This window comes from Parambassis ranga, chromosome 5 (assembly GCF_900634625.1).
Source record: "Parambassis ranga chromosome 5, fParRan2.1, whole genome shotgun sequence".
Classification (NCBI taxonomy): Eukaryota; Metazoa; Chordata; class Actinopteri; family Ambassidae; genus Parambassis; species Parambassis ranga.
Genome location: NC_041026.1, coordinates 31,491,632 through 31,633,282, shown reverse-complemented (window position 1 = coordinate 31,633,282; position 141,651 = coordinate 31,491,632). Strand labels below are relative to the sequence as shown.

Genomic DNA, 141,651 nt, shown 5'->3' with positions numbered 1-141,651 from the left:
CTCACATACTTTATCCAATCGAGGTGAAATTCACTGTGTGCACTCAGGACACCATAGGGAATAGACGCATTCCAAAACTCTTTCAAAAGTTATACGGTGCGGCAGGGGCGTGGCCTCAAAGTTGACCATTCGCCATTACAAAGAAACACTATTTTCTGCAGTACCACCAACATACTTCATGCAAAGTGGACAAAATCTTACAGTACTGCTATGGACCCGAGTCTGATATATATGCTAATAGGATGATACAGACATAGCGTTATCTACTGGCAACAGGAAAATTCTCTTGTAAACATGTGTTTGTTGTACGTCTCTGGAAATAAGAGGAGAGGAGAGCATAAGAGAAGACAGCATAGGGGATGAGTTATGATTAATTATATTGTAATTGTAGTGTTTATTATTAGGGTCGGAGCACCGAATGGTGCAAGAGCCCTATTGAAATGCAAGCGTTTATTAGTGCCCGAGCACCGAGTGGTGCGAAGGCCCTATTGTAATTGCTGGTATTATTAGGGCCGAGGGCGTGGCCTCTGTGGCTCGCCAAAGTCTGGCGACAATTCATGATTTCGCCATGCAACTTTGAACGGCTCTCACGCCTGCATACCTTATCCAAATGTCTTCAAACTTTATGAGCATGATGAGGGCTCCGCCCTGAACGCCTCCATATGTTGAAACCCTGACTTACTCATGGCGCCCCCTGCTGGTAACAGGAAATGACCTCTTTTTGCTCTGACGTGTACTGCTCCTACATTAAGCTGGATCCATACTCCGCGAGACAAAGACATTTTTCCCCCCTGCAGACGTTACGCCCACAAAATGACGTCATTTTTTGTCTCTTACCGCCCGCTGATCCGCACTCCTGTGCACAGGGTCCGGGCCGAACTTTGTCTTTCAAGGCTGTGCGGCAACCATGCTGTGATTGGTCGGAATTTATTGTGGGCGTGATGAAAGTGGAGAAGCGCAAGAGCCTCTCCAGGTATATAGGTAGGTGTATAAACAGCGCTGATTCAACAGATTTAGATAAGACCATACTGGTTTTGCATGATGAGCAATAAAAGAAAGAAAGAAAGGCAAGTCAGGGTGATTTGTCACCAATAACTCCAGACAGCCGTTCACACATACCAGATGGTGACTGTTATTACCATTCTATATACTCCTACATACCCGGGCATAATAGGCTCGTTAACAATGTCTGTATATCTTTGCTATTGTTACTTTTAATGTCGCATCTTCACAGCTCATCACTGGACAGTTTGAAGTATCGCAGGCACATTGGAACACAGTAGATGTGCAAATGTGGTCATAAAGGCACAAACACTGAATCTTTGCTATTGTTACTTTTAATGTTGCATTTTCACAACTCATCGCCGGACATCTCACGCTGTTGCAGGCTCCCTCTCTGTATAATGCCCTCTTGCCATGGCACAAGTCCTTGTGGTGTGTAAAAAAACTCAGTAAAGTCTTTCCTTATAGCGGGCCGTATGAGGAGTTCTGCACACACGCGTCTCGCGGAGTATGGTACCTCAGTGCGGAAAAGACCTTTTTTTGTATCTCTTACCACCCGTGGAGTGCGTTCTCCGCTCTTTGTCTCGCGGAGTATGGATCCAGCTTTACAGTTGACAGCAACAACCTCATTTCACCTCTAGAACCTTCCCAACTAGTTGGTGAAGCTACACTATGAAGGCCATGAAGCTGCGTGCAATGGTGTCTGTGTGGCGGCGTGGTGACTGTCGATCCTTCGCCGTGAGATTACGTTTGAGTTTTTAATGACCTTAACGACCTTCTATGATCATGAAAATTCATCCACACGTTCACGGGGGCGTGTCCTAGCAACTGATGGGCGCCCCCTTCAATTTTTTAAACACCCCTCTCCATAGGGGTTTTTTTGGAGTAGGAAGACAAAAATCTGCACAGAACATGTCCAGACGCACATAAAAGTCTCTTGCTCCATTAATCTAGACCACACAGGAAGTCAGCCATTTTGATTTTGGCAGTCAAATTTCAGCGATTTCCACCTTTGGTATGCGGACGAAGTCCTCCTAGGGATTTCGACCGATTGACTTCATATTCGGTCGCTGTCACCTAGAGACCATGCTGATCAAAAGTTATCAAAAGCTTTTCTCTAAGTTAAAGGGCGTGGCCGCTGTGGCGTCACTTCGCCGTTCATACACGAACAGCTCTCTCTCCTACATACTTGCTCCAAACGGCTTCAAACTTTCTGCACGTGATCAGAGCCCCTCCCTGAACGTCTCTATGTCATCATGATCTATGGCGCTCCCTTGTGGTGGAGACAGGAAGTGCCATGTTCTTCACTGACATGCACTCTGTTTAATCCTTCCCTGTCATTACACAGCCAAATGAGGATCACAGATTTGATGTCCCACAGAGACACCTGTGTGGTTTTCTGTATCATGCTGCCCGTGGCGGAGGCGACTGTTGAACCTTCGCCATGAAACATCAACTGCTTATAACTTCGCCGTGCATCGTCCTAGCGTCCTCAAATTTTTTTCATGTCCTAACGGTCCATCCCCCCACACGTCTGCATGCTCATGAGTCACCTGCACAGCGCCACCTACAGGAAACCGGAAGTAACTGCTTCTGGACATTTTTCATGTATGAATCAAATGTTTTTTGAGGTTTGATGCACAGACAGGTCTCCACTATTCTCATGGTGTCTGGCTCCACCCAGTGGACACATACGGTACTGCAACTGATATAACTCCACCACGGATGCTCCTAAAATCCTCAAATTTTTTACATGTGATACAGACCCGACCCCGACCCCGTGTGGACATCTGTGGACAGCGCCACCTACTGTAAAGAGGAGGTTACTGCACACTAACAATTTTTACATATATTGAGAGATTTGTTGTACTGACACATCTCTGCTTCTGTCTGCCGGCTTTTTCCCACCGCTGGCAAAATCGCCGCAGCTCGTGGGGGGTGCAGAGGAGGGAAGGGACGGCGTGACGGGGAGGGGGCGGTCGCGCGGAGTGCGAGGGCCCGATCATCGCTGCTTGCAGCTTTAATTAGGGCCCGAGCACCGAGTGGTGCGAAGGCCCTATTGTAATTGCTGTGTTTATTATTATTATTTGCCTGCCTGTTTAACTGCATTTTTCACCCCTTTGCCATGCACGAAAACTCACGAAACTTTGCACACTCATCAGGGGTGGCGAAAAATTTGATATTTTGTGGTCGCTGCAAAGGGGCGGGGCAAAATGGCTCTACAGCGCCCCCTTGAAATTTTCAAAACACCCCTCGCATTTGGCTTAGTTTGGAGTAGGTGCACGAAAATCGGTACACATGTTTATCATACCAAGACGCACCAAAAAGTCTCTTGACACCATGACCTTAACCCAACAGGAAGTCCGCCATCTTGGATGGAAAATGGCGATTTTGGCGATTTACACCATTGGTATGTGAGCGAACTCCTAGAGCTGTAGCCCGATTGACCTGAAATTTGCTGGAGGTCACCTAAAGGACCTGCTGATCAAAAGTTATCAAAAGCTTTTCTCTAACTTAAAGGGCGTGGCCTCTGTGGCTCGCCAAAGTCTGGCGACGATTCATGATTTCGCCATGTAACTTTGAACGGCTGTCACGCCTGCATACTTTATCCAAATGTCTTCAAACTTTATGAGCATGACGAGGGCTCCGCCCTGAACACCTCCATATGTTGAAACCCTTACCTACTCGTGGCGTCCCCTGCTGGTAACAGGAAATGGCCTCTTTTTACTCTGACGTGTACTGCTCCTACATAGTTGACAGCATCAACTTCATTTCACCTCTACAACCTTCCCAACTAGTTGGTGAAGCTACACTATGAAGGCCGTGAAGCTGCGTGCAATGGTGTCCGTGTGGCGGGGCGCCAACTGTCGATCCTTCGCCGTGAGATTATGTTTGAGTATTTAATGACCTTAACGACCTTCTATGATCATGAAAATTCATACACACATTCTCGGGGGCATGTACTAGCAACTGATGGGGGTCTCGTAAGTGGGCGGGGCAAAATGGCTCAATGGCGCCCCCTTGAATTTTTAAAATACTCCTCTCCATAGGGGTTTTTTTGGAGTAGGAACACAAAAATCGGCACACACACAGAACACGTCCAGGCGCACATAAAAGTCTCTTGCACCATTGATCTAGACCACACAGGAAGTCAGCCATTTTGATTTAGGCGGTCAAATTTCAGCGATTTCCACCTTTGGTATGCGGACGAACTCCTCCTAGGGATTTCGACCGATTGACTTCATATTCGGTCGCTGTCACCTAGAGACCATGCTGATCAAAAGTTATCAAAAGCTTTTCTCTAAGTTAAAGGGCGTGGCCGCTGTGGCGTCACTTCGCCATTCATACACGAACAGCTCTCTCTCCTACATACTTGCTCCAAACGGCTTCAAACTTTCTGCACGTGGTCAGAGCCCCTCCCTGAATGTCTCTATGTCATCATGATCTGTGCCGCTCATGGCGCTCCCTTGTGGTGGAGACAGGAAGTGCCATGTTCTACACTGACACTGTTTAATCCTTCCCTGTCATTACACAGCCAAATGAGGATCACAGATTTGAAGTCCTACAAAGACACCTGTTTGGTTTCCTGTATCAGGCTGCCCGTGGCGGTGGCAACTGTTGAACCTTTGCCATTAAACATCAATTGCTTTTAACTTAGCGGTGCATCGTCCTAATGTCCTCAAATTTTTTTCATGTCATAACGGTTCATCCCCCAACACGTCTGCATGCTCATGAGTCACCTGCACAGCGCCACCTACAGGAAACCGGAAGTAACTGCTTCTAGACAATTTTCATGTATGAATCACATGTTTTTTGAGGTTTGATGCACAGACAGGTCTCCACTATTCTCATGGTGTCTGGCTCCACCCAGTGGACACATAGGGTACTGCAGATGGTAACCTCACCACGGATGCTCCTAAAATCCTCAAATTTTTTACATGTGATACAGACCCAACCCTGACCATGTGTGGACATCTGTGGACAGCGCCACCTACTGTAAACAGGAGGTTTCTGCATACTAAAAATTTGTACATATGTTCACAGATTTGTTGTTCTGACGTGTCTCTGACTCTGTCTGCCGCTTTTTTCCCACCCCTGGCAAAATCGCCGCAGCTCGTAGGGGGAGCGTGGCAGGGAAGGGACGGCCGCGCGGAGTGCGAGGGCCCGATCATTGCTGCTTGCAGCTTTAATTAGGGCCCGAGCACCGAGTGGTGCGAAGGCCCTATTGTAATTGCTGTGTTTATTATTATTATTTGCCTGCCTGTTTAACTGCATTTTTCACCCCTTTGCCATGCACGAAAACTCACGAAACTTTGCACACTCATCAGGGGTGGCGAAAAATGGGCGAGGCAAAATGGCTCTACAGCGCCCCCTTGAAATTTTCAAAACTCCTGCACTTTGCCATTGTTTCACATAGCTGCACGAAAATCGGTACACATGTTTATTATACCGAGATGCGCCAAAAAGTCTCTTGACACCATGACCTCAACTCAACAGGAAGTCCGCCATCTTGGGTGGAAGTTGGCGATTTTGGCAATTTACACCATTGGTATGCGGACGATCTCCTCCTAGAACTTTCACCCGATTGACCTGAAATTTGCTGGAGGTCACCTAAAGGACCTGCTGATCAAAAGTTATCAAAAGCTTTCTTCTAACTTAAAGGGCGTGGCCTCTGTGGCTCGCCAAAGTCTGGCGACGATTCATGATTTCGCCATGAAAATTCGAATGGCTCTCACGCTCGCATACTTTATCCAAACGTCTTCAAACTTTATGAGCATGATGAGGGCTCCGCCCTGAACGCCTCCATATGTTGAAACCCTGACTTACTCGTGGTGCCCCCTGCTGGTAACAGGAAATGACCTCTTTTTTCTCTGACATGTACTGCTCCTACATAGTTGACAGCATCAACTTCATTTCACCTCTAAAACCTTCCCAACTAGTTGGTGAAGCTACACTATGAAGGCCGTGAAGCTGCATGCAATGGTGTATGTGTGGCGGCGCGCCGACTGTCGATCCTTCGCCGTGAGATTACGTTTTAGTTTTTAATGAACTTAACGACCTTCTATGATCATGAAAATTCATACACACGTTCATGGGGGCGTGTCCTAGCAACTGATGGGGGTTGCGTAAGTGGGCGGGGCAAAATGGCTCAATGGCGCCCCCTTGAATTTTTAAAATACCCTTCTCCATAGGGGTTTTTCTGAAATAAGAAGACAAAAATCGGCACACACAAAACACGTCCATAAAAGTCTCTTGCACCATTGATCTAGACCACACAGGAAGTCAGCCATTTTGCTTTTGGCGGTCAAATTTCAGCGATTTCCACCTTTGGTATGCAGACGAATTCCTCGGGATTTTGACCGATTGACTTCATATTCGGTCGCTGTCACCTAGAGACCATGCTGATCAAAAGTTATCAAAAGCTTTTCTCTAGGTTAGGTGGCGTCACTTCTCCATTCATACACGAACAGCTTTCTCTCCTACATACTTGCTCCAAACGGCTTCAAACTTTCTGCACGTGGTCAGAGCCCCTCCCTGAACGTCTCTATGTCATCATGATCTGTGCCGCTCATGGCGCTCCCTTGTGGTGGAGACAGGAAGTGCCATGTTCTACACTGACATGCACTTCTCTCACACTGTTTAATCCTTCCCTGTCATTACACAACCAAATGAGGATCACAGATTTGAAGTCCTACAGAGACACCTGTTTGGTTTCCTGTATCAGGCGTCCCGTGGCGGTGGCGACTGTCAACCTTCGCCATCAAACATCAACTGCTTATAACTTCGCCGTACATCATCCTAACGTCCTCAAATTTTTTTTCATGCCATAACGGTCTGTCCCCGGACACGTCTGCATGCTCATGAGTCACCTGCACAGCGCCACCTACAGGAAACCGGAAGTAACTGCGGTTTGACGGTTTTTAAGTATGAAACAATTGATTTTGGAGGTTTGAAGCAAAGACAGGTCTCCACTATTCTCATGGTGTCTGGCTCCACCCAGTGGACACATACGGTACTGCAGCTGCAGCTGGGAGCCGTCCCTTGAGGGGAGGTACTGTCATGAGCCTGAGTTGTGATCCCTGTCTTGTTATCATATTGTTTATGGAGATAACAGGCATGGAGATAACATACATGATTCGAGCATTACACCACGACCAGTAATATGATGAAAACTCACATAATGATGAAATCACGTAATAATATGATTTAACAATCCTACCAGCTAGGCCAGGTGGCCCTGAAGATGAATGTGTAGAGAGAAGATGACTGAGCGTGCCATTAGCAGGAATTCATTGGTTATATGGCCTTGCGTGAAACAAAGCCCATTGGCTATGATAGCATTAGTTATATGGCCTGCATGAAAAGCACCCACTGCTGTGATAGCATAGCTAAATGGTCTTGCATGAACCAGAGCCACTGTGTTGCTGCTGAAGTAGTTGCACCTATTCTAAAGGAATGACCCGAATAATGATTAGGGGATAATGGGGATCTGAAGAGAGGTTGTATGAAGTGAGCATAAAACCAGTTCCTAGACAGAGGAAGATTCCTGTGATAACCAAGGGATCTGAATGGAACGAACCTGTAAATAACCACTCATGGATTTAAAAGGACAGAAGGACGAATTAGTGCGGGCTATGACTTCTGAACATGCACCACTGCATTTAGGGTGTTACAACAGCTGTAGTGGTTAGATGGAATACTAGTTCTGAGAAGGTGACTTCTAGAAGGATTGAACGAATGGAGGCCTACTCTAAGAAAGCCAAAGCTAAGCGAGGAGAGATTCCAGGAGAGAATTAACAGAAGGAGAAATACACCTGATCTGGGTTGAAACCAATTAGTGGAGAATTCAAAGGGTCATAGGCCACGGGGAGTCTAGAGGAGAGGGAGAAGCCTTCAAATGCCTTTAAATAGTATAACTGCAGGTTTGAGAAATAACCTGAATTGAATGTGAGCCGACAAGGTTCTGATGTGAGGTAGTATGAACCACCAGGAGCACCCTTATCTGAACTAAATGCGTTTCCAATGATGAACCCAAATGAAGCAAGCCCAGCTATGGGATAGATTGCATGCAGCACCGAAGAGACAGAATTGTGAGAATTTATAGGCCGGCATCTAGCAGACCACTGGCCTTGGAGGAAATAACCCCCCAAAACCCACAGATGGGCTCCATCTGTGAACAACCTACGTCATCATTAAAGAACAACACCATGTTGCAGAGCTCTTAGCAGGTGAGACCAGATCTGCAGATCATGCTGCAGCCTTGGTTCAAGGCAACATGGACACGGAAGATAGGAACTACGGAGGAGCGTCCAGAGGGGAGATGGTTGGCCCTATGCAGTGTTGGGGAGATAACGGATTACATGTACCGACATTATGTATTTAGAATACAAAATATGAGTAACTGTATACCGTTACAGTTACACTCTAAAGAGATGGTAATCAGAATACTGTTACATTGATGAAACCAGTGGATTACATGACGGTACTTTGCCGTGTTGCTGCAGGTGCGGGCGACAGAGAGGACAGAGCAGCCGGACCGATGGGGTCAGAGTCTGAATCGCTGCATGCTTAATGCTCCTCCATCATGATGCCGGTTCACCGTTAGCGTCACTTTGATAAGTGAACAGCCGTTAGCTGCTAGTTAACTCCATCCAGACCTGATGCTGATTAACATTTAAGTATGAACGTGTGGCTGCAGTCAGCTGTTTTTATACATGGTTCTGTTTGATGTACGTATTCAAACATTGATCCTGTGTGTAAAATGACTTTTGGTTGCATTGTTTAAAAAAATATTATTCTGTCATCATTACATTCCGTTTCTGTCTAAATAGAATAACATTGATGGAACAATCTGGACATTTTCTATTGAATGTTTTATCGCGTTCTTTGTAGTAAGCAGGGGCTGATGGCTGCATTCAATACTTAAAATGCAATTCAATGTGTGAGTAATCCAAGTATTCAGAATTCGTTACTCAGACTGAGGATTGTAACGGAATACATTACAAATTACATTTTGGGCATGTAATCTGTGTAACTGAATACAATATTATATTTTTTTTAACTAATATTTATTTATTTTAATAATTAATAATATATAACCGTTTGACCTGTCAAACCATATGAATTTAAACGTAGCAAAATAGCTATTAACGGCATAGCGAACTCGCTTGTCTAATACATGTAAACACGAGCACATCGTCATGATAACATTGGACAGTGGATCGACTGGCGTTATCAATTACGCACGTCAGGTAGTAAGCTCCATGCAGCACAATCGAAGATGACTAAGCAGGGATTTCTGAGGAGGAAATCCTCCAGCATGTGAGCATAGAGGGAACTCTAGCTTCTTTAGCGGGATCTGGCATAAGGCTTTTGATGCGAGATTGAAGATGTAGGTACTAATGCAAATGAGACGAACATTGAAATATATATATATATATATATACACTCAACAAAAATATAAACGCAACACTTTTGTTTTTGCTCCCATGTTTCATGAGATGGACTTGAAGATCTAAACTTCATTCCAGATACACAATATTACCATTCCTCTCAAACATTGTTCACAAATCTGTCTAAATGTGTGATAGTGAGCACTTCTGCTTTGCTGAGATAATCCATCCCACCTCACAGGTGTGCCACATCAAGATGCTGATCTGACATCATGATTAGTGCACAGGTGTACCTTAAACTGCCCACAATAAAAGGCCACCCTGAAATGTGCAGTTTTGTCTCACAGCAAAATGCCACAGATGCCACAAGCATTGAGGGAGCGTGCAATTGGCATGCTGACAGCAGGAATGTCAACCAGATCTGTTGCTCGTGCATTGAATGTTCATTTCTCCACCATAAGCTGTCTCCAAAGGCGTTTCAGAGAATATGGCAGTACATCCAACCGGCCTCACAACCGCAGACCACGAGTAACCACACCAGCCCAGGACCTCCACATCCAGCAGGTTCACCTCCGAGACCGTCTGAGACCAGCCACTCAGACAGCTGCTGAAACAATTGGTTTGCATAACCAAACAATTTCTGCACAAACTGTCAGAAACCGTCTCAGGGAAGCTCAACTGCATGCTCGTCGTCCTCATCGGGGTCTTAACCTGACTCCAGATCGTCGCCGTAACAGACTTGAGTGGGCAAATGCTCACATTCGATGGCGTCTAGCACGTTGGAGAGGTGTTCTCTTCACGGATGAATCTCAGTTTACATTGTTCAGGGCAGATGGCAGACAGCGTGTGCTGAAGCGGCTGAAGCACAGAGGGACACAGAGCAGTGAGCCCGCGAGCACCACATGAATTGCCGAGATCATTTGGGACCCCGGCGATCATGGCCAAATTCGGAGTCCACAGACCAGGCCAGGCTAGTAGCCGGAGGAGGGACCAAAACAGTCAAAACGGCCAGGGGGCCGCAGAGTCAAAATGGCCAGGGGGCCAAAGCAGTCAGGGGCCTGGGACCTTCTGGGTCCCGGCAGATGCCCAACAGAGGCAGGGAGAAGGGCAAAAGGACCAGTGGTGGCAGAGACACGGACCCTCCAGGAAGACCAGCAGGGACAGGGAGCCGAACCCTCCTGGGTCCGGGCGGAAGACCACCAGAGATGGAGACGCGGACCCTCCTGGGTCCGGGTGGAGGAAGACCACCAGAGATGGAGACGCGGACCCTCCTGGGTCCGGGCAGAAAGTCAGCGAGGACGAGGCAGTGGACCCTCCGGGGTCTGGGCAGAAGACCAGCAAGGACGAAGATGCGGACCCTCCGGGGTCCGTGCAGAAGACCGCCAGAGATGGAGTAGCAGACCCTGCGGGGTCCGGGCGGAGGACCACCGAGGACAGAGCTGTAGACTCTCCGGGGTCCAGGAGGAAGGTCGGCAGAGACGAGGAGGAGGACCCACTGGGGTCCGGGCTGGAAACCGGCGCTGGAGCAGGGGACCCTCTAGGGTCCGGGCTGGAAACCGGCGCTGGAGCAGAGGACCACCGGCGTAGGGACTGGAGCCCAGAGGCGAAGGGCCACCGGCGTAGAGGAGGCCTACCAGGACCGGAGCAGAGGCTTGGGAGTGGTGGACCACTAAGGTCAGGACGAGGACTCAGGAGAGGAGGCCCACCACGACCGGAGCAGAGGCTCGGGAGCGGTGGACCACTAAGGTCAGGACAGGAAGCCGGGGGCGGAACCCCACCAGGCTCAGAACTGGAACTCGGGGACGGAACCCCACCAGGGTCAGGACTGGGACCCTGAGCTGAGGGTTCATCAAAGCCTGGGCTGGAACCCAGGGCTGAAGACCCTCTATTGTTCAGAAAAGACACTCCAACAGTCAGTGTCAATGCCGCAATTGTTCCATGGTATAAGAAATCTACAAGCTCAGCGAATAAATCCTTGGAGGTGGCACCAAAACACCCACCCTCGGGTGGTGCAGGAGAAGGCGACGTCATCTGGAGTCCGCCCTCTGACGGAGCGGGGAGGAGCGACGTCATCTGGACTCCGCCCTCAGACGGAGCGAGGGGGAGCGACGTCGTCTGGACTCCGCCCTCTGACGGAGCTACGAAACCTGTCCCCCTGGGTTGAACGGAGCCATCGGCCTCTGCAGGAACACCCAGGGAGAGATGAGCTGAAGGCGACATCGTCAACCTGCCAGCTGAAGAAGGAACAGGCGAGGAGGGAGTAGCAGGGGAGGTAGCTTTGACTGGCCATCGGCGTCGTCGAAGCTGACGTAGCACTTGCTCCCCTGGAGGCCCACCGTCTGGTCTGAGGACTGAGGCAGAGAATCCAGCCGGCCATGCAGATTCTGGAGTGGGCAGTGACGTCGAGACTGCCAACACCAGATTGAGCAGAGGAAGCTGCCCAGGATCCTTCTCCGCCAGCTCCTTGGTGAGGGAGCGTAGTACCCTCATACGGTCCTCCGTCTCACCGAGAGTCTGTAGCAGCTTAAGCCTGAGGGTGTAGAGGTGCTGCCAGGTCTCCAGGACTTAAGAGAGTTCACCTGGGCCAGGCTCTGTAAAGCCGCCTGTCTGGTCCTCGCCAGACTTTCAAAAGTCAAAGTATAGTCTGCTGGGTCCATAACTGGTCGGATCATTCTGTCATGTGCGGTGTAAAAGGAGGACCCAAATGCAGGTAAAGTTAAAGCACTGAAGGCGAGCTAAGACAAAGACTTGGACTATAGAACAAAAAATAAAACAAACAAACAAACAAACCTAACCATGAATAATCCAAAGGAGAGAAGAGAGGACGAAACGACAGGGAGGACGCGGCGACAGGACAGCCACAATGCAGGAACAGCAAACAATGATCCGACGAAGACAAAGGGAAACACAGGGCTTAAATAAGGAGGGTGAGACACAGGTGAACACAATCAGGGAGGAGCTGATAATCAGGGCGGAGGAACAGAAAGAGAGAGGGAAGGACTGAGGAGCAGAGAACAGACGGGAGGAGGAACAGAAGGAGAGACAGGAGGAGAAGAGAAGAAGGGAGATAACAGGAGGAAGAGAGAGGAAGAGGAAAACACAGAGAAGAGATAAACTGATAACTGACTAACAAAATAAACAATATGATAACAAGACAGGGATCACAACTCAGGCTCATGACAATGCCCTCCTTTTCTCTATCCTCTCAGCTTTCCCTCAAGCTTTGTAATTAATGTACTCTGTCAGCCAGTGGGCTTCGTTTCATTCAAGGCATTATCCATGCATCTCAGCCAGCGGGCTTCATTCTGTCACTTGGTCGATGGTCTTCACTTCCTGTATTCTCCAAAACACCGAACATGTGCTCGTATCTCAGAAATCTCCGTCCCTGGTGAGTTTCAACTATTACTGCTGTATCATCAATTCATGTCTGCAAACTTCATTCTCACGGCATTCCCCAGGCCTCATATCAATGCACCTTCTGCTGGCGGGCTTCATTCACGCAAGGCCTTAAATCAATGCATCCATAGCCAGTGGGCTTCGGATAATGCTACCCTAAAATCAATGCATTCATAGCCAGTGGGCTTCGTTCATGCTACCTTAAAATCAATGCCATCATGCCAGCAGGCTTAATTCATACTAGGCAATATATAAGATATTCCTGCCAATGAGCATGCTCCGTCATATCTCACCACTCGTTCACTTTCAGGCCCTTCTGGCTTGGGCTATTATGCTTATTAATCATATTATTGGGGTGATTCCTTTATGTAAGTTTCCATCATTTAGTGGTGGTGGTGCAAATCTTGAACCATGCTTAATTTTTGATTAGGCTGTATAAATAACACAATTTCAGCCTGTGGGCTTCATTTTAGGCTTCATTTTAACACAATCTCAGCCATTGGGCTTTGTTTAAACAAATTCCTTTTTCCATGCTTTCCTGTGCTTCTTTAGCTTGAGCGCTGTTGTGCGCGATGTTTTCATCAGCTCGAGCTCACGCTCGCTAAACTCTTCTACGCCTTCCTTGACTTCCTTAACCCTCCTCTTGCTATGCTGTCCCTAGCTTAAGCGCTAACTCGCTAAGCTCTGTTCCTCCTTCCCCCTCTCAAGGCATCAAGTCCGTAGATTGCTGTCATTCTCTTTAACAATTGTCTTTCATTTTACATGATTTCCACCTAGAGCCCAGATATGTAAGTAGTGACCTAAATTCTCATCTCTGTCTCTGTTTTGGGGGGATCTTCTGATCAAGCGGCCTCTCCTTTTGCGTTTTCCCCTCTTTCCAGATGTGGTCTTCATGATGGGGTCTAGGACGCCAATGCACATTCAAACTTTGTACTTAATAAATCTTTCTCATTCAGTTTGCTGAGTCTCTCATGATTGAAATGTAGCTCTTAGCGTAAGTTCAATCAGGAAGACTCTGTTTCCCATCATTCACCATTTATCCCTATCCGCTTCCTAATCTTTCTCCCTCTATCCCTCACTCCTCTGCTCCCCCTCTCTTCCGCTTTCTTAGTCAGGTGCTTAATAGAAAGCACCTCCCTCACCAATCAGCTGTCGCTTTCCATCCCTCTCCTGATAGGCCATGACCTCATCTCCAGGCATTAGGTAGTCTAATATTCCAGAGGTCCAGGTAATGATATTCTCACTGCAACGTCCTCCATATGCTGCAGAGATAAACATGATCAGTCCACAGGGGCAGCAGCTACCAAGTATTTCACTCTATTATGTGGACAGTAATGACTATATGATTCCCCCTTTGAATCAAGATTACTGGGTTTTTCTAAACGGGATTCACTGCAGTCTACAATGCAAGTCATATTGGTAAAGTTCTTCCTAAATGTTCTAGGCATGGTGGCCTGGATGGTGTCTTTTGGTAGCCATGGAATTAGAGGCCGCAAAACTTCTGTCAATCCAATATAAAATTATTTTGGCTGCCATACTTTGTGATACATGAAACTGTCTGCTCACATCTTCTATTACATGGTTGGTCTTTAATTTCATAAGTGTCATAAGAATCTGATCTCCCACCAACATGGGAAATGTATTTACAGTATCTCCCATTAGAGTTGTCACAGGGATGTTGAATGTTTCTAGAGCTATACCAGTGTAAAGGAGAGCATCTGCATCTGAAGCATGAAATACCCAATCTCATCACACTGAGTTGTCTTATCCTGCACGTTTTTTGTATTGGCAGTCCTGCAGTAATCATGATCTTGTAAAGCAGGGTTCTCTCACTGTCTGTGAAGTGAGCAGCACTGTGGGTCAGAAGGACGAGCTACACTTGAGATGATGATGTGGCCTGTGTCAGCTGAGGGGGAAACAAATCACGCAGAAGTACAGCCAGTTAATCAATGAAGGAGTGACAACATCTTCAACATAAAAATGAGGTGGCCAAAACTCCTTATACAGTGTCAACAGAAAGGAAACAGATCAGGATTTTTATATTTACTAGGTGCCAAAACATCGAAAATTGTATTGGAGATGTAATACTACAGATTTGACACCTAAGGGATATAACCATCAAAAAGGTAAAACACACTTAACCCCCTGAGACCCACTATTGTAATATTACATACTTGATTTTTATATTTACATTTAGCCCTGTATTTCTCACACTCTATTCCTGCATTCCTTTTAAAACCACATTAACAATACTAATAGGTCATATTGTTCTGGTTTGCATGCAGTTGTATGGTAGATTGTGTAAACAGGTGTGGTTACAGGGCCATGAACATACAATCTGTGAACTTGCCTTGAAGTTCTGCTTCTTGTTTGTTGTACTGGATAAATTTAGACTCTAGTAACTAATTGCCTGAAATATGTTTTTCTGTAGTAAGAGATATGACTAAAACATGAAGGTATTGTTAAATTTTTTGACAGTTTGAGATTTAGAACTTATGGTCTTGTCTAGCCGCACTTGTTTGATAAACACAAGTGTTACCGTTTTTGATCATTCACATGTTCTATACATCTCCTATTACAATTTTGAGTTCAAAATTCTAAATTGTCAAAATAATCAAAATGCATTTTTTACTGCATTAGTAATTAAATCATAAGCTCCAATCAGATTAAAGTTTCATATCAAAAGTTTCCATTCAGCTTTTCAGGATTTGTAAATAGTATTTGATTTCAGTGTTTGTAAATACCTTTACTACAATTATCATTATGGTCTGTTTATCAGTGTATGAATATATAGATTACTATACTAGGCTTTATAAGCAGGAAAGACTGCAAATCAACTTATGATGGTCTTTTACATGTGCTGCAAAACCTGCACACCAGCCATTTTTGTTTTCACCACCTTGCGTATGTGTGAATCGGAATCGTTTTACATTGACAGGCAGCTTGAAGTAGCAGCTCCCAGCGTTCCGCATGTTTTTTTTACTTTTTTAGTATTTAGTGTGCTTATGTACATCTACTTTTGTTTGTGTTTTGTCCCTAGTTGCTTTTACTCAACCTAAGTATTTTTTTAACAACATGATTCTGAGGTTTGAATACTGTTTGTAACTGTGCTGGGGTTACTCATGGCCCCCAGCAGTAATGCCCAGAAGACAAGCATTGTCTACACTCGCGATTAGGTGCTGGCTCTAAGACCACCATCCTTTGTGGTCAGAGAGAAGCTCCAAATACCGGATGAGCTGAGGAGGAGAAGGCGTGGATGCAAGGCAGGAGTTGAACTACGGATGAAGAAACACCGTTTTAAACCCTGTGTCCCCGCGATAATCACAGGGAACGTCAGGTCCCTGGCTAATAAGATGGACGAGCTGGAGGCGCTCGCACGGACCTAGCGGGAGTACCGAGAGGCCAGTATTATGTGTTTCACGGAGACATGGCTGCACAGTCTAATACCAGACTTTAATGTGACGATCACTGGCTTCCAAACGAGCAGACCGAGACACCACTGCGGCTGGTAAGAAAGGAAAGGAATGGAAATGGTCTGATGGTGCCATGGACTGTCTGTGTGATGCCCTGGAAACCACCGACTGGTCAGTTCTGTATGGACCACATGGTAACGACCTGGATGGACTAACAGACTGTGTTTCTGATTACATCAAGTTCTGCACAGACAACTCTGTCCCCACCAAGAAGGTGCGCTGTTACCCTAACAACAGGTTTGACTCCAGCTTCCACTCCCCCAGCTGTCCCCCCACTTCTCCTCCGAGAGACCAAAGAACTCCTTCACACATGGTCTCCAACACCTCTGCCACCTTCCTCCCCCTCCCCCCTGCTAAAACCAAACACAGACTCCACCATGTCCCCCACCCCCCAGACAGGACTACTGATCACTTCCAGCCAGGTGAGGAGACAGCTGGAGAGACTCAACCAGGGAAAGGCCGCTGGTCCTGACGGCTTCAGTCCACGGGTGCTGAAAAACTGTTCCAGCCAGCTGTGTGGAGTGCTGCAGCACTTGTTTAACCAGAGCCTTTATCTTCAGAGGATTCCAGTGCTATGGAAGACATCCTGGTCCCAGGCAGGATGAGGTGAGACAGCACCAGCCGCTCCATGACCTTCATAACATAATAATGTAGCTTCCGCTCTCTTAGTCAGGTGCTGGAAGAAGCACGGGAAAGGTGCTGTCAGGAAAGCACCTCCCTCACCAATCAGCTGTCGCTTTCCATCCCTCTCCTGACCAATCACAGCTTAGCATGAAATTTAAGTCTTTGTCTCTTCTCCAGCTGTCTTCTGATCGAACCCGGCAACCCTCCTCCACCCCAAGCACCACCAGATCCACACCAGTAAGGCCTCCTATCTCCTGCCCTCCAGCTCTCCACCACCACCAGGTCTAGACCCCGGGGGGATCTTCTGATCCAGCGGCCTCTCCTCTTGCATTTTCCCCCCTTTCCGGATGTGGTCTTCACGATGGGGTCTAGGACGCCAATGCACATTGAAACTTTGTACTTAATAAATCTTTCTCATTCAGTTCGCTGAGTCTCTCATGATTGAAATAATAATAATGCATTGGTCTTACATTACTCTGTTGGGCAGGCACTCAAAGCGCTTACATTGAGATGCATTATTCTTTCACACCACATTCACACAGTGGCAGTGGTAAGCTACAGATGTAGTCTAATATCTGAGACTGATGCTCGGGCTCTAAAAAGATGCTGGGACCGCAACAACCGAGGCTGTCAATGTAGTTATCCCCGGAGAAGCACACTGTGGCCCAGGTAATAAAAAAAGTGGTTCGACATTTAACGAAAAAAAAAAAATCATTATGGACCCGTCAGGGTTTTGTGTGGAGCGGACACAGTTGCAGGACGCAGAGCGGTTTAAAGTTCAAGAGTCTTTATTTAAAGCCAGGAGGGCAAAACGATACAAAACCCAAAAACCAAAAGTCACACTAGCGTGGTCAAAAGGAGAGTCCAAAATAACTAACTAAAAATCACACTTAGCGTGGCAAAACTAAATTCAGAAAAATAGGCACATGGCATAAAAGGCAAGAGCAAAAAACAAGCATGAACGAGGCTTCTACCTGGAGCATGGTGAGGTCAGGCAGAAGTACATGGCATCAAAGGCAAGGATCAAAGCATGGCATGGCATGGACGAAACATGGACGAAAACAAACCCTACACCAGACGAGACAAACTAGCAAAGACAAAGGGGAAGACACAGACTATATACAAAGGGAACAGGGAAGACACCGAGGCACAGGTGGCACACATTAGGGTGGGGCAGGTGATCACACAAGGAGGGAAAACACAGGAAGCAAAACTCCAGACAATGCACAGGGGGGACAGGACTATCAAAGTAAAACAGGAAGCACAAGACAAGACTAGACAACTAAACACAAACCCAAGGAAACAAAACACCAGAACTACAGGAAAATAACAATAACTAAACACAGATTAAACTAAAAACCCAAAACAAGGAAATCCAAAACCATAAATAAACACCAGGTCGTGACAGGACCACAAGAAAAAGGAGACTGGTTGAGGACAAGGTCCACCTCATCATTCTCATACATTCCTTTATAAACTAGGACTGTTGTTATGGTTAAATATCACAATAATGATGGGTGAAGTGTGTCAATTTCACAGTTGTTTAATACATTTGGCCAATGTATTTTTTAACGATTTAAAAAAATGTTAATTAAATGTTTTTTTTATGCTCTGCATGTAGGCCTACTTAAAGAGATGTGTTTCCATTTATTAGTCCGGTTTTCCTCATTTGTCTGTACGCATGGTCTGGGGCAGTTCTAAATTTGTTTGCAGAGTAAGGACAAATTCGGGTAAGAAAATATTGATGAATCCCAGATTTGTGCACTGTTTGTTAATGAGGCCCAATTCTACTTAAAGGCCCAACCTTGTAATATTCCCTTCTATGACAACATCTAAAAAGTTAAAAAAAATTGATTTAATGGTAACACTAGCTGCTGAGGAACATGTTACTACGTGTTACAAATATAGGTAACAGGTACTGTAAAGGTACTGTAAAGGTGATGTCAACATACGATTTACTGATTAAAAGAGGGAAACTCGCACTTAGTAAGAACTTACGATATGGATGTTTTCATCAACTTAGGTGTCGCTGTTGGACTCAGCTGTGTTGCTGTAGCGCGGAGAACCCTCCGTCTCCTCCAGTGGCGGCTGGCGAAAAAAATTCTTGGTGGGGCTGATGTGCCGAGAGATTTCCCTGTCTACTCCAGTATAAGCATTCAATTCAACAGTCGAAACATGACTTAAGTTCCACAAAACAAAAAAATTCTAAGGAAAGTCTTTATTCTGTTTAACGTAAAGAAGCACCTCTCTGACTCTGATGTTGTCATCGGTGTGGTGATGAGATTTAGAAGACTTACAGTTTCAGTGAATGTGTCTTGAAGATTATTTTCCATCAAAACCTGATAGAGAGCCAGTGCACCACTGCAACTGTGGAACTCCATGTTTTCATAGATCAAGGACAGTTCTGTTTTAAGTCTGGCCTTTCCGATGAGGGGTAGGCTTCCACCGTGGCTTCCAGTGCTGAATCTGGGAACTTTCTGCTGTGTTGCTGGAACAGGTCTCATTGCAACAGAGTAGCGCTGAGGAGGTGCTTGGTGAATGAAAACCTCTCCTTGGCATGGCTAATATTGGTGTCACATACCTATACAATGATATATAATTTTTAAGAAGGGTAAGAATTAGGTGTCTCACAATGATCAATATTCTGAAGAGCTAGCCTTTATTTTGTAATGAACCAATATGGCTTACTGTAATTATTCATATCATAACATGACAATATACATTTCATTTCAGTCAGAACCACTATATCAAATGCCCAGCATCTTCATTAGATTTGATTTGAGGATATGATCAGAACATACAGCAAGTGCTTACCTCCAGTGCCAAATGGTGTTGTGTGCTTTCTCCTAATGTCCTCCGTTTCTTTGTGGGTGGTTCATGAGCAGGTCTTCTGTGCTCCTCATCCTCCACCATATTAGGAACAGCCTCCCTGATCCAATACAGGAGTTTCATGAGTAAGTTCTGAAAACTGGCTACAGATATATTAACCAAACCCAAGGTTGTGTTATAATTACTGGCAATTATATTTCATCTAATCTTCACAGACAAATTAATTGTTTGAATAAGATATATTTCAATCAGGAGAGACTAAATGTTTAGATGAGAAAGTATTTATTGAAGTACAATGAGCAATGTGCTTTGGCATTCTAGACCCCGATGCGTTGGCCGACATCCGAAGTGGGAAAGGACAGGAGATGAGGCCGCTTAGGCAGGAATCCCCCTGGGTCTAGACCTGGTGGTGGTGAAGGAGCAGAAGAGCAGGGGATAGGAGGCCTTGCCAGGATGAGGAACTGGAGGTGCTTGGGGTGGAGGAGTGTTGCCGAAATCGATCTGAAAGACAGCTGGAGAGGAGACGGAGAAATTTTAAATGAATTGCTGAGTGGTGATTGGGCAGGAGAGGGACAGCTTCTCCGCTGATTGGTGGGGGAGTTGCTCTATATTAACCAGCTGATTAAGTCGGAGGCAGAGAGAAAGGGGCGAGGGAGAAGGTGAGATAAGTGTGAAGAGGATGATAAGGGAGAGGTGGTTGGAAGAAGTGAATGAAAGAGTGAAGATAGTCTTCCTGATTGAACTTGCGCTAAGAGCTTCATAAACATTTAAGGCTACACAGAATCATCACTATTAATGCATTTAGCCTACCTGATAGCCTGCATGCCCTAATGGATGTCTGGGTGGCTGATGTGATGTAGACAGCATCAATATTTCTCTTCTGCAGCTGGTTATATAGCATGTCTACGTGTGGCATAATTTTGTGAAACAATGCTAGGAAAAAACAAAAAGCTTCATCTTCTAGTATTCTCATATAGCCGCTGGCTTCTTTCTTCGTAGGGCCATCAAATGCTTCTCCGTTCCGTATGGTCTGAAAACACTTCACTAAATCATCCTTGCGCCTGCACACTGTGTTAACAGCACGGCTGTTGAAATTCCAACGTGCACTTCGTCGATGCACCACCACCTCATCAAGCACTGCGGTTCTCTTGCTCAATCTTGTGAAAAAAATGCAAATCCCCCAATGTTGGAAAAAAGTGACTGATCTGAGGGATGTGAGCGGTTGCTTGTTGCATTATCAGGTTTAACTGGTGGGCATAACAGTGAAGGTAGTGAGTGTTTGAATAGATGTCCTCTAGAGCCGTTGCTTGACACTATAGGGGCCCTAGGCAAGAAGGTAACACTGGGGCCTTACGGGCTACAAGATTCTATAGAAATGCTGCCCCAAACACAAAGACATTTACAGTGATGATTATATAAGAAACCTTTTTATTTAAATAATGTGTGAACACATATGAAAATATTATCTTAAGGAAACATAAAAAACCTGTACAACACAATCATCATAGAAATATGTACTCTCTGAAGACTGTCCACAGTGGTGGAAAGTAACTAAGTAGTTGTACTTAAAGAATTTTTCATGTATTTTTTATGTATCCCCAAGTTAAAAAAAACAATCCTTGAGTTCAGTTGCCTCAATTTAAACTCTTGGAAATTAAAAGTAAGTACTTAAGACTTTGGTTAAGTAGGATCATTGATGTAGCACATCTACTTTTACTTGAGTATATATTTTGCTGGGTAATTGTACTTTCACTTAAGTGCTAAACATCAGTACTTCCTCCACCACTGACAACACAAGCTGTGATGACTAGTATTGTTATTATGAAGTTTGTCCACAGTACAGGATCATCAGTGAGACCTGGACACCTTGGAACCTTCCTCTGTTACCAGGTCAGGTGCTGGAGGAGCAGAGGAAGGAGTGGAGGCTCTCAGGTGTTGGACTGCTGCTGGGACGTCCTCTGGAGTTTCCTCACAGGGCTCCACATGATCTGTGTGGTATAAGACCATAATGATCAGCCTGATAATTAACACTGTAAATAATCCAGATTATTCATAATGCACAGACCTTCATCTGTGGAGGTTGAGGAGACACAGACAGGTGTTTAAGGCAGCACCTGATGAAAAACATTTAAAAAAGCCATAAAATAACAACTATATGACAATAATTCACTAGCTTGAACACCTGAGCATTAATAAACACTATATAGACTAAATATATACATTAGTTTTTCCTGCTGTGGTTTAGAGGTCATTAACTCTAACAGTAAGTTGTGACAGCAGCACTTAGCTTAATGCTAAACAAGCTAAAGTATCATTAGCATAGCAGCTACACACTGTTGCTGCATGAGCTAACAAGCTACTTTACAGCTTCATGTACGTTTTTATATACATTTACGTTTTATATCACGTCATTATATTGACGTTTGTAACTCATTTAGCAGACGTTTGTACACAGAGGGACTCACAGTGAACATTCAGGCTGCAGTATGAAGGAGGCTGTAGTGACGTGAAGCGCTGCGTCTCTAAAAGTGTTCTGTGATACAATGTGAAAAAAGACAAACAGTGGTGGAGTAAGGTGAGGCTCAGCTGTGTTACAGACTCTTATCTCTCTCCCGTTTTGTCCTCTGCTCCTTTCTTTTGCCGTCTTTCCTTGCAGCCTGCAGAGTGTGTGCTTCCTCCTTTATTTTGAACGAGCCGCTCCTCTCTGCTTCCAGCAGCGCTGTCACAGGGCCCCGTGGGGGCGGGGCGAGGGGGGAGTCTGAATGTGTCAATGGGCCAAAACAGTTGTAGTTGAATGGTGGGGCTAACTGACCGTCCGTCTTAGGGCCCCTGTCATGCTCGGGGCCCTAGGCAATTGCCTGGTTTGCCTACCATGTTGCGACGGCTCTGGCCTTTAAATACGGTCGCATTTTCAAGGTGTTCCCTTAAGTTCCGATCAATGGATGCCATTAAGTCGACCAGACCTCTGAAAATTCCAGGTTTTCTGAAGAAACACTCTTATCATGGCCCCGCATTGACAGTTCAAAAGCACCAAAACACTTCACACAGTCGATGATCTTAGATAAATATGACGGTTAGCTTTATGCAGTTTTCCATGTGAACTTTTGATTGGTCATGCTTTTTAATGCGTTCAGAGAGGTGCTTTAAGTCAGTCTGTCCAGACTCTGTCCAAGTCGAATCACACCTGTCAATCTTGAAATGTATGCAGGGGAAACAAAAAAGTGCTTTAGCTATTCCACAGCCTGTTAGCCACGATTTGCGCTGCTAAATGTCCTGTTATATGCCTTTCCTTTCTCCTTGGTTTGCTGGGTGATGGTTATTTCGGACTTGTCAGGTCAGGTTGTTTCTTTGAGTTGTTTGAGCCAATCGCGGCACATGTGGTACCTGAGCTCATTTTAACAGTATTTGACACATGTTTGTCAATTTTATGGTTGGTTTACCCAAGTTGGTCCCACCCAGGCCATTCAGTCGTACAGCCACCGGAAACAGGAAATTGACACATGGAAATAGTCATTATGACGGCTCCTATTGGCTTCTATAGAAACATGCCCCGCCTGTTGTATCTCTGTACCTTATTGCTAAATTAAGCAATCTATTATGGACGAGGCATTCACACCGCCACCTTTTACTATGTAATGTTTTTTAATTAAACTGCAAACCCACAATGCTTTACACCTGACCAGTCAGTTTAGTGTTAAGCATAGACAAACAAGGTCCAGAAGGCCAAGTGACTGAAATGTGGCTACTGTGATAAGACGTGTTTGAATTTTCTACATTTTATGAACACACAGATTTAATGCTGTCCCACAGAAAAAGTAATCTAAACACCACAAAAGAGTCCCCACTACAATAATGTGCTGTGTAGTGATCAGAGGTGCAGGTTATAAAGTGTGACAGCGCACCTGTCTGAAGGCACACAGTACTTAAAACAGAACCCTGATGATGCTAAACTCAGCTACAGTTTCAGCAACAACAATTTTTGTTACGTGAATTGTAAGGAGAAGATCCAAATGCAGGTCTCACAAGGTTAGTGGTTTATTCCCTAACAAAACAATGTAACTAAAAACATCAGCGGGAGAAAAACACAGTCGCTGGCTGGACGTTACCAGGACAGTGGCTCCTGAGAGGAAAAGGTTAGTTAAAAGCGAGATCAAAAGATAATCTAGAAGAGGTCATACTACAGTACTGCAATGGTTTATTGAAGATAGATAATAAGATAAGATAAGATAAAAAACTTTACTAATCCCGAAGGAAATTCTTGTGCCAGAGGTATCAAGTTACATTAAATGCAGTTAAGTACAGAGTATAAGAGTATAAGAGTATGTGTAACTATAGAGTAAGTAGAGCAAGTGTCACTATAATCCAAAATAAGAGTACAGTACGCAGTATGAGCACAATATATGATACATGGATACAAATATGGAGATGTAAGGTGCTAAGTAAACATAAATATAGACAAGTGGAGGGAATGACAGTGATGCCTGACATGATTATCTAGCGCTTCTCCCTACAGAAAGGGGAGGAGTTATACAGTCTGATGGCCACTGGCAGGAAGGACCTCCTGTGGCGTTCTGTGCTGCTCCTCGGTAGTCTCAGTCTACCGCTGAATGTGCTCCTGTAGGACAGCAGTGTGTCATGCAGGGGGTGAGACGTGTTGTTACGAATACTGAGGAGTTTCCTCAGTATCCTCCTCTCTGTCACCTCCACCACAGACTCCAGCTCCACTCCCAGTACCGAGCCAGCCTTCCTAATGAGCTTGTTGAGTCTGTTGGTGTCGGCCGTCTTCATCCTGCTGCCCCAGCACACTACAGCGTAGAAGATGACGCTGGAGACCACCGAGTGGTAAAACATCTGCAGCATGGTCTGGCAGACGTTAAAGGATTTGAGTCTCCTCAGTAGATACAGGCGACTCTGTCCCTTCCTGTATATTGCCTCTGCGTTTGTGGACCAGTCCAGTTTGTGGTCAATGTGGACACCCAGGAATTTGTAGCTGTCCACAATGTCCACGTTGGTACCCTTGATGCTGACCAGGTTTGGGAGTGTCTGGTGCTTCCTGAAGTCCACCACCAGCTCTTTTGTCTTTGTGACATTCAGCTGCAGGTGGTTCTGTCCGCACCACTCCACAAAGCTGTCCACCACACTCATATACTCCGCCTCCCGACCTCTGCTGGTACAGCCCACAATGGCAGAGTCATCCAAGAACTTCTGCAGGTGGCAGGACTGTGAGCAGTGTCTGAAGTCTGATGTATAGAGTGTGGAATGGAGACAGGAATGGAGACAGTACTGTGCCCTGGGGTGCCCCCGTGCTGCTCACTATCGTGTCCGAGACGGTGTTCCTCAGCCTCACAAATTGTGGTCGACCTGTAAGATAGTTAGTGATCCAGGTGACCAGTGGGGTCTCTACCTGCATGTCCAGGAGCTTCCTCTTCAAAAGGGCAGGCTGCACAGTGTTAAACGCACTGGAAAATTCAAAGGACATGATTCTAACAGTGTTGCCTGCCTCCTCCAAGTAGGTGTGTGCTCTGTGCAGCAGGTAGATGATGGCGTCCTCGACTCCAATACGGGGCTGGTAAGCAAACTGCAGGGGGTCCAGCGATGGTTCCACAACAGCACGCAGGTGTTTCAGGACCAGCCTCTCCAGAGACTTCATCACATGTGAAGTCAGAGCAACTGGTCTGTAGTCGCTGTAGAACTGGTGAAGAACTGGTGACAAGTGGAGGAGAGTGAAATTCCTGAGACCAAGCAAGAAGATAAGCTGAAGACTGAAAGCAGGTGATTCCACTCAGCTCAGTGCACGGCCCAGCAACCACTGCAGCCTACTCGGGAGCACCTGTGGAGGAAACCAGTCACAGGGAGAGAGCCATTCTCGAGGAGGATGGAACAAGCTTAAGGAAAGTAATTTGTTAAACTGAGACACAAGCATATGTAGGCGGACTGATGCTATAAGCAGTAAATATGTCATGTGTAATGTGTAACAACGGTAGTGATGTGGAGATTGGCTCTAATGACATCCGAATTTGCCTGCATAGATCCTCCACCAATTCACACACCTGCCGCCAATTTACTTTTGCTGTGGCACACAATGTTTCAGATGTATGCACAATGATTTGTGTGTGTATGTACTGTACACACTGACGTGTATGAACAGCTGCGGGTCACTTTTTACATCACATAACAACTGCTCTTAGTGTGTAAAGTTTTCCAGTCGTACCAGTATTTAGAATACATAACCCTTTTTGTGAAAATTCACACATATTTTCAAAAAAAACTTTACTAATTTTACCATTAGGTGTATTGGACATTTATGCAGCTGTATGACGGCGGCGCAGACACGTGCGGCGGCTTCTCTCTCTCCCGTGTTCTATGTTGCACCCGTCGCAGACTTATAGTAAGTCATCACTGTGTTTGTATGTCAGGAAGTGCACATACAGCCGTGAGCTACTTTTTAACATCAGCAGAAGAGAAATTGTTGAGTTAGACCCTGCACTCGCTGAGGAGCTACGGAACTGTGGACTACTCCGCCTGCCGGCAGACGGTGTGAAAGGAAGCAGAAGAGGTGCAAGCGCGGAGGGATACGGACCAGGCTAGCGGCTAACCCACATAAGCCGTCCCTAGCATCGTACTGGCCAACGTACGCTCTTTGGAGAATAAAATGGACTATATTCGGCTACTTCGCGCTACACAGAGGACTATAAAGGGATGTGGTGTGTGTTTGTGTTTACGGAAACATGGCTGAATGACAGCATCCCGGACTCGCCATTTAGCTCGACCGCCTAACGTGTTTCAGAGTGGACAGAGCTTTGGTTGAAGGAGGTAAGACCCGCGGCGGCGGGCTCTGTGTTTACATCAATGACTCTTGGTGTCGGGACGCTGCTATGGGCTCCAAACACTGCTCGCCACTTACGGAGCTTATGATTGTAAAGTGCCGGCTGTTTTACCTGCCACGGGAGTTTACAGCTATACTGCTTGTAGCTGCGTACATCCCGCCGAGCTCCAGCAACAACAACAGGAGCGACGCACTGAATGAGCTCTACCTGCAGGTCAGTGAGCAGCGGATAGCCCACCCGGATGCTTTTCTCATCCTGGCGGGTGATTTCAACCATGTAGACCCCAAGACTGTGTTTCCAAAACTTCACAAACACATAGACTTTCCAACTCGTGGTAACAACACACTGGACAATGTTTACACCACCCAGAGAGGCGCTTACAAAGCCCTCCCCCTCCCCCACCTCGGAGCTTCTGATCACATCACTGTTATGCTAATGCCAGCATACAGACCCCTGGTAAAAGTTGCCAAACCGGTCCGAAAAGAAGTGAGAGTGTGGCCGGAGGGAGCCACAGGAGCTTTACAGGACTGTTTCAGCAGACTGGGATGTGTTTAAGCAGGCAACTCACAACAACTGCACTGACCTCCAGGATTACTCAGAGACTGTCACTGCATACATCACCAAATGTATTGATGATGTAACTGAAACCAGGACTGTCAGCATTCGAGCCAGTCAGAAACCATGGCTGACAGGGGAGGTCTACAGGCTGCTGAGGGCCAGGAACGCTGCCTTCAGAAGAGTCGACAACACCAGCCTAAGGTTAGCATCAGGCATCAGGAAGGCGAAGAGGCAGTACTCCAGGAGGGTTGCCCACCACTTCAGCGACAGCAGGGACACCCGGAGCCTGTGGCGGGGGATACAGACCATCACAGACTACAAGCCCCCACCACAGACCTGTGACAGCAACAGCTCTCTGCTGAACCAGCTGAATGACTGCTTTGGACGCTTTGAAGCACTCAACAGCACTCCTGCACAAAAGATCACATCCTCTCCCACTGACCAGGTATTTTCACTGTCCCGAGCCAGCGTGAAGATCAACGCACGCAAAGCTCCTGGTCCTGACAACATACCTGGCTGTGTGCTCAGAGACTGTGCTGAGGAGCTCGCTGAGGTGTTTACAGACATCTTCAACATCTCACTGAGCCATGCTGTTGTCCCCACCTGCTTCAAAGCCACCATGATCATCCCTTTGTCTGCTTCAATGACTACCGTCCAGTAGCACTCACACCCATCATCATGAAGTGCTTTGAACGGTTAGTCATGAAACACATCAAGACGGCCCTCCCTCCCTCCCTGGACCCATTGCAGTTTGCATATCGGCCCAACCGGTCAACCAGTGATGCTGTTTCCACAGCACTCCAGACAGCTCTCACCCACCTGGAAAATAAAGACTCATACGTTCGAATGCTGTTCATGGACTTCATCTCAGCATTCAACACCATCATCCCACAGCAGCTCATCAACAAACTGGACCAGCTGGGGCTGAACTCCTTGCTGTGCAACTGGCTGCTGGACTTCCTCACCGGGAGACCTCAGACAGTGCGGGTCGGCAGAAACACATCCAGCACCATCACAATAACACCGGGGCTCCCCAAGGATGTGTGCTGAGCCCCCTCCTCTACACTCTGCTGACCTCTGACTCTGACACGCCAACACACAACACCAACATCTTTGTGAAGTTTGCGGACGACACAACTGTGGTGGGTCTCATCTCCGGTGGAGATGAAACAAACTACAGGAATGAGGTACACCTTCTGGCCGAGTGGTGCAGAGACCACAACCTCTCCCTGAATGTGGAGAAGACAAAGGAGATGGTTGTGGACTACAGGAGAGCACACAGTCGATACACCCCCCTGACCATTGACGGTGCTGCTGTGGAGCAGGTGAGCAGCACCAAGTTCCTGGGTGTGCACATCACTGAGGACCTCTCCTGGACTAACAACACTGCATCCCTGATCAAGAAGGCACAGCAGCGCCTATACTTCCTCTGCAAGCTCAAAAGAGCCAGAGCCCCTCCCTCCATCCTGTGCACCTTCTACAGAGGGGCTGTTGAGAGCATCCTGTCCAGCTGCATCACTGTGTGGTATGGAGCCTGCACCGCCACCTGCAGGAAGACGCTTCATCGCATAGTGAGAGCAGCTGAGAGGATCACCGGCGTCCCTCTCCCCTCCCTCCAAGACCTCTATCACAGGAGACCCCACCCACCCTTCACACCGCTTCTTTAGTCTGCTGCCATCAGGAAAGAGACTGCGCAGCCTCCGGGCCAGGACCAGCAGACTGAGGGACAGCTTCATCCACCAGGCTGTCAGGAAGCTGAACTCTCTCCCTGCTGTGCCCCACTTTCTCCCCCTTCCCTGACACACATAAAGCTGACTTTGACTTTGATTTTTTAATGAAAGCCTGGATGCTGTAGAATGTGAAATGCAAATGATCTGTTCTAAACTATTTTGTGGACAAGACTTGAAATATTCTTATACTTCTAATGAGTATGCTGAATGTGAAATTGTCTTATCCAGCTGGCACCCATACTGACCCCATTATTTAGTGTCTGCTTGATACACACCCAAGAAATGCCAGTGACTAACTGCAGTCAGGCCAGCTAGCAGCCAAATATTTGGCTTTTTTCATCCACACTGAAAACTAATACTGTGTAAGTGTAGTCTTAGCCTGTCTAAGTATACATACACACACATATTAACAAGTATCCACACTGAGGGCCTCCCCCTCACTAAAGGTCTTTTAATAGACCTGCTTGGTCTGTGAGCTGCAGCTGCTTGTGTGTGTCTACCAATGACCCAAGTAAGCCCTAAAAGCTGTTGCCAATAACATTTATATTTTTAATTGAACTCCAAATTGATTATATTTTAATTTTACAATTATTGTGTCAGCATGTTACCCCATGGGGAACCTAAATGTTAAATAAATGATAATGAACACTAGATGAAGTCTAGTTTTAACTGTACAATTTAACCCCATATGCCAGATCCTCCCCACCCCTTAACCCCACTCCTCCTCCCTCCTTCTCTCCGTCTCTCATTCATTGGTTGCACTCCTTTTTGCCCTTTCCCCTGCCCTTTCTACCATTCCACTCCTTCCCCTCACAGTCTCCTGTCCTTTCTGCTTGCATCCTGTTTTTGTTTCAGTAAGCTTTTTTTCTACAAACACCTTCTGCACTGTTTTTTTTTTCACAATGGCTGACAGAAGTTGCATGTTGACAAAAAGAAAAGAAAAAGAAGCCGCTGAAGCAACCAAGAATGCAAAAGAAGCTAAGAGTGAAGCAGAAAAGGCTGTGGATGACGGAGAGGCCCCATCAGCTGAGGCAGCAGCCGTCAATGGTGCTGTAGCTAGTGGTCAGAATGGAGAGGTTCAGGTTGAACCAATGGAACTACCTCCATTTGAAATCATCTCAGGGTAGGTCCACATCACCAAGCATGGTTTTTAGGGCATTTTAGTGTTTAGACCCTTATTTGAATTACCTTATTATCATCTAACATTGCTTTATCTGCCTAATGGTGTCTTTACTTTATCAGATTCTCTGATCACAGCAGTGAAAAGCAGAAACAGTTCTTACATGTGTGCTGTAAGCAGCATTTAGAGTTCACCTTGACATTTAGGATGGTGTAAACCTTTTTAATCCAAAGCTGTAAACAATTGTGATAACCAGATGTAAATCAGCTAGGTACCCTGAAGAAAGTCATGGGATAAAATAACTACTGCTTACCTAATTTATAAAAACATATATCCATACCTACAGCGGGTACGGAAAGTATTTAAATTTTTTTTTTTAAATAAATCTGCAAAAATGAAAAAAAAACTTTAATTCTAATTTGATCAAATTTTGGCTGCCACATAACAAAGACTGAATAATTTAACTGGGTCTAAATACTTTCTGTACCCACTGTATAATCTTAATATTGACCTGTGGATTACTGCAATTATGATAACATGGAAAAAGGCATATTCAGACCAGCCTCTAATGTGCTGACCCTTCTTTCTTATTAGCGTTTATTATTAGACACTCTATAATACTGTCTCTGAACTATTATTACAAGCTTACCTGTAAACTTTTGTTGTTGAAATGTGGACCACATTTATCCAGATAAAAGCTGCATCAATGCTTTTATGTTTCAAACAAAGCTAAAGCTGTAGAAAATATTTGGTGCTTGTGGGAAAGCCTGTGATTCTGTAAAGTGACATTTTATTTTAAAATGTAGTCGTTAAGGAGTACTTTAAAACATTTATCACAGTAGAGGAAAGCCTTAAAAACTATGTATTCTAAAAATAAATCTTCCAGCAGATGATGTCATTATATACATAACAGATCCCTCCTCTAACAAAACTACAGGCTTTATTAGACATATTTGGTACTGTTCCAGAATGTAAGGTAAATTATGACAAGAGTGAAATTCTCCCATTAACAACCTTTAACTATACTGAATATGAAGATTCTACTCCATTTAAATGGGCCCCGAATGGAATAAAATATCTTGTTATAATAGTAGACAACACCCTTAAGAATTTCTATAAGTTAAATTATATTCCATTACTTATTCAAATTGAAGAAGACCTGCACAGATGGGCTAACTTACCTATCACTCTTACTGGAAGAATCAATTGTATTAAAATTAATATTCTACCAAGGCTGCAATATCTCTTCCAATCACTGCTTATCCCATTACCACAAATATTTAAAAAATCTTAATCAAAATCAAAAGTAGCAAGAATCTCACTGGAGAAACTTTTATGGGATTATAAATCAGGCGGTCCAGCTTCCCAGCTTTAAAAAATACTACCTGGCAGCACATATGAGGTTTATCTCGTTGTTCTTTGAGAGTGATGCAACTCCTTCCTGGGTTTATATTGCATTCTACCCTTTAAGGGAAAGTATATTTTGTGACTTTGTTTACAAATGGAACCCTAAAATTCTGTCCAAAAAGTCTGACAATCCTATTTTACATCACTTTATTAAAGCATGGTATAAAGTTCTTACTATAAATAACAAATTCTGGAAAGTCAGCATCAGAATGGAATTTGTTATTTGGAATACTGTTTTGCAGGTCACAGGTCTAAGCCTGAACTACCTGATTCCTTTTTCAGTAATGTAAAGGAATCATTTCATGTAATATAAAGGTTTTTTTTTTTACACTGGTCCTGCACAAAGATCAAAGGATTCAGGTTTGACTTCTGTGAGACTTTATTTAAGATCATCCAGGTTCCCCTGCCCTTAGATCCATTTTTTTTACTTTTAAAATTGGCAAATCTTTGACAAAATATTAAAAGGAAGTTTTTGGAGATAGCTTTATCTGCAGCCAGAAAATGCATCACTATTACATGGAAGTCTGACTCCCCTTTACTCGTCACTAAGTGGTATTTGGAAATAAATAGCTGCATACCTCTTGTTTTGTATACATATGCAAAAGAATAACATAATATATATAAAAACAACGCACATTTTTGTGTTGCACTGCAAGCAGTTAACTTTAACCAACCTCCCAGATCTTCCTTAAACATAAATATATAGGCTAAATAACATTTGATTGGTTAACTAAAGCTGGGGCGGCACCATGGTTTAGACTTGGCCTACCCTTTGTTGGTTCACAGGCTGGTCCTCAGCCTCTTGGCACGCCTCATTCTTCTGACTCGCAAAGTTGCTCTTCTTCTTGACTCGTCCTTTTGCTGACCTTTCTTTACTGAGTAAAATACTTAAAGCACACTCTTGCTTGATATGAAACTTGCATTTACTAAGCATAAACGTAATATTAAAAACACACAATCTGACTCCTTTATTTCTTCTTTTCTTATATTTACTTATTCCCTTGTTCACATTTGTCTTATACCTTTTGAGCATATCTTAACACAGACACATATACACACACACAAACACACGCACACACTTTTACTCCACCTACACCCTGCCATACAACATTGCGCTTAGCTTGATCGAGATAGGGTCTAGTTGAGTAGTTGTAAAGGGCAATTTGCCTATTCCTACTACAGAAGGTGAAAAGGGCAAGTTACCTGTTCCTTCTACAACTGCATCTCGCTACTTAGAACAGGAAGACACACTTCTCTGAACCTGTCTCAGCAAGCATGTTTTTATAAGTTAGACCATTTGGGTATTTCAGGTCACACTTTAATACATTTCCATCAAACATGAAACACACTTAATACTTAAGATTATGCTCATTAGCAGAATGTAAATTATAAACCATAGCTACTATTAAACTAAAAGAAAATATAACTCTCAACAGTTGAAATGTTGAACCATCTGTATAAATACAATATGAATGTTGGGAAGACTGTTGCAGACCACCACAGTTTTATAATAAAAGCAAAAACATACACAGTTGTACATAGTAAAATGCATTGTGAAATGTTTGTATTTTAGGATCCATTCTGGAATGTAATTGTTTATTGTTTATTTATTCAAACTGCAAAATCTTCATTTTTGCTATCTTCATTCATTTGATTAGAGAAATGACCATCCTCTGTATTGTGTTCACAAGTCCTGACAAGACTTGACTGCCAGTCGACAAACATATTATTACCATTCTCCCATTACATAAATGGCACATTACTGATACCATTTAAGTCTATACCCTGTCACATGCTTGTTCAGCACTCCTGCTATAGCAATTTTTTTAATATTAGTCATTCATTCCATGTGCCTTATCATTCATAGTGGCAGAGTGAGAATGAATTTTCTGTAGTAGAGCGCATTAAGTGCAGTCTTTCAAAGTACACTGCCTTCCCCTCACTAAAGCTCTAAAGGTCTTTAAATAGACCTGCTGGATCTGTGAGCTGCAGCTGCTTGTGTCCACCAATGACCCAAATGAGCCTTAAAAGGCTGCTGCTTAGCTTGAACCGGACACATGAATGTACAGTGTGTAGGATTTAATTGAAAACTCTCCGAAGACAACATACCTAATGAAGTTTACTTGAGAAGTTTTAGAAAAATATGTGTAAATTTTTAATAAACTGTGCATGGTTATGTATTGTAACTTCTACCTGCAACACAGATTGGGGTGACAAAGTCAAGCTTTCTGTGAGTGTGTAAGGTCTCTGATTACCACCTGCCCCATTCTGATATGCTCCACCTGTGTCTGATTGTCTTTTCTTCCCTTGTGCACTCGCCAGATTGTCTTGTGTGTTACTTCTGAGCATTTTTCTAGTTCCAAGTTTCTTTGTTGATGACTTTGCCTAGTTCCTGGATATTTGCCAGGAGTTTTTTGGAGTTGTTTTTAATCGGCTTGTTTTTTTTGTATAATGTCATGCCATGAAAAGTGATGAGCTGTTGTTTATTGTGTTTTACACAGGGACAGGATAGATCCATTTGTCTATAAGTTCCAGTTCAAGAATGTGGAATACTCCTCAGGTCGCAACAAGACCTTCCTGTGTTACTTGGTGGATAAAGGGAATACACCTGACGGGCTGCTGAGGGGCTATCTGGAGGATGAGCATTCTGGGACCCATGCTGAGGAGGCCTTCTTTACACAGTGTCTGCCACACATTGACCCTGCACTCAAATACACAATCACCTGGTACATGCTGTGGATATTACAGTTTTGTTTTTCTGGTCACTTTAGTTTTAGTTACTTTACAATTTTTAATTTCACTTTATTATTTATTATCACTTTATTCACTACATTATTTTATATTTACTTTATACTTTATTTTTTTTTAACTCACAAACTCTAAATGTCTCTATACTTACCTGTGTTAGATAAATGTGGAATAAACTTAATAATATTCATTAAAGTAATAAATATACTACTACTACTACTAATAATAATAATAATATAAAATAAATAATACAGTAGGTAACATAGCCATTTTATATATTTAATGGTACTTTGTTCTACCACATTCTCTTCAGGTATGTATCATCGAGTCCCTGCTCTGCTTGTGCTGCAAAGATAGCTGAAGAGTTGAAAGCCAAAAAAAACATCAAGCTGAGCATCTTTGCTGCTCGGCTGTTTGAGTGGGAGGAAGAAGAGATCCAGATAGGGCTGAAAGCCCTGCATGCTGCTGGCTGTAAACTGAGGGCAATGAAGCCTCTGGACTTCTCCTATACCTGGGACACATTTGTGGAGAGTGATGACCAGCCTCTGAACCTGTGGGAAGACTGCAAAGAAAATTATGAGTATTACCATGAAAAGCTGTCTGACATTCTGCAATGACCACAGTGAGTGTGCAGGGAAACCTCTCGTCTTTAACAGAGTTGAAACTTTTATAAAGGTTTCACAGAATCTCTTGCTCTAAATAGGAACTTAACCAATATATGTGGCATATATTATCGTTTAATTTAGTGGTACATACAATATTTCACACGTCTACTACTCCTTTCTAGAAAGCACTGTAACATCCCAAACAGAGTTTATCTGAGCTTATCAAATTATAATATTGTCTCTCCTTTCACATATGCAGGCCTGTTTAAAGGCCATATCTTACCATCAGGAGTCTGCTTAGGAGATATCAAGACTGTATAAATCTTGCTGTTCCCAATGTCTCATGCTGCCACTCTCTCCCTTTCTCTTTCTACACACAGGAAACCAGTTGGGAATGTTTTTCACTCCAATCATCACCATTTATACACAGATGGTTTATTATGTTATTATTGTTGTTGACAGATGGTCACATTTACATGGTGTGTATTAGTGATAGTTATATAGAAGTCCTAGTGGTTTTCTAAACACTGTGATCACATGTTTATTGCTATTGCATAACAGTTCCTCAACAGCAAGCTTACATCCCCATATCTTTATTCTAATCCAGTGAAAAGCTACTTCACTGGACAGTGACTGTACAGTCACTGTACAGTCACTGTACAGTGACTATGTGTACTGAATCAGATGATCACAGTTAATATCACTTAACCTAACATTTTTTTAATAATTTAATTAGTTACAGTTATGTGTTTTGAAACCATCTAATTATATTTAGCTTTGTTAAGAATAATTTTATGGACTGTTTGATCAGTGTTTGATCAATCAAGTAAGCTACTGAAACACTGCTCCCCATTTCAGGGTCAGTCAACAGTATAGTTAAACCTGCCCTAAAACATAACCATGGTCACAGTCATTAGATCTTGTGGTTTTGCTTTCTTCATTTAATTTTTGCACATTTTTGCACTATGACGTTTTTGGGGTGCTCCTGTATTTTCAACTTGAAGAACAAATCGACAAAATTACGGTTTATTAACAATTCAATGTTTATATGCAGGATGTGTTATTTAAGCCTTTGTGTTGCTGTAGGGGGATGTAGCCAGTGTGATTATGTTTTAGTCTGTCAACCATAAATTATCCAAAGAATGTCAAATGCTGGAAAGCAATCCCTTTGCACCCTGAAACACCCCTGTGGAAATGTGCTATTATCTCAACTCTCCTTTTGACTGATGATCATATGTGTTGAGTTGGCCAAGTGATCCTGTTTGGAAACCCTTGATGAGGCCTGATTGAGCAAATAAAGCTGTTACAATCACACAGTTGTTTAGCATATTAACACATTTTAAACAAACTATAGGTTTTGCTCAGAGGGAAATTATTAAACAGCTTGGAGAAGGGTTCCAGCAACTAACTACTGAAATGACAGCTGACAGCTACAGAGCGGAGAACATTTAAAGCAAAGACATGACTGACTGATAGAGATTATAGCAGAAGTGGAATGGTCAGACTCAATCTCCCAGTCAGCTGATGAAAATGAGCAGCAGAGTGTGTGTGGAAGAGGAAGTGATTGATACTTCTAAGAATGGTGATCCTAATCCTAATCTAAAGTTAGATTATTTCAATAGCATGGTACTCTGTCCACTATATCCTCTGTATGCACTCCAGAGAACAGAAAGACTAATGAGGAACAGATGAGAGCAATCATAATACTGTTATTATACATTAAAACTGAACACAGCAAAACAAAAAACACATTTTTCAAAGGACCATTATTATCTGTCTGTGTGCTATATCTTACTGTGAGTCAGACACCTGAGACCTCATCCTCAGCTGTTTTTTCAAGACTACCAACTAGCAAAGACCTCTATCATCACCTCCTGAGCCACACTCCCACACTGCCATGCTGACTTATGCTTTCTGAACACATGTGCAGTATATCTTTACTGCTCACTTGTAAAATTGTAACTGGTCATAATACTGAGTATGGCACTAAATATGACTGATCACAGAAATGTTATGCTTAACATACATATGCCTTCACTCCTCTCTCACTCTTCTGCATATTCTGATTATACCATGGGGGGCCCTGCTACCATGATTCTGCCACCATCTCAATCAGACAACCTCTGTTGTTCCACAATGGGGAAATTACATTGTTGCAACAGCAAAACTCAGAGAGATAATATATAGAATGCATTAGCAGTAAAAGAGTAAGATAAAATAATAATAAACGCTTGCATTTCAATAGGGCTCTTGCACCTTTCGGTGCTCGGGCCCTAATAAGATACAGTATAAAGTAAACTACCAATATAAAAATACTATAGAGTTATGATAGATTATATCATATTATGGGCAGCAGTGGCTCCCTAGTCACTGTTGTGTGTCCTTGGGCAAGACACTTTACCTGCATAACCTCCAGTGTACTCACTGGTGTGTGGCGCTCTTTGCTGGGCTGCCTTAAGCAATTTCCCCATTGTGGGACTAATAAAGGTTTCAAATATACTATAGGCTGTACAGAGCAATGGTACCGATTGCACATTGTTAGATATTGCACAGATGAGTAGAAGTGGTTGTAAAGCTGTTCATATGGTATTATGAAAATAAATAAGTATTGTACAATGGGGTGTAGGAATATTGCACATGATCAGGAGTGTTTATTGTACAGTCTGACAGCAGCAGGAAGAAAAGACTGAATCTCTTCTTCACACACCGAGGATGGAGCAGTCTGTCACTGAAGCTGCTCTGCAGTGCTGACAGGGCGTCCTGCAGGTGGTGCGACTCATTTTCCAGCATGGATGTCAGTTTTGCCAGGACCTCCTCCACCTCCTATCACCCACCTCCTGCACCCAGAGAACATCCCAGGACAGAGCTGGACTTCCTAAAGACTTTGTCCAGCTTCTTCCTCTTCCTTTCACTGATGCTGCTGTTCCAGCAGACCACAGCATACAGGATGACTGATGCCACCACAGAGTCATAGAAGGTCTTCAGGGGTGCCCCTTTCACTCCAAAAGACTGCAGTCTCTTCAGAAGGTAGAGCCTGCTCTAACCCTTTTTGTACAGTACGTCTGTGTTATGAGTCCAGTCTAGTCCCGTCCAGGTACTTATAAGAGTCCACCTGCTCAATATACGTTCCCTGGGTGTTCACTAGTGAGGGAATGGCTGCAGCTGAAAAACCTAGGAACCTTAGGTGCAGCAGAATTTTTTTGTAACCTTGGCCAGATCTGTGCCTTGTCACAATTCTGTCTCTGAGCGCTTCAGGCAGTTCCTTTGATCTCATGATCCTCATTTGCTCTAACATGCATTGTGAGCTGTAAGACAGGTGTGTGGTGTACCTAATCAAGTCCAATCAGTATAATAAATCCACTTGTGGGGTTGACAGATAGGGGGGCTTAGCCCCTAGAGAGCTTGTGTTTGTTTGTGTGTGTGTGTGTGGGGGGGGGGGGGGGGGGTGATGCAGCTGGGACACTTTTCTCTATAAAATAAATGTAACAACACAAATTACATATTTACAAATTATTATTACTTCATTTCTTATTGTCACTATATAAATCACTTTTCAGATGGTTTCAGATGCCCCAGGTAATTAAGATTGAGAAAAACTTTGTCCCACAATGGGCAAATTGCGTTTTTGCAACAGCACAGATACAGAAAGCAAAAGATAAGATAAGAAAAGCTATATACATAATAAAATAAACTACCGATAAAATATACAATAGAATCAAACAAGAGTTTACAGATTAACAAGTATTGCACAGATGAGTGGAGGTAGAAGTGGTTTGTAGAAAACTACATTGTCCAGATTTTCTTCTCGTTAGTCTCCCCTTTGGACGGGTTGTCGGAATAAGCATGACGGATACAACTCGTAGTTTCCACACTCTTTATTTCACAGACACACATACTACATGAACTGTCAGCAGAGCTAACTTTCAGCTGAACTGTTGCGAACTTTCAGAAACCTTTAGTTTCTGTTAGGTGAACTGTTAGGTTGTAAACCGACATGGGGTGCGGTCCCGATGGGCAATCAGAAATAATAAACAAACTGTCGCTATAGCTGCACTTCAAAGCAAAGAGCATTGCTATGGCTACACTACAAACACAATAGTTGCTATAGCCGCACTACAACTGCGCATGCTCCGCAGTTGCGTCACTCATGTATACATCTAACAGTCATGAACAACTATTACAGTCAAACACATAACACAGTACCTTAAACTTCCCACACCCACATCACAAATAAGTAATTTATTTTAGTGTGGTGCAGGCACGTGCAGAGGGGGGGTGGTGGGTGCTAGAGCACCCGCCCCTTTACCTTTGATACCCAAAGTGCTCTTTTGTCAAAGTGAATTTTATTTTATTTTATTTTATTTTATTTTATTTTATTTTATTTCGTTATTGCATGTGACAGTCTGTGTGGTCCAAAATAATAGTAAATGGAATGATATAATAATAATTTAGATCTGCGTTGGTCGGTCACATGATCCACGACATGCCCTCTCTGCCCTGACTTGAGCGCTGCTAAGCTGATAGAGACGGTGGCGACACCGAGGGAGTAAACTGCTGGTCCGGTGAGCAGGTTCTGCAGCGCCGGTATGTTGTGCACGGTGTAGTTTTCCAAGATGACTGACGAAGTGATGTGAGCCATGAGCGTCCAGTGTGATGTCCGACTGCACACACCTCTAACAAGTTATAGCCGCTAGTTAACCAGACCACCGACAGCACTGCGCAATCACAGCTGTAGCAATTAGCGACCTATCAGCCAATCAGAAAATAGAACTTCTTGTTGCCAGGTGAGGTCTGAGATTCAGCTGGAAGCACACCATGCAGGGGACGTTATGGCATATAGGGCAAGCCAGAAGTGAGAGACAGGGAGCGGGTTTCCTTCTATATTGATCCCTTCCTTTGTTTTTCAGTCACTTCATTTGAACTGCTTGTGTGTGCTGATCAACACAAGCAGACAAATCAGCACAGATTTATGGGGAACTAAGTTGCCTGTTGTGCAGCTTTTTGCAGCATTTTTGGAGGCTATGAGCACTAATCTGTTTCTAATCTGTTTAATCTAATCTGTTTTGTGAAGTCTGTCTCTAAAATCTGACAGTCCAGCTGATGGTCTAATTGGGAATGCAGTGAAACAGAAATGTAGTTTTTGTGGTTAGGCCTATAGTAATGTAGCACAGAGGTAGAAAGTAACATATGTAAACCTGTTTTGTTATAATAATCTTGGTTGACAGAACTGTTTTCTTTTCTTTTCAGTTTGTTTTGTATTGGTTATCATTGCTTAAAATAAAGGAGTTATTATTGAATCTCTCAGTAATAGTTATTGAGTTAAGCCTTTACTTCTGTCGGTAAAATAGGTGTTGAAATCCATCAGAATGCAGGAAATGGTTTCTACTTCATTAAAAATGTTCTGGGGAAGGAGCCCCAGACTCCCCTCCCCCAGGGGTGCCCCCTCCCAATATTTTTACAGCTTCTAAATTCAATTTAACATATTATCTTCATACGTCCTAAATGTACAGCTTAAATTATGGCTTTGTGAGTTTAACCTGGCTGTGGAGGTGTGGACCACGGCGCTGCGTGGGATTCAGCCAACATTCAGTCATCTCAGTGCTGTACTGTTTACTTTTATGTGTAGGTTACACCACAAATCAACAGTGTCACTACACAAATGCTGCTGATAATGTTAACAATATATATAACCATGAACGTGCATTCTAAGCAGTATTGTCTGTATCGGATTATTTGGTGCCGCAGTATTTTGAACAGGCAGATGCGCGGACACCAAACACCTCTGTTGACACCGCTAAACTTTTTGTTGTAATCAAAAACTCATATTGTTTTGCTGGTCACGTTTGAATGGATGAACAGCAATAAATGAAAACGTTTATCAACTTGGGCTACACTGATAATGCTCAGCTCAAGAAGCAATGACGTACGGAGCGGTAATGTGCGAGCGTCTTCGCCCAGGTTAACTTGTGACTGTCGCATCTGGCTTCCAAACAAAACAACTGAAGTGGTGCAAAGCGGCAGATAAATATGAAGTCATTATGTTCACTTCTCATGTATATTACCAGTGAAGATTCCGAAGTCCCGCAGAAGACAGCAGGTATGGAGACCAACAGCAACCATTAGGACACTGACGTTTCTCACCTTATGCACAAACAGCTATGTGCTTGTGAACATTGTACATCCATGACAAGTCACATCGGACTATGTTGTGTGGAATTGTACTCATATATGGGTGTAGTGTCATATAGTGTCCATCCATAACATTGTTCATTAATAAAATACAACTGCGATCCTCATGGAAGTGTTAATGCGTGTTAATGGAGGAAGTGTGATGACTGGAGCACATATAGACTGGAAGGAATACAATGAATGATGTCATGAAGCATTTTATTTACTTTACCATGTCAAACATCTGTGTCAAACTATCAGTCTGATATGTCAACCCTTGGAGTCCTTAGTCAGAGCTCCTTTCAGATGTCCCCACCAGCTGCAGGGGATGGCAGATTCATGTTCATTCAGGTCACCAAGGTACTCCTGAGCTGTCGGGCATTTGGATAGATCCAGCAACAAAGCTCTCATCTTTCTCACAACCATCATCTTCTGCTGCTGTGATATGACTGTGTTGGAGTGCAGTCTTCGTCCGGGTTCCACTTTCGGTGTAAACATGGACAGGACGAGCACATGTATTAGTAAGTTTATAAAACTGCTGACCATTCACAAACACACTTTAAGATAACTGGCGAATGCTATCCTACCATTCCCGTTAGGTTACCCAGTTGCATTAACTTGTCTACCACTTATCACACTAAGGAGTGATTGATCATTAAAGTAACATAGTTATCTACAGAAAAAACAAGTTGCTTCTTACCTGTGAAGACACCAGATGCGACAGTCACCAATTAACCTGGATGAAGACGCTGGGGTTACCACCGCGTACGCCCTCACTATTGAGCAGAAAAATCGGAATGAACCAAAGTGTTCCAGGCAGAATATAAAGACAGGTTGTAGATGGCCGCGCATCTGCCCGTTCAAAATAGCAAACTACATTCCTTACAGCAAATAACTGCCATTACTGTCTACACACATTATATAGGCCCTATTGATATTATCAACACTGTTGATGCTCTCACAACACTATGGTCATAAATAATACAGCACTAAAATGGCCCAACACATGTAGGCCAAGGTTAATACCACACAGTGTCAATAGCCACATGCTCCACAAAAGGGATCTGTCTGACCGTGATACACAGCAGTTCTCTATTACTAAAATGCTTTGCAACTTCCAGTCCCCTGGAGGTCATTAGCCTACACACTACAAAACTAGTAAACTACCACATCCCATCTTTCATAAATCTGTCCATTACACTTGTTTTATAGCTTTAAGCAATTTGCTGAAGTTAAATGTTAAAGTGAATAAAATTTATGTATGAAAAAAACAACTGAAACATGACTATTACATACAATCAATTGCATTCCAGCACATTTGAAATTATGCACAGCTGTGTGTGTGTGAAGAGGGGTCTAATTTCCATCCTGTCCTCATGACAAACGCTCTACAGGTGTAGGAAATTAGAGAGTACTATATAAGAGGGCTTGGTCTCTTCCAATTTTGTGGGTTTACAAGTTAAGGCGAGTTGGAAGAGATAGAGAGAGAGACAGTGACAGAGATAGCGATAGCGATTGTGATTGAGATTGAGATTGAGTGATTCTGAGTGACTTTGAGTGGACCGTGTGTGACAGAGTGAGTGAAATTGCAAGTGTGGTTTGTGCGTCTGTGTGTTTGTGGCAGTGTGGATTTGGTGTGTAGGTGTGTAGGTGAGTGTAGGGAGAGGTTAGGGTGCAGGTGAGAGAAGGACAGATTATGGACCCCAAAATAGTAAAAGAACTGCTGGACCTGAAAGTGGATAACAAATATCCTGAAGGGGCAACAAAACGGGAGAAATTCATCATCAAACGACGAGCCGAGACCTTCAGGATCAAGGGTAAGAGAGTAAAGGATGAAAAGTGAGAATCAATGCTATGACAATGTTTACATGATATGAGGTCTTTCACATTTACACACTAGATGGGGACCTTTATTACATCTGCTGTCGCAAGCAAAACAAGGCAGAGAACCTTGCGAAAGTGGTTCTTAGCGCTGAAGAAGCCAGTCATCTCTTTGACGAGTTCCATGCCAGTGCCATTGGTGGACACTGTGGGTGGGAGAAAACCCACAGTGTGTCAGGGCTTAGCAAAAAAAAGAGGACACAGGCGCAGAATGCGGTGCAGTGCTCTGAGCAGAGTCTTTAATAAAAAGGCCAGGAGGGCAAACAGTCTCAAGACCAAACACAAAATCACACTTGACGTGGGAAAAATGCAAAAAACAAAACTTGATCATAAACGAGAGTCCAGAACAAGGCAAGGCAAAGTTACCAGGAGATCGCGAGGTCAAGGCTGGTAATGTGCACCCACATTACCCAAGGTGACGAGACAAACTGGCACCGAGTGCAGGGAGGACGCAGACTAAATACAAAGGGAGCAGGGTAGACAACTAGACACAGGTGTGACACATGAGGGAGGATCAGGTAATCACCAGGAGGAGGAGGGAGAACACAAGGAGGGGGAAGTCAAGACACCTGAAACGAGAGGAGAGTCAGTGATACAGAACTTAACAGGAAATACCAAAATAAAACAGGAAGTAACACAAACCAACCTCAACACAAAAGCCCTGGCTCAAACCTGAAACCCTGACACAGTGCCATTATAAGCTGGTATTATTGGCCTGGTATGGAAAATGGGTGAGTTAGATTAAAATTATTAAGCATGTGTTGAAAGGCTGGCAGCAGTCTGCAGCTGTGCTGAGATGGTTGATAATTATCCATGGGTTACCTTTAATGGTCATTAGTTGGATGTATAATATGTGTAATGTTTTGTTTGTCCGCTTAAATTGCACAGTGTCCCCAGTGCCAGCGAAAGAGGGCTGACATCAAGGAAAAACAGGACTACAATCCAATAGAGGTAAAATTGAACAGTCCAATATTGCTATTTAAACATATAAACTGTGAACTAACGTGATTCGTTTCCCTTACAGGTGACGGAGCCACTTGAGCTTGTGGGGATGGACCTAGTGGGTAAATTGTCTGTATCAGACGGTGGCAACCAGTACATATGTGTTATGGTTGATTATGGGCTGAGGCCTACCCACTAAAGAGAAAAACAGCAGATGAGGTCACCAATTGTATTCTTGATTTCTTTTACAAATTTGGTGCACCTAAGAGACTGCTAACAGATCAGGGCACAGAATTCTGCAACAAGGTATAGTAGTTATACATCCTACACTCCTACATATGTAAGAGCAGATGTGCTAAATAATGAATGATGTATTACGTTTCCAGGTCAACTACAGCTTGTGCAAACAGCTTGGAATCGAACGAAGTCTGTGCTCTCCATACCACCCACAGACTCATGGCTTGGTGGAAAAACTCAATGGCACTATTCAAAGGTGATTTTTCTTTTTTTCAAGGGAAGTGGGAGTGACTGTAGATATTGTTTGCAATGGAATAACCATGAATTCACTGTTAATGTTTTATTCCTGATCATTATGTAGGTCCTTAAACAAAATGGTGGCAGAGAATCCTAAAGCATGGGACAAATTTCTGCAGGCCACCATGTTTGGCCTCAGAACAAAGAAACAGCTAACAACAAAACACACACCATACTTTCTCATGTTTGGGAGGGAGGCACGCTACCCCTCTGAGGTCCCACGGGAGTACAGGGTAATTTGTATTTATATAACTAGATGTTCACATGTATCTGCCTATGTATCATCTGTGTTGTTTTTTGTTTTTACAGGTCACAGAGGAACGAGTCTCCCATGTGTTGAACAAGGAGGAGATTTCTGCGGGCCTCCAAACACAGTGTTCTGTGTATGAGGAGGTCCGCAGAAATGTGAAGACCAGCCAGGACAAGCACCGCCACAGAAAAAGGCAAAGGGGCGAGGCTGCTGATTTTCAAGTGGGGGACCTCGTTTTAAAGGGAAACGTTCGCCAGGAGCAGCCCCTCACCATCACACGTATTGATGGGAAGAGTGTGGACCTAATGTGTACAAAAGGGAAAGTACAAAAAAAAAATTAATGTGGACCACGTCACACATTACTTCCTGCCAGAGGAGTAACCTGCCAAGCTCAAAATGTTGGACCCTTCTCCTCTGGCAGCACACACTGCCAATACTGAGACCCCAGCATGTCACTCCAAGACCCTGGAACCCTGCAGCAATCTGGAAACATGTGAGTAAATTGATAAACTCCACCTAAGCCATGATGATTTCACAGATGGCTGACATTACTGTCTTTTCAGTAATCAAGAAGATATGGGCTGGCTCGGTCCCAAAAGTACTGTGGGCAAGAATGGGGCCATACAAGCTATTTTCTGAAAACATAGCTGACTTGGCCCCAGGAAAGCAGTTGGAGAGTGAAGTATCCCCTTTCCTGCTTCTCTGGTTTTTCTGTTTTGTTGGAGAACTGACTTACTTTCATATCGTCTTTGCAGGTTGTACATGCATATTTGGCGACTGTTGACCGGAAGACAGGAGCCTTAATAATTGATTCATATGCTCTCACGGCTGCATGGCAGGGCAACCCCAAGGGTCTGAGAAAGGCAAGTCAGAATGTGTGAGGAAATTGGGTTTGTAATTGTACTGTGTGATTCCTGCAGGTGACATCATAGCATGTAAAATATGTGTTGTATTTTGCAGTTGGATCTCTTAACCTTCACAAGTCTGGGCCTATTCTGGCCGTTTATGAATGCTTTTGGTTTTGTCTTAATATCCCACATTGAAAATATTACCATACCCATGTTTGGTATCCTTTTCAGCACAACCTCACCTATAAGATCTGATCATTATTTTTAGGTTTAACCTACTCTATTAACATATTGGGCCCCAAAACAAACAAAAATCACTAAATCCGAATGGAAAAAAATACTATTTATAGCTGACCGACTTGTAAAAAGACCAAAATTGACGAGTACGGCGAGAGAAATCCAACGCCTGCCGAGCGCTCTGATCGCTCTTTTATGCTCTGACAAATACTCGAACTAAAACGTAACGTATCTCTGGTTTTACTGGGTGTATCAACATAAAATAAAAACTGGGTGATCTGGGACTATTGAGAGCTACAATATGATGTGGCAGTTGGAGCTGTGTGTGACAAGGCCCATTGGACCCTCATTGTAAGTAATCTTAAGATATGTTGATGCTGATGTGTATACCCTGCTTTGACCTGGAATTTATTGTTTAAGATCATGTACCTAAAAGAAAAGAGGGCCCTTTATCTTGATCCGTTTGGTGCAACAGCGGATCAAGTTGCAAAGTGCCGGGATGTGACACGGTAAACATCAACATGTGTCTTAAGTAGGGTTTAGGTATGACAGCATTCAGTAATTGTTTTCTCCTTGTTTGTAGAGCACTAGTACGACAGAAGTGCCCTGCTCTGGGGAAGTGGACATGTGCCACACTGTCCCACCCAAGACAACAAGATTCAACGTCATGTGGGGTGTTTATTTGTAAGGTAACTAATCAACTTCCACCTTGTGAGAACACATTTCTAATCATTATTGGTATTCTCATTACTACCATGACAAATGTGCTAGCTTGCAGAACAAATACTATGTGACACCACGATAGCGTACCGTGTCGACCCAGAGGGTGTGTCGCAATTAAGGTTGGACATGGCTTCGTACCTGCTAAAAGAAACAGGTATACTTAAAGATAGATATGAATGCATTTCTACTAAACATGTTTCCATATGCATTACATGCCCACATTGTTTTGTCTTCCAGATGACCTGTCAGATCTGTGCAGGGCATGTGGGGAGAGCAGCTCTGGAGCTGATATGGATGAATGGGTATGTTCATGTGCAACACTGGACAACGGAGGGACATCCTGGACATCACTGGGTGGACTGTCACATGAAGTTGATGGATTCTGGGAAACATGGTTTCATGCACTTCACATGTATTTCTGTGCAACCCTGAGGACACTGGGACATATGGGGGGACCTGATTTCAAATAACCACAGCTAAGACTTAAGTCTATATACATGTTTGAATTGTTTTTTTTTTGCTTTTTAGTGTTGACAAGCACATGTGATTAATTTTTGTCTTTCTCTTTCAGATTGAATGCAGCATTTGCATGCGGTGGTACCACATGAACTGTGTGAACAGACCCCCAACAGAGGGAGACTATAACTGTAATGCTTGCAGAACAAAATTAACCTCTTCAATTGTACTTCTGTCTTTTGTCAATATGTAATTGACCTAAACAGGTGAATGGTGCTTTGGGATACACATAGCTGGCCTACTACTACTTAGACAGACTGATAAGTGCATTATATCATGTTTCACTACAACAGACATTGTTATTTTCAACCTTACCGTCCTACTTATGCCACCTTCGAAATGAGACTTGGTCTGTGGTCTTTTAAGGGTCAGTAGTAATCGATACTATTGGGACATGAGTTTATTTGCCTGTTTAGATGTTATTATGGTCTGTAAATCAGCAGCCACACATGTTTTTATACGCAACGTTATTGCATCTCCAGCGGTTTAAGTCTTGATCGTAAATCTTGTGCAACACAAGACAACAGGGACAATTTATTTGCTATTGAAGCAATGTCGTTCAATATTCTGTTGCATTTTGGCCAAGGCCAATATGACTAAGTGAAATATATTAGCTACATTGATACATTTATCAGTTTGATTGCTGCAAAGCAAAATATGACTTTAAAATATTACTTAGATGCAAACGATGCACATTAATTTTTTATTATTTATATCTAAGAATTTCACGGCATTAAACGCAGTTAATCGCAATTTGTCATTGTGTACATTTTAGTAGACGAAAAGTTATTGATCACATTTCTCTTGCATAGGCAAAACTCTCTGTTTGTGTGTGTGGAGGACCTCTTGCTGATTCGCGTATCATAAGTTTCGAACCCGGACCCTCTCGCACCCAAACCAACAAAGATACCCCTACACCACCATCCAGCTTCCTTCTCCACTGCAAATGCTTTGATTGTGTTAAACATTTTAATCAGATGAATCAGTTTGATTAGCCTTAATTATTATGTATCCACTTCAAATGTAACTTTGTATAACAATTTTGTGCAGTGAAATGTATTTTATTGTGTCAACCATTCAACCATGTAGTGTAGTCGGACGAGGCTGCACATCCCAAACAGTCCATGAAGCAATAACACACACCGCAATTCATTTTATCCACCACTGTGTCATTGAAGCCTCGAGTAATGAACCATTTTCTTGAATCAGGTGTCGAAGCTTCAACAAAGCCTCCAAAACGCATCACTAAATATGACTGTCACATTTGTATCTCCTGAAACGTTTACAATATGACATTTTACGATTATGGCAGACGAATCACACTGTTTATTTCCAGGTTCGTCAGCAACGGGGTCCTAAAGGGACACGCCCACGTTACATCTGTATCGCACCAACACGGTCACCAGTTAATTCGGGCACCAGTTAATCTGACACACTGTTGAAATCTGATCTAATCTGTTGAAATGTTTTAATATAAGCCGTTGCTGCATATGTGAAAGTTTACATTTATTCGGCATCAAAAAATCATATTATGTTGAGAACGGTCGTCTAACGCAGTTGCCTTGCCAGTAAGGAATTGACAAAATAATACATATACAATCATTTACGTTACACCTTAAGCATCATTAAACTGTGCTCTCTGTTATGTATGTTTAGTGCCATAGAGCGGTTGGATGTGAGAAGTTTGTAATTGTGACCAACAGTATTGGTGAGTAAAGTATTTATTTAAAAACACTATTTGATTATGACGTTCTGTTGTGTGAGTTTTCAGGTAGGAGATCCACATGCAGGTTCACGAGCAGAGTCTTTATTCAAAAACAAGATTTAACTAAAAACATCCACTTAGGGAGGAAGAAGGCCAACTGGACAGGCACTCGGCACGGCAGGACTGCAGAGGACGCCGGGAGGGAGGCTGGGAGGAAAAAGAAGGCAAGGTCAAAAAACAGCCAGGGAAAATACTCAGGAGAGCAGAACGGAAACGGTTCTTATGACGCGTGGTTAGCTGAAGAACAGGTGACTGGTGCAGAGGAGTGAGGCCCTTAAGAAGCGGCGCTGAAGAGGTGATTCATGACAGGTGCGTCTGCCCCTTGCTCCACCTTGCAGTCACTGCCACACCGGAGCACCTGGGGAGAAAGGAGACACAGCACAATAGTGTCGTGTGGTGGCCCACAGGGGGCAATGCTGCACCTTACCACACCACACGTTCATCATGATTTGGAAATAAATTTGTTCATTCTTTCCCTGCAGGATTTGTGTGACCTCTTCCGCCCCAGTTCAAGGTAGCTAAATGGATTGGAAATGCAAGTTGTCTTACCAGTGACACAGACTAGGTATGCTGACAAGATATTTCTATAATTTTTCTTTTTTCTCAATCTAGGAAGAACATGATATCAACATCCGACGCACTCTGGGTCTTTGTGCACTTCCAGTGTATCTCCGGGAGGATGACACTGAATTCTACAAAACCTGAAATGTAAGTATTCACTTTCACTTCCCTCTTGCACACACAGACTGATCTCTCTGTTCTTGGCATGACTCTAGCTCATGTTGCTCTCTCCAGTACTCCTTAGGTTTTGTTGTTTGTTTAGTTGGTGTAGTGAACTTGTTAACTACAAATAAGGATTGTGTCACATCCTTCTGGATTTGTTGTTTTAATTGGTTTTCTTGTGTTTTGCAGGGTGAAGATGAGATGAAGACAACTGACATACAGCTAGCGCTCTTCTCTGTGGTCCCAGACTCGACTGGTTCCATCATCCCTGATAACAAATCCATTGTGATAGAGGATGAAGTTGTTATGAGCGAGATTCCCAGGTTGGCTGATGCATTTGTGGTTTAATCTATGCATTACACATGGATTATCCAAAGAAACTCACTCACACATTCACATTCATCCAGAAAGTGCTGATGTGCTTGGATGATAACAAACCATTGAAAAAATGCCTACTCTCCCTGACAAATGATTTGTTAAAAGAATAGAAAAGGTGAGAAGTGCACACCTGCTGAGTGCAGGCATTCATGTCAGCAACATGACATGCTTTGGCTATGACAGCCATGTTCTGTTGTTCATTCTTAGATGTGTCTGATATTATAGACATGTCCATTAAAATGTTAAAAGCACTTTTGCATATGCTCAGTGGGCTCAGTATGCTCAGTTTAGAATGAGAGGTTCATTTTTTGTTTATTATGTTGTACTGCCTCCTTATTGATCAGTATGCCCTCATTGTTAATGGCAATTCAGTTATTTATTTATATTATAGTTTATTTAATTCTGTTATTTGGTATGTTTTTCCTCATTTGCCTCATTTGCATAAAAATTAGATGTTCATGCTGCTACTATGGGAACTTTTGTTCATTCCCAATTATTCAAAATTGGCTCCTAAAATATATATTTGTAAAACAAATGTTTACAATATTTCACAGTTTTAGTAAGCCTGGTTGGTAATGCCTTTTTAAAAGGTTTTAAGGTGCTGTTTTATACCTTAATAAATTTTTGGAATTTTGACAGAAACACTCTAGTCAAGAACCTGTTATGGATGATGTTTCTCTTGCACAATCATACATATATGGTTACAGTTCTACAGTTACATATACACAACTATATCTGCACAACTGAATTTGCAGTTAGTTTTTGGCATGCCTTTGGGGGGCAGAACCCCTTTTTAGCTGGACCCCTGGTCTATAGCAGCTATTTTGGTTTTGAGCATTACAAACTGTACATTTTAAGTTTGCAAGTGGTACTGACGGGGGTACCAACTTAAATGTTACTCCTGCAGAGCTGGACCGCTTTGTCAACAACACTGCAGACACACTACACTCAGTCTTAAACAGGATTGCTCCACTGAAGAAGAAGAAAACTACAAACCAGAAGAGGCTAGCTCCGTGGTACAACTCAAACATCCGATCACTGAAACGGATTACACGTAGGATGGAGAGGATGTGGCAGTCCTCTAAATCAGATGACTCCCGGAGGATCTGGAGAGACAGTCTGCTGACGTATAAGAAGGCCCTTCGTAAAGCCAGGACAGCCTACTATTCATCACTAATAGAAGAAAACAAGAACAACCCGCGCTTTCTCTTTAACGCCGTGGCCAGGCTGACAAAGAGCCACAGCTCTGTGGAGCCTCGCATTCCTGCAGCTCTTAGTAGTGAAGACTTCATGAGCTTCTTCACTGATAAAATCACCACTATTAGAGGACAAATCAACCACAATCTCTCTGTGACCGCTGAGGATACACCGCCACTTCTGGAAATGGATCCTGATCTAACTCTGGACTGCTTCGCGCCCATCGGCCTCCCTGAGCTGACCACCAGCATCAGCAAGTCTAAACCTACTACCTGTCTTCTGGATCCGATCCCTTCACAGCTCCTCAAGGATGCTATTCCTCTGATCGGAGACTCTATATTAGGACAGATCAACTTGTCTCTGGAAACAGGATATGTACCACAGGCTTTTAAAACTGCTGTGATCATTCCGATACTTAAAAAACCTTCACTGGACCCGGACGTCCTAGGAAACTACAGACCGATCTCCAACCTCACCTTTATCTCCAAACTACTTGAAAGAGCTGTTGTAAGTCAGCTAAACGACCACCTGTGTAGTAACAGTCTGTTTGATGCTTTCCAGTCTGGTTTCAGAGCCCATCACAGCACAGAAACAGCACTGCTTAAAGTCACCAATGACCTCCTCATGGCATCGGACCGGGGTCTCGTCTCTGTACTCGTTCTACTGGATCTCAGTGCTGCCTTCGACACCGTAGACCATCGCATCCTGCTACACAGATTGGAACACGAGATCAGGATTACAGGAACAGCACTGCGCTGGTTTAAATCATATTTATCTGACAGATTTCATTTTGTTCACACTAACGATGTGTCTTCCACAGGTACAAGGGTTAACCACGGTGTTCCACAGGGTTCTGTGCTCGGACCGATCCTGTTCACCCTCTACATGCTCCCTCTAGGATACATCATCCAGAAGCACGGCATAAACTTTCATTGTTATGCTGATGATACCCAGCTGTATTTATCCATGAAGCCTGAAGAAACGGAGCCGCTAGTCAGACTACAGGCGTGTCTAAAGGACATAAAGGACTGGATGTCCTCCAACTTTTTACTATTAAACTCGGACAAGACTGAGGTCATTGTTTTTGGACCGAAACATCTCAGAACTAGTTTATCAGATAATACTTTCTCCCTGGATGGAATTACTCTGGCCTCCAGTACGACTGTGAGGAACCTTGGAGTTATCTTTGATCAAGACATGTCGTTTGTCTCTCATATTAAGCAGGTCTCCAGGACCGCTTTCTTTCACCTGCGTAATATTACTAAGATCAGGAGCATCCTCTCTCAGAGTGATGCTGAAAAGCTCATCCATGCTTTTGTCACTTCAAGACTGGACTACTGCAACTCTTTATTGTCAGGATGTCCACATTACTCCATCAACAGTCTGCAGCTGATCCAGAACGCAGCAGCTAGAGTTCTGACAGGAAGCAGCCAAAGGGATCACATCTCTCCTGTCCTAGCGTCTCTTCACTGGCTCCCAGTGGACTCAAGAATACACTTCAAGATCCTTCTTCTAACCTACAAGGCTCTTCATGGACTTGCTCCATTGTATCTGCAGGACCTGATTGTACCATATGTTCCTAATAGGACACTCAGATCTCTGAGTGCAGGTTTACTAGTAGTTCCTAGGATTCATAGAAGTAGAATGGGAGGACGAGCTTTCAGCTATCGGGCACCGCTATTATGGAACCAGTTACCAATCTGGGTCCGAGAGGCAGACACTGCCTCCACCTTTAAGACTAGACTTAAAACTTTTCTGTTTAGTAAGGCGTACAGTTAGCCTTAGACCTAGTGTGTAGCACAGCTATGCTGCTCTAGGCCTACGTTGTCGGGGGGCACAAACATGATCCACTGAGCAGTTTCCCTCTCACCCTCTAACCTCTCCTTTTCTCTCCTTAGTCTGGCTCACACTGGTCTCAAGACCTGGATGATGACCTGCAGTCCGGCCCGTGAAGTCTCTCTTGCTCTACGTTGTCGGGGGGCACAAACACGATCCTCTGAACACCCTCTGACCTCTCCTCCACTCTCCTTAGTCTGGATCATACTGGGTAATATCGTCTCATAATCTGTGTTAACTGTCTTCCTTGTAGTTCTGTGCCTCGCTCTCGCTCTCTCTCTTTGCAGGTCTCAAGACCTGCATACTGACCTGCAGTCTCTCCTGTGCTCATCGACTTCACTAGCCCCTGCTGCTCATCTTTACTATCAAATTACTATTCCTACTTATGGACCGACGATATATATAGATATCTATTACAATATAATCACTGTTTCATCTTGCTGTCATGTTTGCTCTGTACTGTATCATGTTTGTATCATGTTTGCTCCTCTCTCCCTCTCTCTCTTTCTCCTTCATCCTCTCTCTCTCTCTCTCTCTCTCTCTCCCTCATCCTCTCTGACTAGCAGCAGGACTGGTTCCCCCTTAAGTTGACGGGTCCTGCTCAAGGTTTCTTCCTCTTAAAGGGAGTTTTTCCTTGCCACAGTGCTCTTAGGGGGGTTCCTGTGAAGCGCTTTGAGACAATGTCTGATTGTAATATGCGCTATATAAATAAAACTGAATTGAATTGAATTGAATTAAAAATTTTGATATTATTACACTTATTTTTAAGTGTCATTAAATCAAATCATTAAAGTGTGAAGAAGACATAAATATTAAGTTAAGAGAATTAATAAAATTATATTGAACTCAGAATATAGATTAAGTTAACTGTACACATATTCTTTAAGTATTGTGTAACTCAAAAATTTTAGCAGAGTAACTCAAAAGTTGTTATGTAATCAGTTACATCAAAAATTTTGAGTTTACTGAACTTGTTCGGGTTTACAGTGTGTCGAGTTTGATTGAAATTATTGAGTTAAAACCAGTAAGCTAACATTAATCTTTGTTCGGTAATCCACTTTACATGAGGTAAATATTTTTGAATGATTAGACTTAAAATATGTTTGTTTTCTTGTAATTTTAAATGTATTTAGTTTAATGTTAGTTAGTTGCTTTCCTGCATGCCACACAGACACACACACAGGCCTACACATACACTGTAGCTGTTTTTTTCTTTCCTGCTATGTGTTTAAATATTGAATGGCAAATCTGTCTGTTTGGTACAGGTGTCCATCTCATTGATACAACCCTCACCCCTCCTGAAGCCCTCTCTGATACTGCTCGGGAAACATTATGTTTTCATTGCTTCATCAAATTAGTCATTATTATGAGACTTTGTGGATGTGTACATAAAGTAAATCATGTTGTTGATGTTGTTATTACCCTGAAGTTTCATATCTAAAGACATCACTTACCACCGACCGGCTGCTGTGTTTCGATCCACTATACATTCAACCTACAAGAGGCAGCTTGTACTCTGGATCAAAGGCCATCTGAGGAAAGGCTGTCTCCAAGAAGACAGGTATGGTTGACTTGTCTCTAGCTCTTAACTCTATTTTGTTCTAACAATGACATTGCAAATTTAAACAAAGATTTTGATTGGCTATATAAGCATATATTGTTATTGTACATCCTGAGTTATTGTGATTATTTTATTGTTTTAGAGCGGCACCATGGGAATAAAGCTAGGGAGAGGAACAATGACCAGCAAGGTCCCTGGCCCACTAGATTCTTCTTGTAATCAGGACTGTCCACATCTACTCAGAAACACCTCCCTCTGTAAACTCTTAAAGGTAGGGTAGGAGATTTCATTCTGATGCACTTTTTGTTAAATTAGTGTAACCTCTCTTTACAATCCTATAGCAACCGATTAGTTCGGCAGTTTCGCTTTAAAACGAAGAATATTAATCATCTGTAGAAGCTATAAAACGCTAAAAACATCAGCCAATCCTGCGAGGTGCACCTGCGCGGAGTATTGGCTGGTTGTCACTCTCTTCCTGCTCTGCGCGCACCAGAGAGGTACGTGCATGATGGCTGAAGTCACAGACTGGTTGGGAGGCATGGCTTCGGGGTAAGCTCCATGAGAAAGTTGCGTGTGTTTACTTTCAAAATCTGGCTGACTCTCACTGAGTTTTCAAAATCTCCTACCCTACCTTTAAGAGGTAAAACACAATCCTCAGAGGACTATTTAAAGGTAATGCACAAGCCTAACAATTATAAACTGTACAATTAAAATGGCCCCCATTCTGTTATAGGCTAAAAGCTAGGCTAAAGTTATTTCCTTTGTATTAGTCACTTCAGTATTCTGCCTGTCTGTTTGTTTGTTTGTTTTAAAATGGTAAGACACTGTATGTAAAATAACTGTATGAAAACAGTTGCACCTTTTGTGTCTTCATGTTTTAGTTTATTACCATGACGTCAAGCAGACGGTATTTGGCTGAAGCTATGTCTTTGGCTTGCAGTATTCATGTTACACAGCCTGTTTAAATAAGCATTTGTGTGTTTTATATCCTTTGTTAATTGTTGATTGATTATTTAAGTACTTCTTTGTAGCCCACAGAAAAAGGTTAATTTTAACTGCATTAAATATTGACAATTTAGATACTCTGAAGTCTTAAACTTGGTCCTTGTTATACTTGTCTGCAGTAAACAGTGAACAAGTAACCCACATGTTACTGTAAAATAAAGTAATCACAGAAGTATACTTTACTATATTGTTTTTACTGTAACAGACTGTTAAATTTCACAACAGTACGAGTATTCTAAAATAACACTAAAGTACAGGTGTCTCTGCTGCCAGCACTTTACTGTAAACTGAATAAAATACAGAAATATACTGTATTTCACCTCCTAATCATTTAGCACTGTAAAATAACAGTAATGTACAGGCATCTCTGCTGCCAGAACTTTACCATTATTTTACAGGGAAATTCTTTACTGGTAGAATTTGTGCTTTTCAGCAGTAACAAATCAAATCATTCAGTTTTCTTTGCTCTTATGTCATTTTATCAGAGCTTGACGCCTGGCATCTTTTTTTGGCAACAAGTTCATTTATGTTTGGTGTGAGGTCCTGTGTTGTGGAGATTATCAGGATGGACTGCAGGTGCTCATCAGTGAGATGACTCCTGTGTGCTGTTTTGTTAGTGTTCCTCACTGAGAAGAGCTTCTCACACAGATATGTGCTACCAAACATGCACAAGGTTCGAGCCACATGCAAATGGAGACAGGGCATTTCTGCGGGAATGGAGTGAATAAACTGTACAGGCCCTGCAGTGTCGTACTTTGCCTTCAGTGTGCCATTACACTGCAGCTCACAGTACAGTTCTCCTTTTTTACTCGCATCCTTCCCACTAGTCCACTTTTTTTCACCACACATAGCCAGTGCTCCATCAGTTGTAAGTGCAATAAGTTTGTCCCAGGGCAGTTTCATGTCGGTTACACTGACATAAATTTTCAAAAATGTCTTTTCCAGTCATTGTCCTGTGCATCGATTTAATGTCCATTATTTACTCTGGTTTTTACTTTTGGTCCTATTTACTTTGGTCCACTTTACAGATGAAGATAGCCAGCAGTGGAGTAAAATCCACAGCAAGAGAGTATGTAATAAAGTCTTTGCTTCTTTTACTCAACTGTGTTCTTAAATCAGTGGCCATCTCTTAAACTTAATCAGAAAAGGAAATGGATTTGTGGCTGTATCTCCCACATACTTCATCCTATATAGAAGAAAAAAAATCAAGACATGATAAGCCTGTCATTTGGAACAGATTGACATTCATATTGCCACCTACTGGCAGTATGTCTGTGTTCAGGCCGATTTCCCTGTTGTTTTGCATGTCACATTTGAAAGAACTCCTCCTGATAGAGATTGTAAAGAGAAGTTACACTAATTTAACAAAAAGTGCATCAGAATGAAATCTCCTACCCTACCTTTAATATGCAGCTCATGTTGGACAGAATTTACAGATGTGTCAAAAAATGGTAACTACTCAGCTTCTTGGCCACTGCCCCAGTTCTCGTCCCTGGCTCAACTGCTGTCCATCAATAACTTTGTGTCAGGATATTGTGAGATGGCGGACACAAATGCAGACTTAGCCGGAGGTGAAAACAAACTCAGTTCCTTTAATATAAGCCAGGGTTCGCTACATGGGTGGTCAGTCAGAGTGGCAAAGGTACAAGGGACAAAAGGCAAAACTGTAGACAAGAGTCCAAGCAGGGTCGAAACACAAAGGATCCAAAAACACAGGGCTGAACACTGAAACACCAAATTACTCACTGAAACCAACTGGCTGAAGAAAGGCTGGGACATTCTGATTACTCACAAGACGAACTGGCAACAAGAGGGAGGAAACACACATACTTTATACACAGGAGGACGGGAATAGGACACAGGTGAAGCACATTAGGGCGGAGCAGGTAATCACAGGAGGGGGAAGGGATCACACATGTGGAAGGGGAAGTAAAAGAATTGAAACACAAGGGGATGATCAAGTTTCAAAATAAAACAGGAAGTGACTAGTAAAACTAAAACTAATGCAAACAGAAAATGAACTACAAAATAAAAGAACCATGACACTTTGACCTTTCCAATAAATCCCTGCTGCTCGCTGCCTGTGGGAAATAGATTCCCCCTGGGGCCTAGACCTGGTGGTGGTAAAGAGAGATGAATGAGAGAATGGGGGTGACAAGGGTTTGACTAGCATATGTCTTGAGACTGGCAGTGTCTGGGGTGGAGGAGGGTTGTGAGAGTGATTTGGAAAGACAGCTGGCAGCACAGAGAAGAAAGCTTTAAAATTTGCCCTTAAAACTGTTTGGCAACAGGAGCAACGAGGCAATGACTGATTGGTGAAGGAGGTGCGAGAGAGGAGAGAGAGAATATAGACAGAAAAGGGGAGGGAGAGAGGAGTGACAGGAGTGAAGAAGTGAGTGTTATAGAAGCAATTATAGGTGTCCCTGTCACGCTCACCCCCCACCCCCACCCCCATATGTCATGTGTTGTGAACAAGCAGTTAGGCTGATGTTCCAGGAGGGCACAATGAAAAAAAGTTTTTAACCCATTTGTTAAATTATGTATTGTATGACCAAACTTCTATTACGATATCACACCTGATCTATATCTGTGCAAAGGTTTTGTCACCCCATGCTATGACACCACTCATTGTCTATATTTATTCCCTTGTTGAACAGCTGCTCAGTAAACCAATATAGTTAAAGGGGACAACTGTCATTCCAGAGATAGAGTCGGAGAGAGAGACAGGGAGCTCAGTCAAACCATCAGTAAGAGACAGTGGCAGACAGAGTTGACTAGGCAAGCCTAAGAAAGCATACAAACACACCTACCCAAAAGGACTACCAATTCAAAGAGGATATTTGCGGGACGTTTGAGATTCCAGTTTGTGGTCAATTTTCCTGAAGCAGCCATGGCTGACAGCAGCAGTCCCCCATTGTCATCCTACATCATGGATGAGGAAACTCTGAAGAGAAAACAGAAAGAGAAGCTGAAAAAGCTGATGGCTACAGGAGGTAATCCAAGGCCTGCACGCTCTCTCCTCTTCTTGACACTGAGGAATCCTATCCGCAAGGCCTGCATCAGTATTGTGGAGTGGAAGTATCCTGCAGACATAATTGTGTGTGTGTCAAGGTGTTTGGTGTTTCGCTTGTGTGATGTGCATACTTGTATAACCTAGCTAAAATGGTTGACCTGTGATGTTCCTATAAATGATCTCAGGCCTTTTGAAATCATAATCCTGCTGGCCATCTTTGCCAACTGTGTAGCTCTGGCTGTGTACCTGCCCATGCCTGAGGAAGACAGCAACAATACCAACAGCAACTTGGTATGTCAGCATTTTTCTATTTGTGCATAATGTGATATTATTACATACAACTTAACCACTAAAAGTGGTTGAGATACATAGTGATTACGTTTTACAGACTAACTATTAATAGCCTACACAGCTATAGCCTTACTTACCTTACAACTAGAAAAAAATATTATTACACCAGCAAAAATGCAACTTGGTTAAACAAAATCCATCTTGTACCTGTTGCTAATCCAGCTTTTTCCCGACCTCCTCTTAGATCAGCACAATGGTTGGTCACTATACCATTCCTCAGATACACTGGTAATGCGTTTATCTTTACCTACGAATCACATGATATATCTGACCAACAAACATAAAACATGTTGGAACACATGAAAAACATTTTAACAGAGCCATGTGTCAATGTCTCTTACTGATAAATATAGCAAAACCATAGTGTATGACAATTGATTTAAGTAAGACTGGGCTAATTTCCTTCTACATAAGGTGCCAGTCTGCCATTGTCAGGGTTTGTGGTGTGGAAGGACACAGGTGCAGATCAGCAGGCAGAGCGATTTAAAGTTCAAGTGTCTTTTATTTAAGCCAGGAGGACAGGAAAATAACAATAACTAAGCACAGATTAAACTAAAAACCCAAAACAAGGAAAACAAAACCATAAAAAAACACCACAGACGTAGGAACACAGACGTTCCTAAAAAACACAAAACAAGGGTTCAAACAAAAATACAGGGAGCCAAATTTCAAAGTCTTAGAAACAAAAACACAAGGTCTAGAGTTCAAGAAGGCCCCGGCCATGGGCTAACAGGGGCAACGGAGAAAGAGGTCCCATAAAACAAAGTCTGGGGTGCTTGGGGGGCAGAGTCAGAAACGGAGGGGACAGGGACCCTCCAGGGTCCGGGCGGAAGCCCAGCGTGGACAGGGCTGAGGGCTCCCCGGGGTCCGGGCGGAAGCCCAGCGTGGACAGGGCTGAGGGCCCTCCAGGGTCCGGGCGGAAGCACAGCGTGGACATGGCTGAGGACCCTCCGGGGTCCGGACGAAAGACCACTAGCGATGGAGACGCGGACCCTCCGGGGTCCGGGCGAAAGACCACCAGCGATGGAGACGCGGACCCTCCGGGGTCCGGGCAGAAGACCAGCAAAGACGAGGCTGCCAGAAAGCCTGAGCCGAAGATGAGACAGGGGACCCTCCGGGGTCCAGACAGCAAGCCAGAGCCGAAGACGAGGCAGGGGACCCTCCGGGGTCCCGACAGGAAGCCAGAGCGGGGGACCCTCCAGGGTCCCGACAGGAAACCAGAGCGGGGGACCCTCCGGGGTCCCGACAGGAAACCAGAGCCGAAGACGAGGCAGAAGACCCTCCGGGGTCCAGACAGGAAGCCAGAGCCGAAGACGAGGCGGGGGAGCCTCCGGGGTCCAGACAGGAAGCCAGAGCCGAAGACGAGGCAGGGGACCCTCCAAGTGGTCCACGGCGTCCAGCTCGGCTTGGTACCTTCTCCTGTGCTGGCTTATCAAGCTCCACAGGATTGCGTACACAACCGGGTCCTCCTCCTTATAGCAAGTGATTCTGCTCTTGCTGACTGCTGAGTCCATTTTGGCCAGTTTGTACTGTCAGGGTTTGTGGTGTGGAAGGACACAGGTGCAGATCAGCAGGCAGAGCGATTTAAAGTTCAAGCGTCTTTTATTTAAGCCAGGAGGGCAAACAAAACAAACTAAAAATCACACTTGGCGTGGTCAAAAGTAACAAACTAAAAGTCACACTTGTTGTGGCAAAAACTCTCCAAGACAAAAACAGAGTCACTTACAAAGAATCGTGAAGGCAGGTTCAAAAGGCATGGCATGGCATGGCAAGGTAAGCTAGGCTAAACGACGAGAACAAACCCCAGGAGTGACAACGAGACAAACTGGCTGAGAGTGCAGGGAAGACAAAGACTAAATACACAAGACCAGGGAAGACAACGAGACATAGGTGACACACATGAGGGCAGGGCAGGTAATCAACAAGGAGGGAAAACACAGGAAGCAAAACTCAAGACAATACACAGGGAGGACAGGGCTACCAAAGTAAAACAGGAAACACAAGACAAGACTAGACAACTAAACACAAACCCAAGGAAACAAAACACCAGAACTACAGGAAAATAACAATAACTAAGCACAGATTAAACTAAAAACCCAAAACAAGGAAAACAAAACACCAGGTCGTGACAGCCATAAAGTAGAAATGAAAGAATACTGTGCCTTACTGGGACACAGAAAGGAGTATTCCTGATGTGCTTATAAATGCATGCAACTCCCTCTCATGCCAAAAAGTAGATTATACATCATGTACTATTCTGATTAAACCCCTCTTTAATTCTTTGAAGTCATAATCTTTGCTCACTATTATTGGGCCCTGTCCTGGCCCTCTACAACTGCTGCATCAGGACATTGCTGAGATCTTAACCTCCTCTGTGGAATGCAGCCTGTTTTTTCTTCTTGTTTCCCTGATCCTTCTGTTCTCTGTGTTAGTCGAGTAATCACAAGCCTGAAACTTTAGTTAGTGTTTCATTAATTTAAATAAACAAAACAACTAAAGTTTTAGGTTCAAATGTAAGTTTTTGAATAAATTTGATTCTTCCAAATCAACAAAACCTTTGCCTTTTTGCTGTACAACATTACACACATTATTTTTGCTAGTAGGACTGTTATTCAGTAGAATGTTGTGGATAGTTTAAATCCATCCATCAATGTTCTGAACCTGTTTGTCCTGTACAGGGTCATGGGGGGCTTAAGCCTATCCCAGCTATCTGTGGACAAGAGGCAGGGTACAACCTGCACAGGTCACCAATCCATCACAGGGCAACATACACAGACAACAAACAAGCATTTACACTCTCAGTCACCAATTAACTAAGCTGGAGTACCCAGAGAAAACCCACACAGGCCCTGCGAGAATGCGCAAACTCCACACAGAAAGGGTCCCGTCAGAAAGGAACCAGGGAAATTCTTGCTATGAGGCGACAATGCTAACCATTGCAACACCGTGCCACCCGGGTAGTTTAAATTGGGATGTGGGCCACATAGAATAGGGCAGCAGGCTGTATTTGTCCCACTGGCTTGGAGTTTGATGGCCCGGGTATTTACTCCAGATGGAGTAAATAATGAGGTAACCTCAGCAATCATCATGGCACCAGAGGGACCATACATATCTGGGAGTAACATAACATAAATAAAAAGGTATAAGGGTATAAGGCTTACAGGCTTCAGATTCAGGGAGAGTTCATCAATGGATGAATAACATATGAACCTGTGTAGGGAACATTTTAGTAGATTGTATTCCTTGAAAATTGGCATAAATGTCCTTTGCTATGTTAATGGCACTAAATTGTATATATGCACTATAGCAAGATGAAATAAAAATAGTCTTAAAGACATCCTCTAGATCATTTTAAATTTTCGGCTTGTAAAATCTAGACTAGATAATTATATGGATTTTTCCCCTTACCTCCTTCACCATAACTGCTTTGTAAAGCTCCCGCCCTTCTTCATTTAAATATTTAATTCAACTCTTTTTTTAGTTATTTCTTACCAGTATTGAAGTAATGATCAAAATGCTTTAGAAAGATTTAGACTTGATTTAGACTACAGTGTTAAGCTTGGAATTATATTAGGATAACTCAATTTAGATTAATTTAAACTACTGTCATATCTGAGGACAAAGAGTCAAGGACAACACAATGTATATATATCGCACATATCAGTTCAATGCTATTGAAGGTCAGTGGTCATATTCAAAATAGGCATTCACTGAATGCCACAGGAGAAAGGTGAAGCCATAAAACATTTGAGTGGTGTGTGAGTGTGTAAGTGGCTAAGCCTGATGAGTGTGACATGTAACTTAAGACACTCAAGAGGTTGTAAGAAACTCGAGTCGAAGCAATGATCTGCTCAACTGATGAGTAAGTGAAAAAACAAAGAATAACTTAACAACCTTTTCAGACTACAAACTGTTAAGTCTGTCTACTGTAAAAACACATACTTTGAGTACCAACTAACACAAACCCATTGCTGTCTTACAGGAAAGCCTGGAGTATATCTTTCTCTTCATATTCTCTATAGAGTGTTTCCTGAAGATTGTGGCCTATGGATTTCTTTTTCATGCAGATGCATACTTAAGAAACTGCTGGAATATTTTGGACTTTGTTTGTGTATCTGTGGGGTAAGTTATTTGTAATCAGATATTTTAAACTGACTTATAACTGTACCTAAAAAGAAGTGTTGGGAGTGTTTTCTGCATGGTTCTATATGAATCACTAAGTTTTGATGAAAAGTGCCAATAAGAAAAACAAGAATGCAGTTGAATGAAAAGAAGTGTCATTTGTTTTTCTATGCTCTTCAGTCTGTTTACCGTAGCTGTGGATGCCATAAACCACATCAGTGGAGTGGAGGCTCCGGTAGGAGAAAAAGGTGGTGGCTTTGACATGAAAGCTTTGCGGGCATTCCGTGTCCTCCGACCACTCAGACTGGTCTCCGGAGTCCCCAGTAAGTACCTCATGATAAATCAGGTAGTTTTTACATGAATTTCTAAATATTGTTTGAATCAGCAAAATACATTTTGGATGCTAACAAATCACACTGTATTTTGTACACTGTTGTAAATCTGATTAGTTTTATTCTCCTTGTCCCCTTAGGCCTTCAAGTAGTCATGAACTCCATCCTGAAGTCTATGCTACCTCTGTTTCACATCACCCTACTGGTCCTGTTCATGGTTACCATTTACTCCATTATGGGACTGGAACTCTTTAAGTGCAAAATGCACAAGACCTGCTATTACACAGGCACAAGTACAGTACCTAACACAACAAGGTTATATAATGTTATATATATATTTTACTGGTTATAAATTAGAAAGAAAGACAAAAGTATGTTTACTGTAGCTGGTTGGTGTGAATGAAGTAATTGTAATTTTATGGGTGGTTAGTGTAAATGAAGCTGTTTTAAAGTTTTGCGTCATTGGCATAAACAGAATGCAGCAAACAGGGTCTTGCACCAAAAAAAAGGTACTACAGCCAGAATGCATTGCTCTTGTTACCTTCTTAGCTTGTTGGTTCTTGTTTGGAGACATTAAGGTGAGGTTAAACTCACCACATAACCGCAGTGGATAACAAACTGTGGCAGTGTTTGGTAGTGTCTGCAATGTTATAAACATGATATAAACATATATGTTTTCACACAGTAATGAATGACTGTGTTGCCAGATGATGTGCAATGAATGCACAAAACAAAACAAAACAAAACAAAAAACAATGAGCAGATTAGAGAAAGTTGTGGTCTTTAAGGAACCCCAGATTTTAAGAAGAGGAGCTTGCAGTTAAGTAGATGCACACAATAAAAATAATAATAATTTGATCAGCATCATTAATCATTAAGCATTTCCATGATACAAAACATATGCGACCATGTAAGTGGACATAACTTTGTGTTGTCCCATGCATAAGTTACTGTCTTATGGCCCTCAGACATAATTGCCACTGTGGAGAATGAGAAGCCAGCTCCATGTGCCCAAGCAGGAAATGGTCGTCGTTGTGCCATCAATGGTACAGAGTGTCGAGCGGGATGGCCTGGTCCCAACAATGGAATTACTCACTTTGACAACCTGGGGTTTTCCATGCTGACTGTATACCAGTGTATCACGACACAAGGGTGGACTGATGTTCTTTATTGGGTAAGGCATTCATGCTTTTTTCTGTTCTTTATAGTTTTTAGTAGAGAGAGAGAGCTATGAGGAGAGTGGGAGAGACGTGTTTAACTAGGTGAAACATTAGGGGTAAGTCTCTTATAGGAATTTCATCATTTTTTACTTGAAGAACTTTAATCATGGGTGCACTATCACTCTTCTGCTCCCCTTCTGCCTATATCCTGTCTCTCTCTCAAAATGTGTGTTCCTTTTTTTCTTATCTTATAGTCCTGATGATTGATCAGTTGTCTTATTTATTGTGTCTGATAATTATGCATTCAACTGATTTGACTGGTTGTTGTAAGTCATTGAAATTAAATAAGTATCTACTAACACATATATTTAACTATTAAAACTGTGCACTGTCCACCAACCAATAAGCATTTTTTTTAATCAAATTGTTGATGAGCCTGTTCAGTTAATATATGGCACTTTATATAACTTAAAAGGAATAAATACACCACACAAAAATGCATTATGGGAGTAATTTTTTAAATCTCAACAAGTCCACAAGTAAGACCAATTCTATGTGAATGGGACTACAAAAAAAAAACTGGGGCTCTCCTCTTAACAAAGGCATCCCTCTTCTAACTGGCTTTATAGTTGGCTAATTTGAAAATCACACTCTCACTCTCTACTCCCTATATGGGGAGTTCAGTGTAATTCAGTTCAATTTAATTTTTTTTTTTGATCACATTGTACAATCAGAATTGTCTCAAAGCACTTTACAGAGACCCAGAGCCTGAACCCACTTAACCTGTTTAATCCCAACATTTTCCCTGTAAAATAACTGCATGCATCTTACTGCTTAGACCTCCCTAACACATTAAATGTATATTTGTTCATTTTATGTTAGTTATGTTGGTGAACATTGTGGTTTTATATTTGGCAACAATTGTTGCTGGTGGGAAACTGCATAAACTTACACAAATTATACAATTTGACCTATTTACACAATTACACAATATTAAAATCATGTATAATGTATAACTAGGCATAGTTGCAAGTGTGTTCAGAACTTTATTAGATATACAACTACAACATGGCATTGCATTAGTGAATGGAACTACCGATACCAATAAAAATACCAATTACTGTATTTCATAGTTTCCTAAAACAGTTGAACAACTGTAGTAGAGTCTACAGTATTACCGTAGTTCTGTAGATTTACTGTACCTCAATAACTGCTAAATGCTAACAAAGGAGCAAAGCACAGCTCAAAGGCTTATCAGTTCAATCTCCTCATGACAAATCATGAAGCATTTAATGTGAAGTGTTAGTAGTAGTGTCCCTATTTTGCTTATTTTGAAGGCTTTTCTCTGTGTTTTTTTTTTGCATTGTATATATTTAATTTTCATCTCTGCATCTCCTTTTACTGTGTTGTTGCGTATGAGCATCCTGTAGGCACTTTTTAGGTTTTGGGAGACTCACTAGCATCAAAGGGTGTTTTCTGGTTTTCCTGGTGTTTTGGGGTTTCTTTTTCCTCAGGACATAGAATAGAATAGAATAGAATAGCTCTTGCAGCTCTCGCAGACACATGGCCCGGGCAGAACTTTTTCTCTTAGCGGTGTGCGAGAACATGTCTGTGATTGGTCGGAATTTAGTGGGCGTGATGAATGTGGTGAAGCGCAAGGGCTTCTTTAGGTGCGACATGTTACTGTATCAATAGTATTGATTCAACAGACTTGTTGGATGTTTTTGATGAGCAGCTGGCAGAGGCAGTGAGGAGATATGAACATCTGTACAACACGTCGTTGAGGACTTACAAGGACACGCAGATGGCGAACAACTCCTGTAAGGAGATAGCTACAGTACTGTGCACAGAAAAGAGTGTCTTTCGGAAAAGGTGGCCAACAAAGAGGAAGCGAATCAGCCCGCAGTGTCTGGATTTCGAAGCACAAAAGGAGGAGAGAAAGGGAAGGGTGTCCCTTCTCAGCTGTCCAGCCCCCATCATCGGGGCTGGACAGCTGAGAAGGGACACCATACAGCAGTTGACGGACCCCTGTGGCAGATATGTGCTTCATGTTGCAGATTTCATGCAGACAAATTCAATTGGCAGTTGCAGAAGCTCATGTATGAGACTGAGCAACGGGTTGAACAAGACACTGCTGCAATTTAGAATGTTAAATTTATGTGTGCTGGTAGTCCCTGTATGCTCCTTTTTTAAATTATTAATAAACGTGTGTTTTCAGTACCAAAGTGCACCTTTGCTATATGTTAGCTTTATGTTTGTTATATGATACAGCAAATAAAGAAAGGTTTGTCAGGGGAATTTGTCACCAATAATTCCAGACCAGGCCATTCACACATACCAGATGACAAACAATGCAGTTGGTGCCTAAGCTACTGTCTATTATCATGCTATATGAGCACTTTATACACCTACATACCTGGGCATTATTGGCTCGTTACCCACGTCTGTACACAATTTGCAATTGAATTGGCAACATTGGAACACACTAGATGTGCAAATGTGTTTATAAAGACTAGCACAAACAGTGAATCTTTGCTATTGTTACTTGTCGCATTTTCACAACACATCACTGGACATTTCAAAGTATTGCGGGCACTTTATACACCTTCATACCTGGGCATTGTTGGCTCGTTAACCACGCCTGTACACAATTTGCCATTGAATTCAATTCAATTCAATTAAATTCAGTTTTATTTATATAGCGCATATTACAATCAGACATTGTCTCAAAGCGCTTCACAGGAACCCCCCTAAGAGCACTGTGGCAAGGAAAAACTCCCTTTAAGAGGAAGAAACCTTGAGCAGGACCCGTCAACTTAAGGGGGAACCAGTCCTGCTGCTAGTCAGAGAGGATGAGGGAGAGAGAGAGAGAGAGAGAGAGAGGATGAAGGAGAAAGAGAGAGAGGGAGAGAGGAGCAAACATGATACAAACATGATACAGTACAGAGCAAACATGACAGCAAGATGAAACAGTGATTATATTGTAATAGATATCTATATATATCGTCGGTCCATAAGTAGGAATAGTAATTTGATAGTAAAGATGAGCAGCAGGGGCTAGTGAAGTCGATGAGCACAGGAGAGACTGCAGGTCAGTATGCAGGTCTTGAGACCTGCAAAGAGAGAGAGCGAGAGCGAGGCACAGAACTACAAGGAAGACAGTTAACACAGATTATGAGACGATATTACCCAGTATGATCCAGACTAAGGAGAGTGGAGGAGAGGTCAGAGGGTGTTCAGAGGATCGTGTTTGTGCCCCCCGACAACGTAGAGCAAGAGAGACTTCACGGGCCGGACTGCAGGTCATCATCCAGGTCTTGAGACCAGTGTGAGCCAGACTAAGGAGAGAAAAGGAGAGGTTAGAGGGTGAGAGGGAAACTGCTCAGTGGATCATGTTTGTGCCCCCCGACAACGTAGGCCTAGAGCAGCATAGCTGTGCTACACACTAGGTCTAAGGCTAACTGTACGCCTTACTAAACAGAAAAGTTTTAAGTCTAGTCTTAAAGGTGGAGGTAGTGTCTGCCTCTTGGACCCAGATTGGTAACTGGTTCCATAATAGCGGTGCCTGATAGCTGAAAGCTCGTCCTCCCATTCTACTTCTATGAATCCTAGGAACTACTAGTAAACCTGCACTCAGAGATCTGAGTGTCCTATTAGGAACATATGGTACAATCAGGTCCTGCAGATACAATGGAGCAAGTCCATGAAGAGCCTTGTAGGTTAGAAGAAGGATCTTGAAGTGTATTCTTGAGTCCACTGGGAGCCAGTGAAGAGACGCTAGGACAGGAGAGATATGATCCCTTTGGCTGCTTCCTGTCAGAACTCTAGCTGCTGCGTTCTGGATCAGCTGCAGATTGTTGATGGAGTAATGTGGACATCCTGACAATAAAGAGTTGCAGTAGTCCAGTCTTGAAGTGACAAAAGCATGGATGAGCTTTTCAGCATCACTCTGAGAGAGGATGCTCCTGATCTTAGTAATATTACGCAGGTGAAAGAAAGCGGTCCTGGAGACCTGCTTAATATGAGAGACAAACAACATGTCTTGATCAAAGATAACTCCAAGGTTCCTCACAGTCGTACTGGAGGCCAGAGTAATTCCATCCAGGGAGAAAGTATTATCTGATAAACTAGTTCTGAGATGTTTCGGTCCAAAAACAATGACCTCAGTCTTGTCCGAGTTTAATAGTAAAAAGTTGGAGGACATCCAGTCCTTTATGTCCTTTAGACACGCCTGTAGTCTGACTAGCGGCTCCGTTTCTTCAGGCTTCATGGATAAATACAGCTGGGTATCATCAGCATAACAATGAAAGTTTATGCCGTGCTTCTGGATGATGTATCCTAGAGGGAGCATGTAGAGGGTGAACAGGATCGGTCCGAGCACAGAACCCTGTGGAACACCGTGGTTAACCCTTGTACCTGTGGAAGACACATCGTTAGTGTGAACAAAATGAAATCTGTCAGATAAATATGATTTAAACCAGCGCAGTGCTGTTCCTGTAATCCTGATCTCGTGTTCCAATCTGTGTAGCAGGATGCGATGGTCTACGGTGTCGAAGGCAGCACTGAGATCCAGTAGAACGAGTACAGAGACGAGACCCCGGTCCGATGCCATGAGGAGGTCATTGGTGACTTTAAGCAGTGCTGTTTCTGTGCTGTGATGGGCTCTGAAACCAGACTGGAAAACATCAAACAGACTGTTACTACACAGGTGGTCGTTTAGCTGACTTACAACAGCTCTTTCAAGTAGTTTGGAGATAAAGGTGAGGTTGGAGATCGGTCTGTAGTTTCCTAGGACGTCCGGGTCCAGTGAAGGTTTTTTAAGTATCGGAATGATCACAGCAGTTTTAAAAGCCTGTGGTACATATCCTGTTTCCAGAGACAAGTTGATCTGTCCTAATATAGAGTCTCCGGAATTGGCAACATTGGAACACAATAGATATGCAAATGTGGTTATAAAGACTAGCACAGTGAATCTTTGCTATTGTTACTTTTAATGTTGCATTTTCACATCTTTTTCAATTTTTAAAGTCTTTCCTTATAGTTTGGGCTGCCCGTGATGCTCTGGCTCCTGACAGTCTCCCTGTGTCCTGGAGATTGCAGTCTCCTTTCAACTGTCTCCTCCACTCTCCACACTGCATCTCCCCATTAGCAGAAGTAGAGTGTAAAGTTTGTCGGGATGTATCTCACTGCTGGAGCATTTGCTGCATCTGTGCAGGCAAGGTAGTTGTGGAGACAACACTGGCCTTGACAATATCCCCGGCTTTATCAGGCTGGCACTCCATCGGCCGGCCAAGAATCCTCCATCTTGCTGCCAGGATACCAAAAGCGTTTTCAATAACTTGCCGGGCACGACACTGGCGGTAATTGTAGATTGGCTCCTTCATTGTGAGGTTGCGCTCTATGCAGATACACGAAGATTATTATCAGTGATTATTATTTACTGTTACTATCATGTTTCATTTACTTCATAGACAGACAGACGCCTGGAAAGGGATGCAAGAGGTTCACAAGCAGGGGGAATGCAGCATCTCCCACAAAAACATGTGGAGTCTTGATGGTCGTGCCAGGAAGACAAGCAGGTGGCGGTAAAGGAAGCTGGCCATTCTTGAGAGCGGGACTCCAAGTAGCTCTGATCAAAAACTCCTCCATCGCTCTCTTTGCCATAGGCACCCACGTCGACCATGGTAAATCTATATCGCGCGTCACACAGCCAACAAAATAATGGAGTGCTAACCTTTGTAATTAAAGTAGTCACTTCCTGCTCTTGGTTGTGCTTTGATTCCATCTCTAGCCCCAACACAATTAGGAAAGTGTCACAGCCTTCAAAAGTCCTTAGCTATGTCGGCCATCTGTGCCGGTGATGGAAAGGCTACAAAGTCGTTCTTCAGGGCTAGCCAGATGGTCACTTCCAAAACAATATTACATACAATCTCTCCTGGATAGAGATGGGCATGCTGTGTGTGGGTGCATGCTGGATGAACGGCGTGATCCAACGGACAAGGTCGTCAAAATGTCTGGCCGACATCCTGGAATAGCGAAAGTGCCTCTTGTCGTCCATCTCCCGCATCTGTTGCATCAAGACTCTGTTATCTTCCTGCTCGATTCTCGTTGCATTGAGTGGCCAGATGTGCCATCTACGTTTCCTTTTTTTCCTTTTTTGAATAGCAGCAACAACTCCTCTTCCTCTTCAAGCATGTTCGCCTCCTCGTCCTCCTCCCTTAAGAAAACCACTAAATCCATAATGTCAGCTGCTGTACCTGCCACTGTTTGCAAACACTGCCCTGAAGGTGGGCCGTGTGTGTTGTTGTTCCTCGTTTGTGTGCGAAGTGCGCTGCAGTGGGCGGGCTGTATGCACATGCACTTCTCTGGGAGTATGGTACCTCTGTGCCGAAACAAACTTTTTTTATTATTATTTTTACCACCCGGGGAGCGAGAGGTAATTTTTTTGTTCTTGTGGAGTATGGATCCAGCTTTACTCTCCCTCAGCCTGTCTCTCAGTTGGTGTTGCACTCTCCGCAGCTCCTCCTTGTTTCCAGACCTGAAGGCTCTCTTCTTCTCGTTGAGATAGAGTCTTAAGGTCGCTGGTGATCCATGGCTTGTTGTTAGGAAAACAGCAAACCTTCCGAGTGGGCATAACAGTGTCATTACAGATTTTGATGTATTCTGTGATGCATCCGTCATACCATTGATGTCCTCCTCGTGAGGCTGGCAGAGTGCATCCCAGTCTGTGCACTCAAAGCAGTCTTCATGGCCACCTTAGCCTCCTGTGCTGTGTCCACCTCCTCACACTCCTTGTGGACACAGGCTGCTGCTGAACAAAAGGCACATAACTTGGGTGAGAGCAAGACTAGGTTGTGATCTGACCTGCCGAGGGGGGGAAGGGCAGTGGCACTGTATGCATCCTGTGCATTCGCATACAGCAAGTCCAGAGTCTTATTGTCCTTAGTGGAGCAGCCCACATACTGAGTGAATCAGCCAGCGTTCTGTCCAAGCTACCATGATTAAAATCCCCAGTGATAACCATCAAGGCGGTAGGCTGCTGCGTCTGCAAATGGGAGACGATAGTGCTGATCATGTCAGCGGAGGCCTCGGTATCTGCTGATGGAGGAGCGTAAGCGTAGACTACAATCACAGAAGTAAACTCTCTCGGCAAATAATAAGGCCTTAGCCTGACAGCCAGCAGTTCCACGTTCGGGCTACCGCGACGCTGTTGTCTGGGATGTGTGAGTGCAGCCACGTCTCTGTAAAACACAATAAGCTGCACTCACAGACCTCCCTCTGTGTGTTGATCAGCGCCATTAGCTCGTCCGTCTTGTTCACCAAAGAGCGTACATTCCACATGATAATTGAAGGAAGAGCAGGCTTGTATCTCCTCTTCTTCGCCTTCACTTTTACTCCAGCACTGCATCCCCGGCATCTCCTCCATAGTTCCTTCGGGATATCATGCCTGGCACCCGGCAGCAGTACAGGCGCTAACAGCTGTTCGCGAGAGTAAACAATGGGCCTGCTGCTGTGTGCGTTACTCTTGGTTACGAAAAGTAACGAAATTAATAGTAAAAGTGAAATAAACAACTCAGTGTTCACAAAAACCATAGCTGCTATGTTTGTGCTGTTAATGTCAGGGTTTGTGGATGAGGAGCGGACACAGGTGCAGGACACAGAGCGGTTAAAACTTCAGACAGTCTTTTATTTAAAGCCAGGAGGGCAAAACAATACAAAACTAAAAATCACACTAGCGTGGTCAAAAAGGAGAGTCCAAAATAACTAACCAAAAATCACACTTAGCGTGGCAAAACTAGATTCAGGAAAAAAAGGCAAGAGCAAAAAACAAGGCATGAACGAGGTTTCTACCTGGAGCACGGTGAGGTCAGGCAGAAGTACATGGCATCAAAGGCAAGGATCAAAGCATGGCATGGCATGGACGAAACATGGACGAAAACAAACCCTACACCAGACGAGACGAACTAGCAAAGACAATGGGGAAGACACAGACTATATACAAAGGGACCAGGGAAGACAACGAGGCACAGGTGATACACATGAGGGAAAACACAGGAAGCAAAACTCCAGACAATGCACAGGGGGGACAGGACTATCAAAGTAAAACAGGAAGCACAAGACAAGACACAAGAAGTAAACAAAGACCCAGAACTACAGGAAAAATAACTATAACTAAACACAGATTAAACTAAAAACCCAACACAAGGAAATCAAAACCATAAACAAACACCAGGTCGTGACAGTTAATAGTTTAAACAAAAACTTTACGGGAGCTGCTGCAACAGGCGTCCACTATGGGGGATGGCGCCTAGTAAAATAATAATAAGGACATCTACTTTTTTCTGGTTTTTGAGGTTCAAATTCTTTTTTGGCTGGACTCACCTAGTGGCTATTTGTTTTTTCCGCAACACCAAATGCTGCATGAGTAAGAGGTCAAGGAAAAGGGCAGTAGGGGGGTAGGTCTAGATCTTTCTCATTCTCTGGATAGGTAACCTCTGCTTCCCCATTTAAGTCAGTCTAGCAGGCAAATGGCCTTTGATATTCTATCTGAGCAATCGCTATCACAGTCAGTTGCAATTGCATTTCAACTGTAGGAATGACTGTGATGTAGAACACATCACTTGGGGTTCTTTTAAGCCTACAAGATGCAAAACCTGTGATAGTTTATACCTGTGTAGAAACAAAAATAGAATGTTTATCTTGCTCAACAACATCAACAACCTGTCATGTTCTCTGTAATGTATGATGTTTGTGCATGTTTATTTCTCTCCTTCATCCTCTATATCCTGTCTACCTTTTCTTCTCCTCCTCTACCCGGCCAACTGTCAGCAGGAAGGTTCTCCCTAATGAGCCGGGTCCTGTTCAAGGTTTCTTCCTGTTAAAGGGGAGTTTTTCCCTGCCACTGTGCTCTTAAAGGGGTTCAGACTCTGGGTCTCTGTGAAGCGCTTTGAGACAATTCTGATTGTAAAATGTGCTATATAAATAATATTGAATTGAATAGTTAACTTACTGGGAAAACAATTTCGGACGTGTGCTGATCTCTGCCAGCAAAGAAGAGACTGATCAATAATAATAATATTAAAAAATGAGATTATCACAATTACTTTATGAGAAGAGGCAAAAAGAATTTTATTCAAACTATATAACTATATAACAGCTATAGGCAACGGTGTATTTGTAAGACAGTCTAAAACTTCTCACTACACATTCGGACAGCACTACACAATGGACACTATATAGGGCCATATATAGCGATTAGGGGGTGGTTTGCGGAAACAGCCTGAGTATGTTCTCAATTCTTCCTGGTAAAAGGTTGGAGTGGTCATTTATGTTTTGTCTGACAGGTAAATGATGCAATAGGAATGGAATGGCCCTGGCTCTTTTTCACCACTTTGATCCTGGTTGGCTCATTCTTTGTGCTTAACCTGGTTCTGGGTGTGCTGAGTGGGTAGGAAAGTCCAAAACCTAAACTTTATTTTCACCAATCCCTTTTTGCTCTTTAAATGATCCCATTTGTTCTGTTCTTTCAGCTCAGTTTACTTGTTTCATTTCCCACTAGTGAGTTTACAAAAGAACGAGAAAAGGCCAAGTCTCGTGGAGAGTTTCAGAAGCTACGGGAAACCCAACAACTGGATGAGGACCTCAAAGGCTACATGGAGTGGATCACACAGGCTGAAGTTATAGATAATGACCAAGAAGGACAGGGTAAGATACCAACACGTCCTCATAAAAAAATCCCTCATTTGGTCATTAATACACCCACCCAGATACTCATGGTTAACTTTCTGCTAAATATATGTATTTTTGGACATTGGACATTTTTACGTTTGCATTAACACGGCAGCAAAAGTCCTACTACAGAGGTGGGTGGGGGCTAGCTGGATGGCTATCCAAACTGCCGGACATTTACTCTTACTTACAGGAGTCCTGGGTTGAGTCCCCAAGGTTTCCAGCTTATTGACAAATTCATAACATTACACATATTTTTGCCCAATGTCCAGCTTGTATGGATAGATAGCACGATAACATTTCTGATAATTGGTTGTTCAGGTCAAACCGTACTTTTCATTTGTACAGTGTGTGGTGACTTAATTCATAGATGTAAGTTAGGGATTTGCATAAACCATAAACTTGTATAAACATGTTTATTTTTTCCCCAATCACAAAGAAAGGAAACAGACAGTGAGTGAAATTCAGGGGGGACCCCGGACAGGTCAGGTAAGGGTTGCAGCTCGGCTGTGTCAGACGAGTCACCTCCAGGGGCCTGAGCTGAGCGCAGGCAGGCGGTTTGACAGTGATCACTGTCTATGACAGGGTTGTGACCAAAAACTACAGGATTGTGGGGAGACAAAAAAAAAAAAAACGTGGAGTACTTGTGATGGTTACCAGAAGGGATGAGCACAGGTTCAGAATAAAACTTAACTGTGGAAAATAAATGTAAGGAGGATATAGGAATGGGCTGGGGGAGTGCATCGAGTTGTATGCCGGGCCAGCTCAGCATTTATTAAATTCTGTGTTCTGATGGAAACACAGGGTCATGGCGTCGGTGAAGGCCTGGAGTGAGTCAGGGCCGTCTGCACTGCTTCACTGTTTGCTTTGGCCAGTTAGTAATGTCAGGTGTTACGAGACAGTTGCAAAACAGGAGGCAGAGGTTTGATGATGAAGTTCTTTATTCAGTCTGGGTCGTTAACAAAGGGTCAGTCAGAGGCAAAGGCACAAAAAGGCTAGACTAAGGCGATTCAACAACAGGCTGGGTTTAAAACACAGAATCAGAATGGCTGAGGGCTAAGCTAAAGAGAAGTATACATACAAGCTATGGGCAAAGTACTACAGCTACTGGAGAACAAGGTTTTACAAAATGGCTTGTTAGTCTGACAAAAAGCACAAAACGAAATGCAAATGGTGCAGTGGAAGACAGACTCTAAATACACAAGGGTGTGGAAGACAACGAGACACAGGTGACACACATTAGGGAGGAGCAGGTAATCACCAGGAGGAGGAGGGAGCACACGAGGTAGAGGAAGACAAGACACCTGAAACGAGAGAGAGGGTTGGATTTCAAAATAAAAAAGGAAATAATGTAAACACAACTAAACTGCCAGAATGTTGATGATGATTCTCAGTCATCCAGGTCATAATACGTAGAGAAGATTGAAGCAAGGCATCTGGACTTGTAGAGTTTTCTTGAAGATGTTTGGCTGCTCATCCAAGCACCTTCATCAGTTCTAACTGTTTGGTGGGGAAACATGGTTTATACGTGGTTGCAGACCTCAGTGGGTGGGTCTGGGTAAAACTTAAAAACAATAGCACTAAATGTTTCCATAATCACCTGTGATTATCTGGCTGCCTGTGCCAGGTGTGACTGGCTAATGACTATGAGACTGCCGGAGGGGGGCTGGTTGACAGCCCCTTGTTCTTGCTATGAGCATGTGACTGCCAAAATAAAAGCCCTGGCTCAGAGCCAGGACCCTGACATAAAGTGGAAAATGGAAAAACCTTCTGTTCAAAATTGTCACATTAAGCTGCAGATATCCTTTCAGCTTTTATTTGCTTGTTCAAATTCAAATTAATGTACAATTGTGTGCACAGACATGGTGTTACAAATTAAAAATAAATGTGTACCTATTTTGTTTCCAGTCAGATGTTGATAAATTATTACTAATTATCAATAATAACTATGTTTTTGTGTATGTATTTTACTCAGGACTGCTACCAATGGAAAATGGAGGATCAGAAACCAGTGTCAGCAAAATGGACACCATGCAACTCATCATTTATTACTAGTGAGTGGCTTACCTTTCATCCTTTCAGTTTGGTTTAAGGATGTCATTAAAACTAATTAGTTACTTCAGTCTTATACCACATTATTACCAAGATAGTGAAAAACATTTAAACAATATTTAAATTGTTCAGTGACCAATTTCAGAGAAATGTCAATGTTAGGCCAACTCCTCCCTGGTCATTGTTGTGTGTCCTTGGGCAAGACACTTTACCCACACTGCCTCCAGTGCACTCACTGGTGTGGCGTGCCTTGCTGGTCATTGTAGCCTTAAAAACAATTTCCCTCTGGGGATTATTAAAGTATCTAAAAAAATTAAGCTTTGGAAATTGGACTCACTGTCTATTTGTCTTCTTTTCAGTAAGCTGGCTCGTAAGTGGAATCGTTGGTTACGCCGTAAGTGCAGAGTGTACGTGAAGTCCAAACTCTTCTACTGGTGGGTTATCATGCTCGTCTTTTTCAATACTCTGGCCATTGCAACAGAGCACCACAAACAGTCTCAGAGACTGACAAACTGGCAAGGTCAGAGCACTACATACCTACACACACGCATATACAACATTTCATGCTCTGTTACATATATTACATGTATTAATCCTGTCTTTTTCTTAGCACAAAGGATGTTGTCATGCCATAATACTGCAACTGTCTGATTGTGGTCTAATACATGTCCAACAACTTCCTATTAAGTAATTCCTAATACATGTTTACACGTCATTATAATTTCATTTGCTGAAGTCAGTCTGATCAATTCAATTTTATTTATATAGCGCATTTTACAATCAGAATTGTCTCAAAGCACTTCACAGTGGCAAGTCGGGTCCTGTTCAAGGTTTCTTCCTAAAGGGGATTTTTTCTTGCCACTGTTCTGATTGTCACTATATAAATAAAAATAGACTTATTTTGACACTGATTAACAGCTGAATATATAATTGTTTTGCCTTTTTTTGACTTCTGCTTCTCTTCAACATCTTGATGTTGTCAGACAATGCCAATAAGCTGCTGCTGTCTATGTTTGCCCTGGAGATGTTCATGAAGATGTATGCCCTAGGCATACCCTCCTATTTCATGTCGCTCTTCAATCGCTTTGACTGCTTTGTGGTATCAACTGGCATAATGGAGCTCATCCTTGTTCATGTGGGAGTCATGTCAGTCATGGGCATCTCTGTGCTGCGCTGCATTCGATTGCTCCGCTTGCTCAAAGTTACCAGGTGAGATAGCTCTAACCACAAACAGATATAATGAATGAATACAATTGTGTAATCATTAATTGTGTGTCTGCAATGCAAACTTAAGCTTATTCAACTGATATTTTTTCCTCTAGATATTGGACATCTCTTAGTAATCTGGTGGCTTCCCTCTTGAACTCAGTACGTTCTATTGCCTGCTTATTGCTGCTCCTCTTCCTTTTCATCGTCATCTTCTCCCTGCTGGGTATGCAAGTGTTTGGAGGGAAGTTTAACTTTCCTGACCAACCCAAACCCCGCAGCACCTTTGACAGCTTTCCTCAGGCCCTCATCACTGTGTTCCAGGTACAAAAGGACTGTTTTAGGCATATTCACTGTGTGACTTTAGGCACAGTCAATAATAGCAAAGATACTGTTTTTCAAATGATGAAATGGCTTCTTTATATTGCACTGATGTTAAATGTTTTAGATCCTGACAGGTGAGGATTGGAACACTGTGATGTATGATGGCATAATGGCTCATGGAGGACCCAGTATGCCTGGTATCCTGGTCAGCATCTATTTCACCATCTTATTCGTCTGTGGAAATTGTATCCTTATTTACAATTTTTGTGTGTGTGAGACTCTGTATATCTTTAACCATCACTGATCTTCAGTTCTCATCACTGTTGTGATCCTTGACATCATTTAGTCATCCTTCTTAATGTCTTCCTAGCCATTGCTGTTGATAATCTGGCAGAGGCTGAGTCTTTAACTTTAGCCCAGAAAGAGAAGGCTGAGGAGAAAAAGCGCAAAAAAGCACTAAGGTAAGGCTTCTCAACTCTTAAATGAGAAACTAAATAATCTTCCCTTTATTCCTATTTTTACCATATGCACTCTAAGGAAATGCAAGGGAAGGAAACAATGGGTAAAACATACAAACAATAGCAATAAATGTTTCCATAATTACCTATTATTTTATGTTTTTTATGTTATGTGAGGTTCGGTTTTAACAGGACCCAGGGAATGGATGGAAGCACTGCATTGTATGTAGTAGAAAGATGATGTCTGAGTCCACCACCTCTGTTAAGGGAAGGTTTTTTTTAGCTTAACATCGATGGCTTCCTTGACTCAGGAGTATCCTTTCTCTTTGAGGTGGAGGTGAACAGCTGAGGCTTGTCCTGAGGGGGTGGCTCTCCTTTGTTGAGCTATTCTTCTGTGGAGTGGTTGAAGTTTCTCCAATGTATAGATCATAGCACTCCTCACTGCACTGGACTGCATATGTCACATTGCTGTGTTTTAGGGGTGTACAAAGCAGCAATATGTATTTGTTCAGGAGGGGGGGGGGGTATTTGTATTTGTATTCGAGTAAAATAAGTGTAAAAATCCATTTCTTCACACTTCTAATTTACATTATAGTGTAGGTACTCTTTAATTATATCCATTATAATAATTATGGATATGCAATATTGATTAATTTTTTGAACATGTAACAAGGAACGTCATTGAAAAGAAAATAACATAACAACAGTGGACCCCTAAAAACTTCTTCTAAAAGAACTCATTTCTAATGCACAGAATTCCAAGACCTAAACTTTATCAACCCCTGACTGGGAGATCTGGCAGAACAAAAGTTGTATTCTATATAATGCTAAAAGATACAGCCAAAAAAGAAAAAAAAAAGTTTTATTTTTTTATATTTTATATTAACCATAACTGAACCATATATCTCCATGTTGTATTTTTTGAACACGCTTGAAGTGCATGTGATTAGGCATAGCAGATGTTGACAGACAGATGTTGATATCTGGTTTTGGTTTTGTCTGCAGCACTGATTGTAAAAAGCTTCCACACAGAACTTGAGCAAGTATTTTTGGCTGGTGGAGGAACAAGAGATGGCTCAGCAGCAGCCACGCTCTTTTCTATTTGGTTGCCCAAATCCATGTGCGGAGTTTCAACTCAGTTATTGAGTGACAGGAAGCTATGCGAAGGTTAAAGGTAGGGTAGGAGATTTTGAAAACTCAGTGAGAGTCAGCCAGATTTTGAAAGTAAACACACGCAACTTTCTCCCGGAGCTCACCAAGAAGCCCCGCCTCCCAATCACATGGACGTGCATTACCTGAAGACAAGCTGCGGTGTGTGACTTTGGCCATCATGCACGTACCTTTCTGGTGTGCGCAGAGCAGGAAGAGAGCAGCCATCCAGCCAACTCAGGGGCACCTCGCAGGATTGGCTGATGTTTTTAGCGTTTTTATAGCTATAGCAGATGATTAATATTCTTTGTTTTAATGCCAAACTGCCTAACTAATTGGTTGCTATCGGATTGTAAAGAGAAGTTACACTAATTTAACAAAAAGTGCATCAGAACGAAATCTCCTACCCTACCTTTAACTAGCCTATAGCCTACATCTTGCTGTCTGCAAATGGCATTTTACAAAGTATTTTACAGTAAACGTACCATATAACTCCCACAAGTGCATACAATTCAACACAACTATACAAGCATTTTTTTAACCCATTTAACCGAACCTTAAAGTTACTCTGTCAACAGCCTACTGTCTAAATTACTGAGCTAACAGAGCTACGTAAACAGAGCGAACATGAGAGCACCCGAGTGCAGACTTCAATAATGCAGTGTAATGTCCCCTGATCAAACTCCTCTTCCAGAAAGTTATAAACTACCTCCGAAACCCAGTTAAGGTACAAAAATCTATTCAACAAAAATAGTGATGCAGTTTTTACGCTCATGTTGAGCTTTCTCTGTTGCTGAGTGGAGCAGCCTGCTCCCACCCCCCCATCTACATCTACTGATGTCACTCACTCACTCACTCACTCACTCACTCACTCACCCATGCAGGCATTCACTGCGGTCTCATGAGGAAACACAGCTTTTTGATATAAAGTTGTTCTTGTTCCTGAATAAAAATATTTAGTATTTGTTTCAAATGAGTATTTGTATAAAACATGCTATTTGTGCCTTTCCGAATACCGTATTCGGGTTCAGCTCCACCCCTACTGTGTTTCTTCCTGGGAGTCTTGTCCTTCGGGTGAACCAGTTTCTGTCTCAGTGTTGTCACTTCATTGGTCTTGATTTTGACCTAGGTGTCATCCCCGTATCTAAACCAGTGGGTGGGGGTGGTTCCAGGTAAGGAACTCAGGGCTCTTCTCTCCACTTCTTCCATCGCACAGCCGTGCTTCTTTCTGTAAAAGTTCCCATTGTACTGGAAGTAAGTGGTGATCAGGGAGAGGTCCAGCAGGTCACAGATGTGGTCTGGCGTGAGGTTGGTTCTTTTCTCGAGTGTGCTGTCTTGTGTGAGGCATCTCTTTACCATCTCTGTGGCTTCTGATGTAGGGATGCAGGTGAACAGGGAGGTGACGTCAAATGAGACCATGGTGTCGCCTGGGTCCATTCGGATCTTCTCCACCTTGTTCACAAAGTCCTGAGAGTTGTGGATGTGATGTGGTGTGTTCCCCACCAGTGGTGTCAGGAGTTCAGCCAAGCGCTAGCCACATTGTATGTGACTGAGTTTGTGCTGCTGACGATGGGTCTGAGGGGGACTCCTTCCTTCTGTATCTTGGGGGGTCCATACAGGTGTGGAGTGGCTTCCCCAGGATACAGTCGGAAGTACAGCTTGCGGTTGATGATTTGGTCCTTCTCCAGTTTTTGTAGGTAGCTGACAGGAGAGCCTCAGGACAAGACTCAGCTGTTCACCTCCACCTCAAAGAGAAAGGACACTCCTTTGAGGACAACAATGTCCACATCCTAGACAGAAAAGGAAAGGCAGGTGTGCCAACAGCTATACAGTTCACACATGACAGTTGTTGAACAGCCAGACCAGACAAGATTGTGGCCAGACCACAATCCGTGTCAGTAAAACATACAATCTGATGTAAAAGAGGGTTACATGGCATTAGTAAGGAAAGCATATCATTGTGACCATTTGCATTAAGTTATAAGTTACTTATATAAGTCACTCCTAAAAAGGCCTATAGCAGCCAGTAGTTCCTCAAAAGGAACTGATTAGTCTGAACTGCTGCTAGCACACACAGTAGCTTGAGGTCTAACCTGGCTTTTAACATGCTTAAATGAAAAAACTATAATCACATGACACTGGTTGGATTTCTTTGTGTAACTTGTATTTTATTAAAGCATCTGAAGTATTTTGACGTGGCTGTAGATCTAAGTTGCAGAGTAGATACCTTGGACTGAAATCAGGCTGGCTGCAGAGACGGAGGCCACGTCTTTCCACTGTGAAAAGATTATAACAGACATGATGGGGTGTAAGTGATTAGCCATACACATTAAAGTCATTGTAACAACTGTGAACATGGAGAAAATGTGAACATTTTGTCTTCAAAGTTAATGTGTTTAAAGCAGACACATGCTCCTAGTGTGCTGCTATTTGCTTTGCATTTTATTGACAACTCACTGACAAGTGAGTGACAAGTACAAGTTGAACAGATGAACAGATGGTGGTGCAAACGGCCGTCATTTAGCTGACAGTGACGTCAATCTGCTGGCTTGATGTGAGCATGTAGCATATAGCAAATAGTTGGCAAGTAGCCGCCAAATGAATGACAGCTTAATGAGGCGATAGATAACACGTGACGTCCGTTGGCATAGAAACCATATGGTTTATACGGTAGTCTTCTTCAAAACTTTGCAGATATAAATACTATTATATTATAATATTATCTAAATACTATACATCATAATATTAATATGTTTACCGTCGTGATATAAAGTGCAATTTAAATATTAAAGCTGCAAGCAGCGATGATCGGGCCCTCACAGTCCGCGTACCCTATGTGTCCACTGGGTGGAGCCAGACCCCATCAGAATAGCGAAGACCTGTCTGTGCATCAAACTTCAAAAAACATGTGAGTCATACATGAAAATTGTCAAGAAGCAGTTACTTCCGGTTTCCTGTAGGTGGCGCTGTGCAGGTGACTCATGAGCATGCAGACGTGTCCGGGGACGGACCGTTATGACATGAAAAAACTTTTATAAAAAGTTATAAGCAGTTGATGTTTCGTGGCAAAGGTTCGACAGTCAACAACCCCCATGGGCAGCCTGATACAGAAACCAAACAGGTGTCTCTGTAGGACTTCAAATCTGTGATCCTCATTTGGCTGTGTAATGACAGGGAAGGATTAAACAGTGAGAGATAAGTGCATGTCAGTGTAGAACATGACACTTGTCTGTCTCCACCACAAGGGAGCGCCATGAGCGGCACAGATCATGATCACATAGGGTTCAGGGCGGGGCTCTGACCACGTGCAGAAAGTTTGAAGCCGTTTGGAGCAAGTATGTAGGAGAGAGAGCTGTTCGTGTAGGGGTGTCCAAACTACGGATTTTGTATGGCTTCTATCTTAAAATGTGTTATTTTTGGCCCGCCAGCCAAACATATTATACAATCACAAATTCAATTCTTGTTTTTGTTTTTAACTTATTGTGTAACGTTTGCATCATGATTCTCTGAGCAGAACATTATCACTCTCTCGCTGTCTGCATCGTGCTTGGTTGTTGGTTACAGCTACGCAGAGGGCTCCGAAGGTGCAAAACACCGGTTCAGCACTTCGACACAATTCACTACGAGACTAAACATGCTTCTGCATACAACCTGCTATCAGAGACAGTCTGTACTGCATAAGTGAAGTTCTCCAAAACTACGGAGCCCCTCTGTTACATGGTAAAAAAGAAATAAATTGTGGCCACGAATTATGTATAATGTGCGCACGAAATATTGTTATTATTAGTTGTAGTTATAGTATTAGAATTCATAGACGGGGCGCATGGGAGCGGGCTGCCCGGCGAGAGAGCAACCTCCCTGTGCAGCATTGAGCGTCCCTCTCTGGGGAATGTGCTGGAGTATTGTGGGGCTCCAGGAGCGCAGGGGAGTGGAGCGGAGCTTCCCTCTCGCTGTCCGTCGTGTCGCTCCCTGCTGCCCGCTCCTACCCGCGGTGGGCCGCAGGGAGCAATGCTAGAGCCATTAGAGAAGTTAAAGCGACATGATGGAGAGGAAGAGGGACGCTCGTTGCTCCCTGCTGCAAGGGGAGGCTGCGTCCTGGCCTCGGGCCTTTTTACCGGCGGCTGGATAAAAGCAACTCTCCAGAAATGCGAACATTTGTAAATCATGAATTAGTTTGTGCCGTGTGAGCAAACTGTTATAAACTGTGATGTTTTACTGGAGCAGCAGAGCAGTCCGTCTTTGCTTGTTAGCGTTCTCTGTTGTTAAACTGTCAGCTGTACAGTGAGACTCGGCACTTCTCTCAAACTGACTCCGTCATTTAGTACGCATCTGTCGTAAGGCACGTCATTACATTTTTACATCTCGTTGGCATGCACTACAAACCTGTGTAAACATTAAATTACCAGACCCTTTGAGGTCAGCACTAAATGACTCCCACCTGGTCTACCTGACATTTTACTGATGTCTGCTGCTCCTAAACCAGACCTGCCACATATGATCAGATCTCTATGAGGGGCCGTACAAGACATAATGCAGTCTGACACTCTCACACACACATATTCTCACTCTCACACACATATATTCTCCCTCTCACACACACACACACATATTCTCACTCTCACACACATATATTCTCACTCTCACTCACATATATTCTTCTCTCACGCACATATATTCTTCTCTCACTAACATATATTCTTCTCTCACGCACATATATTCTTCTCTCATGCACATATATTCTTCTCATGCACATATATTCTTCTCTCACTCACATATATTCTTCTCTCACTCACATATATTATTCTCTCACGCACATTTTTTATACTTCCTGGTTTGTGAAGTATAAAAAACAGTATGCTTAGGGTGTCCTTTCATGCTATCAGCAGAAACTCAAAATGATGCTAGTCAAAATCATCCTGTTTTGTTTCCAAGTGGACTTTTTTATTATTTTAGTAAGTAGCAATTTGCATCTACAGAGCCTTTTGTTCAGGAAAGACTGCACAGGGATCTCCATGATCACACTCAGACCTTATCTGGATTTTTGTCCATATCAAGATTTGTTGAAGATGTAAGAAACAGAGAAGTAGTCAATACATTACAATTCTTGCATAGATGTCTTCATTTTTTGCTGACTACTTATGAAACCAGACAAAGAACCAGGTTGGAGAACAGCTATGAATTATTGCCACCATCTATCAGGACTGGATATCAAGGCAGACCTCAATACAGTATTTCGGCTGAGCAAATCTCCCATTTAATGTCCCTTGGAATGAACTGGCAAAACATTGCAACATGCGTAGGGGTAAGCAGCCGGACTCTCTACAGACATAGACAGCTGCTTGGCATTCCACCAATGTCATATACAACGCTGTCAAATGAAAACCTGAACAGAGTAGTTGGTGAAATTCTTCAGCATACCACAAATGCAGGTGAACGATATGTGCATGGGAGCTTGAGGTCACGTGGGATACATATTCAAAGGTGGCGGGTCCGCCAAAGTCTGCAGGAAATTGACCCCATTGGATGGTCTTTCAGAAGGCGACATGCAATACGTCGACGGATTTGCAGTGTTTCATCTCCCAATCAATTATGGTGAGCAAATTCATAAAAGAATAAATTTGAATTAACATTGAATGAACATGTATTCACCATTTTAAACCTGCAGCTAATTATCATGTAGTAGTAGTTGTAGTATAATGTAGTGTTTGGCATTGTATTACAAGTATTCATAGTTTACACCGATTTCAACTTCTCTTGTAGGCACATAGATGGCAACCACAAACTTGTCAGATGGAGGATGGTGTTGCAATATTTACTTACTTTTAACCTCAGTAAATTCAGTTTGGTCCAATACTGTCTGAAACTACACAACAAACTACAGCTAGAGAGATATGATGGCACCTAATTATGGAAACCAAAGAACAGAAGAATGTAAAGTACAAACTTAACCGGTACTAACATTTTGAAGTGCAGGCCTGTCCACTTTAAACTATGCCAAAGCCATGGGTGTTACCCAATGCAAAGTCCATATTTTCCTGAAAGTCATCATAGGAAGTGTGCAGTGGCAACTTCAAACAGTTGATGCAGGTATTTGCAATGGGAAGTTTAGAGGGGTTTCCTCCATCATGCTCTTGGTGAAGAAATTCAATTGAAGGCTGCGGAGAGAAGCCAATTGGTGAAACAGCACTGGCGCCAGTGGCAAAGGCAAGAATTGTCTCCAGCTTCTGTGTTCCTTCTTGATCTGGACAAAAAAGTATTACATCAGAAAATACAACAAAACAATGACAATATGGTGAATTATTACCAAGTGAAAAAACAGCTCTAGCAACACTTAAGTCACCTAACCTTCTGCATCTGCAAGGTAGTCTCTCCAAAAAGGAACTACCATTTCTTCAGCTTGCCTTCTATTGCTGCCAACAGGAGATAGACGTATGGTAAAAAGGCTGTCAATGAGGTCAGCTGTGAGGGTTGTGGGAGACCAACATAGAAGGGGCCGAAAGCTCTCCGGGTGGGTTTGAATTTTGTCCAGCACCCCAAGGCTTCCCAGTCCATCCCGAAATCTGTAAAATATAATCACTAGTAACTGCATTGTCAAAAGTTTCCCAGCAAAAACAGCAGTTGTCAACTAGCTTCCTCATTCTTCTCTCCCTCACTCCTCAAAGAAGGTCAGCAACAAAACCTCCCTAAATTGCAGTCATACAGTTAAAGGTTAATTAGAAAGGGTTTCACAAAAAAAGATAAAAATGTACCTCTCAAAAGGACCACGGACTCTGTGTATCACTTGAAACATTAGGATGTCTTCTGCAAGCAGATATTTGTCTTCCAAACTCCGCAACTGTCTCAAGCAGCCCGCATTGGCCAAATACTCCTCAAGTGGTGCTGTTGTTGCTAGGAGGTCTTCAAAAGTTTCACACTCCATGACCTTTCAAGACACACATGCATACAAAAATTTGTTGTATAAAATAGGCACACATATTATACAGCACAACATAAACTAAAAGTGAGATACCCTTTTAATTTTTTCATGCAGGTCACTATCAGCAACATCTTCCAAAACTGGTTTAGCCATTTCCGGGCCCTCAACAAGGCAAGAGAAGAGAGTTGGGGAAATAAAAAGTGCAGGAGGACCGCCGTGAACAAGGCTTACTGGCAACTAAGTACCTGTCCTCCCTCATGGCTAGAGAAAAGAAATTACACATAAGTAATAGTGTATTCAAGCATTCAATGACAAAAACCTATTTCATAGTACCAAAATGTAAGCACAAATTGTGGTTATTATGTGAATCTCATCAATGATATGCTACAATCTATACATACCGTTACTGTCAAAAGCCAAGTTCATTTTCCCTTCTTCTCCCTCAAACATTTGAGACTTGGACAAAGCATCCATTAGAAGTCTTAGAAATTCTCTCCTTGGTCCACCTAAGTCCACAGCCTCTTCTGCTACTCCCATGTCATCAGAAAATCTGACAGAAATGGTGTGACATGGATGTCCCTCGTTTAAAACCTCTAATAGCTCCATCCAGCACTGATGACCGGTTAATGTTAAACTTGCATTTCTTCTGATGGTTAATTTGAGTTGCAAGGTCTTGCAAAATATCTCTCACTGGCACAGAACATCCTGTGGTCCTTCTGAAATAAACAAGAATAAATACATTTGGATTAGAATACTACTTGAAAGAGCTAAGACATGCAGCAAAATAAACAGGCAATTGACTACCAACCTCTCACTCTGCAAGCTTGCTAGGATAGCCTGGTGCATTTCCTCATCTTCAGAAGACACATCAGACAGTGCACCTATTACTGTAAGGTAGCCATCATAGTTTGCCGAATGATATTGTATGCCGTATGATATGCTGAGGTGGAGGAAGTGGATGGTACTGCAGAATAAGTACTTTGTAAATTGCTGCTGTGATTGAGTGGGCTTGACCTATTTTGGCCAGACAAGACCAGAGGTGAATCAACTAAAGATATTCCTTCAAAAGATGTGGCAGAAGGCTGAATGGCAGTATAGCAGTTTTCCACTGAAGACACCTGCAGCTGACTTGAGGAACCACTTGCTGACATGCTGCTGTGGCTAGACGAGGGCACTGACACAGGTAGAACAACTGGAGTAGAATTTGATGGAGCGGCATCAATCGGACTGGTCAAACTGCCAAAAGATGCATTTGAGTGCCTCTCTGTCTGAGATGAAGAACGCAGCTCCATTGCAGAACTGGTGTTTTCATCATAGCTGTCCTCGCTTGTATTACCTGTAATGTCATCCTTGGAAAGACAAAAAACAAAAGAATAAAATTAAAGTATCAGACATTCCATGCAAGCATTTTTATGGGTTATTATTACAATGTTTTGCAGGTAAATTCAAATGTGATATACCAAAATTGGCTTTGATGGCCTGAGGGCTTTTGATTTGTAGATTTTGTGTATAAGATTAGCATCCAGTTCCTGTCCAGCACGCAGTTTTGGTAAAATCAGATTGTTTCCACATGCCATCAGAAACTCTAGACTGAAAAACAGGCAAAATTAAAAGTTATGTGAATTTAATTTAAATGTTATTAAATTATATATATATATTTCTATTTGAGTAGACACTTATATCAACATGACGAGTTAAATAAATGTAAATACTTTATATCAGCTGAGAGTTTTCCCCCCAAAGGCCTCCCTCATTTGTTCAGTTACTGTTGTCTGGTTCCAAGATTTCTGGAATTCAAATCCATTGAGTATATGTCCTTGTTCATGTAGCTGTTGCTTTGCACGATGCCTGACGACAACACTGCTTGATGGTCTGTGAAGAAGGATGACATCTTTGTTAAAAGTGTCGTGATAATGTGTTCTGGGCCTGCAAAACAAAGCACACATTTATCCTTAATTGCATTCCGTGCTTGTTCACCTGGAACACGTGGCACAAACAAACGTGACACTGCTCTTTTAATCTATGAATTCACATAGGCCTACTTAACATGTGCATATATTGCGATATATTACTTGATACTGTTGTAGGTTGACTGTGGGCCAAACTGATAACTTTAAGTGATGGTTTACAAACATGTCTGTTTTCACATTGTCTGCAGTGCTTTATATAATAACCCATACAGTCTGCTTCCAACAAGATTAATCTACAGTAATCATGATTCTTTTGAGTCACTAATGAATTCGAATCGCCAAAACAACAAGCAATAATAACTTACAGCACGTTTTATCAACAGCAGATGCTAAATTAGCAAAACGTAGCTCATAGTAGCTTGTAGCTAACGTTTGGATTATAATCAGTCAATTTACCATTCTGCTAACTTCGAAGTTGTTCTTACCTTTTTCGTGACCGGGTACACCAATTGCCAAAATGTTTCTGGGTTTGATATCGCAAAGGCCGCTGCAATCCTCCAGTTTGTCCTTGTGTAGCCGCCGCTGTTCCAGTTTAACTGGGGATCATGTTGACTGGTGATATTTGTTTACATTCCAGGCAACCAGATGTGCTTGGTGTTGGCCTTCGCAGATTCGTCACAATCCGAGACCACTCCTATGCTGTGTGGCCGTCAAATGTTGCAAGATATAGATATCCGCGTTGAATAAAAAACAGCCGTCCTGTCGATACCGTGCACAGAAAGTAATGAGAACGTGCTTATAAAACAAAACAGCCACATGTATAAATAAAGCCCCATGCGGGATTCGAAACTCTGCACAACAGCAATATGATTACCAACCCAGCGTCGTATTCTCTGCACCACGGACAAGCTACTGTCTCCCATCGCTTTACCTGCACCTATCTCCTTCACGGTGTTAGCCGTTCAACACACGTGAGTGATGCGGTGAACACGCCCATGTTAACCAGTGACAGTCACAACTTCACATGGGCAGATGACCCTCTTTAAAAGCGAAATAAACCAACACAAAGCAGCGTTTTACACAGCGAAACTCAGCTATAGGGAAGAATACACAAGCACGGACACCGTCACGTTGAATGGATTTGATGTGAACCATGTGAAATATGTAACTCTGGCCTTTTTGATCGGACCACCGAACTACAGCCACCATTCAAAACATAAGCAGCGCTGTGTGTCACAGCGACACTGGTATTGTGAAGAACATTCAAAGACAACCACCACGACGTGACCAGAGTCCAGTTATCATCTTCCATGGTGCCCTATAAAGGAGCTAAATGCAGCTTTATCCCAATATCTGTGGTTGATTCTGTCACTCGCTCACATTTAGGCGGCGAGGTTAACGCGCCCATGTCAACTAGTGACAGTCACAACTTAACATGGGCAGACTTCTGCATCCTCAAAAACGAACGATCGTCTCACACAGCAAACTCAGGTGATGTAAAAACACACAGACATGGCCACCGAGGACACAAACCGTGGGCTGACAGCGTTTTTTGGGTTCGGTGTAAACATTTAGAGCTAGTTTAAAGCTCTGTTTGATTACACTGCTGAGCCACAGACACCGGAAGCGAAATGCACCTTTCAAAATAAGAGCAGGTGGCATGCACAGCCACCCCAGAAGAAACTACTTGTACTTTTGTGTGTTTGTTTGATAACTACCGTAAACAATTTGTATCGTTAGTGCATACATACAAACAAACACAAGTAACGATACATATTGTGTGTAGTTTCTTCACCAGTCAACATGATCCCCAGTTAAACTGGAACACCGCCTCTCTTGCTAATCCGACCTGGGAGCTACCAGGCCTGAAAAGTTCTCTCATTTCACTTTCTATGCGTGAGCTGTGCATGACTGCATTTGCACGGGTCGTGTCCTGTACTAGGGGTTTCAGGGGATGAGAGGATATTTCTTAATACTCCAATTGCCTGTTGAAGTACTACTGCTTCATTCCCTCGTTCCATACTCGGTCGGGACCTGAACGTGACCTGCCCCTTCTTCTCAGCCAATCACTATATCACTATCACTATACCCACATCCGTTTCCACTATTCTTTCTCTCTCACACACATATATTCTCCTCTCACACACATATATTCTTTTTTTACATTCATATATGTGTGTGAGAGGGAGAATATATGTATGTGAGAGGGAGAATATATGTATGTGAGAGTAAGAATATATGTGTGTGAGAGGGAGAATATATGTGTGTGAGAGTGAGAATATGTGTGTGTGAGACTGCCAGACTGCATTATGTCTTGTACGGCCCCTCATAGATCTCACCTTCACAGTAGAGTCAATAACTTGCCTGTTGCTCTGTTATCACAACCACACAGTTTCTGAATGTTTTAAATTTATGCTGTATATTCAGATAACATTTTCTGATCTGTTCATCTGAATGCTAAGATGTTATTTTGTTTGCTGTGTAAGATGTAACATATTACAAAACAGCATACACAGTTTTTATTGTTTAAAATAATGACATCGGGGACTGTTTCGCATTATCAAATCTGGCCCTCCCCGAAAAAAGTTTGGACACCCCTGGGTTAAGGTCATGGTGGCAAGAGACTTTTTGGTGTGTGTTGGTATGATAAACATGTGTACCGATTTTCATGCACCTACTCCAAACTAAGCCAAATGCGAGGGGTGTTCTGAAAATTTCAACGGGGCACTGTAGAGCCATTTTGCCCCGCACATTTGCAGTGAGTATACCATATCGCAATTTTCGCCACCCCTGATGAGTGTGCAAAATTTACATTTACAATAGGGCCTTTGCACCACTCGGTACTCAGGCCCTAATAATTCCTTGCATTTCAATAGGGCTCTCGCAGCTTTGTGCTCGGACCCTAGTAAACGCTTGCATTTCAATAGGGCTCTTGCACGTTTCGTGCTCGGGCCCTAATTACAACAGGGCTTTCACACCACTCGGTGCTCGGGACCTAAAAACATTACAATTACAATAGTAAATGTTTATTTAGGTGAAATGCGTGTATTGTCGCAGGCAATTTATTTAACCACCAGCGGGCCGCAAGTTACATTACCATGGCAACATCACAACGCTTTCGACCAGAGCAACTGCTAACCGACAATAGCTTACACCATCTTTCAATCCAGTCGTTCTCAAAAATTAAATAACCATGCTCACTTCAACAAATGTCTCCACATTACTTTTACATGCCCTATTTCTGGTCATTGTCTTTTAATATATTGTATTTTATAAGGAAATGCTGTCGCACACAATTATATCAAGCACTGTTGAATTAGAAAAAAAAGTTTACATATGGTTACAGTATCGATCAAATAAACCTGTATGTCGACATAGATGCTATTGTTTGTAAGTTTTACCCAGACCCACCCACTGAGGTCTGCAACCACATATAAACCATGTTTCCCCACCAAACAGTTAGAACTGATGAAGCTGCTTGGATGAGCAGCGAAACGTCTTCAAGAAAACTCTACAAGTCCAGGCGCCTTGCTTCAATCTTCTCTACATGACAAAGATATACAAGGAGAACCAGACTTTCAAAATAAAACATTAAAAACAACCATGACCATACAAAGATATCAAAATAACCAGGAAACACAGGATAACAAGGAAAACAATGACCACTGATCACAGGATCCTAACAACAAGACTTTCAAAACTGACTGGAATTCCAACAAATCACTAGAAGTAAACTAGGAAAATCACAGATTTAAATGAAAACAGCACTAGACAAACTGTGGATCATGACAGTCTTTCCATAGCCCTATAATGCATTAGATATAATATGTTCTACAAATTAGTCATTGTCATTCAACATGGAAATTTAATTTATGAAGTACAAATAATGAGCACCAATATTGTACACATATAAAAGGTGCAATGTCTTTAAAGATTGTCAAATAAACTCAGATAAACCCCTGACCAATTAAATAAATAAATAATTTATTGATCCTGGGGAAACTTCAGCTAATTATTAGGCTTCTAAATGTGTTTATTTTGTCATGTCATATCATGTGTGAAGGTTTACATAAGCATTTAGCTGTAACAGTCACTATAGTCACTGTAACACTACATCTCCTGTTGAGGACTTAACAGATATCAGAAGACAACACAGGGTGTCTGACCAGCACCCATATGTGATGGAATAGGTGTGTCAGAATCAGAATTACTTTATTTATCCCCGAGGGGAAATTCTTGTTTGTTACAGACAAATAGAAGTCAAAGATAAATTGAAATATGAAATAGAAATATATAATAAATATCTAAATACCTAGACAGCATTTAAATCCCTGAGTTGTTTCTAAAGAAGAAGAAACATATTTTCTACTGTTTAAAAACCTTTACATTGTAAAGAGCATGACATGAATGTACCAGTGTGAATGTACAGTGTCTGAGTGACTGTTACAGTTCAGAGTTCAGTAGTTTGATTGAGACAGGCAGAAATTACTTCCTGTGTCTCTCAGTGGTGCATCGTGGGAGTCGGAGTCTGTTGCTGAACAAGCTCCTGTAGCTGGTCAGCTCAGTGTGGAGTGGGTGAGAGGGACAGTCCAGTATGGTCTTTATTTTGGACAACATCCTCCTCTGACACACCTCTGTCAGAGAGTCAAGTTCCTCTCCCACAACATGGCCGGCCTTCCTGATGATTCTGTTGAGTCTGTTTATGTCCCTCACCTTCAGACTGCTGCCCCAGCAGACAACAGCATACATGATGGCACTGGCCACCACAGACTCATAGAACATCCTCAGCATCGTCCCGCAGATGTTAAATGGACCTCATCTGCCTCAGAAAGTAGAGGCGACTCTGGCCCTTCCTGTAAACAGTGTCCATATTCTTACTCCAGTCCAGTTTGTGGTCCAAGTACATTCCCAGGTGTTTGTACTCCTCCACCACCTCCAAACTCTCCCCTTTGATGCTGGTAGGGGTCATTGGAGCCTTTGTCCTCCTCAGATCCCCCACTAGTTCCTTTGTCTTTGTCACATTGAGCAGTAGGTGGTTGCTCTCGCTCCAGGTGACAAAGTTATCCACCACCTGTACTCCCTCTCATCACCACCAGTAATACATCCAACCACTGCAGAGCCATCAGAGAATTTCTGAAGGTGGCAGGTCTCTGTGCAGTAGTTGAAGTCTGTGGTGTAGAGAGTAAAGAGGAAGGGAGAGAGGATGGTCCCCTGTGGAGCCCCGGTGTTGCTGATCAGTCTGTCTGACATACAGCTCTGTAGGCAAACATACTGTGGTCTGCCAGTCAGATAGTCCACCATCCAGGACACCAGTGGGGCATCATAGTGTATTGTGTGAGTGGGTTGTCTGGGAATTTGGGAAATATATATACACTTTTATAATAAATCATATATAAATATGATGATCAACAATATGTAACATATAGGTCAACATGATGACCAGCCAACAACCATTTGAAACAGCCTTTCTGTTTACATTTAGGGCTAACATGCCTGATAAGTCCTCAGAGGAGAAAGCAAATCTGGCAAAGAAGTTGGCTGAGCAAAGAGCCAAGGGGGTAGAAGGGATCCCTACCACTGCCAAGGTGAAGCATACAGAGTGCCGTCAATGTAAATAAAACAATTGTCATCTTTTTTCTGTCTAGACTTTAAAGTACCTATTTTCAAATCTGCAGCTCAAAATTGATGAGTTTGAGTCTAATGTGAATGAGATCAAGGATCCTTTCCCTCCTGCAGACTTCCCTGGTAAATAGCCTACACACTGAACTGTTAAGCATACTATCCTCTACATAGAGCTGAGTGTGGGCTCTAATCTGTTAACCCTCTGTTGGCCAGGTGATGATGAGGAGGAGGACCCTGAGATTCCGGAAAGTCCCAGACCCCGTCCAATGGCAGATCTGCAGCTAAAGGAGGAAGCAGTGCCGATGCCAGAAGCCACCTCATTTTTTATCTTTGGACCGCAGAATAAGTAGGTTGCTGGTGGTTAATCATATGGATATGTAGCAATATTGATTATGTGATTGGCCGGCTATCAGCAGGAACATTCTCCCTTATGAGCCCGGGTCCTGTTCAAGGTTTTTTCCTGTTAAAAGGGAGTTTTTTCTTGCCACTGTTGCTCTTAAGGGGGTTCCTGCTCTGGGTTTCTGTAAAGCGCCTTGAGACAATTCTGATTGTAAAAAGCTCTATATAAATAAAATTGAATTAAACTGAAATACTTTGATTATAAGACATACATTCTTAAATCATCAAACCATAATTTGTAATTAAACCTGCAAGTGGTGTTGATATAACTTGGTTGTGCAGCCAGATTTTTCCTTTACGAGGGCAACTTTTACCATATTTCGAGGTTTCAAAATATTATATATTATATTATTATTAGCTTTATTAGATTGGTCATATTACTACTGTGTAATGATTTGTGGTTTCTGATCATTTGATCATCATGATCTTTGTCTTCTAGAGCCACGTCACCATAGTTACTTTGATGTGCTAAACATATCATTTAAAAACTTTCAGGTTCCGGAAGCTCTGCCATCGTATTATCAATGCAACTACTTTCACCAACATCATCCTCCTCTTCATCCTCCTATCATCTGTTTCCTTAGCTGCAGAGGATCCCATTGACCCCATGTCTTTTAGAAACCAGGTGATGAAGTGCATTTCAGCACTCCTTTATTTATTTTGAATAATATAATATATATTAATAATATGATCAATTCATGTGAAATTTGTAGGTGTTGGCCTATGCTGATATTGTCTTCACTTCAGTGTTCACAGCAGAAATTGTGCTCAAGGTAATTTTTGTGTAGTTTTGTGTAGCTATGAGGCACTTAAATACATCATTTTTGTCACTTGCACACTAGTACCACCTCACTGATCTATGTGGTACCTATTACATTATTTCACGGTTACACTAGTTCATATAAGGGTCTATGTTTGCCATTACAACCACCACTCATTTTATGTTCTGTTCATTGTATGTCTGTTATGTCATGTCTGTTATGCCATGTAAATTTATAGCCTTACTTTTAGTTTACCTTGTTTAAAATTTATCTTAACCTTATTTACCTTAATTTTATCTTAGTTTTATCTTATTTCATGTTAATTATTATATGTTTTTATGTATGCACCAATCACTAAAGCAAATTCCTAGTAATGTGAATCCCCTTCACTTACATGGCAATAAACTGTCAGGAGTTGTGTGAGGAGAGGACACAGTTGCAGGACGCAGAGCAGTTCAAAGTTCTAAAAACAGTCTTTTATTTAAAGGCCAGGAGGGCAAAACAATACAAAACTAAAAATCACACTAGCGTGGTCAAAAGGAGAGTCCAAAATAACTAACCAAAAATCACACCTTGCGTGGTAAAACAAAAACATAACATCAAACAAAGAAACTACCTGGAGCATAGCATAGCATGGCATGGCATGGACGAGACATAGACGGACACAAAGCCCACACAGACGAGACGAACTAGCAAGGACAAAGGGGAAGACACAGACTATATACAAGGGGACCAGGGAAGACAACGAGGCACAGGTGACACACATGAGGGCAGGGCTGGTAATCAACAAGGAGGGAAAACCCAGGAGCAAAACTCAAGACAATACACAGGGAGGACAGGACTACCAAAGTAAAACAGGAAACACAAAACAAGACTAGACAACTAGACAACTAAACACAAACCCAGGAAAACAAAACACCAGAACTACAGGAAAAATAACTATAACTAAACACAGATTAAACTAAAAACCCAAAACAAGGAAATCAAAACCATAAACAAACACCAGGTCGTGACATAAACACGATTCTGATTCTGATTATTGGCTATATTGTGAACATTTTCCATCCCTTTTTTGTTAAGATTTAGTGAAATGATATGCAATATTAATAGTTGTTTTGTAGTTTCCTAAATAAATACACACAAACACATGACAGTGCCGTTTTGGGTCCTTTTTTCTAGATGACAACATATGGTGCAATTCTTCACAAAGGGTCTTTCTGCCGAAACTCTTTCAACATCTTGGATCTTCTAGTTGTTAGCGTATCTCTCCTCTCAATGGGCATGGAGTAAGTAGTGTCTGTAAATCCAGTTAGATCAGCTCTATTGAGTTACACCTATAGTTCACATGCTATAACACAATTACACAAAATGTGGTATCTGTGCTTGAATGTTGTAGATCCAGTGCCATCTCTGTAGTCAAGATTCTTAGGGTACTGAGAGTACTCCGGCCCCTGAGGGCCATCAACAGAGCCAAGGGGCTTAAGGTATGATATGTCTAATAAAAGACTCACAGTTCCAAACATCCCTTATACTGACTTGGCTCATGATCTATTGTATTTGTATTATATCTGTTTTTAGCATGTGGTTCAGTGTGTATTTGTTGCTGTCAAGACAATTGGAAATATTGTACTGGTCACAATGCTGCTGGACTTCATGTTCGCCTGCATTGGAGTCCAGCTTTTCAAGGTAAGAAAATAAGGGAAGCATAATAACACCCTGTTGCTTTGTCTACTTTCTCATTGAAACATTTTAATGTTGTCTTCCCAGGGAAAGTTCTATGTCTGCACAGATCCAGACAAAATGACTGAAGAAACATGCAAGTGAGTTGTATTTATTTAGTCTATACATTTGCCTGTCTTATGTATTTTTTAAGGCTAGGCTCCAAAATGATTATAGTAATATTAATTAAATTAATTAAATTTTTTTAATTAAAAAAAGCTTGTACAGTTGTCACTATGATCAGTTGTTTTTAGGGAGAGTTCCTTATTCAGATTACAGAAAATCCTTCATTTTAGGCCTTGCCTGAGATTTTACCCGAGACTATGCCAGGAGTTCAGGCTGCAGGTTCTGAAGTGTCTTCACAAAATGTTGAGTGTAGAAATTTTGAACATGTGGATACATGTCCATTTTTATACAGCTAAACAGCTACATCTTTGTGTGGATTTGGGTGTAATATTTCTCATCTATTTCTTTCTTTCCTTCCCACTTTGTTGTTCAGAGGATGGTATATAAAATACCAGGAGGGAGCACTTCATGAAATGGAAGTCTACAAGAGGGAATGGATGAACTCTGAACTAAATTTTGACAACATCCTCAATGGCATGTTGGCTCTTTTCACTATTTCTACTTTTGAAGGATGGCCAAAGTGAGTAGTGATCTTTTCTGTCAGTTTATTGATGGGTTTAGTTTATTTACACTTCACTACTTTTGTCACTTGCATGGAACAATGCTTTTCATTGGTGTAGGCAATATGCTTTTTTAATGTAGACAGAAATGTTTGTCAATTTGTGTATTTGTTTTTGTGTGTTACATGGGAATGCCTGTGTCTGTTATTTATCTAGGTTACTATATAAAGCCATTGATTCAAACTTGGAGGATACAGGCCCAGTGTATAACAACAGAGTGGCCATTTCTATCTACTTTATTATCTACCTAATCCTCATCGCCTTCTTCATGATGAATATATTTGTGGGCTTCGTCATTGTGACCTTTCAGGAGCAAGGAGAACAGGAATATAAGAACTGTGAGCTGGACAAAAATCAGGTATGTTACGTAACTGAAAAATGTAAAAATATAAAATGTAAAAATATGTCACCTTTGCATAAGTTAAAATTGTATTCTTACATACCTATTTGTACCACAAAATATATATAATCTCATGCATTCCACGGATACTAGAGAAGAACACTTGTGCACTGTATTTTCCCTTCTAGTCGTCACATACTCTCTGCTTGCGTATTTACATTTAGATAAACATGGCTATTAGGGAGCTTCTACTGTATTGTCTGAAAAAATCTTTTTAGAAAATTTTATTTCTTGAGATTATTATGTTTTTGTTATATCAAGCAATGAAGAATCTATTGCAAAGTTTAAAGCAATGTGCACAAGGCAGTTGGTGCTTTCTTCAAAATGTGTTCACCAGCTGTTTATCAAAAAGTTTCTCCATCTTTTCTCACTCCCTGCATTGTAATATTTTATGTAAAAGATGTATAGTTATTTTTGTAACTTCAACACTTGGAAATTCCACAGGCAGCATTGTGTCTTCCATCATGTAGGACACATAAAACTGTCTTATTACAGCAGCAACAGAGTGTGACCAAGTTTATTGAGCAGTGACTATCTGCTAACATTACAGTCAACAGAAGGAAGGAAATTCATCTCAAACCTGCATCTTCCCATGTATTCTTTTTGAACCCTCCAGCGTCAGTGCGTGCAGTATGCACTGAAAGCCCGACCACTACGATGTTACATTCCCAAGAATCCCTACCAGTATCAAGTGTGGTACATCGTCACCTCCTGCTACTTTGAGTACCTTATGTTCCTCCTTATTATGCTCAACACCATGTGTCTAGGAATGCAGGTATGTGTATACATACAACAAACATCAAACTTACTGTGGATATTGTGGAAGTCACAGAAACACACATATCCTATTATATTTGTCAGACCTAAAGTTACCAGACTAATTTGCCAAACTGTCACAGGTTTTAATTATTATAAAAGCAATGAGTAAACTGGAAGGAATGGGAGACCTTAAACTAATTGTCAAGATGTGGAAATTCCTGATGAGTCCAGAATAAAGGATTAAGGACCTGGCAATCCAATCAATGAGGTGCTGTAGGCCCCACCTAAGACAGCAGAAATCCAGGAGATGGTGGCCAATTGCAACGATTCAGGCAGAGAGAGAGGGAAAAGCTGGGGGGCTAAGAGGACTGAACACAGGCTTCATCTTGGAGACATGAAAAGTAGGAAGAATACAAAAGGCATGGGCAGCTTGAGAAGTAAGAATGTTTTCAAGCTTGACTATTAAGCAGTCAGTGAGAGAGACCATATGCAGAGAATGGAGCTGTGCGCATAATCAATGTGCTCCAAGTTGTGGGGTTATTGTTGCTATAAGTCACCTTAGGGCACCCTCTTGCTCTTAGCTGATGTGCTCAGTTTGTCCATTGGTTTGTGGATTGAAGCCAGAGAAAACGGAGGCCTCAAGAGCTGAAAGGATGCCATTATGTCTGAAGACATGAGAGGCCAGTATGATGGCTGTGTCATGGGCTGAGAGGAGCTGAGGAGAGCTGTACAAAATGAGCTGCTCTGTAGACTATTTTGACAGTTTTAACATTTGAAGGTTCTCACCTGGTTACAAAATCTTGGGCTTTATGAGACCAAGGGGGGAAGTCAGAAGTAATGGTTGCCCAGAAGAAAATAACTGTCAGTGTTAGGGCTTGATAAGTGGATTTAGTTTGTTACAACTATAAAGCCAACTGTTGTGACCACTGATGCTGATTTTGCCTAATTGACCACTGCAGGGCTTCGGTCAGAAAGCTCATGAGACATCAGATGAGTTTATAACTTTTACTGAAGAACTGTATGAGTCTGCAGTGCATTCTGTTACAGAGCAGAGCATTGGGGGCTAGAGCACCCACCTCTTTACCTTTGATGCCCAAAGTACCCTTTTGTTAAAGTGAATTTTTATTTTATTTTATATGGTTATTGCATGTGACAGTCACTCTGTGTGGTTCAAAATAATAGTAAATGGACTGATATAATAATAACTTAGATCTACATTGGTCGAGAGTTCCGGTGGGGAAGAGACAAGATGGCTGCATGAGCTTGAGCTCCCGATAGCAAGTTAGAATCAGGGCCCCTAAATTCACTAAGTGTCGAGCAATTCATAGTCATTTTACTCTGGTATGACTAGGGGAGTAAAAACTAGAAGTCAAATGAAACGTGTCGAAACGAAGCGTGCTAAAGACAACCCTGAGGAAAACATGTGCTCAGTGCTTCAAAGTATCAGCAAGGAAATACGCGACTTTAGGACTGAACACAAAATGGATATACACACTCTCAAAGTAGAACTTAAGGAAGATATAAAGAATGAACTCAAAGAGCTCAAGCAGGACATTTACTAAAACTCCGCTCGGATAAAGGCTAATGAGACCAGGCTAAATGAAGCAGAAGCATGGATCAACGAGACTGAGTTGGCTAACATGGCTATGAAGGAGGTGCTCATTAAGTCCATGGAAAGACAGAAAACAATGCAGGAAAAGTTAACAGACATGGAGGGGCGGTCTAGGCGAAATAACATCCGCATCTATGGTGTACCAGAAGGGAAAGAAGGAAATTCCATGTCTGACTTTGTGGAGCAACTTCTAAAAAGTAAACTCGCACTGACAGCAGGCATGAACCTGCAGATTCAGCGCGCTCACAGGGCTTTATCTCGTAAACCAGAGCCAAACCAGCCACCCAGATCTTTGGTGGTAAACTTTCTGGAGTTTAATACCAAAGAAGCGGTATTGAAAAAAGAAAATAATGATTAAAGGGAGATGCCTGTCATTTGATCATGATTACACTGCAGAGGTTGTTCAGAAGTGCAAGGCATACACGGGGATAAAGAGGCTCCTGAAAGATTAAGGTATACACTTCCAGACCCTGCTGGACAGGATGCGCATCCACTGGGACACGGGAACTCATACTTATGAGAGCGCACAAGAGCTCAGGAGTTGAGGAAGAGAGGCTACACAGTGGAAATGCCAGGCGGCCCAGTGGATAAGAGCCGAGAGATGGAGCAGCTTCTTAGAGCCCCTACATGGCAGAGAGCCGAGGAGAGGAGCACAGGAGATGCTGCGCACCGCGTGAAGGAAAGATTACAGGAGATCGAGCGAACTCCCTCCAACTAACCCTTATTCTCTGCTTGTCACGTAAAACTTGGTTGGACCGTCCATGAAACCAGCTGTAAGAAGTTAATGTTTGAATGACTGGTTTATCATCTCTGCTGCGAGCCTTTAACTACCTGCGTGTCATTCCTAAAACAATTTTTAATTCATTTTGGTGCTGAAGGATATCTTTTTTTAGAGGAAGGTTTGGCAGGGCAGCTATTTTATTTCAACTAGATTCATTTGGTCTTCACCTTTTTAACTATAAGAGTATTCCTTTCGATCAGACCAGTGTTTTGTGTTTTTACCTTTACATGTTTCGACTGCTTCCTGCAGTCTTCTTCAAAAGTCACGTGATGTTACCGGTGACGTGTCTGCCAGCTGATTTTATGCAGGTTGTGGTGCCATTCTCCCACTACTCCAGGTAATAGGGGAACAGCGCGACCTGTAGTCCGGCTTCTTCAGCACTGTGTCCCAGGTGTGGGACAGCAGTCTGGTCTCCTCAGTACAGTGCCCCAGGTGTGGGACAGTGTGAATGTCCCCTCGTCCCGGTTCACTGTCCCGTTGGCCAGCTTCCTGATTTTAATTGCCTCCTTAATCCAACGTTGAATTGTTGTCGTGAATTTGTTGTCCTCATTGCCGATTGCTTTTGCCCCATCCCAGTCCATAATGTGTCTTTGCCTTTTGCAGTGATCCGTCTGAACACCCCACCGCACACAAACTCTCCGCCGTAAGAACACTATTCGACAGAGCCACCATGATCACAGACCCACAAGACAGACAGGAGGAAGAAAAACACATCATAAAGGCCTTACAACAATGTCAGTACCCCATGTGGGCAATCAAAAAAGGAAAACAACAAATCAACAACAAAAAAATAATGTAAAAAAAGAGAAACACAAACCAAAAACAAATGGTGACACTCCCCTACATCCGTGGAATAACAGAAAAAATACAAAGAGCAATGAGGACACACAACATTAATACACCCGTAAAACCACATCGCAAACTCAGACAACTACTGGTGCACCCCAAAGACAAGATCAAACCAGACAATAAATGCAACGTCATATACGAAATACCCTGCCTGTCTTGCAAATGGCGAAACAGGAAGATCATTTAACACACGGAAAAAAGAACATAAAACAGAATGTGAAAAGGAATCAGCTGGGATGAGCACGAGGGCAACAAAACAGAAAGCACAACAAGAAAACCTAAAATCAGCAATCTCAGATCACTGCAAAAGGGAAAGACACATTATGGACTGGGATGGGGCAAGAGTAATTGGCAATGAGGACAACAAATTCAAACGTTGGATTAAAGAGGCAATTGACATCAGGAAGTGGGCCAACGGGACAGTGAACCGGGACGAGGGGACATTCACACTGTCCCACACCTGGGACACTGTACTGAGGAGACCAGACTGCTGTCCCACACCTGGGACACAGTGCTAAAGAAGCCGAACTACAGGTGGTGCTGTTCCCCTACTACCTGGAGTAGTGGGAGAATGGAGCCACAACCTGCATAAAATTAGCTGACAGACACGTCACCAGTAACATCACATGACTTCTGAAGAAGACTGCAGGAAGCAGTCGAAACATGTAAAGGTAAAAACACAAAACACTGGTCTGATTGAAAGGAATACTCTTATAGGGCAGCTAATTTATTTATAATTTATAGCTAATTTATTTTATTTATTTATTTACCATATTTATTTATTTTTCTTACTATTATTAACATTATTATTATCATTATTTTTTATGCTGGTATAGCCAAACATATGTAAGACCAATGCTAAAGACTTCCTTTGGAATACAACATACTTGCTATCGGATGACGTTGGACTGCTAGGATGTGTGAAATGGCATGTTTCATCTCTAGTGTGGGGCCCTCCTGGAGGAGGATTTCCCCTCTGTCTACCAACAGGGACTTAGGTTGGCGACAAATCACCCTAACTTGGGAACTACCTTTTTTCTTTGTTCATTCTTGTTAGCACATGTTGTCCAGATGTTCAGGTCTGCGCAGTTTTAAATTGAAAAAAGAAAAGGCCCAAGTATTGTTTTTACAAGAAACTCACTTGCCTCAACTAGAACATGAAAAACTGAATCGCTTTGGTTATGTGGCAATACTTATCGCAAATGCAGTTTAATTTGAATGTCTAAAAGAGGTTAGGGACAATGAAGGGAGGTATATACTAATTAAAGGAAAGCTAGAAAATAGAATGGTGACGATGGTCTATGTTTATGCCCCTCCGGAGAGCACTAGTTTTTTCAAAACTCTGTTTGACACTATTGCCCTAGAATCTGAAGGTATTTTGATATGTGGAGGGGATTACAATGTGGTCATGAATCATAACTTGGATACAACAAGCTCCAAAAGAAGCAAAAAGCATCTAACCAAGTTTATTAATACAACTAGGGAAATGGGACTAATAGATGTGTGTTGAGAGCTTCACCCTCTAGAAAGGGACTACACACACTATTCAATACCTCACTTTGTCTACTCTAGAATTGATTATTTTTTAATTAATACAAGTGAAATCCACAGGGTCACAGAATGTAAAATTGGAGCGGCAGATACATCTGACCACAGTGGGATCAACCTAACAATACACTTGAATAATAGAAAAATAAATACTGTATGGAGAACAGATAAGAGGAGAAATAAAAAGATATATGGCAGAGAATGATAATGGGGAAGTAAACCCTGCAATTCTGTGGGATGGCATGCAGGCAGTCATTCAGGGGGAAGTTAATAGCCTTGACAGCATCACAAAAAAGGCACCGACTATCTGCGTACAAACACAAAGTAATACAACTGCAAGAACTGGAAAAGAAACATAAAAATACGGAAAATCACTCTGTATTACAGCAAATACAAAATGTAAGGGAAGAAATAAATGAGATTCTCAGGACGGATATAGAAAAGCAGGCGAGATTTGTATAACAAACAGTAGGTTAAAGACTAGCAAATCACCAGGTAGCGATGGGTATCCTTCGGAATGGTATAAGGCTTTTCAGAAGGAGCTAACACCTTTGCTTCTGTCCTGTTTTAATTGGATTCTTAAGGAGGGAGGGGCTCATCCATCATCTAAGGAAGCAATTATTACCGTTATACCTAAAGATGGCAAAGATAAGGAAGACTGCAAAAATTACTAATTAACTAACTACTACTAATAACTAATTTCACTTTTAAATGTTGACTACAAACTATGCACATCAATTATTTGCAAGAGACTTGAGGCCCTAATACCAGATTTGATTGATGAGGACCAAACTGTCTTCATTAAAGGATGCCAAACTCAAGATAATATTAGAAGAACTCTCCACATCCTAGATAGTGCTCAAAAAAGCGGTATAAGTACAATTCTGGTTAGTTTGAATGCAGAAAAAGCATTTGATAGTGGTTATTCTTGTATGAAGTATTAAAGACATTTGGCTTCAATGAAAAGGTTATTCAATGTATTAAAACTATTTATCAAGAGCCCACAGCTAGGATCAGAGTAAACGGAATCCTGACCAATGCGATTCAGTTGGAGAGGGGGAGAAGACAAGGTTGTTCTGTGTCTCCCACTCTTTTTGCTTTGTATGTCGAGCCTTTAGCACAGGCAATAAGCCAGAGTGAGGAGCTGCAGGGTGTCACTGTAGGGGGACTGAACATATCATTGGTCTATTTGTGGATGACGTCAATATTTTTCTTGAACAACCAGATGTGTGTTTGTCACACCTAATGTCTCTTCTGGAAAAGTTTGAATACTACTCGGGATATAAATTGAACATATTAAAAACACGCTTTGAATTATTCTCCATCCCGGTGAATAAAAGATGTATATAATTTGAAATGGAACTCTAAAACAATGAAGTATCTTGGTGTAACTCTAAGTATTACACTCCCTGACATGTTTGAAAACAATTATAGTGAAATGGAAAAAAGTATCCAAAAAGATGTTGAAAGATGGTCCACCCTTCCATTAGACTTCAGTGCTAGAATGCAGACAGTTGAACATTTTATCTAAATTGTTATATTTATTTCAAGCTCTTCTGATTAATATCCCACAAAACAAATTTATTGCTTGGGACAAGATGATTTCTAGATTCATTTGGAGCAGTAAAAAACCAAGAATAAAATATACAATGCTTCAACTACCAAGAACAAGGGGGGAATGGCATTGCCTAACCTCACAGAATATTTTTATGCAGCTCAACTTAGATATTTAGCCTGTTGGTGTAGACCTGACTACAAGTCTAAATGAAAAGAAATGGAAAGGGAAGTACAAGGCAACCAAATCCAGATATTGGTGGGGAATAAACATTTGATAGCTGCTTTGAAATATGCTATGAATCCAATAGTAGCATTTTCAATGGAAATATGGAGTTCTGTAGTAAGGACATACAAACTTAATTCAATTCAATTCAATTCAATTCAATTCAACGACATGTCTTGATCAAAGATGACTCCAAGGTTCCTCACAGTCGTACTGGAGGCCAGAGTAATTCCATCCAGAGAGAAAGTATTATCTGATAACTTAAGAGGGAAATATGCATTCTGAAGTGGTTCGCGTATGATTCAAAGAGGATGGCAAGTACAGCCTTGAAAATAAAGACTTCTATGCATACTTGCAGTTGAGAAACTATTTCATGAAAGAGATCAGGTCAAATGAAACTATAAATAAGGTGATTAAAGTTATAATGGACTCATACAAGTAGAAGGGGTCTCGGCCCACCTCTGCTTTCTATCAAGCTTTGAGGGAAAGCAGGAAGGAAACAACACTTTATATAAAAGCAAAATGGGAAGCAGAATTAAAAATTCAAATAAACGAGGAGGAGTGGTAGCACATGTGTGTGATATAGTCCACGTCAACAAATTCATTAATATGGAGAGAGTTCTGCTGGAAACATCTAACTTGTTATTATATCACACCAAAGATAAAATCTAGGCAACTGGCTATACAACAAGGCTTTTGGAGACTATGTGGAAGTATAGAGGCGGACCATGCACACATCTTCTGGACTTGCACAAAAATTAAAATATACTGGCAAGGCGTTAACGCAGTTGTTAAAAACATCTTGGGATACGAGATTCCAAATACTTGCCTGTAATAGTAGTAGTACAAGTAATGTATCTTGGAAATATTGACAAGGTTGTAATGAAAGAAGATCTGTACCTGACTAAAGTACTGCTTGCAGCAAGTAAGAAAGGGCAGAAACTGGCTCAATGTGAACACTCCAAAACAGGAGCAGTGGTTGGAAATTATTCAGGAAATCTGTGTTATGGAAAAACTGACATACTTGTCGAGACTTAAAGAGAGTATATTTGAAAAGAACTGGGAGAAATGGAATATCTATATGAGATCTGACACCAATTGATCAAACCTGAATGCTACAGTGAACTAAAAAGTAAACCACCTCCAGAAATTTTATTAATGTTACTATTGTTATTGTAATGTACTAAATATTTGTTCTTACTTACATGTGAAAACGCAATAAAAATTTAAGTTACAAAAAAAAGATCTACGTTGGTTGGTCACATGATCCACGACGTGCCCTCTCTGCCCTGACGTGCCCTGTAGCTGAGCGCTGCTAAGCTGGGAGACGGTCGGCCACTGCTGGTGGCGACACCGAGGGAGTAAACTGCTGGTCCGGTGAGCATGTTCTGCAGCGCTGGTGTAGTTTTCCAAGATGACTGACGAAGTGAAGTGAGCCATGAGCGTCCAGTGTGACGTCTGACTGCACACACCTCTAACAAGTTACAGCCGCTAGTTAACCAGACAACCGACAGCACTGCGCACTCACAGCTGTAGCAATTAGCGACCTATCAGCCAATCAGAAAATAGAATTTCTTGTTGCCAGGTGATGTCTGGGATTCAGCTGGAAGAACACTGCGCAGCAGATGTTATGGCATATAGGGCAAGCCAGAAGTGAGAGACAGGGAGCGAGTTTCCTTCTATATTGATCCCTTCCTTTGTGTTTCAGTCACTTCATTTGAACTGCTTGTGTGTGCTGATCAACACAAGCAGACAAATCAGCACAGATCCATGGTGTACCTGTTGTGCAGCTTTTTTGCAGCTTTTTTGGAGGCTTTGAGTAATCTGTTTCTAATCTGTTTAATCTGATTGGTTTTGTGAAGTCTGTCTCTAAAATCTGACAGTCCAGTTGATGGTCTCATTGGGAATACAGTGAAACAGAAATGTGGTTTTTGTGGTTAAAATCATGGTGGCATAGAGGTTAAAAAGTAACAGATGTAAACATATGTATATTGTTCTAATAATCTGTTAGTGTAGTACCACCATGAGGTTAACAAAACTGTTACATTTTCAGTTTGTTTTCTTTTTGTCATCATTGCTTAAAATAATTAAGGAGTTATTATTAAATCTCTCAGTAATAGTTGTTGAGTTAAGCCTTTACTTCTGTAGGTAAAATAGGTGTTGAAATCCACCAGAATGCAGGAAATGGCTTCTACTTCAATAAACAATTTTCTCTGGGAAGACCCCCAGACCCCCCTCCCCCAGAGGTGCCCCCTCCCAATATTTTTACAGCTTCTAAATTCAACTTAACACATTATTTTCATATGTCCTAAATGTACAGCTTGAATTATGGCTTGTGAATATAAGCTGTACCTCCACCCCTCTATCCCCTCTATGGATATGGGTTGGTTCGATTCAACCAGTTACATTGTACAGGGTGTTTCTGTATGATGCTTCAAATTCATGCTCCATGTGCCCCTTTTTCACTTTGAGCACCTGCCCGTCCAAAGGTCTCTGCACGTCCCTGCTTTCTAAAAATTCTTAATACCAACAATTTTGTATTTTGTAAGTATGACAAATCATTTACATATGTGATTTATATTAAATGGAACTGTTTAACCCACAGCACTGCAACCAGTCAGACCATGTTACTCATCTGTCTGACATGCTAAATGTGATCTTCACTGTCCTCTTCACTGTGGAGATGGTCCTTAAACTTATGGCCTTCAAAGCAAAGGTTTGTCAATTTGTTTTCACAGACACATGTTGACTTTTTTGCTCCATAATGCAACACCAAAACTCAGCCCAGTAAAATTGCTATTAATTATATTAAAGTAAATAATGATAATGATTAGTATAGAGTGTGTTGCTGCTGCAAAAGTGATGCATAATATCAAGTGACTGGAGGCGACTTGCCATTTTGCTGCTAGACTAGTAGTATACAACGGGTAGATCCAAGGGGCTAGATCCACAAAAACAAACATCACTCTGCATGGTCCTTCCACACAAGTCTTTATTTCATTTACACAGCTCTGACAATCACTGTGCACATTCCTGACACAATGGTGTGTTTAAGACACTGTACTGGCACACCATAGCCTTCTATGCATACTATAATCTGAAGGAAATAATGCTTATTATTGTGGTGAGGAGAAAATTGGTTCCCTGTTTACCATGCTTGTAAGCATTTTGGCTAGTTAAAAGCAAAGACACACTTTCCCCCTTTTTGTGTTCTCTCAAAGGGTTACTTCGGAGACCCCTGGAACGTTTTTGACTTCGTCATTGTCATTGGAAGTGTGGTGGACGTGATGCTGAGTGAAATTGATGTGAGTAGTATGATCACAGACAAACACACTTTTGCAGTGTGATATGCAGATTTAAACAAACACTATAAGTCAATAGTCATAATCCTAACCTTTGTGAGAGATATAGTACACGAAACAACATTTTCAAGATGTCAATGAAGGTTTTCAGTTATCCAGGTCATTTTCATTCAGAAGCTTGAAGCGAGACATCTGAACTTGAGGTTTCATTAAGTCTTCAACTCAAGATTATTTCTACTCTTTTAAAAACAGGTGCCGATTTCTTATAAAGGCTGTATTAAAACATAAAAGTTTGCCAGTACTTACATTTTGTGTTATTAATTTCATAACCTGACATCAAACCTAAAATGAGAAAATTGTTGCTTTCTTTGTTTTCTAAACAGAGGTGAATGTTTTTTATCTGTTGCTTTTAAGGGTAATAATTAATTATGTGTTAATTATTGTCTTTACAAATAAGATCTTTACAATATAAGACTCCTCTTCAATGTTATGTCTTGAATTTGTGTGTTCTTCCTACAGGCTGCACTGGCCTCCTCCGGAGGACTCTACTGTCTTCATGGCTGCAGCGTAAATATTCACTGGCTTGTTCAATGTTGATTGAAATTTGTCTGATTAAGGATGAGACTGATAGCCATGTAAAGAAAATGCTTCCTTTCCAGTAGGTCTTTTAAGACCAAATTGACAGAAAATACATGTTTCCCATCTGAAGTGTGTTAGAGCAGTGATAAAATGGAGGCAGCAGTACAGTGGCACACACTACTTCAGGTCTCTCATATTTTGAAGTAGGACCACCACCGAGCTGTATCCGAGCCTTCACCACACAGATTAAGCATGCAAGCAGAGAAACAAGGATGACATTGACAATCAGGTCTCTTAAAATTTAACATCACTTACAAACACTGGTTCATATATTGTATTCAATACATCAATATAAGGTCATATTCAGTGAAGAAAGACAATGGGAAACCTTTCAGATGAGATTGCCACTATAGAAGAGGAAGCTGAAAAACACTCAGTTTACAGACCACGTTCGTATTGTTCAGCCTCTTGTTAGATTTTAGCATGCAGAATACAGCATGAGCTCATGACTTGTGTGCCCTTGCATCTCACAAATCCTAAAGAAAAATTACTTTCTTTGTGACATGTCATTAGAAAATAGAAAACTGTGCTCGTAACTGCAATGGATTATACTTAAGGGTAGTAAAGGACCAAGGTGTAAACATTCCCCACACCACCAGACCACACCATGTAATGCAGATTGTGTCTGTGGAATCAAGTTGTTTAAATTCCAGCAGTGTATGCTTACCGGTCTTCACCATTCCTGTATTGGTGAGCTTGTGCCAATTATCTCACTTTCCCAGTGAGTAGAATGGGTTTGATCTCAAATATAAAAAGGTACAGTTTGGCAGATTCATGATTTACGATGCTGATGTACGATGATGTATTTCTGCAGGCTGTGGATCCAATGCAAGCAATAGCGGTACGTTGCATTAACTTTACTTGAAATTGACTTTAGTGGTATTTACCAGTTGCAAGCATTGTGTAATGTCCCATTTGTCTCTTTGCGGAAGTCTTCTGAGAACATGAGTGTGTCCATCACATTCTTCAGACTCTTCCGCGTCATGCGTCTGGTAAAGCTTTTAAATCGTTCTGAGGGGATACGGAATCTTCTGTGGACCTTCATTAAGTCTCTTCAAGTCAGTTCTCACTTAGTGTGCTTTAGCCTTTAGTCTTGAGTTATTACACCTGCCTGATTGGTTTGTTGGTCATTTTGTTGCAGGCTCTTCCCTATGTGGCATTGCTCATTCTCATGCTGTTCTTTATATATGCTGTGGTTGGAATGCAGGTACACACACACACACACACACTTCTTTTTTCACACAGTGTGTGTGAAGCTGAATTAGCTCGCCACATGGAGTATGTATATCTACAGTATATCTAGCCACGGCATCTACAGAAGAATGACAAGCTTCTTCTTGAAGAACCGAGCAAATGTCATTAGATATAATACAATCACAGAGAGACATCATGCTATATACTACATTTTTTATGTCACTGTCAGCTGTGTTGGGAAGATTACTTTAGTTACATTACTTTCAAAGTAATGTAACTAATTACATTTGATTACATTTTAATTACTTTTTAAATTTTAAATAAATGCTGTTACATATTTACATTTTAAAACCTGACAGTGTTAACCTTTCAGCAGTACCCTACTTAACTTTGCCTAAAAACACAATAATAAAAGCAGTCGAAAGATTGAACTTCAGTATGTAGTGTGTAGTAACAGACAGTACTGTAACAATTACAATTATGTTAATTTCGTAATTAAATGCATAACGTCGTTACATGCAATTTGTTACTCCATAAAACTAAGTGCAAACTGTGCTTCTCTCCCATTTTAGTTTTAACACTACCGCCCCTTACCTTGTGTGCAGCAAGAATTAGTAACAATTTAGTAACACGCTTCTTGTTATGGGTATAATCTTTCCAATCTGCAGATATTTGGTAAAATTGCATTGGTTGACGGTACATACATCAACAGAAACAACAACTTCCAGACATTCCCACAGGCTGTGCTGCTGTTATTCAGGTTGGTGAACTTTCCTTCATTGTTAAGCCTCAAAACACGGTTAGTGTGAATCAACACTTTATCAAATGGATTCAATGTATGTCATTATGGCCCGTTGGTAATTGAATATCTTAGAACTGACTAATGTTGCCAGTATACTACACATGCTCTTATGATAACCTACTTAGATTTTTTTTTAAATTTGTAATCAATACAACTGCCCTTTGTGAAACCATTGCTGGTTTTCAGGTGTGTAGTAATTGTAAGTGAAATCCTTCATAAACGCAAGTGATGGTTGCAAACTTTGTTTTATGTTACACAGATGTGCTACGGGGGAGGCGTGGCATGAAGTTATGTTAGCATGTATGTATGGGAAGAGATGTGACCCTAAGTCAGACTACTTGCCTGGGGAAGAATACACCTGTGGAGCCAACTTTGCCATTATGTACTTCATGAGTTTCTACATGCTCTGTGCTTTCCTGGTAAGACAATGCACAGAACTGCCATTCTAACTGACACTACTAAATTGTTTAGCACCAGAGTTCAAGTGTGTGGGGTGTGGGCATGTTTGTGGGATGGGTTCAGTGGAATTACTGCACTATGTGTAATGTTTTTTTAGTCATTGTTTATATTATTAGGGCCCGAGCACCGAAAGGTGCAAGAACCCTATTGAAATGCAAGGAATTATTAGGGCCCGAGCACCGAATGGTGCAAGAGCCCTATTATAATGCAAGCCTTTATTATTATTATTATTAGGGCCCGAGCACCGAATGTTGCAAGAGCCGTATTGAAATGCAAGCGTTTATACTAACAAAAGTTATCAAAAACGCAGCTCGATGTTACACCATGTGGGTGGGGTATCGCCACAAAGGTGACCCTTCGCCACCATAGAGAAAGCTGCTGTGTTTCTAGATTTGTTCATCCTACCTATCTCTTACTCTATCATGACATCAGCCCCTGTGCACCTTTTCATATCACCTCATCGTCATATGTGGGCGTGGCCACATGGCTCAGCAGCGCCCCCTGGAATGAGATCTGCTTCCCCGTTTGACCTACAGACACGAAAATTGGTACACATATGTATCACCTCTAGACAACAAAAAAAGTCACTTGGAGGTATCCTCTAAAATGCACAGGAAGTCCGCCATTTTGCATTTTTCACTCCCCGCACTTTTACAAACTCCTCCTACCGGATTTCTCCAATCCACCTGAAACTTGGTCTGGTTACTATTAAGGCATTAGGGACCAAAAGTTATCAAAAACGCAGCACTTCGTCACACGGTCTGGCTGTGGTGCCGCCACAAAGTTGCCCTTTGCCAACTCACAGGAAATAGATGTATTTTTGGCTGTTTCTCCCGCATACTTCATCCTATGTGGATGAAACTTTACAGTCATGCTGAACATCGGACACTGCACAGATTGACATGCTGAAATGCTACAGTCACTGCGCCGCCCACTGGCTGGAGGACCTGTCCTTTGTACATGTGTGTTTTGCTGTACCCTTCTGCCCTGCAGACCACAACTCGTGCCGGCACAGCTGGGAGAGAGGTCGTGTGACGATAGGGGACGACCTCTCAGAATCCTTGTTGTTTTGTGACATGTGCTGAGCTGGTGCTGTCTCTTTCGTTTGGGCCAGTCTATGTCCAGTTGTACATAAATCTTAAACAACTGTGTTTCCAGATGTCATGTGTGGGGGTTGTTGAGTGGTTTCAGGGTAGGGTTTGACTGAGGAAGTACAGAACTGGAAGTTTGGGGATGCTTATTTTCCCAGTGCCTTATGTTTTCTTTCACAGATCATAAACCTATTTGTGGCTGTCATCATGGATAACTTTGACTACTTAACACGTGATTGGTCCATCCTTGGTCCCCAGCACTTAGATGAGTTTAAGAAAATTTGGGCAGAATATGATCCTGAAGCCACGTAAGTATTTGTGCATATGTATGTGGTTACAACTGTACTTTTTACATGAAGACTTTACTGTGTTTCCAGAACAGCAAAACAAACAAACAAACATACAGACAAAATGTAGGGGAATGACAGACACAGCCTATCCAGATTGTGCTTATTAAACAAAAAGAAAGAAAGAAAGAAAGAAAGAAAGAAAGAAAGAAAGAAAGAAAGAAAGAAAGCATTATATTTAAACAGTCTAAGACCAGATGTTGGGTTGTCTTTGGTTGTTAATAACAAATGAGTATTGATGTAATTCTTTTTATAGTGGGCGTATTAAACACCTTGATGTAGTGACACTACTACGGAGAATACCTCCTCCTTTGGGCTTTGGCAAGTTCTGTCCTCATCGTATTGCCTGCAAAGTAAGAGACATGTATGGTGTCTGTATTTCATGCTTTCTTATACTGAGTAATGAAAATGATGTTGACATTGAGCTACGTTCAATGTGAACTTCCAATTTTTGTATTAAACTAATCATGCAAATAAAAATATAAGTCTCTGTGATGTAATCCATGTGAATAGGTCTCTGTCAGGCTTGCTCATCCGGGCACAGCAACTGAACACCGTTGATCTTTGCAACACTGCTCTGTCAGATTGCACAGAGATGCTGTGATCTAGGGTCATTTACATAGACATGAATAACATTTTCCCAATATTTTACATTGATTGCATGGCACTCAATGAACCTTATGCATGTGCTTCATTGCTGCAGAGGTTGGTGTCCATGAACATGCCTCTCAACAGTGATGGAACAGTCACCTTCAATGCCACCCTGTTTGCCCTGGTTAGAACTGCACTGAAAATAAAGACAGAAGGTTTGTATTTAACAATATAAATATGTGTGTGCCCACTGCCCTTGTTATTTTTGGCCTGCTATTGCCTGGTAATGTAACCTTACCAGCAGAATGCACCGACAAGAATCAAAAGTCCACCATCACCATTACTCACACAGGATGGATCATAACTGTGGAGAGAAGTCTTTCTCTAATGATGGCAGCCAGCAACACAGCTGCCTGTTAAATTTTGATACATACATACATGACATTGTATAAAGGCACACAGAAAATAGTAAATAGTGGATACAGGTAACTGCTATTCCATGACTGTGGTTGTTGAGTTCATCTATATATAGAATATATGTTATATCTCTCAATTAATCCTAAAATGATTATAATTTTCTGTTTTTTTCATTATTCTTTCATTGTTCAGGTAATTTTGAACAAGCCAATGAGGAACTAAGAGGAATTATCAAGAAGATCTGGAAGCGTACCAGCATGAAACTACTGGATCAGGTCATCCCACCGATTGGAGGTCAGCTTTTAAAAGCTGCTGTTATACACATATCTTTTTCTGTCAATAGACTGCAAGAAGGGCAGATGTACCAGCAGTCTGCACCTATAGCAGCAGATAGTTAAGCTGAGGCCACCATGACTCAATCTTAATCATCAAAAAAAGGTTATGCTTTAAACATAAGTAAAAGTTTAATGTTAGGCAGAGCTAAAGGCTTGTCCTAAAACAGTTCATTTGGAAAGCCAATTAAGCCTGTGTATTCTTAATACAAAGTAGTCTATGGTGGTATAATAAGGTATGAGGCCTTTAAGATATGATTTGTGATTTATGGCCTTTGTGGATTGTATGTGTTTCTAAGGGTTTGGCAGTGTGGTGTATTTAAGTAAGGGCAGTGTAGAAGTCAGTGGTGAGAATATAGGGAGTGCTCATTCTTTCTTTCTTTCTTTCTTTCTTTCTTTCTTACAGATGATGAGGTGACAGTGGGTAAATTCTATGCCACCTTCCTAATTCAGGATTATTTCAGGAAGTTGAAGAAGAGACAGGAAGAGTATTATGGCTATCGTCCCACCAAAAAAAGTGCTAAGCATGAAATACAGGTAAGAATACTTGTTATCTATTCATCTGAACCTAAGAGACTTGCCTAGCAATGCTTTGTCAAAAATGAATTTAGAATTTATGAATTTAAAATTTTTGTTGAGACAACTTCTTTGTTAGTCAGTTTGACTTAGATTTGTTCACTGATATAACTATACAGCAATTTGCATCATGAGTGAGGGTGGTTGGGGGAGCAGAGAAATGTCTACAGACCAAACAACAAAGAAATATCTATGAGTTTTATAGTAATGTGACTATAATGTGACAACTAATGTTGTAATTTTTCAGAGATGCAGGTTGCAGTCTGGTTGTTCCTGTCACGCAAATATTCAATAAATCAACCTCCCTCTGCACTCACACACACACAGCTTTGTTCTGCTGTACCTGTGCATGCAAAGAAAGTTGACAGTTCACAGTTTCTGTGACCTGGAACATCGGTGCATTCAGAATTTACCAGCATTGGATGGACGAGGATGAGGGAGGAGATTACAGATTATTTGCAAGCATACTAAATGGAAATGAAATTTGAAAATTTTAGCTGGCATAAGTTATGTTATCTAGAGGTGGATATGTAGCAAAGTATTGTTCAAGTTAAGTAAATTAAACAAAAACTTTGTCTGAAGTGATACTATTTCCAGCATTGCGATGAACATACACGAAAATGAATATTATGGTGAACATTATACAAGTAACAAACATACACCCCCTCCTTTCCCCTTATTTTAAAATGCAACCCTACTTTTATGTAATTATTGAAAGAACATTCTACAGCTCTATATTATGTGACAAAAATATTGTCAAAGTTTTTAAATTGTACTGTATTGTACTGCCGTTTTGGTTCCATGCATCCATCCAACCATATATATAGGCTATATATATATAAACATCTCCTAGCAAAGGTCCAGGTATATATATTCACAATTCACAATTCACAAGGTTACTGCACTGTAAAATGTAATTGGCTGACATTACTACCATGAATGGAGGATTTGCACGAATCCTGAATGAGGTTGGGGTTCAGCGAAATGTATACAGAAAAATCATTAATAAATAGAATGAGTCCTATGACTCCAATTGCTTCGTTTTATATTCTTGGAATCTGGATACACAATGCAGATTTTACTGTGTCCAGTATCACTTAACAAGTTTAATATCTGTATGTCCATCAAAGTTTACCAACACCTGTATGTTGATGAAGATTCTCAGTCATCCAGGTCATCATATGTAGAGAAGATTGAAGCAAGGCGTCTGGACTTGTAATGGAGTTGTATACAAGTCCAGACGCCTTGCTTCAATCTTCTCTACAACACCTGTATGTTAGTACCTTGAGACAAAACCCACAGACACATAAGCCAACACTCCACTTCAGTCAGTATAGCCACATAGCCAACCAGGTAGTGAAGGGGATTAACTTGACCACTCAGCCCTTCACCTGCATTAATGTTAACACATTATATATATATCTATCTATATCTATCTATATATATATATAGATAGATATAGATATATCTATCTATATATATATGTGTATATATATATATATATATATATATATATATATATATATATATATATATATATATATATATGTCACCCCGCATCCACGTGTTTCTCCTTCTCACGTGATGACGTACGTCGTAACCTGTAATCGCCTGCGATTCAGTAAATGCTCATCGTATAATCTGCACACATCAAACTTGACGTTGTACCAAAGTTTATTAGATTCACTTTGTGTAGTGTGTCATGCAATGGTCTTATAAGATCGCTAAAAATCACACAGTGTAGAAAGGCCATTAGACATGTCCATAACTACAGCTTACAATGTTACAGTTTTTTCTGAATGCTTACAGTTTTTCTGATTGCTTAAGCACATTTCTGTAACTATTGGCTATTTGTGCAAAACTCTACGCACAAATAAAAAAACCTTACACCAAATCAGCAAAACATTGTAGATCTCTTGCAAAAGCTAATACATCTTGCATTACTCTTCAAACCTTTGCAAAAATGGTATTTTTGTACCACACAGTTAACACAAACCATCATATTACTAAGCACACAATGTGCCAACTACACACTGATGGTATTAACTGAAAACACAGCTGGCTTTTGCTTTCTCTGTGCACAAGGTATGTCCATGTGAGGTCAAACCTTTGTCATAAATAGTTCTATAAACACACAGGGATTCAAATTTCAAGTATGAATGTTTATTCACACACATCAAAACAATCACAAGAAAACATACAATTTCACTGAAAGAGAGAGAGAGAGAGAAAATCAGTCTCATTGTCTCTCTGGGTCCGGCCACAGAATTTCATCAACGTCGCATGCAATGTCTTCTAGTCCAAGGCACCGGGGAACATGTCTCCTGGAGTGCCGTATCCAGGCCTGACATGATGCCTTCTCGCATGCCTCCTTCCAGATGCTGGATGTCGAGCAATTATGCGGAGTAACAGTTTGTTTTACATGTACAGTATTGTTGTTTTTCTCATTAGAGTATGGTACTACTACAAAACTTAGTGTGAGGGAACTGTACTAACCCATTCTCATCAATATGTCCTTATGATGCTTGCTACAGTGTAGCGGCTTTGGCTGAACCCGTTGGCCAGCTTCCCTCAGGGTCATTCCATGGTTGATCACATGATCCACCATTGTAGCTCCGATGACAGTAATTCTATTTCTCTTACCCTCCTCCTTCCTCTTCACCTCCTCGTCCTCTTCCTCTAAATTCACCTCCTAGTCTTCTTCCTCCTCCTCTTCCTCCTGCTGCCTCATGTCCTCATCCTCCTCTAATTCTCACTCTTCTCAGTCTTCTTCTCCCTCCATTGTTCTCCACACTGAAGCTTACCTGTGGCTTATTCACAGTGCTCATGCTGATTGCAAAGTGAACTAATGATGTAAAACAGTTCTCACATGTGACAGTGTAGCCAGACAGTTGGCAAAATAGTGTAAATACTAGCCATAAATTTGTATAGTTTTACTAGGAGTGTGTTGATCATTTGGAAGTTGTGTGTAAAGCAGTGAGTTGTGTTTACAGTTCAGCAAAAAGAGTGCTGTGAAGTGGAAAGCAGCATTTTTGCTTTTAGTTTTGCAAACTCAGTGAGTGATTTTTGCTATAACTATTAATAGTTTTAGAAATTGTGCTATAAGAATCATTGTTAGTGTTTAAGCATTCAGAAAAAACTGTAACAAAATGAGTTATCCGTTGTCAGCATTAGAACTCATGTTTATAAGTTACCCTAAATTACAGTTTTTCTCAGTCGTTTACACACATTTTCTGAAAGCATGCCTCATGTTCTCAGAACTCTACACACAAATCCAAAAAAAACACACAAAATGGGCAAAACACCTCAATTCTCCTGCAAAATGAAACATTACATTCTAAACAATGTTATTTCTTCTCACATGCGTCCTCCATAGCTTGGAGAAGAGGTATATGCGTTTATGGATTCCAGTCATACGCTTTCCATCTCCAGACAGAAAAAAAATCCTCAATAGGCTTGAGGAATGGAGAATATGGAAGCAGAAATACAACTAAAAAGTAAGCCATCAAACAAACTGTAACATAACTACAACTCTAAATTCACCTCCTAGTCTTCGTCCTGCTTACCTACCTACCTGCTTCCTCATGTCCTCATCCTCTTTTAATTCTCATCTTCTCAGTCTCCTTCTCCCTCCATTGTTCTTCACACTGCAGCTTACCTGTGGCTTATAGTGCTCATGCTGATTGCAAAGTGAACTAATGACCTAAAACAGTTCTCACATGTGACAGCGTGGCCAGACAGTTGGCAAAATAGTGTAAATGCTAGCCATAAATGTGTATAGTTTTACTAGGAGTGTGTTGATCATTTGGAAATTGTGTGTAAAGCCGTGAGTTGTGTTTACAGTTCTGCAAAAAGAGTGCAGACATTTGCAAATTGTGTGTTACAAAAGTGCAAATTGAGTGTAAAGCAGTGTTTTTGCTTTTAGTTTTGCAAACTCAGTGAGTGATTTTGATATAAATATTAATTGTTTTAGAAATTGTGCTATAAGAATCATTGTTAGTGTTTACAGTTTTTTCTGAATGCTTACAGTTTTTCTGATTGCTTAAACACTAACAATGATTCTTATAGCACAATTTCTAAAACTATTAATAGTTATAGCAAAATCACTCACTGAGTTTGCAAAACTAAAACAGAAACACTGCTTTACACTCAGTTTGCACTTTTGTAACACACAATTTGCAATTGTATAAATATAATCCACTTCACAGCACTCTTTTTGCTGAACTGTAAACACAACTCACTGCTTTACACACAACTTCCAAATGATCAACACACTCCTAGTAAAACTACACTCCACTACAGCAGGAGGAAGAGGAAGAAGACGAGGAGGTGCTGGTGCTTACAGTTTTTTACAATTGCTTAGGCACAATTTTAAAAACAAGGCTCATTTTGTCAAAACCCTACACACAATTCACACATCTATTTCTACCTTTCTAATGATACAGTCTGATACAGTTTGAGATATTGTTAAAAAGCATGGGACAGCCTTTGCGCAGCTTTGTGACATAAGCAGGCTTAAAATGCGCACTCCGAAGGATGCAGACCCTGAATTGGAACACAGCTATTGTTAAAGAACATGAACCTTCCACCGCCATGCTGAAAATAACTCCTCGATGGGGTTTAGGAAGGGGGAGTATAGTGGAAGGTATTGAACTGTAAATTGTGGGTGTTGATGAAACCAGTTTTGGACCAGAGCGGTACGATGGAAAGCTACATTGTCCCAGACGACAATGTATTGCATCTGGTCTCTTTGGTTTGCTGCTGTGATATTATTTTTGTAATCTGTCTGAAAATGTAAGAATGAGGTCAGTGTTGTAAGGACCCAAGTTGGCATGGCAGTGGAGGACCCCATTCTGTGTAATGGCAGCACAAAGGGTAATGTTACCCCCACGTTGCCCTGGTACATTGACAATAGCCCTGTGGCCAATGATGTTTCTGCCTCCTCTTCTCACTGTTGTCAGGTTGAATCCAGCCTCAACGATGTATATAAACTCATGTGGGACTTCTTCCGCATCCATTTGCAAAACTCTCTGACATATATTAGCTTTTGCAAGAGGCCTACAATGTTTGGCTGATTTGGTGTAAGGTTTTTTATTTGTGTGTAGAGTTTTGCACAAATAGTCAATAGTAACAAAAAATGTGCTTAAGCCATCAGGAAAAAACTGTATTGCTCAAATCCTTTTTACAGTGTAGAGTGTAGTTGAGCGTTTTAAGCACAAGTTCAATATTCTAATGTTAACCCAGCACTTCCTGTATTGCAAGAAGCACTACAAAGTTCTGTATAAAATAACAGTGAAAGTTACACAAGGTACACTTTATATACAGTTTTTTCTGATTGCTTAAACACTAACAATGATTCTTATAGCACAATTTCTAAAACTATTAATAGTTTTAGCAAAATCACTCACTGAGTTTGCAAAACTAAAAGCAAAAAAACTGCTTTACACTCAGTTTGCACTTTTGTAACACACAATTTGCAAATGTATAAATATAATAAACTTCACAGCACTCTTTTTGCTGAACTGTAAACACAACTCACTGCTTTACACACAACTTCCAAATGATCAACACACTCCTAGTAAAACTACACACATTTATGGCTGGTATTTACACTATTTTGCCAACTGTCTGGCTACACTGTCACATGTGAGAACAGTTTTACATCATTAGTTCACTTTGCAATCAGCATGAGCTCTGTAAATAAGACACAGGTAAGCTTCAGTGTGGAGAACAATGGAGGGAGAAGGAGACTGAGAAGAGTGAGAATTAGAGGAGGATGAGGACATGAGGAAGCAGGAGGAAGAGGAAGAGGACGAGGAGGTGAAGAGGAAGGAGGAAGGGTAAGAAGAAATAGAATTACTGATGTCATCGGAGCTACAATAGTGGATCATGTGATCAACCATGGAATGACCCTGAGGGAAGCTGGACAACAGGTTCAGCCTGAGCCGCTACAATATAGCAAGCATCATGAGGACATATTGATGAGAATGGGTTAGTACAGTTCCTTCACTCTAAGTTTTTCTCTAATGAGAAAAACATCAATACTGTACATGTAAAACTGAAACTGTTACTCCATAGAATTGCTAGACATCCAGCATCTGGAAGGAGGCATGCGAGGATATGGACCAGGCATCATGTCAGGCCTGGATACGGCACTCCAGGAGACATGTTCCCCGGTGCCTTGGACTAGAAGACATTGCATGTGATGTTGATGAAATTCTGTGGCCGGACCCAGAGAGACAATGAGACTGATTTTCTCTCTCTCTCTCTCTCTTTCAGTGAAATTGTATGTTTTCTAGTGTTTGTTTTGATGTGTGTGAATAAACATTCATACTTGAAATTTGAATCCCTGTGTTTCTATAGAACTATTTATGACAAAAGTTTGACCTCACATGGACAGACCTTGTGCACAGAGAAAGCAAAAGCCAGATGTGTTTTCAGTTAATACCATCAGTGTGTAGTTGGCACATTGTGTGCTTAGTAATATGGTGGTTTGTGTTAACTGTGTGGTACAAAAATACCATTTTTACAAAGGTTTGAAGAGTTAAGCAAGATGTATTAGCTTTTGCAAAAGATCTACAATGTTTTGCTGATTTGGTGTAAGGTTTTTTTATTTGTGTGTAGAGTTTTGCACAAATAGCCAATAGTTACAGAAATGTGCTTAAGCAATCAGAAAAAACTGTAAGATACATCATCAACAGTATTATCAGTGTAAACAGAAAGAAAGAAGTGGCTGTTGTTACTGTTAGATCCTGATCAATCTTGTGTCTGTGTCAGATTAACTTTATAAAGGTGATGTGGCTATTCATGCTTTCTTCTCTTTCAGGCAGGACTGAGGAACATCGAGGAGGAGGCAGCTCCAGAACTCCACAGAGCCATCTCTGGAGAACTGATTACTGATGATGACACAGACAGAGGAGAGGAGGGCATCTTGAGGGTAACAGGACAGGATGCAAAGAGATTAATAAATCATAAAATAAATACATTATACTCCCTAACATCAGTCAGAATGGTCCACTTTAGTTCTGTGTTTACCAGTGCATGACCTTGGCCTGCCTTTTGACCTTACTTTAGTCGTGTGGTACCTCTGCTTGGTGTTAACTCTGTGCATGCCCCTTGCCTGTTTTTTGTATTTAGCTTTAACCCTAGAATTTTTTAAACCTCAGCGTATCTGACTACCTGCTAGCTACGTCTGATGATTCTCTTGCTTTGCCCTGTTGGCATCTTGGCCTTCTGACTGACCACTCTTGTACCGAACCCCAACTGTAATAAAGGACTGTTGCTATTACTCCTAATCTGCCTCCTGTCCTGCACTTGTGTCCACTCACATAACCCTGAGATAACATTAACCAGTCCTTTTTTTGCTAAAGCCAGCCAGTTAAAAAGAAAAATTGACCACATGCCCCCATGGCTCCCACCAGCCACCATACTAGGAGTTTTGCAGCTTTACTGGTCTCATGATAAGAGACCAATAAAGATAAGATGATTTCTTTAGCAGAAATGTAACAGTCATTTCTCACAGGGCCAATTTTTTACACTGCACACAGCTGACAGACTGATGACACAGCTCAGCTGTTTGCAGGCCAGCCACCACTGGAGGAATTCATGACCAAACTAACTTCTACTCTGCTTACGGCTAGCATTTTGTGTAAAAGTCTATTAGTCCATAAGGTTTTTATGTTAACATAAAGTGGATGCTATGAATGTAGCTTGCAATAAGTGTGCTGTCTTCTTTCAAACAGAGACATGGGAGCCTTTCTGGAATGCACTCTGATCCTTTTGCCGAAGTGACTGACTGTCTGCGCCCTTTGCAGAAGGCAGAAAGGATGAACAACAATATCGCCGGCAGCAACACAGGTCTGTGTGCTTATATAATTTTTTGGGGTCCTTAGTTTGAATTCATGTTTTACTGTTTTTACAGTTAAAGTGTGAATAATAACTGTTCTTCATGTCTGTGAGCAGCTTCAAAATAATCAGCATAGCAATTAAATTTATGCTGTGCTTCTGAATAATATTTTTCAGGAGAAGCATATATAAAGTAAACAGCATCAGTCCAAGCACACTGATCACAAATCCTGTAATCATTATTCTGTATTTTGTGATTAAATGCTTTGTGAGGATAAAGAGCAGACACTGGCTTTAGGAGTTTTTGAAGTCTTATTGTTACAGGGCGATCACCAGATGGTGATCAGTTGACTATCTGCTTCTCTCGTCTCTTGAGTGTCAAAAGCTTATGGCCTCAGGTTCATTGAAACAATTACAAAATAAATCAGCCAGCTGGGGTTACACACATCTGCCCCTCAGCATTAACTATCAGTAGTCCTGAGAAACACCATTCCCTGAGTTTCTCAGGTGACATCCCAAGTCTCAAGAGCCAGTTATGGCTGCCAGAGCCTGGGACAGCCAAAGCATTGTCATCTGAGTCCACAAGTTATTGCAGGTGAGGTCGGCAGGCACCTATATAAGAGGGCAGTTTGCAATGTAAGTTGGTGCTTGGCTGTCACTTAAAGGGATCATGCCCTTCATTATTCAAAATATTAAGGGTTAATATTTGAGATAGTTTTAAGAACACAGTTAGGCAATAGAGACCAAAACTGTAAACATTTTAACTTCAACTGTAAAGTTGTATATTTTAACTTGCAGGTCCATGCTGACTGACACATTTGGAGCCAGAACTCAGAGGAAACAAGGAAAAGTAGTTTTTGGCATTTCCACAAAGGTTTAATTTCTCAGACAGAGTCGGCTGCTGAATGCCTCAATAACCTTATATGTATATTCATTACAACAATTGAATGGCATAATAATCGATGCAATGGAACTTTATTCTTTAATCCTGCTATAAAGGCTTGGTTTGTTTAATTCATGGTTCTTTTTGAACCAGAAACTCCACACCTCATCCTGTGTACACAAAGTGTTGTAGTGCGCTGGTTTTACTAAAGCTAAGATTAACATTACTGCTTTATACGTCTCTTTTTCTTTTCACAGACAATAAAACCAGTGGTTTGGAAGAATTTTACAGTTTTTTCTGATTGCTTAAACACTATCAATGATTCTTATAGCACAATTTTTAAAACTATTAATAGTTTTAGCAAAATCACTCACTGAGTTTGTAAAACTTGAAGCAAAAAAAAACTGCTTTACACTCAATTTGCACTTTTGTAACACACAATTTGCAATTGTATTAATATAATCCACTTCACAGCACTCTTTTTGCTGAACTGTAAACACAACTCACTGCTTTACACACAACTTCCAAATGATCAACACACTCCTAGTAAAACTACACACATTTATGGCTGGTATTTACACTATTTTGCCAACTGTCTGGCTACACCGTCACTTGTGAGAACTGTTTTACATCATTAGTTCACTTTGCAATCTGCATGAGCACTGTAAATAAGCCACAGGTAAGCTTCAGTGTGGAGAACAATGGAGGGAGAAGAAGACTGAGAAGAGTGAGAATTAGAGGAGGATGAGGACATGAGGAAGCAGGAGGAAGAGGAGGAGGACGAAGACTAGGAGGTGAATTTAGAGGAAGAGGACGAGGAGGTGAAGAGGAAGGAGGAAGAGTAAGAAGAAATAGAATTACTGATGTCATCAGAGCTACAATAGTGGATCATGTGATCAACCATGGAATGACCCTGAGGGAAGCTGCCAACGGGTTCAGCCTGAGCCGCTACACTGTAGCAAGCATCATAAGGACATATTGATGAGAATGGGTTAGTACAGTTCCCTCACACTAAGTTTTGTAGGTGTACCATACTCTAATGAGAAAAAAAACAATACTGTACATGTAAAACTGAAACTGTTACTCCACAGAATTACTAGACATCCAGCATCTGGAAGGAGGCATGCGAGGATATGGACTTGAAATTTGAATCCCTGTGTGATTATAGAACTATTTATGACAAAAGTTTGACCTCACATGGACAGACCTTATGCACAGAGAAAGCAAAAGCCAGATGTGTTTTTAGTTACAGTTTTTTCTGATTGCTTAAGCACATTTCTGTAACTATTGGCTATTTGTGCAAAAGTCTACACACAAATAAAAAAACCTTACACCAAATCAGCAAAACATTGTAGATCTCTTGCAAAAGCTAATACATCTTGCTTAACTCTTCAAACCTTTGTAAAAATTGTATTTTTGTACCACTTAGTTAACACAAACCATCATATTACTAAGCACACAATGTGCCAACTACACACTGATGGTATTAACTGAAAACACATCTGGCTTTTGCTTTCTCTGTGCACAAAGTATGTCCATGTGAGGTCAAACTTTTGTCATAAATAGTTCTATAAACACAGGGATTCAAATTTCAAGTATGAATGTTTATTCACACACATCAAAACAAACACAAGAAAACATACAATTTCACTGAAAGAGAGAGAGAGAGAGAGAAAATCATTGTCTCATTGTCTCTCTGGGTCCGGCCACAGAATTTCATCGTCTCATGCAATGTCTTCTAGTCCAAGGCACCGGGGAACATGTCTCCTGGAGTGCCGTATCCAGGCCTGAAATGATGCCTGGTCCATATCCTCGCATGCCTCCTTCCAGATGCTGGATGTCTAGTAATTCTGTGGAGTAACAGTTTCAGTTTTACATGTACAGTATTGTTGTTTTTCTCATTAGAGTATGGTACTACTACAAAACTTAGTGTGAGGGAACTGTACTAACCCATTCTCATCAATATGTCCTTATGATGCTTGCTACAGTGTAGCGGCTCAGGCTGAACCCGTTGTCCAGCTTCCCTCAGGGTCATTCCATGGTTGATCACATGATCCACTATTGTAGCTCCGATGACATCAGTAATTCTATTTCTTCTTACCCTTCCTCCTTCCTCTTCACCTCCTCATCCTCTTCCTCTAAATTCACGTCCTAGTCTTCGTCCTCCTCCTCTTCCTCATGTTCCTCCTCTAATTCTCACTCTTCTCAGTTTCCTTCTCCCTCCATTGTTCTCCACACTGAAGCTTACCTGTGGCTTATTCACAGTGCTCATGCTGATTGCAAAGTGAACTAATGATGTAAAACAGTTCTCACATGTGACAGTGTAGCCAGACAGTTGGCAAAATAGTGTAAATACCAGCCATAAATGTGTGTAGTTTTACTAGGAGTGTGTTGATCATTTGGAAGTTGTGTGTAAAGCAGTGAGTTGTGTTTACAGTTCAGCAAAAAGAGTGCTGTCAAGTGGATTATATTTATACATTTGCAAATTGTGTGTTACAAAAGTGCAAATTGAGTGTAAAGCAGTTTTTTTGCTTTTAGTTTTGCAAACTCAGTGAGTGATTTTGCTATAACTATTAATAGTTTTAGAAATTGTGCTATAAGAATCATTGTTAGTGTTTAAGCAATCAGAAAAAACTGTAACTGAAAACACATCTGGCTTTTGCTTTCTCTGTGCACAAGGTCTGTCCATGTGAGGTCAAACTTTTGTCATAAATAGTTCTATAAACACACAGGGATTCAAATTTCAAGTATGAATGTTTATTCACACACATCAAAACAAACACAAGAAAACATACAATTTCACTGAAAGAGAGAGAGAGAGAGAAAATCAGTCTCATTGTCTCTCTGGGTCCGGCCACAGAATTTCATCAACATCACATGCATGCAATGTCTTCTAGTCCAAGGCACCCGGGGAACATGTCTCCTGGAGTGCCGTATCCAGGCCTGACATGATGCCTGGTCCATATCCTCGCATGCCTCCTTCCAGATGCTGGATGTCTAGTAATTCTGTGGAGTAACAGTTTCAGTTTTACATGTACAGTATTGTTGTTTTTCTCATTAGAGTATGGTACACCTACAAAACTTAGTGTGAGGGAACTGTACTAACCCATTCTCATCAATATGTCCTTATGATGCTTGCTACAGTGTAGCGGCTCAGGCTGAACCCGTTGTCCAGCTTCCCTCAGGGTCATTCCATGGTTGATCACATGATCCACTATTGTAGCTCCGATGACATCAGTAAATTTATTTCTTCTTACCCTTCCAACTTCCTCTTCACCTCCTCGTCCTCTTCCTCTAAATTCACATCCTAGTCTTCGTCCTCTTCCTCATGTTCCTCCTCTAATTCTCACTCTTCTCAGTTTCCTTCTCCCTCCATTGTTCTCCACACTGAAGCTTACCTGTGGCTTATTCACAGTGCTCATGCTGATTGCAAAGTGAACTAATGATGTAAAACAGTTCTCACATGTGACAGTGTAGCCAGACAGTTGGCAAAATAGTGTAAATACCAGCCATAAATGTGTGTAGTTTTACTAGGAGTGTGTTGATCATTTGGAAGTTGTGTGTTAAGCAGTGAGTTGTGTTTACAGTTCAGCAAAAAGAGTGCTGTGAAGTGGATTATATTTATACATTTGCAAATTGTGTGTTACAAAAGTGCAAACTGAGTGTAAAGCAGTTTTTTTGCTTTTAGTTTTACAAACTCAGTGAGTGATTTTGCTAAAACTATTAATAGTTTTAGAAATTGTGCTATAAGAATCATTGATAGTGTTTAAGCAATCAGAAAAAACTGTAATACCATCAGTGTGTAGTTGGCACATTGTGTGCTTAGTAATATGATGGTTTGTGTTAACTGTGTGGTACAAAAATACCATTTTTACAAAGGTTTGAAGAGTTAATCAAGATGTATTAGCTTTTGCAAAAGATCTACAATGTTTTGCTGATTTGGTGTAAGGTTTTTTTATTTGTGTGTAGAGTTTTGCACAAATAGCCAATAGTTACAGAAATGTGCTTAAGCAATCAGAAAAAACTGTAACTGAAAACACATCTGGCTTTTGCTTTCTCTGTTCACAAGGTCTGACGATGGTGAGGTCAAACTTTTGTCATAAATAGTTCTATAAACACACAGGGATTCAGATTTCAAGTATGAATGTTTATTCACACACATCAAAACAAACACAAGAAAACATACAATTTCACTGAAAGAGAGAGAGAGAGAGAAAATCAGTCTTGTTCACTCTCTGGGTCCGGCCACAGAATTTCATCAACATCACATGCAATGTCTTCTAGTCCAAGGCACCGGGGAAAATGTCTCCTGGAGTGCCGTATCCAGGCCTGACATGATGCCTGGTCCATATCCTCGCATGCCTCCTTCCAGATGCTGGATGTCTAGTAATTCTGTGGAGTAACAGTTTCAGTTTTACATGTACAGTATTGTTGTTTTTCTCATTAGAGTATGGTACTACTACAAAACGTAGTGTGAGGGACTGTACTAACCCATTCTCATCAATATGTCCTTATGATGCTTGCTACAGTGTAGCGGCTCAGGCTGAACCCGGTGGCCAGCTTCCCTCAGGGTCATTCCATGGTTGATCACATGATCCACTATTGTAGCTCTGATGACATCAGTAATTCGATTTCTTCTTACCCTCCTCGTCCTCTTCCTCTAAATTCACCTCCTAGTCTTCGTCCTCCTCCTCTTCCTCCTGCTTCCTCATGTCCTCATCCTTCTCTAATTCTCACTCTTCTCAGTGTTCTTCTCCCTCCATTGTTCTCCACACTGAAGCTTACCTGTGGCTTATTTACAGTGCTCATGCTGATTGCAAAGTGAACTAATGATGTAAAACAGTTCTCACAAGTGACAGTGTAGCCAGACAGTTGGCAAAATAGTGTAAATACCAGCCATAAATGTGTGTAGTTTTACTAGGAGTGTGTTGATTATTTGGAAATTGTGTGTAAAGCAGTCAGTTGTGTTTACAGTTCAGCAAAAAGAGTGCTGTGAAGTGGATTATATTTATACAATTGCAAATTGTGTTACAAAAGTGCAAATTGAGTGTAAAGCAGTTTTTTTGCTTTTAGTTTTGCAAACTCAGTGAGTGATTTTGCTATAACTATTAATAGTTTTAGAAATTGTGCTGTAACAATCATTCATAGTGTTTAAGCAATCAGAAAAAACTGTAATAACATTGTCCAAGGTGCTTTACAGAAGCCCAAAGCCACACCCCAAACTAAGTACAACAAGGTGACAATAGAAGGAAAAACTTCCTTTTCCTTACTTCTGATTTAAATAAAAATTTAAATGCAAATATTAACGCAAGTCCAATGATCACATACAAATAGTGTCAGTCCACTGCCCTTGCACGGTCCCTCAAGCACAAAATTCACAAAGTGTTAATCAAAATAACCTTATAAAAATACACACTAGCAAATACTCAGAACCTGTCAGGGTTTGTAGTGTGGAAGGTGGACTCAGATGCAGGACAGCAGGCAGTAGTAAAGAAACTCAAATTTCTTTATTAAGCCCACAGGTCGAAACTAAAGCCCAGTTTACACTGTGCAATTTTGGGCTGTCACAGACAAAAGACGAGCATCGTAGGAGAATCATGGAGATATCTTCGGTCGTGGCTCTAAATCAGTGGTCTTACGTCGCATTGTCTGACAGGTTCAACGACGGCCACTGTCAGCGTCTTGCGACCAAAGACAAGTTGAAATAAAATTTTTGCGATGTCCGAAATTTAGGATGACCATCTCACAGTGTGACAGCTGCTATGACCTGTCACTCTGCATCCACGTCTTTCTAAGATAAGAGATAAGATTTATTAATCCCGAAGGAAATTCTTCTCCTCCTCACATGATGTACGTCGTAACCTGTGATCGCCTGTGATTCAGTAAATGGTCATCATACAATCTGCACGCATCAAACCTGACGTTGTGCCAAAGTTTATTACATTCACGTCGCTTAGTGTGTCATGCACTGGTCTAGGTTAAGGCTAGGTAAGGCTAAACAAAGATCTAAAAATACTAAGGAACAAAAAACACTAAAACTAGAAACTGTGAAACTAATACTCAAAACTAAAATACTCACAAAGCTAGAGATTGGACAGACAGTAAAGCCACAGGAAACAATGGGTAAACTAACAAGACTTTGACTAGAATTCAGAATATAAACAAGAAAACCTGACAAAGACAAAGGGGAACACAGGACTTAAGTAGACACAACCAACAAGACACAGGTGAACACAATCAGGGTGGGGCAGGTAATCAAAACTGGCGGGAAAAACACACTCATTGGATGAACTCAAATTGTGGGAGACTTTTCCATCCAATAAATATGGGTAGCCCCAACTCAAAACAAGAACGTTTATACAATATAATGTATTTGAGTTAGACCAACAGTGAACCGCAAGAAGCCATCATTCACCTTGAAAACAATAGTAGTACAAAACAATATTTGTAGTTGTAGTTACTCTCAAACAGACTTGAATGGCTATAAAGAAATGTGAGTTTTCATTTTACATTCATTAATTACCATGGACAAAAATGTGATTTAGTAGTAGCATAATCCATGCATTAAAAGTACATCTGCATGTAGGCAGTCTGTGTATGGTGTATGATAAGCTGCAGATGCCTACCTGGTTCCAAACTGCACTCTTTACACATCCACATACAGCATCCTGTCAAATAAAAGAAGTCAGAAAAGAGTCAGATCACATTGACCAAATAACAAGAGTTGGTCCAACTCAACCTAAAAAATTCATCTAATGAGTTATTATTAATTTTATTTTTATCTATAGCGACAGATCACAACAGAATTCATTTAAGGGTCCCCTTACTATAGAACAGATTTATACCTTTTCATTTTACTAAACAAAGTAATTTCAGCACGTTTACAGGTCTCCCCTGCTCTCTGTGTCACGTACGGCGCAGTTCCAGCCCGATGAACACACCCAACAGCATAGACACACACGCAGGGGAGCATGCTTCCACCAGCAGACAGAGAGCGCACGTTGGAAAATATATCGCGAAAATATGCAGACTACTTCACTTCAATAAATCCCTGCACGACTGTATTGTTTCACATTAACTACACTTAAGCACTGGATGTACCCTGCAAATACAAGTGCTGCTTAGGCTAACACAGAGCGTCAGCTGTGTGCTAATGTGATAGATTGATTTTACTTAATTCTTGGAATCTGTCAGACAGAATTGAAAGGTTTTATAAAAAAACTGTAATTCATGTGGACTGATAAGGGAAGATTTACCTAAACAATTGATCTATAACCTGCGGCTCACGTAGCCTGATCCTGATCGATTACTCATGCCTGCAGAAGCAGGAAAGGGGAGCTCACAGCGCGATTCTTCATTCTGCATAAAGCTGCCAGACAGGAAGAATCACGTGTCAGTGTTATTATTGACAGCTCTTCCCTTTTCAGGTAAAGAAACTCTTTTAACTGTGGCCTTATATGATTCAACACTTTTGTTAGTTCCGTTAGTATCTTAAGTGACTGCAGACAGTGTTGTTAGATTTGTTTGTATTACGAGTGTTCACAAAGCGAGAGAAACATGTAATAGCATGTTGCTAACAGACGCTAATTTCATGTTGTCTGTGTTACCTTAAAGCTAGACTCATAACCAGAGAGTAAGTACGCTTCTATCAAGTCATGAGGTTAAGTTGGTTATATGTGTGACTGTAAAATGAAGATGCATTTGTTTATTCCTGAATGGAATGTTTGAGATTAGTGCAGCATTTTCAGCTAAACCTTTATTTTACTTATTTGAACACATTATTTTGAAGACTAACCTGTTTAAGACAGATGAAGATAAAACCAAACATGTGTACATTTCATGTACTTTCAGTACTTGTACCTCTGTACATAATTATTTTTGCTGAATTCTGCATAAAGCTGCCAGACAGGAAGAATCGTGTGTCAGTGTTATTATTGATAGCTCTTCCCTTTTCAGGCATAACACTAACGTTAGCCTGCCAGCTACTCTACAAAAGTAAAGCAAAGCACTTTTGGATTACGTTAGCTGGCGATCACCTGCGCTCTCGTTGTGTTAAGGATTGATTCAGCGTGCCTGTGTAGAAAACTCCAAGTACTAACCGCGTTCAGCGCTTACTTAGACAGCTATATGACACGACCATAGATGTTAGCTACAACGATTGCTAACTAATAGCTGCTTGTAGCCTGTCTACCCCAACGTGAACAATGACTGACATTTCTTCTTAAACTCAATGTCCATTTATCTTAAGGCATGCACATTATTTCACATAACGATAATAAACTTATTGAATAGAAGACAGAAAACTTACCAACAGTAGTTTTAAGCAGAGAGAGATGACCGGTAGGACAGAGGCTGATCTCCTGGGCATGCTCTTGCTCTGTTAATTGAACTCATTCTAGTTGGGTTTGAGAGGGCCACGGGAGTCAAAGCAAATATATTTATGTTACATCTGCTAAATATATTTGGGTATTGTTGGAATTAATAATATTTTCAAACAAAATAATAATGTTTCACCTCTAAGAGGGGCTTGAATAAGTTTTTTGAGTGCAGAGGAAGTAAAACACCAGGGAAAACACAAAGGACAGGACTTTCAAAGTAAAACAGGAAGCACAAGACACAACTACAACACAGCATGGACAGAGACCACAAAGGACAACAAGAACCATAAAAACCCAGAGTAACAAAAACACCAACCCTACAGCTACAAGGAAAATGATAATAACAGAACACAGGATTAAACAGAAACCCACACAAAGGAAAACAAGGCACAAAAGAAACACAAGATCATGACAGAACCAGGAAATAGAACAATCAGGTGTGGATTGTTAAATATACCATCCCTCCACTCTAAATCATTCTTAGTTAAGGATTTAATCATTGATCATCAGTCTGATATATTTTGTCTCACTGACACTTGGTTACAGGATGAAGAATATGTTTAAATGAATCACCTCCGTCTAGTTATATTGGGCAACAGTCTTCAGATTAATCCTGAACCTAAATCTACTCACAGTTCTTTTAATAGTCTTACTCTAATCCTGTCTCACCAAAGCTGGAGGCCAGAAAAGCCAGTTTTACTTGTTGTGATCTTAAAAAACCCTGTCCTTTCAGACCACTCATTAAACTTTTGATTTCACTCTTCCAGACCTATCAGCATCTGAGGAAAAGGTCCATTACAGAACATGTCTGTCTAAAGATTCCGTATCACAGTTTAGGACAGCTATCCCACCATTACTTCCTACAGTCCCATGTATAAGTACTAAAGGGGTTACCAACTTAAATATTACTTCTGCAGAAATGGAGGCTAGCTCCGTCGTACAACTCAAATATCCGATCATTGAAACAGACAACATGAAGAATGAAGAGGAAGTGGCATAGCTCTGTTGAGCCTTGTATTCCTACACTCTTAGTGAAGACTTCATGAGTTTCTTCACCAATACAATCACTATAATAATAATAATAATAATGTATTATTATTATTATTGGTGTAGGGTTAAGGATGGGATAGGGTCTAAAAGAGGGAGGTCTATGGGCGTGATGCTAGATTAGTATCTTTTTCTAGAAGATAATGATAATAATAACAATATAATAGCAATAATAATAATAATAATAATATTTTGAAAAAGATACTAATCAGTAAATATAAACCTACTACATGTCTTTTAGACTCTATCCCATCTCAGGATGTTATTCCTCTGATAGGAGACTCCATATTAGGCCAGATTAACCTGTCTCTGGCAACAGGATATGTACCACAGACTTTTAAAAATTGCTGTGATCATTCCTATACTCAAAAAAACCTTCACTGGACCCAGACATCTTAGGAAACTATAGACCGATCTCCAAACTTACCTTTATTTCTAAGATACTTGAAAGAGTGGTTGTAAGTCAGTTAAATGACTACCTGACTACCTAATGTGTTCCAGTCTGGATTCAGAGCCCACAACAGCACAAAAACAGCACTGGTTAAAGTCACCAATGACCTCCTCATGGCATCAGACCATGGACTTGTCTCTGTACTTGTTCTACTGGATCTCAGTGCTGCCTTTGACACCGTAGATCACAGCATTTTACTACACAGATTAGAACATCAGATTAGGATTAAAGGGACAGCACTAGTTGGTTTAAATCATACAGAAACCAACTCCACCTTTAAGACCAGACTTTCTGTTTTCTGTTTCAGTCTTCAACCCCTCTTACCTCTCCTCTATTCTCATTAGTCTGGTTCATACTAGTGATTCATGTCATCAGCTGTGTTTGCTGTCTTCCTTGTAGTTTTGTCTCTCTCTCTCTCTTGCTCTCACTTTGCAGGTCTCTCTGCCTCCAGACCTGCATGCTGACCTGCAGTCTAGCCCCTGATCATTTCAATGCTTATGGCCTGCACCAGTCTCTGTTGGTGTCCTTTCTTTTTCTAGCATAATCAACTTATAGTATATACATCAGCTATATTATAAACATTATAGTTTCAGCTTGACATCACTACCAACCTGCCAAGTTTGTCCTCTATAATGTATGAGCTACCTCTTCTTCTCCTCCTCTACCCGGCCGACTGTCAGCAGGAAGGTTTTTTTTTTGTGAGCCGGGTCCTGCTCAAAGATTCTTCCTGTTAAAAGGGAGATTTTTCTTGTCACTGTTTGCCTTCCAGTGCTTGCTTGGGGTTCAGTTTCTGGGTTTCTGTAAGGCGCATTAAGACAATTTGGATTGTCAAAGACCCTATACGAATAAAATTTAATTGAATTGTTGATGGACAAGGAGGAAAAGTGAGAAGATTTTAATTCACAAATTGGATTACAGACAAAAAGGAAACAAACAAGGAAAACATCCATCAAAATGTGTTTTATGTCACTGTATAATCTAAAAGATGCTATAATGTAAAATGAACTTTGTTTTTAAATTCCTGAAATGCAAACATAGTATGTCCTGTGTTCTTTCATATAAAAACAAATCTCAAAAACGTCCTCAATCGATGTCATGTGAGACAGCCTTCTAACCTTATATGAGTCTATCTACAATATCAACATACCGGTACACACATAAAACAGATTACAGATTACAGTTTCAATTCATTACTATCAGATAGGTCAGTTACTTCCTACAGGCAGGCGGGGCAGACAGACATAGGCCTGCGCAAACATGTTGATGTTTAAAGGGTTTCTATCCAGACGGATATCTTCGAGATTACGCCGAATAAAGGTAAGATCATGGAGGTTACAGAAGGTATCTTGGTGCAGAGATTGGATGTTGTTATTCTGTTTGGGGTACAAGATATTAACTGTTAGAGTCTGAAGTGTTTGTGGGAAGTCAGTGAAAAATCCGTCCTACAGATCAGTATTTTACCATTTATTTACCTTAGTTGTGTGTAGAGGTTGTTGTAATGCTGCGACCAATAAAAACACTCTATAAATTAGAATAGTGGGCTAACATCACTGTGACCTCTTTAAATTAGAATCTTTTAATAGTATTTATCATGTGCTAACATACTTTATTTACCTTTAAACTGCAGGTGTATACAACTGTACACTGATTACACATTCCATCAAAAAAAATCTGTTAACTTAAAAATGCAGGAGGTCCTGAGACCTTTAAGACAATTTGGCCTTTGAATCAATTTGAACAGTGTATGATTGTTTGTGCTTCTACCTGCAGATGTAACACTCTCAGGCTGAATGGAAGGGGTGTTGGAATGTAATCCAGGTTATTGTTTGAGAGGTAGAGAAATTCCAACTGGTTCATATCCTTCATGGAAAAAACAGAAACACACATTACCACACAGAATACCATGAAAATATCCACAAGGTGGTGTTACACAACCATAGAACAGTCTATTTATTGCTGATCAATGCTGACTGTCAAAAAAAGAGGATGATTTCTCTGTGCTAGTGCTTTCAAAAAACAAAATTTCAGTATTAAAGCTGCAAGCAGCGATGATCAGGCCCTCGCACTCTGCGCGAGCGCCCCCTCCCCGTCACGCCCTCCCTTCCCTGCCCCGCTCCCCCCATGAGCTGCGGCAATTTAGCCAGTGGTGGGAAAAAAGCGGCAGACAGAAGCAGACATGTCAGTCCAACAAATTTGTCAATATATGTAAAAATTTTTAGCATGCAGTAACCTCCTGTTTACAGTAGGTGGCGCTGTCCACAGATGTCCACACGTGGTCGGGGCCGGGTCTGTATTACATGTAAAAAATTTGAGGATTTTAGGAGCATCCGTGGTGGAGTTATATCAGCTGCAGTACCGTATGTGTCCACTGGGTGGAGCCAGACACCATGAGAATAGTGGAGACCTGTCTGTGCATCAAACCTCAAAAAACATTTGATTCATACATGAAAATTGTCAAGAAGCAGTTACATCCGGTTTCCTGTAGGTGGCGCTGTGCAGGTGACTCATGAGCGTGCAGACGTGTTGGGGGACGGACCATTATGACATGAAAAAAATTTGAGGAGGTTAGGACAATGCACGGCCAAGTTATAAGTAGTTGATGTTTCATGGCGAAGGTTCAACAGTCTCCATCGCCACGGGCAGCCTGATACAGTACACCACGCAGGTGTCTCTGTAGGACTTCAAATCTGTGATCCTCATTTGGCTGTGTAATGATGGGGATGAATTAAACAGTGTGAGAGAAGTACATGTCAGAGTAGAACATGGCACTTCCGGTCTCCACCACAAGGGAGCGCCATGAGCGGCACAGATCATGATGACATAGAGACGTTCAGGGAGGGGGCTCTGACCACGTGCAGAAAGATAGAAGCCGTTTGGAGGAAGTATGTAGGAGAGAGCTTTTCGTGTATGAATGGCGAAGTGACGCCACAGCGGCCACGCCCTTTAACTTAGAGAAAAGCTTTTGATAACTTTTGATCAGCATGGTCTCTACGTGACAGCGACCGAATATGAAGTCAATCGGTCAAAATCCCTAGGAGGAGTTCGTCCGCATACCAAAGGTGGAAATCGCTGAAATTTGACTGCCAGAATCAAAATGGCTGACTTCCTGTGTGGTCTAGATCAATGGTGCAAGAGACTTTTATGTGCATCTGGATGTGTTCTGTGTGTGTGCCGATTTTTGTCTTCCTACTCCAAAAAAACCCCTATGGAGAGGGGTGTTTAAAAAATTCAAGGGGTGCCATTGAGCCAATTTGCCCCACCCACTTACGAGACCCCCATCAGTTGCTAGGACACGCCCCCGTGAACGTATGTATGAATTTTCATGATCATAGAAGGTCATTAAGGTCATTAAAAACTCAAACGTACTCTCACGGCGAAGGATTGTCAGTCGCCGCGCCGCCACACAGACACCATTGCACGCAGCTTCACGGCCTTCATAGTGTAGCTTCACCAACTAGTTGGGAAGGTTCTAGAGGTGAAATGAAGTTGATGCTGTCAACTATGTAGGAGCAGTACATGTCAATAAAAATAAAAAGAGGTCATTTCCTGTTACCAGCAGGGGGCGCCACGAGTAATTTAGGGTTTCAACATATGGAGGCGTTAACGGCGGAGCCCTCATCATGCTCATAAAGTTTGAAGACATGGATAAAGTATGCGAGCGTGAGAGCCGTTCGAAATTACATGGAGAAGTCATGAATCGTCGCCAGACTTTGGGGAGCCACAGAGGCCATGCCCTTTAAGTTAGAAGAAAGCTTTTGATAACTTTTGATCAGCAGGTGGAGTTCGCTCACATACCAATGGTGTAAATCGCCAAAATCGCCATTTTCCATCCAAGATAGCGGACTTCCTGTTGGGTTAAGGTCATGGTGTCAAGAGACTTTTTGGTGCGTCTTGGTATGATAAACATGTGTAACGATTTTCGTGCACCTACTCCAAACTAAGCCAAATGCGAGGGGCGTTTTGAAAATTTCAAGGGGGCGCTGTAGAGCCATTTTGCCCCGCCCCTTTGCATCAACCACAAAATATCAAATTTTTTACCACCCCTGATGAGTGTGCAAAGTTTCGTGAGTTTTCGTGCATGGCAAAGGGGCGAAAAATGCAGTTAAACAGGCAGGCAAATAAGAATAATAAACACAGCAATTACAATAGGGCCTTCGCACCACTCGGTGCTCGGGCCCTAATTAGTAGTAGTAGTAGTAGTAGTAGTAATTCCCAAGGTATGTGGGGTGTTTACCTTGAAAGCCTCAGAATGTAACCCCTGACTGATCAGCCTGTTGTTGTGTAAATTAATGTGTTTCATCATGGTTGGCAGCTCTGGCAAAACCTGCAGGTTGTTGTTAGCCAACTGTAACTCCTGGAGCTGTGGCAGAGAGCGAAATACATCCTCATCCATCTCAGAAATCAGATTGCCTGTTAGGTCAATGGATTTTAGATTATCTGTAAAAGAATTTAAAAAAAAATCAGGATCAGCTATGCATGTGTCCAGAATCCACTAAATGAACATTTCTAGAGTTCTCACTGAGGTTGACAAAGTCTGTGTTCTTGACATGACAGATCTTGTTGAAGCGCCCATAAAAGTTGGTTGTGTCTTTAGGAAGGGGTGGGATCTTCTCCAGGCCCATGTCATCACAGTACACACTTCCAGTAATACACACACAGAGAAGGCAGGCAGGCATACCTGCACACAGGGGGCAGAGTTAAAATGTATGCCATGCATAAAGGTCAGAAACATGTCATTTGTGACCACTGATAGTTTGACCTACCCAGGCCAGTCTCAGGACCAAAAAGATTCACTCCTTTGAAATCAAGAGTTACAGGAGCAGGAGGCAGAGTGGGCAGGGTTACTTCCTCCTCATAGTGCTGAGCTGTAAGCTGTTTGGGTGGTGGCTGGGTTACTGGTATGAAGTCACTCACTTCAGGCTGTCTTTCCGGTACAGCCAGGAAGAGAGGAAGAGAAAACAATGTAGACATTTGTTTTATTTCACCCTAATAGACCCTAATAGATCAATTTGATTTAATTTTTTTATTTAATGCAAATAACACAATTGTAGTAGATAATCTGGTCTCCCACAATTATGGCAGGTCCACTATAGGTATATGGTGACTGTCAATGAAACAGAATGTTTTTTGTAAAAATCAGTTATGCAGGTTTATGACATTTCTTTCCTTTTTTTTCTCTGTTTATGTCAGTTTTATGCCTCAATGTTTTAGTGTCTCATTATTGTCCAATGTTCATATTTCCTAAAATAAGTTCCCATGGGATCCACCAGGAGAGGCGGGAAGCCGGATCTCTCTTAAATCAGCACCTTTTATGTCGTAGGCCTCTGTGTTCATAATATCATGATATTGCTGCTCCTCACCTTGTGGTCCAAATCATCGTAATCATAACTGTCTCCATAGACTGTATCCTCCCACTCCATCTCACTGGTCAGGTCGTAGTTCTCCAGATCAAAAGCTTCTGTGTCAGGTTCACCTGGAGGGGCTGCCATGGAAGTGCAGTCCAGCACCACAGCAAGAACCACCAGAGACTGCAGGAACATGCTCAGCACAATATGTCTGCAAACAACAGATGTTTTCTTACTGCCAATGTTTATTTTATTGTCAATATGTTAAGTGCTACTGTGGAGTCTTATTATAGTTACTAGGTTTTTTAGACTGTTTCAGCTTTGAGCGTGTATAAAGGTGCTTCTATTTTACTGACCACCTTCTTTAACATGTTATCACCATTCGCATGTGATTCCACTGGGCCCAGAGGAACCTGAACGGTATGCAGTTCTAATCAGATGGAGGGAGTTTGGAGATCCCAGCGGTCATTTTTTAATGATGCTCAATATTCTCTGTGAGTTCCTTCTACAGCCCTTCTGCATGTTGGTAAGCCCACCAACACCAGGCATCAGTGTGAGATCTGTGTCATGTCAAGTGTCTGTTACATCCATTTTATAGTGCTAATAAAACAATATGCCATTATTAAAGCAAGGTAGGCACTGAAAGTGTTACTGTTTACCTGGATCACTTGAAACAATGGTGCCATAAAGAGAGAGAGCGTCCTGCTATTTTCCTTGAGTAAGAATTAATAGTGGAAGCTGACATGCACATTGTGTCATCTGGGTTAAAATACACTGATACACTGACTGTTCATCTGGGCAATGTTTTAGGTCTGACCCTTTCCAAATAAGTTAGCCAAAAGAGCTTTGTTGGCTGTTTGGTCAGAATGCCAGAAGAATGTTTACTTTGGAAGATGACAGGACTGTGTGAGCACTGGCCTTTGGGACAGTTCGGGGATATAAGATATGACTGATGATTACATTTTGTTTATTCAGGTGCGAAGCTTCTATGTTTTTCCAATAAGACTTATCCTGTCTAATGACTCTCACAAACAAATTAGAATAGCAATATATGTGTAACACTTTTAAACTTGAGCATGTGACGCACATCTGTTCATGTAAAATAATCTATGTGAAATTTCATATATCCATAAATACAGCCTTAACTCTAGCAACTACCAACTGCCACATGGCAAATATTCACAGTTTACCTGCAAATTTGCAGAGGGCTATGGAAAAATGTTACAAAATTATACATGTAAACATACTTTTTGGGTAACATTTTTTTAGCTATTTAGCTAACATCTATAGACACTTAGAAAAGGTTTTCTGTATTCCTTTTGCTGTTTCTAATAAGCTGTGGGACTGTATATTGAAGTTAAGAATGAGCCTACCCTGAGTAAAATGTAAAAGGAGTGAAAAAGCTCAGAAACATCTTGGTGTTTAGATGTGGCTTATTGTAAGCTTTGTTCCACACAGTTCCCCAGGATAAATTACCAGGCACTAAGTGAATAAGAGCAAAATGAATTTGTTCTTAACCTAAAGAATACAAGCAGCAAATAATAATAATAATAATAATAATAATAATAATAATAAAAACTTACTCTGTTATTTCTGCTGAATGTTTGTGTGAAGAAGCTACCAACTTCCTTCTTCAGCCTTGTTGCCCTTGTTCGCTGCTTCATCCCCTGGGGGCTTTCAGACTACTGCCACAGTTATTTACTTAGGCTCCACATAGCTGTGAACAATGTGTCATTATGTGAGGAGAGAGAGGGGATGACACAGCAGAAAGAAAAGGGGGTTGTGCAGATACTTTCAGTCAAAGTGTACTCAGCTGCAATCAGTGCCCCTTTTAAGATACAAATACACAGATGCTGAAAACCATACGTTTGGCTCAGTTATAGCTTCTTGCAAAATACATTTTTCTATTAGGAGTTTTTTAAATTATATTTACAATAAGTATAATGTATCAACATTTTAACTGCCCCTTTGTGCAAACTTAGGCTAATCAGTAGGGGTGTAAAAAATAACCAATCGGTTTTGATTTAAAAGATGTGAGTGCATTGGTACACAGAGCCCTGTATCGGTCTAAATGTAGTATGAACCGGCTGATGGCCCGATTATGAAGTTATGAATCGATTTAATGTTGTTCTCTCTCTGCATCTCCCTGTCTGAGTTGCTCACGCACTATCCCACGACACTCTCGCGAGACGTAAAATAGCACTGTGTTTGGGAGGAAAATATACACCATCTACAACGCACCGTCAAGTCAAAGTTCTGTAAGAAATTTGGAGAACAAGGGTTTTCGGGACATGATAAAGACACTTGAGCCTCATTACAACATACCAAGACGGCAGCATTTCACTGACAAGTGCGTGCCAGAGCTGTAAATAAATAATAAAGTAAAAGTTGAAGTCAAAGAACAGATGTCTAACACAGAACAACTGGCAATTACCACGGATGCCTCATGTGCAACTGATTCTTTTGTGACAATCACAGCGCACCACATCTGTTCCAGCTGGGAGTTGAGGAGTCACGTTTTACAAACTTATTACATGAGGGATGTCTTTTGAAATGTTATATTCTACATCAGTAGCTTATTGTCACTTGATCTGAGGCCAACGGACCTCCAAAAGTGTATTTCCTTCACCCTATTTAGTTGATTATTTGGCTTTAATTTGTGACAATAATGAACTTGAATATTGTTTGTTTTTCATTGTCAGAGGGGCTTTGTTCTTACAGTGCAATACACTAATAAACATGACATGTTTCTGAAGTCACACGTCAAAAGTTACAGATGTTCTCTAGTCTTTGGCAAATCTATTGGAAGGCAAGTAATGCTACATCTATAGTTCAGACTTGTTAATTCATAATGTAAATTGTACAAATTGTAAATCTTTATCTACTTTAAAGAAGAAATTGAATCGAAGCATATCGCATACGATCGTTCCATTTTAAAATGTATCGCTTCTAAATCGTATCATACTCCATTTATTGAGATACTTTTCGGATCGTCTTATATTGGAGAGATGCACACCCCTACTAATCAGCATTAACTT

General features: G+C 41.7%; 3 protein-coding genes and 1 long non-coding RNA gene across 5 annotated transcripts; 2 read left to right on the top strand and 2 right to left on the bottom strand.

Moving 5' to 3' along the window:
• The first annotated feature begins 28,936 nt into the window (after positions 1 to 28,936).
• On the top strand, positions 28,937 to 37,005 carry apobec2a (apolipoprotein B mRNA editing enzyme, catalytic polypeptide-like 2a). The gene is made up of 4 exons (XM_028407278.1): positions 28,937 to 29,955; positions 33,861 to 34,085; positions 34,421 to 34,729; positions 35,093 to 37,005. Exons 1-3 carry the CDS (start codon positions 29,735 to 29,737, stop codon positions 34,722 to 34,724), a joined length of 750 nt encoding a protein of 249 aa, XP_028263079.1. The 5' UTR covers positions 28,937 to 29,734; the 3' UTR covers positions 34,725 to 34,729; positions 35,093 to 37,005.
• Positions 37,006 to 58,008: 21,003 nt separating this feature from the next.
• LOC114436809 (dihydropyridine-sensitive L-type skeletal muscle calcium channel subunit alpha-1-like) lies at positions 58,009 to 123,469 on the top strand. The gene is made up of 42 exons (XM_028407279.1): positions 58,009 to 58,354; positions 58,475 to 58,580; positions 62,623 to 62,762; positions 62,943 to 63,085; positions 63,235 to 63,387; positions 64,063 to 64,268; positions 73,599 to 73,702; positions 73,814 to 73,959; positions 75,959 to 76,037; positions 76,395 to 76,555; positions 77,019 to 77,244; positions 77,358 to 77,565; positions 77,690 to 77,810; positions 77,912 to 78,026; positions 93,481 to 93,583; positions 93,674 to 93,743; positions 93,834 to 93,966; positions 94,515 to 94,644; positions 94,733 to 94,792; positions 95,960 to 96,066; positions 96,177 to 96,264; positions 96,359 to 96,466; positions 96,548 to 96,600; positions 96,999 to 97,145; positions 97,342 to 97,543; positions 98,202 to 98,360; positions 107,520 to 107,630; positions 108,136 to 108,219; positions 108,736 to 108,783; positions 109,670 to 109,696; positions 109,788 to 109,913; positions 109,997 to 110,062; positions 110,718 to 110,809; positions 111,111 to 111,270; positions 112,582 to 112,709; positions 113,005 to 113,101; positions 113,452 to 113,554; positions 113,949 to 114,050; positions 114,495 to 114,625; positions 121,491 to 121,601; positions 122,407 to 122,521; positions 123,308 to 123,469. The coding sequence occupies exons 1-42, from the start codon at positions 58,167 to 58,169 to the stop codon at positions 123,316 to 123,318; spliced, it is 4,968 nt and encodes a 1,655-aa protein (XP_028263080.1). The 5' UTR covers positions 58,009 to 58,166; the 3' UTR covers positions 123,319 to 123,469.
• On the bottom strand, positions 85,985 to 88,896 carry LOC114436810 (uncharacterized). 2 transcript variants are annotated; one of them, XR_003670739.1, is made up of 6 exons: positions 88,484 to 88,896; positions 87,801 to 88,014; positions 87,549 to 87,678; positions 86,897 to 87,437; positions 86,490 to 86,804; positions 85,985 to 86,094 (listed from the first exon to the last, which is right to left on the bottom strand). It is a non-coding gene; the product is annotated as an uncharacterized LOC114436810 (long non-coding RNA). The 2 variants fall into 2 exon arrangements; XR_003670738.1 differs by having other exon boundaries at positions 87,801 to 87,960; positions 88,484 to 88,614.
• An 11,004-nt stretch (positions 123,470 to 134,473) lies between the features above and the next one.
• On the bottom strand, positions 134,474 to 140,271 carry optc (opticin). Its single transcript, XM_028406757.1, has 7 exons — positions 140,197 to 140,271; positions 138,629 to 138,824; positions 138,032 to 138,188; positions 137,788 to 137,946; positions 137,503 to 137,705; positions 135,033 to 135,128; positions 134,474 to 134,641 (listed from the first exon to the last, which is right to left on the bottom strand). The coding sequence occupies exons 2-7, from the start codon at positions 138,806 to 138,808 to the stop codon at positions 134,474 to 134,476; spliced, it is 963 nt and encodes a 320-aa protein (XP_028262558.1). The 5' UTR covers positions 138,809 to 138,824; positions 140,197 to 140,271.
• Between the last annotated feature and the right edge of the window lie 1,380 nt (positions 140,272 to 141,651).

Bases quoted from the DNA above. Each gene is read 5' to 3' on its own strand.
- LOC114436809 (XM_028407279.1), top strand. From the start codon at position 58,167: ATGGCTGACAGCAGCAGTCCCCCATTGTCATCCTACATCATGGATGAG. The intron at 77,811-77,911 runs GTATCCTTATTT...GACATCATTTAG, and splicing joins CTTATTCGTCTGTGGAAATT to TCATCCTTCTTAATGTCTTC. The intron at 108,784-109,669 runs GTAAATATTCAC...GTATTTCTGCAG, and splicing joins ACTGTCTTCATGGCTGCAGC to GCTGTGGATCCAATGCAAGC.
- apobec2a (XM_028407278.1), top strand. From the start codon at position 29,735: ATGGCTGACAGAAGTTGCATGTTGACAAAAAGAAAAGAAAAAGAAGCC. The intron at 29,956-33,860 runs GTAGGTCCACAT...TGTTTTACACAG, and splicing joins CCATTTGAAATCATCTCAGG to GGACAGGATAGATCCATTTG. The intron at 34,086-34,420 runs GTACATGCTGTG...CATTCTCTTCAG, and splicing joins CTCAAATACACAATCACCTG to GTATGTATCATCGAGTCCCT.
- optc (XM_028406757.1), bottom strand. From the start codon at position 138,808: ATGTTCCTGCAGTCTCTGGTGGTTCTTGCTGTGGTGCTGGACTGCACT. The intron at 137,947-138,031 runs GTAGGTCAAACT...CCCTGTGTGCAG, and splicing joins TGGTCCTGAGACTGGCCTGG to GTATGCCTGCCTGCCTTCTC. The intron at 135,129-137,502 runs GTAAACACCCCA...TTTTCCATGAAG, and splicing joins TACATTCTGAGGCTTTCAAG to GATATGAACCAGTTGGAATT.